The 144,179-nt window shown below is 46.5% G+C and overlaps 2 protein-coding genes and 1 pseudogene across 6 annotated transcripts in view; 1 reads left to right on the top strand and 2 right to left on the bottom strand.

Moving 5' to 3' along the window:
- cep112 (centrosomal protein 112) overlaps positions 1 to 25,848 on the bottom strand; it is a 516,124-nt gene extending 490,276 nt beyond the window's left edge. For all 5 annotated transcript variants that reach the window (XM_070857896.1, XM_070857897.1, XM_070857899.1 and 2 more), the window contains exon 1: positions 25,594 to 25,848. The gene's annotated coding sequence lies outside the window, so the exon portion shown is untranslated. The remainder of the gene's footprint in view (positions 1 to 25,593) is intronic.
- A 16,009-nt stretch (positions 25,849 to 41,857) lies between these two features.
- LOC139226231 (beta-2-glycoprotein 1-like) lies at positions 41,858 to 111,567 on the bottom strand. The gene is made up of 8 exons (XM_070856853.1): positions 111,207 to 111,567; positions 68,326 to 68,499; positions 63,266 to 63,362; positions 54,147 to 54,223; positions 51,320 to 51,511; positions 47,081 to 47,260; positions 43,904 to 44,101; positions 41,858 to 41,922 (listed from the first exon to the last, which is right to left on the bottom strand). The coding sequence occupies exons 1-8, from the start codon at positions 111,565 to 111,567 to the stop codon at positions 41,858 to 41,860; spliced, it is 1,344 nt and encodes a 447-aa protein (XP_070712954.1).
- On the top strand, positions 77,470 to 77,708 carry LOC139227299 (U2 spliceosomal RNA; annotated as a pseudogene).
- Positions 111,568 to 144,179: the final 32,612 nt, after the last annotated feature.

Below are 144,179 nucleotides of genomic sequence, written 5' to 3'. Positions count from 1 at the left end.
GAAGGCTGCTTTGTTGTACTGGAGGCAGTGTTGGACCTCGTCGGCGATGTCTGTCCTTGCTGATAGTGGGCTCCCAAGGTATGGAAAGTGGTCCACGTTATCCAAGGCTGCACCGTGGATTTTGATAGGTTCAGTCCGGCTCCCCAGTCGATGCCACTTTTAAATAGGCCCAATCCTCTCTTTCTCTCACCTTGAAATCTGGTTTGGCCCAAAGCTCTGTGTGAAGATGACAATTCTGAACTGGGAGCCTCAGTCAGAGTTGATCTGCACTTTGGACTTCTCCCATCAAAATTGGCCGGCACCAACCAACCTGAGCCAAACCAAGATCGCACAAAGGCCAACAAGCTCGGTGTTTGATTCACTTCTCACATGAAATGTAATCCTGAACTTAGCACTTAAATTTCTCAACCTCTCCCTGGCCTCAGACTCAATAAGGAATAGTTTTAATAGAATTATAGAAATTGCAGCACAGGAGGGGCCATTCGGCCTCCGGTGCCTGTGCCAGTACTGATGCTCTCTGCTCTAACCTCATTCCCCCAGATTTTTCTGTATTCCTCCTTTACAAATATTTATCCAATTCCCTTTTAACTTGTGTTGTGATCTCTACCTCAATAGCATCCCATAATCTTATAGCCCTCAGTTCAAGAACCTTCCTTCACCCATACTCCTTGGTGCTTCCAGTGAGAATCCTGTGTCTCCATCCCCTTATTCCCAATTCTCTCACCAGTGGAAACAATGTTCACTCTTTACCCACAGTAAACTCCCCAGGTTTCACTCACCCCTTTATTGGCTGCACCTCACTAGGTGCCGCTTCCACTCACCACCTTGCTGCTGCTGCTGCCCTCAGCTCTGTGGAAAATGCCAATTACCAAGCCCACTCCATTCCCCAGATTGCCTCTATCCCACTCGCTGAAGCCTTAATCTGCTATACCCCCTGCCTGATCCATCCAACCTACTGTCTCGGAGACTCCCAGATAATCCGAGAAGGTTAGTAACCCGATAGAACAATGAACTGAGATTGAAAGTCAGCTCTGCCTGTTATGAAAGTGCTTCTTAAAAGAGCTTTGAAAATTTCCAGCGTCAGCCATGGCTCAGTGGTATTACTCTTGCGTCTAAGTCAGAAGGTTGTGGGTTCAAGCCCCACTCGCTCTTGAGCACATAATCGAGGCTGACACTTCAGAACAGTACGTAGGGAGTGCTGGACTGTCAGAGGCGCCATTTTTCAGACGAGACATTAAACCAAGGTCCCTTCTGCCCTCTCAGGTGGATGTAAAAGATCCCATGACACAATTCAAATGAAGGCAGGGAAGTTTTCCCAGTGTCCTGGACAATATTTATCCCTCAAACCAACATCACAAACAGATTATCGGTCACTAATCTCGTTACGATTTGGCTGCCACGTTTCCTATGTTACAACTGTAATTATACTTCAAAAGTCAACCTTGACCCCCAGCATCCCTCACTCAGGAGAAACAAGTTGCTTTGACGTCATGACGAATGCAACTTTCATGACGTCACCACATTCCAGGGCTCGTCGACCACTGTTCACACGATCTCGCTCCCCATTGGTCGGAAACTCCAGAGCCCCGCCCCACTCGCTCCCTATTGCCTTGACCTCCCTTGCTGCTGCTCCCCAGTGCAGACCAGGATAGGTTGCACATTCCAGCTGCACACTGTGGGGACGTGATTGGGGCCCAGGAGAGGCGTGAGTTCGGGACCAGGGGCAGCATGGGCCAGCCCACACTGCGATATGTGTGCGCACTCGGTCTGTGTAGCAGAGTAGGTCTCCAGGCATCTTGGGTAATCCTTGCCACTGGACCAAGACCTAACTCTGTCAAGCCCGAGTGTGCAACGGCCACCACACATTAAAAAAATCCACGCACAGGCATCTTCCACCCTTCAGGATGCAGTTCAGGACCTGGAATATTAGGTCCTTCATTGGAACATCTGTGAACTTATTCTTTTTTGGCGTGGAAGCAAGTCATCCTCGTTTCGAGGGACTGCCTATGATGATGACTTCAAAAGTACTTCATTGGCTTAGGACATACTGAGAAAACAAAAGACATTATACAAATACGAGTTTGTTCTTTCTTCAGCCTAATTCCTGGGTGAGAGTGCTGCACAGAATTAATATTTTTGTTCTCGTGTGAGAAATATCACATTAATACATTACAAATTAGAGTTGAGACATATTGTGAATGCCGCATAGAAGGAGCTTTACACCATAGCTAAGGATTCAGAAGTACTTGCGGGCACTGGTGAGAAAAATGCTCCTTTCACCAGCACAGAAATCTGCCATTTTGATTAGCACAGGAGAAAAAAAGATTTAAAATATTTTTCTTCCATGTTTATCCAGATAATATACTTGTTAAAAACCAGTCCTTGTTCTCAAAGCACAACAGACAAATCAAAAAAGATAAAGCTCTTTGTGACTACTGATTAAAACACTGAACTGACACCCCCACCCCGCCCCACACGCCAGGATTGTCTTGAATATACTGCTTCCCCAAATTCCCCTGGACCACGAGGCCCAGCAAAGAAGGCAGACCAGTGACATGCTCCCAGACCTCCACCTATGCTTTCAACAGCTGAATTAATGAATCAGTGTAATATTAGAGTACTCCTACACAAATTAATGTCCAAATTCTAAGCTGACCACAGGTTGCTTGTGTTTTACTTTGACTGGCAACAGTACATGTTTAAAAATAAGGTGAGAGTCCTCCCCATCTTAAGTCTGCCATTTGGAGGATCACAGCAATATATGAGGTAGCAGCTTGCAATGGCAGAACAGGAATAAGTAAAGAACATTAGGCAGCATTTCATTTTTGTACAGTTTTGTGAACTCAAGAACAAGTGTTCCATCCAGTTGGCCTATTGCTGGTGCAATAGGTCTTCAATTGCAGCTATCTACTCAAATCCAATTTACCTGCCCCATTTCTGTTCCCTTTTATATTTTGCTTTTCAAATACTTATCATATTATATTATCTGTCAACCTTGTCACTATAAAGCAATCACTGTGGCAAAAAAGTCAAACTTTTGCTGTTTGCTTCAATTTTACGTTCTCTTTTCTATTATTTTTTGTCCTTATGTCTCATAATTAAAGCTCAGATACTTGAAACAAACTTGGAAGGCAGCTACTTGGCAACTCCACTGCATACAGCATACAAATCACAACATTACTTGCAGAGGAACTGCCCAACTATCTTTACTCAGGAGTTTTATTGGCAAATTCAAAACTGTGAGCATCAGCAAAGATACCATCACACTAATAAACAAAAGTACTTGGATTTGGGTAAAAGGTAGAAAATGTGCTTGTTGGCAAGCTGGCTCACAGTACTGAAATACTCAGCTCCCTGAGCATTTCGCAAAGATATACTGGGTATCGTAACACTATAGTACCAGGATTCTATCACAAGAGGGCATCAGCAAGTTATTGCATGCTCTTCCGAATGACAACAATTGGTACTGCACCATTTCAGTAAGCTCAGTTCTCCATTTCTTTGCAATATTGTACATAGGATAACATTTAAACTGGAAGGGGAGACAAGGTACCAATACTACAAGAACTTGTGTGTGTGTGTGTGTGTGTGTGTGTGTGTGTGTGTGTGTGTGTGTGTGTGTGTGTGTGTGTATATATATAATTAATCGCGGTTTTAAATGTAGAAAGACATCCCAAATACATTATGGACCCATAATCAAGAAAAAAGGAATGCCGAACCAAAGAAGAAGGAAATATTAGGAGAGGTGACCACAAGCTTAGTCAAAAAGGTGGGCTTTAAGAAGGGTCGTAAAGGAGATGAGGGAGGGAATTCCTTAGCGTGGGGCCTAGGTAGCTGAAAGCACAGCTGTCAATGGTGGGGCAAAGAGAGGATGATGCACAGGAGCCAGTCAGAGGAACAGAGTATTTTGGAATAGGTGGTTGTAGGGCTGGAGGACGTTAGACGACAGGGAAGGGCGAGGCACGAAAGGGTATCAACATAAGGATGTAAATTTTAAATTTAAGTCATTGGGAACCGGGAGCCAATGTCGGCCAGCGAGGACAGGAGTGATGGCTGAGCAGGAGTTGATGTGGGGTGAGATACGGGCAACAGTTCTGAATGAGCTGAAGTTTCCAGAGGGTGGAGGATGGGAGGCTGGCCAGGAGTGCATTGAAATAGTCAGGTCTAGAGGTGACAAATGTATGGATGAAGGCTTCAGCAGCAGAGGTAGGGGCAGAGGCAAATGATGTTACAGAGTTGGAAGTAGATCGACTTTGTGATGGAAAGGATAGAGGGTCAGAAGCCCAGCTCAAAATCAAATAGGACACCACGGTTTGATTCAGTCCAAGGCAGTAGCCAGGGAGGGGATGGAATCAGTGGCAAGGGTATGGAGTCTGTGTCGGTGCCGAAGGTAATGAGGAAATTTCAGCTCTACCAAGACTGGACGTTAGGTAAGCAATATGACAACACAAAGGCAGTGAAGAAGGGGTTGAGGGAGGTGGTGGTGTAGTAACATTAAGAGAGCTGCACACCAACCTAAAATGACAACATAACTCCCAACTCACATCATGATCGGACTCAAGAATGGAGGATGTCATTTGTTGTTTGCATTTGTCGTCATGGAGAACTCCACTGAGATGCCAAGCGAGACTTAACAAATGCTCTGGGGTTATTTTGAACCTCCTGGAGATTTTAGCAACTTATTTCATATTTTGAGTGCAGACAATGCCATCTGTGCTCTAAAAACATTCAAATTTACCAGCTGAGAGCAGAGCTCTGCACATGCATGGAGCAGCTTTCCCTGGCCAGTAAAGTGCAATTTGTAACACAAAGCACACAGCACAAATTGGCAATCACTTTTGCCTATAAAACAACCATGAATGCCCTTCAAAAGTAATTAGTTAGTTGTGAAGCACTTTGGGACTACTGAGGACGTGAAATGAACGACATAAATGCGAAATCTTCCTTTCTTCCTGACTGGCTGCCAATTGCCCTGTATGGATGCTGGTCTCAGACTGGTAGTTCACTAAAACTGGATCAGAAGATGTTCAGCTGCATCTTTTATCAGTTATCTGAGCCCTCAGCTATCTATGTTGGAAAAGCACTTGTTCTACAAAATATAGAGATAAGCCTCATGGGCCATTTTAATTCCATTTTCAGGCAATTTCTTCCCTCCACCAGCATTGCCAGTAAAAATCAACTCAAACAAAAGAAAAGCCAACAAAAAATTAGCGGTTCCCAACTATGGTCAACTTTTTCTCTGATTAATAAACAATGAGAATTTTGGCCACAATATGCACAGTGTAACAAAGTGGAAAAGTGTGAGTGCAACATTACAAGGCGAGTTAACGATTACAACCATGCCACCGAGAAAAAAAAATCAAACATTTCTCATTATGGAAAGAGTCACAGGACTCCTGTCATTGGTGGAGGACAAAGATGAAGTCACCAACATTTGCTCCCGAGGATAATGGAAATAAAACATACAGGTGACCCAGAAAGTGGAAGAAAATCTTAAAGCAAAAGTCATTGAAATGTACAATACATAGGCCCAAAAAATGCGGTATATTGCCTCCGATCACAAAAATTTCCATGAAAGTACCTGGTAGTCCCAGAGGTTCGGAGACTTGCGGTCCTGGCTCTTTACGCAAAGGCCTTCGTAGGGGCCAACGTATCCCAGGAGCATGTGGATTCCGTACAGATCTCTAGGATCACATGAGCCAGCCCAACCTATCAGAGTAGGGGAATCCCCAATCATACTTATGGTACTTCCTTATAAATGGAACCACCGTAAATATGAATACCCCCAAAAACACAGAAACACTGAAAATAACTTTTTTTTTTTAAATCACATTTCAAATAAATAAAACATGAATTTAATTAATTATTTAAAACAAAAATGTATTTTTTTGGAAAATAAATTCACATATTTTAATGGGTCTAAAAATAAACTTACCTTATTTAACAGGATTTTAAATATTTATATTATTTAAAAATTTTTATTTTTCTGCACTTTAAAAGTCTTACGTTGATAAAAAGCGGGCCTTATGCCTTCTTTTTTCAGTTGTGAGAATTTGAAGAATATTCGCTGGGCAGGAGTTGGACAAATAACCCAAGTCTCTGCCCGCAGAGGTCCTTTAGTTTTGGAGACGTGCGATCGGTCAAGAGAATTTTTGCGGGGATCCCTCGGGTGTGAGTGCACCTCGTACGCACCTGTGGGGAGCGCGATTTCAGGCCCAATATTTTGCTATAGATCAAGACAAATAAGTTCTGAAATTCATTTTGTTGATCATCTTCAGCACGCACAAGGAAAAAGTTATTTCCATGGGGTAATCCTGGAGGAAAGAAACAACATGCTATAAATACCAAAGGAGATCTGATCAAATTCCTACGCTGAATCAGGAAGAATGGCAGTTGTTCAAATATACCTCCCAAAATGTTATACAAATCTACGCAAAAAGAAGTTTAAAATGACCTCAGTACCCAGCAAAGAGCAATCAAATAACTTGATTCACCAGCTGAAATTATATCAGATATTCGCTTCATTTTAAACAACTTTGCTTTCATGAGTTTGAGAGAATCTATAATAAGCATTATTTACTGAGAATGCTCAGAGTAGGATGTGGTACTTTTCCACCAACTGTCAAGAATTTGAATCAAAATCAGTAAAAATAAGATTGTCAGGCCAGAATCATTACACTGCTGAAGCAGACCAGATCTTTATAGCTTTCAAAGTTGACACTGTGGATCTTCAGGAACTAGTGGTTAATGGAAAAACAAGGCTTCTTTACAGGCAGCAATAATCTTGAATTCCCCCACATGGAAAATACTTCCTTTCCAGCAACATTCCTCTTGACATCATTTTTCATCTTTCAGGTGAAACGTAAAAGTTCCCATGGCACTATTTCGAAGAAGAGCAAGGGAATTATCCCTGGTGTACTGGCCAATATTGATCCCTCAATCAACACAACAAAAAAATTATCTGGTCATTATCATATTGCTGTTTGTGGGAGCTTGCTGTGTGCAAATTTAATGCCTCATTTCCTACAGTACAGCAGTGACTAGACTCCAAATCATCATTATCATAGGCAGTCCCTCAGAATCGAGGAAGACTTGCTTCCACTCTTAAAATGAGTCCTCAGGTGGCTGATATTGTGTTCCAAACACAGATGAGGCGGTCCACAGGGAGGTTAAAGTAATAGTGACCTCAGTCTTTAATAAGACACTCCAGAGTGAGGAACAGGCCTGAGGGGCCGGCTTATATACAGACCTCCCAAGGGATGCTGGGATCCCTTGAAACTTCAGTGAATGAGCTCCCTGGTAGCAGAACATGGGAATGCATGCTTTACAAATACACAACATCATTCCCACTCCCAAAGTCAAAGTGAAAACTATTTACAAGGTGAGGCGGTCGGGAGCCTTTCTTTCCCTGGTGGACCGCCTCGGTACAAATGTCTGTTCTGGTGTGTTGGCTGTGCCCTCGCTGGGCTGGTGTGTTGTTGGCCTTGCAGGGCTGCTAGGTGAGCCTGGCCTTGCTGGGCTGTTGGGCGTGATGGGTTCGATTTCCTGGTCCGGCGTGGTGTCGTTGATCCTTTGGGTGTGTGTTGTGGGCTCGAAAAAGGTGGTGTCTGCTGTGGGTTGTTCAGGGCAGTCTGTGAACTGCAGCCTCGTTTGGTCCAGGTGCTTTCTGCAAATTTGTCCATTGTCTAGTTTGACTACAAACACCCTACTCCCCCTTATTGAGCTATCACCGTGCCCGCGATCCACTTGGGACCATGTCCATTGTTTAGCACATACACAGGGACATTTAGATCAATTTCCCATGACACAGTGGCACGATCATCTTTACATTTTGTTGCTGCCGCCTGCTCTCTACCTGATCATGCAGGTTGGGGTGAACCAGCAAGAGTCTGGTTTTAAGTGTCCTTTTCATGAGTAACTCAGCCAGGGGCACCCCTGTGAGCGAGTGGGGTCTCGTGCGGTAGCTGAGCAGTACTCTGGACAGGCAGGTTTGGAGTGAGCCTTCTGTGATTCGTTTAAGGCTCTGTTTGATGGTTTGTACTGCCCGCTCTGCCTGCCCATTGGAGGCTGGTTTAAACGGGGCCGAGGTGACATGTTTGATCCCATTGCGGGTCATGAATTCTTTAAATTCGGCACTGGTGAAACATGGCCCGTTGTCACTGACCAGTATGTCAGGCAGGCCGTGGGTGGCAAACATGGCCCTCAGGCTTTCAATGGTGGCGGTGGCGGTGCTTCCCGACATTATTTCACATTCATTCCATCTTGAAAAAGCATCCACCACCACCAGGAACATTTTACTGAGAAACGGCCCCGCATCGTCGACATGGATCCTCGACCATGGTCTGGAGGGCCAGGACCACAAACTTAGTGGTGCCCCTCTGGACGCGTTGCTCAACTGAGCAGAGAGAGTCCTGTGTACGGCAATGCAACCTAAGTCAGAGTTGATACCGGGCCACCACATGTGGGATCTGGCTATCGCTTTCATCATTACTATACCCGGGTGTGTGTTGTGGAGATCCGAGATGAACGTCTCCCTGCCCTTTTTTGGTAGCACTACGCGGTTACCCCACAACAGGCAGTCTGCCTGAATGGACAGCTCGTCCTTTCGATGCTGGAAAGGCTTGATTGGCTCTTGCATTTCAACGGGGATGCTGACCCAGCTCCCATGCAGTACACAATTTTTTTTACGAGGGACAGCAGAGGATCTTGGCTGGTCCAAGTCCTAATCTGGCGGGCCGTGACAGATGAGTTATCATTTTCAAACGCTTCCATGACCATCAACAAGTCTGCTGGCTGCGCCACCATTAACACGTTTGCAGGCTGCGCCATTTCCACCCCCGTGGTGGGCAATGGTAGCCGAATGAGAGCATCCGCACAGTTCTCGGTGCCTGGTCTTGGCGGATGGTATAGTTATACGCTGATAGCGCGAGTGCCCACCTTTGTATGCGGGCTGAGGCATTAGTATTTATCCTTGTTTTCAGCGAACAGGGATGTGAAGGGCTTGTGATAATGGGTGACTTTAATATGCACATAGATTGGGCTAGCCAAACTGGAAGCAATACGGTGGAGGAGGATTTCCTGGAGTGCACAAGGGATGGTTTTCTAGACCAATATGTCGAGGAACCAACTAGGGGGGAGGCCATCTTAGACTGGGTGTTGTGTAATGAGAGAGGATTAATTAACAATCTCATTGTGCGAGGCCCCTTGGGGAAGAGTGACCATAATATGGTGGAATTCTGCATTAGGATGGAGAATGAAACAGTTAATTCAGAGACCATGGTCCAGAACTTAAAGAAGGCTAACTTTGAAGGTATGAGGCATGAATTGGCTAAGATAGATTGGCGAATGATACTTAAGGGGTTGACTGTGGATGAGCAATGGCAGACATTTAGACACCACATGGATGAATTACAACAATTGTACATTCCTGTCTGGCGTAAAAATAAAAAAGGGAAGGTGGCTCAACCGTGGCTATCTAGGGAAATCAGGGATATTATTAAAGCCAAGGAAGTGTCATACAAATTGGCCAGAAATAGCAGCGAACCTGGGGACTGGGAGAAATTTAGAACTCAGCAGAGGAGCACAAAGGGTTTGATTAGGGCAGGGAAAATGGAGTACGAGAAGAAGCTTGCAGGGAACATTAAGGCGGATTGCAAATGTTTCTATAGGTATGTAAAGAGAAAAAGGTTAGTAAAGACAAACGTAGGTCCCCTGCAGTCAGAATCAAGGGAAGTCATAACGGGGAACAAAGAAATGGCAGACCAATTGAACAAGTACTTTGGTTCAGTATTCACTAAGGAGGACACAAACAACCTTCCGGATATAAAAGGGGTCAGAGGGTCTAGTAAGGAGGAGGAACTGAGGGAAAAGTTTATTAGTCGGGAAATTGTGTTGGGGAAATTGATGGGATTGAAGGCCGGTAAATCCCCAGGGCCTGATGGACTGCATCCCAGAGTACTTAAGGAGGTGGCCTTGGAAATAGCGGATGCATTGACAGTCATTTTCCAACATTCCATTGACTCTGGATCAGTTCCTATCGAGTGGAGGGTAGCCAATGTAACCCCACTTTTTAAAAAAGGAGGGAGAGAGAAAGCAGGGAATTATAGACCGGCCAGCCTGACCTCAGTAGTGGGTAAAATGATGGAATCAATTATTAAGGATGTCATAGCAGCGCATTTGGAAAATGGTGACATGATAGGTCCAAGTCAGCATGGATTTGTGAAAGGGAGATCATGCTTGACAAATCTTCTGGAATTTTTTGAGGATGTTTCCAGTAAAGTGGACAAAGGAGAACCAGTTGATGTGGTATATTTGGACTTTCAGAAGGCTTTCGACAAGGTCCCACACAGGAGATTAATGTGCAAAGTTAAAGCACATGGGATTGGGGGTAGTGTGCTGACGTGGATTGAGAACTGGATGTCAGATAGGAAGCAAAGAGTAGGAGTAAATGGGTACTTTTCAGAATGGCAGGCAGTGACTAGTGGGGTACCGCAGGGTTCTGTGCTGGGGCCCCAGCTGTTTACATTGTACATTAATGATTTAGACGAGGGGATTAAATGTAGTCTCTCCAAATTTGCGGATGACACTAAGTTGGGTGGCAGTGTGAGCTCCGAGGAGGATGCTATGAGGCTGCAGAGTGACTTGGATAGGTTAGGTGAGTGGGCAAATGCATGGCAGATGAAGTATAATGTGGATAAATGTGAGGTTATCCACTTTGGTGATAAAAGCAGAGAGACAGACTATTATCTGAATGGTGACAGATTAGGAAAAGGGAAGGTGCAACGAGAGCTGGGTGTCATGGTACATCAGTCATTGAAGGTTGGCATGCAGGTACAGCAGGCGGTTAAGAAAGCAAATGGCATGTTGGCCTTCATAGCGAGGGGATTTGAGTACAGGGGCAGGGAGGTGCTGCTACAGTTGTACAGGGCCTTGGTGAGGCCACACCTGGAGTATTGTGTACAGTTTTGGTCTCCTAACTTGAGGAAGGACATTCTTGCTATTGAGGGAGTACAGCGAAGATTCACCAGACTGATTCCCGGGATGGTGGGACTGACCCATCAAGAAAGACTGGATCAACTGGGCTTGTATTCACTGGAGTTCAGAAGAGTGAGAGGGGACCTCATAGAAACGTTTAAAATTCTGACGGGTTTGGACAGGTTGGATGCAGGAAGAATGTTCCCAATGTTGGGGAAGTCCAGAACCAGGGGTCACAGTCTAAGGATAAGGGGTAAGCCATTTAGGACCGAGATGAGGAGAAACTTCTTCACCCAGAGAGTGGTGAACCTGTGGAATTCTCTACCACAGAAAGTTGTTGAGGCCAATTCACTAAATATATTCAAAAGGGAGTTAGATGAAGTCCTTACTACTCGGGGGATCAAGGGGTATGGCGTGAAAGCAGGAAGGGGGTACTGAAGTTTCATGTTCAGCCATGAACTCATTGAACGGCGGTGCAGGCTAGAAGGGCTGAATGGCCTGCTCCTGCACCTATTTTCTATGTTTCTATGTTTCTATGATCGGTTTCCAGCTCAAATTTGAGGCCAAACAGGTACTGATGCATTTTCTTTACCCCGAAAACACACGCTAATGCTTCTTTCTCAATCATGCTGTGGGTCCTCTTGGCCTTAGACAAGCTCCTGGAAGCATAGGCGACAGGTTGCAACTTCCCCGCAACGTTAGCTTGTTGTAATACACACCCAACTCCATATGACAACGCGTCACATGCTAGCACAAGTCTTTTACACGGGTTATACAATACAAGCAGCTTGTTGGAACATAAAATTTTTCTGGCTTTCTCAAAAGCAATTACTTGTTTTTTTTCCCCATACCCAGTTCTCACCTTTGTGCAATAACACATGTAGGGGCTCTAAAAAGGTGCTTAACCCCGGTAGGAAGTTACCAAAATAGTTGAGGAGTCCCAGGAACGACTGCAGCTCCATGACGTTCTGTGCCCTGGGCACGTTCCTGATAGCCTCGATCTTGGCGTCTGTGGGCCGAATGCCGTCCGCCACGATCTTTCTCCCCAGAAACTCCACTTCTGTTGCCATGAAGACACATTTCAACCTCTTCAGCTGCAGCCCTACGCAATCCAGTCGCTGGAGGACCTCCTCCAGGTTTTGTAGGTGCTCGGCTTTGTCCTGACCCGTGACCAATAATGTCATCCTGAAAGACCACCGTGTGTGGTACCGACTTGAGTAGGCTCTCCATGTTTCTCTGGAAGATCGCTGCAACTGACCGAATTGCAAACGGGCATCTGTGTTGTAGATGAACAGTCCCGTGTGTGTGTTGATGCAGGTGAGGCCCTTCGAAGACTCCTCCAGCTCCTGCGTCAAGTAGGCCGAAGTCAGGTCGAGCTTGATGAACATCTTGCCTCCTGCCAGCGTCGCAAATAGGTTGTCTGCCTTAGGTAGTAGGTATTGGACCTGTAACGAGCAACGATTAATCGTTACTTTATAATCGCCGCAGATCCTGACCATGCCATCACTTTTGAGTACTGGAACAATCGGGCTGGCCCACTCACTGAATTACACTGGGGAGATGATGCCCCCGCATTGCAGCCTGTCCAACTCGATTTCCACTCTCTCCCTCATCATGTGAGGTACCGCTCGCGCCTTGTGGTGAAATGTTCAGAGGCACGACCCAAAGAACATAAGAATTTGGAACAGGAGTAGGCCATCTAGCCCCTCGAGCCTGCTCCGCCATTCAATAAGATCATGGCTGATCTGGCCATGGACTTAGCTCCACTTACCCGCCCTCTCCCCGTAACCCTTAATTCCCTTATTGGTTAAAAATCTATCTATCTGTGACTTGAATACATTCAATGAGCTAGCCTCAACTGCTTCCTTGGGCAGAGAATTCCACAGATTCACAACCCTCTGGGAGAACAAATTCCTTCTCAACTCGGTTTTAAATTGGCTCCCCCGTATTTTGAGGCTGTGCCCCCTAGTTCTAGTCTCCCCGACCAGTGGAAACAATCTCTCTGCCTCTATCTTTTCTATCCCTTTCATGATTTTAAATGTTTCTATAAGATCACCCCTCATCCTTCTGAACTCCAACAAGTAAAGACCCAGTCTACTCAATCTATCATCATAAGGTAACCACCTTATCTCCGGAATCAGCCTAGTGAATAGTCTCTGTACCCCCTCCAAAGCTAGTATATCCTTCCTTAAGTAAGGTGACCAAAACTGCACGCAGTACTCCAGGTGCAGCCTCACCAATACCCTGTACAGTTGCAGCAGGACCTTCCTGCTTTTGTACTCCATCCCTCTCGCAACGAAGGCCAACATTCCATTCGCCTTCCTGATTACCTGCTGCACCTGCAAACTAACTTTTTAGGATTCATGCACAAGGATAAAAACAAAAAAAGGGGGGAAAAAAAAAAAGGGCCTTGTAAATGTCTGGAGTGTCACCCAGGTCGGGTGGCACCGTTTAATGTTTTATGTTTTCGCAGGTAAACTCAAAAGAGTTTCATGCACAAGGATCCCCAGGTCCCTCTGCACCTCAGCATGTTGTAATTTCTCCCCATTCAAATAATATTCCCTGTTACTGTTTTTTTTCCCCCCCAAGGTGGATGACCTCACACTTTCCGACATTGTATTCCATCTGCAAAACCTCAGCCCATTCGCTTAACCTATTTGAATCTCTTTGCAGCCTCTGTGTCCTCTACACAACCCGCTTTCCCACTAATCTTTGTGTCATCTGCAAATTTTGTTACACTACACTCTGTCCCCTCTTCCAGGTTATCCAAGTATATTGTAAACAGTTGTGGTCCCAGCACCAATCCCTGTGGCACACCACTAACCACCAATTTCCAACCCGAAAAGGACCCATTTATCCCGACTCTCTGCTTTCTGTTAGCCAGCCAATTCTCTATCCTTGCTAATACATTTCCTCTGACTCCGCGTACCTCTATCTTCTGCAGTAACCTTTTGTGTGGCACCTTATCGAATGCCTTTTGGAAATATAAATACACCACATCCATCGGTACACCTCTATCCACCATGCTCGTTATATCCTCAAAGAATTCCAGTAAATTAGTTAAACATGATTTCCCCTTCATGAATCCATGCTGCGTCTGCTCGATTGCACTATTCCTATCTAGATGTCCCGCTATTTCTTCCTTAATGATCGCTTCAAGCATTTTCCCCACTACAGATGTTAAACTAACCGGCCTATAGTTACCTGCCTTTTGTCTGCCCCCTTTTTTTTTTTAAACAGAGGTGTTACATTAGCTGCTTTCCAATCCGCTGGTACCTCCCCAGAGTCCAGAGAATTTTGGTAGATTATAACGAATGCATCTGCTATAACTTCCGCCATCTCTTTTAATACCCTGGGATGCATTTCATCAGGACCAGGAGACTTGTCGACCTTGAGTCCCATTAGCCTGTCCAGCACTACCCCCCTAGTGATAGTGATTATCTCAAGGTCCTCCCTTCCCACATTCCTGTGACCAGCAATTTTTGGCATGGTTTTTGTCTCTTTCACTGTGAAGACCGAAGCAAAATAATTGTTTAAGGTCTCAGCCATTTCTACGTTTCCGATTATTAAATCCCCCTTCTCATCTTCTAAGGTGTGGATATCTGAACGGAATATATGGAATTAAGGACAGTAAAGTAAACGGGATATATGAAAATGTATAAGCCATGGAAGAATAGCTGGGAGAATGTCAGATTGCAAATAGTGCAACATCAGCATAGCTAACAGTCTGTCTCAAGGTTTCAAGTCACTAATCCTGCCAATAATATATAATTGTAACATGAAATACATCTGCAGAATTGCAAGGTCTCAGTAAATAGTCACACCATTAGATTGAAACATTTGGAGGCAATACTTGAGCTTTCAAGAAGAACATCTCATATAGATTGACTAATGAGTGACTGAGTTAGACTGTCAATCCATTTATATTTTGTTATCTGATTTCAAAACTGTATAACTGTTAACGCTTTACGATGTAACTTCACCTATCCGTAGGGAGTGTGTACGCTCTATCCAGAGAGTATATCTTCTGTCTGATAGGTCTTACTGGCCGGTAATAAAGACTGCTTTGTTCAAAGCACAAGAGGTATTCGACTCAGTAATTTTACTGAACCAGATTGAGGTAAAAGAATCCAGAAATTAACAAAGGGACCAACATTTACTTTAGTCACTCTTTTCCGTTTTATATATCTGTAAAAACTTTTACTATCTGGGACCAAGTGGATCTGCACCTTCGCCCCGGAAAAGTTTCCAATGCCTGGCTCAAAAAGGGAAGGAAATTTGTTAAGAACCTGGGTACTTGAGGCCTCATCGACATGTGATAGCGCTCGGATGTCATCCCAGTTCCAGCGGATTTTGCTCAGCCAGCTCCTTCCAAGCAGTGTGGGGCCATTGCCCAGGACAATCCAGAGTGGCAGTTCGTGCACCTTGCCCTCATAGGTGACCTTGACCATGGCGCTGCCGAGGACAGTGATAAGCTGTTTGGTGTACGTTCTCAGTTTCGTGTGGATGGGGCTCAGGGCTGGTCTGAATGCCTTGTTGCACCACAGTCTCTCAAACATCATTTTATTCATGATGGATTGGCTAGCGCCAGTGTCCAGTTCCATGGCTACGGGTAAGCCATTCAATTTTACGTTTAGCATTATAGGTGGACATTTCGTCAAAAATGTGTGCACCCCGTGTACTTCAGCATCTGCGTCCTCTCGGAGGCTCGAAATTGCTTTGATCCACCACAGACCGATCTTCCTCTGCCACGTGATGGTTAGCAGGTTTTGCAGAGCTTGCAGCTCGTTTGGAAGCGCGTTGGAGGTGCCCCATTGTTCCACAGCTCTTGCAAACATACCCTTTGAAGCGGCATGAATAGGCTGAATGGAAGCCTCCACAATGCCAACAAGGTGTGAATTGCCTTGCATTGATCCTTTGTTGGGGACTCAGTCATCTGGGTTACCTGAGGCCTGCTGGCAGTTGCAGACTCGTGGGCTCTACCCTGTACATTTCTGTTCGCAAACACAGTTCCAGTTAATTTATGAACATTGCCAGCACTTGTGTGCTGAGAGATTGGTTTGGTGTTATCACTGGTGGACATAAACGCCTGTGCTGTCGCAATGGCCTTACTGAGGGTCGGTGTCTCTACAGTCAAAAGTTTTCGTAGGATGGTCTCGTGGCCAATGCCCAGTCCAAAAAAGTCTCTGAGCATTTGCTCCAGGTAGCCATCAAACTCACATTGTCCTGCAAGTCGCCTTAGTTCGGCGACGTAGCTCGCCACTTCCTGACCTTCAGATCGCTGGCACATGTAGAACCGATACCTCGCCATCAGCACGCTCTCCCTCAGCACGCTCTCCCTCAGCTTAAGGTGCTCCCAAACCAGTGTACACAGCTCCTCATACAACTTAGCTGTGGGTTTCACCGGAGCCAGAAGATTCTTCATGAGGCTGTAGGTCGGTGCCCCGCAGACTGTGAGGAGGACCGCTCTCCTTTTTGCAGTGCTTCGTTCTCCGTCCAGCTCGTTGGCTACAAAGTACTGGTCTAGCCGTTCGACATAGGCTTCCCAGTCCTCACCCTCCGAGAACTTCTCCAGGATGCCCACAGTTTGCTGCATCTTTGCGTGGGTTCGTATTCTCGTCGCCAGTTATTGTGTTCCTAACACAGATGAGGCTGCCCACAGGGAGGTTAAAGTAACAGTGACCTCATTCTTTAATAAGACACTCCAGAGTGAGGAACAGGCCTTAGGGACCGGCTTATATAGTGCTCCCAAGGGATGCTGGTATCCTTTGGGACTTCAGGGGATGAGTTCCCTGGTGGCGAAACATGGGAGTGCATGCTTTACAGATACACAACAGCTGAACAGTCCAATACGAGAACCACAGTCCCTGTCACAGGTGAGAGATAGTCATTGAGGGAATGGATGGTTTGCCGCACGCTCTTTCCACTGCCTGTGCTTGATTTCTGCATGCTCTCGGCAATGAGACTCGAGGTGTTCAGCGCCTTCCCGGATGCACTTCGTCAACTTCGGGCAGTCTTTGGCCAGGGACTCCCAGGTGTCAGTGGGGATGTTGCACTTTATCAGGGAGGCTTTGAGGGTGTCCTTGTAATGTTCCACTCCAAAAGTACTTCATTGGCTGTAAAGCGCTTTGAGACATCTGGTGATCGTGAAAGGCGCTATATAAATCCAAGTCTTTCTTTTTTTTCTTTTACAGATTAATTCTGACTTTTCAGAACACTCTGTATTTACCAACCAAATAGACAAGCAAGCAACATAGTCATGAGTGCATTACTGCAAATCCACTTACTGGATAAATATACCCTGTGAGATATGTACATGTATTTTGCTTATATAATGGGTATAACAAACATTTAATATTGTTAGAAAACCATGTGTAACTAGTGATAAATACCGACAGACTTACCACTAGATTAATATAACATAGAATGTAGCGACAGTACAATTTTTCTGCAGAGCAATTTTCAGGGAGGTTTGTCAACACAATGTTTGTTCTGTATCACATGATTATCAGCAGCATGCAGATGTTCTAGGAACAGCTGTTAGAGTTTAAAACCAGCACTGCAATCTCTCTTGTCCACATACAAAGAAAACAAAGTTTGGTGACTATAGCATCTACTGACTATCATCTCACCAGCTGATCAATGAGGGCCGACATGCAAAGATTAATCTGATGTACAAAAACTGACTTAGAAAAACAGTGCGCTATTTACAATAAGATAGTTTAGGACTGCTGGCAAAAATATCAAGATACTTGTTGCTAGAAGATTCGAGTAAACATAAGTATCTGTAATGTAACTTCAAAAATACAATTAAAGCAAAAATCATCCTCATTGCCAGGGGCTGATATTTAAATTTCTAATCTTTACATCTTTAGACAATGAAAAAAAACATGAAAAGTAACAAAGTCATTATCCTCAGGTTGGTGCATTAACATAGCAATATACTGTCCAATGGAATGGAAATATTGTCCGCTTGACCTCCGCAAATAGTTGTAAATGCACAACAGCCAATAGGCAACTGACCTCCTCAAAGGGATTCTGAAGGAGGGAGGAGATGAAGAAAAGAAACTAGCAGACATTTGAGGAAGTTGGGGGAAAAAAACTAAACTACAAGACTAGCAAAACTAAGATCGCGTCTTGTGAGGCAGACATGCTGAGGATGATTTCCTTGGCTAACATCCATGTCAACTCAAGAGCTATGTGGACAGGTTCATGACAACACTGCAGGTCAACTTTCTCCTTAATTAAGCATTCCCTCTCTCCATCAGGAAGTGGCTGATCTGTGCGATGCACATCCTTTATATTGCACAGTTGAGTTTGCCACTCATCTTCATGAGAAAGCAGTGTATTCAAGTGAACTACATGGTCCAATTAAGGATCACTGTACATTTTGGCTCATAATTTGCTGTCAAAATAATGGTGAGGCTATTAGCACTCTCCGTTATTTGTGAGCAAATCTTACAGCAACTGAAGGCAAGGGCAGATGCACTGATAAACACAGAAATCCTACGGTTGCTGTCAGAGCTGCGCGATTCACAAAAACAGCATCTCACTTTCTGGCTCACCATTCAAATACACTGAAAAGCATGAAGCTGCTGTATTTGCACGGTAGATAGGACCTAAATTTGCCACAGAAAGTTAGAGCTGGTCTGAAGTAACACAAGAAACCTGTCTTGGAGCCATTTAAGGTTCGCGCATAGTTAATTCAGCCTGGATTAGCTATCAGAGATTCTTTTAGCGATTTGATGTTAATTACTTCTCGATCTTCCTCGCTGCAATGCTCCACCTCACAATCAACAAGCTCCCCGCTGGAGTGGAACTAAACTATAGAACTAATGGGAACCTGTTCAACCTTTGTCGACTCCAGGCCAGATCCAAGACCGTCCCATCCTGTCGTCGAACTGCAGTACACGGACGACGCTTGCGTCTGCGCATATTCAGAGGCTGAACTCCAAGCCATCATCAACATCTTCACCGAGGCGTACGAAAGCATGGGCCTTACACTAAACATCCGTAAGACAAAGGTCCTTCACCAACCTGACCCCACCACACAGCACTGCCCCCCAGTCATCAAGATCCACGGCATGGCTTTGGACAACGTGGACCACTTTCCATACCTCGGGAGCCTATTATCACCAGGGGCAGACACCGACGACGAGGTTCAATACTGCCTCCAGTGCGCCAGCGCAGGCCGCCTGAGGGAGAAAGTGTTCGAAGATCAGGCCCTCAAATCTGGCACCAAGCTTATGGTCCACAGGGCTGTAGTGATCCCCACCCTCCTGTATGGCACAGAAACGTGGACCATATACAGTAGACACCTCAAATCACTGGAGAAATACCACCAACAATGTCTCCGCAAGATCCTGCAAATCCCCTGGGAAGACAGGCGCACCAACGTCAGTGTTCTCGATCAGGCCAATATCCCAAGCATTGACCACACTCAACCAGCTCCGTTGGGCGGGCCACATATGCGTCGGGCATGCGAACAGACTTCCAAAGCAAGCACTCTACTCGGAACTCCTACACAGCAAGCGAGCCCCATGTGGGCAGAGGAAACATTTCAATGACACCCTCAAAGCCTCCTTGATAAAGTGCAACATCCCCACCAACACCTGGGAATCCCTGGCCAAAGACCGCCCTAAGTGGAGGAAGAGCATCCAGGAGGGCGCTGAGCACCTCGAGTCTCGTCACGAGAGCATGCAGTAAACAAGCGCAGGCAGCAGAAGGCGCGTGCGGCAAACCAGATTCCCCACTCACCCTTTCCTTCAACGACTGTCTATCCCATCTGTAACAGAAACTGTAATTCTCGTATTGGACTGTTCAGTCACCCGAGAACTCACTTTTAGAGTGGAAGCAAGTTTTCCTTCATCTCGAGGGACTGCCGATGATGATGATGAAGTGTTAATTATTGTCAATGAACCTCTCTGGCACTAATAATTAACTTTTACAAGTGTCGAGTCTCATTCCTCCAGGGTTTAATTGTTGTTGGATATTTTAAAAATGTAATGATTTTCCTTTTCTTTTTTCTCTCTTAATTAAATCTTTCTATCCCTCTCTTTATTTCTTTCTGTACCTGATTTAGCATTGAATTCACCAACTCTTGCACTTCCTTCTCAATCCTTGCACTATTAATTTCACAATCCTTCACACCGATTGGTTGTGGAGATACATCGTTGCTTGACCTGTGCACTCGGGTCTCAGATGCCTGGTCTCCCTCACTGCAACATTACCAGCAATTTGCACCGCAAAATTTAATATATTTAAGGTGGAGATAGACAGATTTTTGAACGATAAGAGTGAAGGATTATGGGGAGCAGGCAGGGAAGTGAGCTGAGTCCAAGATCAGATCAGCCACGATCTTATTAAATGGTGGAGCAGGCTCGAGGGGCCAAATGGCTTCCTGCTGCTCCTATTTCTTATGTTCTTATGTAAAATATCATTGCAATTAAACGGGCAAGGACAACTAACAGACGAACTGAAATAAGTACTTTTAAGAAGCATGATTAAATGTTTCAGTCAATACATAGAATAAACATATTACTAACGAAGTTTCATTATTTCAGTAAAGTCACTCCACTCATTTACATATTAAAAGGATATCTGCAACTGTCTACACTGTTAAGTGTACAAAGACGACCTATCAGGCCTCACTCCCCTCTGCCAAAACCATCCACTGCTCCAGGATCATTCTAGAGAGCAAGTTAACACCTGGCTTTTTTCTCCACTACTAACCATGCCCTTAAACTCGTCTCCCCGCCCCCTCCACCCTCCTCTACAACAACTGCAAGGAGCTCATGGACTTCTTTGTCATGAAGGTTGAAACCATCCTTCCCCTTTCCCAACAAGCCAAACCTCCCCCCAGGCTCCCACCTAACCCTAGTCCTGAACACACATCGCTCTCAGGTGTCTCTCCCATCTTGTTCAAGAGATTCACCTCATGCTCCCTTGACTCCATTCCAAGTAAACTGCTAACTGACCCCATTCAACTTCCCTTGCTGAACCCCATGCTATCTTGCCTCAGGTACTGTTCTCCTTTTCACAACAAATCCGATCACCCTGTTCTTACCCATTTGATTTTTGCCAGAGCATCTCCAGCAATGGGCTGCTCTTCCCACCCTCACACCAATACCTCAAGTCCCCCAAAGATCCATGCTTAGCCCATTTCTCTTCCTTACCTACATGCGACCCCTTGGCAATATCATCATGGGGTCAGCTTTCACATGTATGCTAACAACACCGAGCTCTACCACTTCTGTTTCTGTGTTGTCTGATATCCAGCAGTTGTTTCCTCCTCCTGAATGCTATGACCAAAGCCAGTGTCTTTGTCTTCCACCACAAACTCAGTCATAAAATCTACCAATAATTACCACAAAAAAAAATCACCGACAGTTTTATATTCCATGCAAACATTCAACAACTTCATCTATTCTTGAGAAAAAAATATGATTTTTACACAATGCTGTAAGCACAACATTCTGTTGTAACAATTGTGGCATCACAGATTTTTGGTGTGTGCTCATTCTTCACAGAAACTCCCATACTTTTGAGTTACTGATCTCCTCGCCTGGGGAAGCTGTGCTCCAAAATTGTTTGGTATTCACACCAACTTGATCATAAAAAAATAGCAGAGATCGGAATATCATCCTCAATATCTTTAATTGGGCCAATTTTTCTACTCAAACTTTCTCCCACAACTTTTTGGCCCATTTGGATATGTTTCACACTAACCCTCACTAATTAAGAAACCAGGTTCAAGTCCACTGTTAAATCTACCACTAGGAAATTCACAATAAGATTATAGAAACATAGAAAATAGATGCAGGAGTAGGCCATTCGGCCCTTCGAGCCTGCACCACCATTCAATAAGATCATGGCTGATCATGCAACTTCAGTACTCCATTCATGCTTTCTCTCCATACCCTTTAATCCCTTTAGCCATAAGGGCCACATCTAACTCCCTTTTGAATATATCTAACGAACTGGCCTCAACAACTTTCTATGGTAGAGAATTCCACAGGTTCACAATTCTCTGAGTGAAGAATTTTATATGTTTCAATGAGGTCCCCTCTCATTCTTCTAAATTCCAATGAATATAAGCCTAGTCGATCCAGTCTTTCTTCATATGTCAGTCCTGCCATCCCGGGAATCAGTCTGGTGAACCTTCGCTGCACTCCCTCAATAGCAAGAATGTCCTTCGTCAGATTAGGTGACCAAAACTGTACACAATATTCAAGGTGTGGCCTCACCAACGCCCTGTACAATTGCAGTAAGACCTCCCTGCTCCTACACTCAAATCCTCTCACTATGAAGGCCAACATGCCAACTTTCAATGACTGATGTACCATGACAATCAGGTCTCGTTGCATCTCCCCTTTTCCTAATCTGTCACCATTCAGACAATATTCTGCCTTCCTGTTTTTGCCACCAAAGTGGATAACCTCACATTTATCCACATTATACTGCATCTGCCATGCATTTGTCCACTCACCTAACCTGTCCAAGTCTCTTAGCATCCTCCTCACAGCTCACACCACCATCCAGTTTAGTGTCATCTGCAAACTTGGAGATATTACACTCAATTCCTTCATCCAAATCATTGATGTATATTGTAAATAGCTGGGGTTCCAGCACTGAGCCCTGCGGTACCCCACTAGTCACTGCCTGCCATTCTGAAAAGGATCCGTTTATTCCTACTCTTTGCTTCCTGTCTGCCAACCAGTTCTCTATCCACGTCAATACATTACCCCCAATACCATGTGCTTTAATTCTGCACATTAATCTCTTGTGTGGGGCCTTGTCAAAAGCCTTTTGAAAGTCCAAATACACCACATCCACTGATTCTCCCATGTCTACTCTACTAGTTATATCCTCAAAAAATTCTAGAAGATTTGTCAAGCATGAATCCATGCTGACTTGGACTGATCCTGTCACTGTTTTCCAAATGTGCTGCTATTACATCTTTAATAATTGATTCCAACATTTTCTCCACTACCGATGTCAGGCTAACCGGTCTATAATTCCGTTTTCTCTCTCCTCCTTTTTAAAAAAGTGGTGTTGCATTAGCTACCCTCCAATCCATAGGAACTGATCCAGAGTCTAGAGAATGTTGGAAAATGACCACCAATGCATCCACTATTTCGTCACTTCTTTAAGTACTCTGGGGTGCAGACTATCAGGCCCTGGGGATTTAGCGGCCTTCAATTCCATCAATTTTCCTAACACAATTTCCTGACTAATAAGGATTTCCCTCAGTTCCTCCTTCTCGCTCGACCCTCGGTCCCCTAGTATTTCCGGAAGGTTATTTGTGTCTTCCTTGGTGACAACAGAACCAAAGTATTTGTTCAATTGGTCTGTCATTTCTTTGTTCCCCATTATAAATTCACCTGATTCTGACTGCAAGGGATCTACATTTGTCTTCACTAATCTTTTTCTCTTCACATATCTATAGAAGCTTTTGCAGTCAGTTTTTATGTTCCCTGTAAGCTTACTCTCATACTCTATTTTCCCCCTCCTAATTAAACCCTTTGTCCTCCTCTGCTGAATTCTAACTTTCTCCCAGTCCTCAGGTTTGCTGCTTTTTCTGGCCAATTTATATGCCTCTTCCTTGAATTTAACACTATCCCTAATTTCCCTTGTTAGCCATGGTTGAGCGACATTCCTCATTTTATTTTTACGCCAGAGATGGATGAACTTCAACAATTGTACATCTCTGATCTTTAAATGTCTGCCATTGCCTATCCACCGTCAACCCTTTAAATATCATTCGCCAGTCCATCCTAGCCAATTCACGTCTCATACCATCAAAGTTACCTTTCTTTAAGTTCAGGATCCTAGTCTCTGAATTAACTGTGCCACTCTCCATCTTAAATGAAGAATTCTACCATATTGTGGTCACTCTTCTCCAAGAGGCCTCGCACAACAAGATTGCAAATCAATCCTCTCTCATTACACAACACCCAGTCTAGGATGGCCAGCTCTCTAGTTGGTTCCTCAACATATTGGTCTAGAAAACCATCCCTTATACACTCCAGGAATTCCTCCCCCACCGTATTGCTACCAGGTTGAATTACACTACAACTTTCCCTCCCATCGCACCATTCCTACAAGACACAAACTAACATTTTCAAGAATGAGATCGATAGATTTTTGATAGGTAAGGGCATCAAGGATTATAAAGCAAAGGCAAGTAAATTGAGCTGAAGTACAGATCAGCCATGATCTATTAGAATGGTGGTACAGGCTTGAAGGGCTGCATGGCCTACTCCTGTTCCTGTGCAGGGCTCCACACCTATCATCATCATCATTGGAGGTCCCTCAAAACGAGGATGACTTGCTTCCACGTCAAAAAAAGGACGAGTTCACAGATGTTTCAATGGACCCGAACCACATCATGAAGGGTGGAAGGTGCCTCTGTGAATTTTTTTTAACATGGGGTGGCCATTGCACACCAGCCACCACACAGGCTTGACAGAGCTAGGTCTTGGTCCAGTGGCAAGGATTACCCAAGATGACTGGAGACCAGCTCTGCTGCACTGACCTAGTGCGCACACATATCACAGTGTGGGCTAGCCTGTGCTGCCCCTGGGCCCCTGGCCCCAAACTCGTACCTCCCCTGGGCCCCCATCACATCCCTCTACAGTCTCTCACCGCTCCTGCTGTATCTGCCGATGCTCCAATCACCGAACTGGAACTTGAGGACGCCACTCTTCACAGCCGTCACCCTCCTGCACCAGCTCGCGCTGTACCTTGAAGTAGTATGCCTCCACGCTGCCCATGGCCGCCTCCACGCCGTTCCTTTTATGGCCCCGACCTGCCGCTGATATTCCGTCGCAGGTCAGGGCCTCCACGCTGCCCATGGCCAAAAGGCCTAATGGTCTACGTCACAGCAAAATCAACCAAGATCATTCTTGTAAATTCCTTAGTGATTGGGTTCAGTGGAGTTGGCAGAGACACTTCAAGCCAGCAGCACTACCCTCACTCGACCTCCCAAGCCTGCAACATTCCCCCATTCAAGTTGCCCCAACTCGACCAGTCTAGTTACTAACAAATAGTAGTTAGACTAACGATAGTTATGATCCACGAGACTGTTAATTTATGATCTACTCGAGTGGATTGTTTAAATCCACTAGGCTGGAGATAGTTTATGATTCACTAGGCTGTTAATTTATGATCTACTAGAGTGGATAGTTAAAATCCACTAGGCTGGAGATAGTTTAAATCCACTAGGCTGGAGATAGTTAAAATCCACTAGGCTGGAGATAGTTTATGATCTACTAGAGTGGATAGTTTAAATCCACTAGGCTGGAGATAGTTTATGATTCACTAGGCTGTTAATTTATGATCTACTAGAGTGGATAGTTTAAATCCACTAGGCTGGAGATAGTTTATGATCCACGAGGCTGGAGATAGTTTAAATCCACTAGGCTGGAGATAGTTTATGATCTACTAGAGTGGATAGTTTAAATCCACTAGGCTGGAGATAGTTTATGATCCACGAGGCTGGAGATAGTTTATGATCCACTAGGCTGGAGATAGTTTATGATCCACTCATCCACCATCAGAGGGACAACAGCAAAAGGAAAAAACCCTTGCCGTGACTGATAAGAACAGGGCACTGACCTGTGCTTGGTGAAGCGACTGTCTCGTCTCGCCTCGCCCCTGCCTGCCCCTTGACAATAGGCCAAAGTGGACCAAGAGGTGGGTCACGGACGGGCCGCCTTCGAGCCGTCAGGTGTGGTGAGCTAGAAGCGGGTCAGGACGCCTTCGAGCCGCGGGCAGCGCTGAGGAGACGGGGAAGGCGGAGGGTGAGGAGAAGGGGAGACGGTGTTTTGGCGGACAGCGAGCCGCCGCTCGCGCTCAGCGCCAACCTTCAAACTTCCAGCCGCCTCATGACGCACTTCCGCAAACGGCCGCTCGAGCGTCGCCATGGAGACCGGCGACTCACCTCGCTGCGGAGGGCCCGGACGCCCAATCTTGTCTCTGCCACCACACACAGCTCATGGCAGGCGATTGTGCTGCTCTTCCACCAGGCAAGCGTTTTGTTGGAACATTATTTAAAAAGGAAGGACATACATGCAACCAATATTCACTGGCTTGGGGAACGGGAGCACCGTGGTCATGTTACTGCTGGACGAGTGTCGCTAGGGATGGAGGGAGCCGTGTTGCCTCCAATGGCAGCTCTTGGGATGGGTAAAGATTTGGTGCCTGGAATTCTGCGCTTTGCAGCTGGTGAAACCATCACCAATTTACACTAGCACAGCGGTTATGTTACTGGAGGAGTAATCCAGAGGCCTGGACTAATGATCCAGAAACACGAGTTCAAATCCCCACCGTGGCACAGCTGAGGAATTTAAATTCCATTAAATAAATCTGGAATTAAAAAGCTAGTATCTGTAATGGTGACCATATAACTACCGGATTGTGGTAAGAACCCATCTGGTGCACGAAAAGAAAAAAAAGACTTGGACTACCGGACGTCTCAAAGCGCTTTACATCCCATGAAGTACTTTTGGAGTGTAGTCATGGTTGTAATGCGGCAGCCATTTTGTGCACACAAGCAAGCTCCCACAAACAGCAATGTGATAATGACTGGATAATCTGTTTTTTTTGTTATGTTGATTGAGGGACAAATATTGGCCAGGACACTAATGTCCTTTAGGGAAGGATATCCTTACCCAGATGTGTGACTCCAGACCCACAGCAATGTGGTTGACTCTTAACTGCCCTCTGAAATGGTGGCCTTCTCAACGGCAATTAGGGATGGGCAATTAATGCTGGCCCTGCCAGTGATGCCCACATCCCATGAATTAATTTTTTTTAATCCCTGGAATGAGAGGGTTGTCCTATGAGGAAAGGTGAGTAGCTTGGACCTATATTCTCTGGAGTTTATATGAGAGATGATCTCATTGAAATATATAAGATTCTGAGGGGGATTGACAGGGTAGATGCTGAGAGGTTGTTTCCCCTTGCTGGAGAGTCTAGAACCAGGCGACATAATCTCAGAACCAGGCGACATAATCTCAGGATAAGGGGTTGGCCATTTAAGACTGAGATAAGGAGGAATTTCTTCACTCAGAGGGTTCTGAATCTTTAAAATTCTCTGCCCCAGAGGGCTGTGGATGCTCAGTGGTTGAGTATATTCAAGGCTGAGATCGATAGATTTTTAGACTCTAGAGGAATCAAGGGATGCGGGAAAGTGGAGTTGAGCTCGAAGATCAGCCATGATATTATTAACTGGTAGAGCAGACTCGAAGGGCTGAATGGCCTGCTCCTGCTCCTAATTCTTGTGTTCTTATTCAGACACTGATCAAGGGCCTATAATAATCACACTTTAATTAGTTGACCAAGAATTGATTGCTTGTTAAGATACTTTTTTTTAAACTCCCCTTTCTTGAGTCTTAAATTATAAGAAGACAGAAGATTGCATCAAATCAGCCTTCCTCAGTACATTCCTAAGTGTTCTTTTTCTACGCAGAAGGATGATCATTCTGGTCGCCTGTATCCATCTCTCATCAGGTGGCTAATTGGAAACACGTACAAGTTGCAAGACTCTTGTTCATCGCACCTTGAGATCATTTGGTCATTCTCCTAGAATTCCACTATTAACCCTTTTGGTTTTTCCAGAGATCATTGATGTGTTTTAAAAGACTATGAAGGCCACTTTTCTAACAAGATCTGCAGTGATTTATCAGCTATTACCCCAAAAAATCCAATACTCTTCATTGTGTGTTACTTTTTGCAATCTATATAGTAAAGGTAGACCCATTATTTTGAAGTATTGGGCAGGAAGAAAAGAAGCACACTTCAGTTGGGTAATATAAACAGTTTGTAGAGTATGTTACAAGGCTGTAACACAATCAAGGGATTCAAACGATATCAGAAAGCAATATGTAACCTGAACCTGAGACATATAGACCAGAAAGGCCAGTGTTTAATTCCCAGTCTGTGCTAAGTTAGTTGATCACAGGCAGGGCAGCAATGGGGGAAGTTATAATTGGCCTCAGTCGGGGCGGGAAATCAACTAGATTTCAATCCTTGATTGCTGTTCAGTAATATTCCGTATCATCGCCCGACTCTACATAAAGAACATAAGAATTAGGAACAGGAGCAGGCCATCTAGCCCCTCGAGCCTGCTCCGCCACTCAATAAGATCATGGCTGATCTGGCCGTGGACTCAGCTCCACTTACCCGCCCGCTCCCCGTAACCCTTAATTCCCTTATTGGTTAAAAATCTATCTATCTGTGATTTGAATACATTCAATGAGCTAGCCTCAACTGCTTCCTTGGGCAGAGAATTACACAGATTCACAACCCTCTGGGAGAAGAAATTCCTTCTCAACTCGGTTTTAAATTGGCTCCCCCGTATTTTGAGGCTGTGCCCCCTAGTTCTAGTCTCCCCGACCAGTGGAAACAACCTCTCTGCCTCTATCTTGTCTATCCCTTTCATTATTTTAAATGTTTCTAATAGATCACCCCTCATCCTTCTGAACTCCGAGTAAAGACCCAATTGACTCAATCTATCATCATAAGGTAACCCTCTCATCTCTGGAATCAGCCAAGTGAATCGTCTCTGTACCCCCTCCAAAGCTAGTATATCCTTCCTTCAGTAAGGTGACCAAAACTGCACGCAGTACTCCAGGTGCAGCCTCACCAATACCTTATACAGTTGCAGCAGGACCTCCCTGCTTTTGTACTCCATCCCTCTCGCAATGAAGGTCAACATTCCATTCACCTTCCTGATCACCTGTTGCACCTGCAAACTAACCTTTTGGGAGATCCAAAAAGAGTTTCATGCACAAGGACCCAAAAAGAGTTTCATGCACAAGGACCCCCAGGTCCTTCTGCACCGCAGCATGTTGTAATTTCTCCCCATTCAAATAATATTCCCTTTTACTGTTTTTTTTTTCCAAGGTGGATGACCTCACATTTTCCGACATTGTATTCCATCTGCCAAACCTTAGCCCATTCGCTTAACCTATCTAAATCTCTTTGCAGCCTCTCTGTGTCCTCCACACAACCTGCTTTCCCACTAATCTTTGTGTCATCTGCAAATTTTGTTACACTACACTCTGTCCCCTCTTCCAGGTCATCTTTGTATATTGTAAACAGTTGTGGTTCCAGCACCGATCCCTGTGGCACACCACTAACCACTGACCCGAAAAGGACCCATTTATCCCGACTCTCTGCTTTCTGTTCGCCAGCCAATTCTCTATCCATGCTAATATATTTCCTCTGACTCCGCATACCTTTATCTTCTGCAGTAACCTTTTGTGTGGCACCTTATCGAATGCCTTTTGGAAATCTAAATACATCACATCCATCGGTACACCTCTATCCACCATGCTCGTTATATCCTCAAAGAATTCTAGTAAATTAGTTAAACATGATTTCCCCTTCATGAACTAACTCAGCTCTTCTGCTGCCGAAACCTTCATCCATGCCTATGTTACCTATAGAATTGACTATTCCAATGCTCCCTTGGCCAGCCACCCATCTCCCACCCTCCATAAAATTCAGCTCATCCAAAACTCTGCTGCCCTATCCTGAATCGCACCAAGTCCCATTCACCCATCACCCCCGTGCTCGCTAACCTACATTGGTTCCCGGTCCAACAACACTTCTATTTTAGAATTCTCATCCTTGTTTTCCAATACTCCATAACTTCGTCCCTCCCTATCTCTGTAACCTTCTCCAGACCTATAACATAAGATCATAAGAAATAGGAGCAGGAGTATGCCATTCGGCCCCTCGAGCCTGCTCTGCCATTCAATAAGATCATGGCTGATCTTCTACCTCAACTCCACTTTCCTGCACTAACCCCATTTTCTTTGATTCCCTTAATATCCAAAAATCTATCGACCTCTGTCTTAAATATACTAAACGACTGAGCCTCCACAGCCCTTTGGGGTAGAGAATTCCAAAAATTCATCACCCTCTGAGTGAAGAAATTCCTCCTCATCTCAGTCCTAAATGGCCAACCTCTTATCCTGAGACTGTGACCCCTGGTTCTAGACATCCAGCCAGGGGAAACATCCTCCCTGTATCTACCCTGTCAAGTCCTGTAAGAATTTTGTATGTTTCAATGAGATCAGCTCTGACTCTTCTTAACGCTAAAGAATAAGGACCTAGTCTACTCAGTCTCTGCTCATAGGAATCAGTCTGGTGAACCTTTGTTGCACTCCCTCTATGGCAAATATATCCTTCCTTAATTAAGGAGACCAAACTGTACACAATACACCAGGTGTGTTCTCATCAGCACCCTATTTAATTGCAGTGAGATATAATGGGTTGGATTGTCGGTTCTGCTCATTTCAGGGTGGTAATGGAGGCGGGGCGGTACAGTTTGCGCCTCAGTCAGCAAAATTCATCAGCTGGGCCCTGAGTGTGGGGCGGAGCGCTAAGGGAGGCGTTGCACACCTCTTTAAGAGCGCAATGCTGGCTGTTGCTAAAGAGCCGGCCTCGGCGTGCCCTCAGAGAGGATTCTGTGGCAAAAAAAAATGACACCTAAAAATACAACAAACATTCCCAATACCTTAAACACCGCACAATAGACTACCACGTAAAAATAAAACGAAACAAAATAATCAAACTTACCCCATTCACCAATTCCATCACCCACCGCCGCCGGGACAGCTCTGACCACTTGGTTTCCACGGCGTGCTATAGGGCACTATAGGTTCAGCGCACAACAAATTTTAAAGCACAGTCAAAACCGGCGGCATTGCACGCCGGCTCGACACTCCCAGGCGGTACTGCTCTGTGCTCTCTCAAAATTGCGAACTAATTTCCCAGTGGGGAGCTGGCCGACCAGCCGGAAACCATTGCCACCTCCATTACTGCCCCTCCAGGGCGCGAACAGAGGGAGCAACATAGCGAAAATCTAGCTCCTTTACTCTTGTACTTATCCTCTTGTAATAAAGGCCAACATACCATTTGCTTTCCTAGTTGCTTGCTGTACCTGTATGTTAACTTTAAGTGATTCGTGTACAAGGGCACCCAGGTCCCTCTGAACACCAACATTTCCCAATCTCTCACCATTTAAAAAAAAATACTCTGCTTTTCTATTTTACCTAACAATGTGAATAACTTCACATTTCTCCACATTATATTCAATTTGCCATGTTCTTGCCCACTCACTTCGTCTGTCTATATCCCCTTCAAACCTCTTTGCATCCTCCTCACAACTTACATTCCCACCTAGCTTTGTATCATCAGCAAACTTGCATATATTACATTTGGTCCCCTCATCCAAATCATTGATGTAGATTGTGACCAGCTGAGGTCTATGCTCTGATCCTTGTGGTACCCCACTAGTTACAGCCTGCCAACCCGAAAGTGAACTGTTTATTCCTACTCTCTCTCTTCTGTCTGTTAACCAATCCTCAACCCATGCTAGTATATTACCCTCAATCCCATGAGCCCTAATTTTGTTTAATACTCTCTTGTGTGGCACCTTATCGAATGCCTTCAGAAAATCCAAATGCACCACTTCCACTGGTCCTTACCTATTCTGCTAGTGACAACCTCAAAAAATTCTTAACAGATTCGTCAAACATGATTTCCCTTTCATAAATCCCTGTTGACTCTGCCCAATCCTATTATTATTTTCTAAGTGCTGTGTTACCACATCCTTAATCATAGATTCTAGCATTTTCCCTACGACTGATGTCAGGCTAACTGGTCGAAAGTTCCCCATTTTTTCTCCCTCTCTTAAATAGTGGGGTTACATTTGCAACCTTCCAATCTGCGGGAACCATTCGAGAATCTATGGAATTTTGGAAGATAACAACCAATGCATCCACTATCTCTATAGTCACCTCTTTCAAACCCCTAGGATGTAGGCCATCAGGTCCAGGGGATTTATCAGCTTTCAGTCCCATTAATTTCTCCAGTACTATTTTTTTACTAATATTTGATACACTCATAACAAAGGGTGAAACTGAGTACTGTGTACAATGAGCAAGTGTGACCTTAGCTCCTGTAATAAGATTCCAGAGTGCAGGTACCTCGTGGGTGGCCTGCTTCAATACTGTGCTCCCAAGGGATGCTGGGATCCTTTGGGACTCCAACAGGTGGGCCCTCTGGTGGTCAGATGTCATGCAGACTACAAGGGTTAAATACATAACATCACTCCCCCGTGAAGTCAACAGTACACATATTTACAAGGTGAGACGATCTGGGGCTTTATGCTCTCTTGTCGATCGTCTTGGTACAAATGTGGGTATGGGTGGGTTGGTCAGTTCTTCACTGGGCTGTTGAGCAGCTGACCTTGCCGGGCTGCTGGAGATGATGAGTTCGGTTTCATGGTCAACCATGATGTCAGTTGCCACTTGTGTGTGTGCTAGAGGGTCAAAGTTGGTGGTGTCCTCTTCGGGTTATTCGTAGCTGTTGGTGAACCGCAATTTGATTTGGTCCAAATGTTTTCTGTGCGTTTGTCCATTGGCCAATTTGACCTGGAAACACCCAACTCCCCTCTTTGGCTGTGACCGTGCCAGCGAGCCATTTGCGTCCATGTCCATAATTGAGCACAAACACAGGATCATTGATCTCAATATCGCGTGACAAATTTGCGCGGTTATGGTACACACTTTGTTGATGCCGCTTGCCCTCCATGTGATCATGGAGATCAGGGTGGACAAGAGAGAGCCTTGTTTTAAGCGCCCTTTTCATGAACAGCTTGGCTGGGGGAACACCGGTGAATGAGTGGGGTCTGCTGCGGTAGCTGAGCAGAACTCGGGACAGGCGGGACTGCAGGGAGCCTTCCGACATCCGTTTCAAGCTTTGCTTGATGTCTGAACTGCCCGTTCTGCCTGGCCGTTGGATGCGGGCTTGAACGGGGCAGATGTGATGTGTTTGATCCCGTTGCGGGTCATGAATTCCTTGAATTCAGCACTGGTAAAGCACGGTCCATTGTCGCTGACTAGGACATCAGGCAAGCCATGCGTGGCAAACGTGGCTCGTAGGCTTTCAATGGTGGCCGTGGTTGTGCTTACAGACATTATTGCACATTCAGTCCATTTTGAGTAAGCATCCACGACAGCCAAAAATATTTCGGCAAGAAATGGACCCGTATAGTCTCGACCACGGTTTTGAGGGCCACGACCACAACCTCAACGGTGCTTCTCTGGGTGCATTGCTCAGCTGAGAGCAAGTGTTGCACTGGCGCACACATGATTCTAAATCTGAGTCGATGCCGCGCCACCACACATGGGATCTGGCTAGCTTTCATCATTACGATGCCTGGGTGAGTGCTGTGCAGTTCACATATGAATGTGTCTCTGCCTTTCTTGGGCAAGACCACGCGATTGCCCCACAATAGACAGTCCGCCTGCAGGGACAACTCGTCTTTGCTTCTGTGGAACAGCTTAATCGCCTCCTGCATCTCCACTGGGACACTGGACCAGCTCCCATGGAGGACACAGTTTTTTACCAAGGACAGCAAAGGATCCTGGCTGATCCAGGTCCTGATCTGGCGGGCCGTAACATGAGACTTCTCATTCTCGAATGCCTCCATGACCATGAGCAAGCCTGCTGGCTGTGCCATTTCCACCTCGGTGGTGAGCAATGGCAGCCGACTGAGAGCATCTGCGCAGTTCTCTGTGCCCAGTCTGTGGCGGATTACATAGTTGTATGCCGACAGCGTGAGCGCCCATCTTTGGATGCGGGCAGAGGCATTGGTATTAATCCCTTTGCTCTCAGAGAACAGCGATATGAACAGCGATATGCAATATCCCCTATTCATTAGCCTGTTGTAACACACACCCGACCCCATATGACAACGCATCGCAAGCTAGCACTAATCGTTTACAAGGGTTGTACAGGACAAGCAGTTTGTTACAACACAATGGATTTCTGGCTTTCTTAAAGGCAGCCTCTTGTGAATTCACCCATACCCAGTTGTCTCCCTTGCGCATTAACGCATGTAGGAGTTCTAGCAGGTAGGAAATCACCGAAATAGTTAAGGAGTCCCAGGAACGACCGCAGCTCCGTCACGTTCTGTGGTCGTTGCATGTTCTTGATGGCCTCCGTCTTGGCGTCGGTGCGTCTGATGCTGTCTGCTGCGATTCTCCTTCCCAAGAACTCGACGTCCTGTGCCAGATAAACACATTTCACGCGTTTCAACCTGTGCCCCAACTAAGAACCTCCTCCAGATTCTTCAAGTGCTCCATGGTGTCCCAACCTGTAACCAATATGTCGTCCTGGAAGACCACTGTGCAAGGAACCGACTTTAACAGGCTCTCCATGTTTCGCTGGAAGATTGCCGCAGCCGACCAAATCCCAAATGGGCACCGGTTATAGATAAACAGACCTTAGTGCGTGTTGATGTAGGTGAGGCCTTTCGAAGACTCCTCCAGCTCCTGCTTCATGTAGGCCGAGGTCAGGTCCAGCTTGGTGAACGTCTTCCCGCCAGTCAGGGTCGCAAATAGGTCGTCTGCCTTGGGTAGTGGGTACTGGTCCTGCAGTGAAAAATGGTTAATCGTTACTTGATAGTCCCCACAGATTCTAACTGTGCCGTCCTCCTTAAGTACCGGGACAATCGGATTGGCCATGTCGTTGAATTACATCGGCGCCATGATGCCTTCACGTTGCAGCCTGGCCAGCTCAAATTCCACTTTTTCACGCATCATGTACGGTACAGCCTGAGCCTTGTGGTGGATGGGTCGTGTACCGGGAACCAAATGGATCTGCACTTTTGCCTCCGAGAAGCTTCCAATGCCTGGCTCGAACAGCGATGGGAACTTACTCAGAACCTGGGTACATGAGGCGTCACCGATGGATGAAAGCGCTCGGATGTCGTCCCAGTTCCAGCGGATTTTTCTCAGTCAGCTTCTGCCAAACAACGTGGGGCCATCCCCTGGTACAATCCCTCGTGTGAGTTTGTGCACTGCTACGTTGTAGGAGACTTTGACTTCTGCACTGCCAATTACAGGGATTAGTTCCTTGGTGTAAGTCCTTAGTTTGGTGTGAATGGGGCTGAGCATGGGCTTGTGTGCCTTTTTGCCCCACAGCCTGTTGAAGGCCTTTTTACTCATTATAGACTAACTTGCCCCCATGTCATAAAAACATAGAAAATAAGTGCAGGATTAGGCCATTCGGCCCTTCAGGCCTGCACCACCATTCAATAAGATCATGGCTGATCCTGTGAATGTTTGAAAATGTATAGAGACATTGAAGTTGAGAATGTGGGAATTATATATGGACAGTATAAGCTAACAAAGAATTCATGGAGGAATAGCCATGAAAATCTCAGACTCGAGACTGCAAAATGTTACAATACCAACACAGCTTGAAAAAAAAAACCCACAGCTTGCAAAAAACCTCAAGGTCTTATTAGATCATGTTATTAACCTGAAACATTAACAGAAGGTCTTTGTTTAAAATCAGACCATACTTAGGTCGGCTTATGAGTGGACAAAGGGAAAGAGGGATCAAAGAGAATAGGCTGAACTAGGATGTCACTCTAATTGTATCTTGTTATCTTTTACCGAAAATGTATAACCGTCGTTCCTTTACAATGTAACGTCACTTTGTCCGTAGGAAGTGAGTGTGATCTATCAGAGTTGCATTCCTTCTGTCTGATAAGGTCCCCGATCGGGATTTGCTTTTTAAATAAAAGCTTGCTTTGTTTAAAGCACAATCGGTATTCGACTCAGTGATTTCACTGAACCAGATTGAGGGAAAAGAATCCAGAAATCAACATTCCTTCACCTCAATACCCCTTTCCTGCTTTCTCTCCATACCCCTTGATCCCTTTTGCCATAAAGGCCATATCTAACTCCCTCTTGAATATAGCCAACGAACTGGCATCAACAACTCTCTGCGGTAGAGAATTCCACAGGTTAACAACTCTCTGAGTGAAGAAGTTTCTCCTCATCTCAATCCTAAATGGCTTACCCCTTATCCTTAGACTGTGTCCCCTGGTCCTGGCCTTCCCCAACATCGGGAACATTCTTCCTGCATCTAACCTGTCCAGTCCCGTCAGAATTTTATGTGTTTCTATGAGATCCCCTCTCATCCTTCTAAACGCCAGTGAATACAGGCCCAATCGATCCAATCTCTCCTCATATATCAGTCCTGCCATCCCAGGGATCAGTCTGGCGAACCCTCAATAGCAAGAACGTCCTTCTTCAGATTAGGAGACCAAAACGCAACACAATATTCCAGGTGAGACCTCACCAAGGCCCCGTACAACTGCAGTAAGACCTCCCTGCTCCTATACTCAAATACCCTAGCTATGAAGTCCAACATACCATTTGCCTTCTTCACCGCCAGCTGTACCTGCATGCCAACTTTTAATGACTGATGTACCATGGCACCCAGGTCTCATTGCACCTCCCCTTTTCCTAATCTGCCTCCATTCAGATAATATTCTGCCTTCGTGTTTTTGCCACCAAAGTGGATAACCTCACATTTATCCACATTATACTGCATCTGCCATGCATTTGCCCACTCACCTAACCTGTCCAAGTCACCCTGCAGCCTCTTAGCATCCTCCTCACAGCTCACACTGCCACCCAGCTTAGTGTCATCTGCAAACTTGGAGATATTACACTCAATTCCTTCATCTAAATCATTCATGTATATTGTAAATAGCTGGGGTCCCAGCACTAAGCCCTGCGGCACCCCACTAGTCACTGCCTGCCATTCTGAAAAGGACCCGTTTATCCCAACTCTCTGCTTCGTGTCTGCCAACCAGTTCTCTATCCACGTCAGTACATTACCCTCAATACCATGTGCTTTAATTTTGCACACCAATCTTTTGTGTGGGACCTTGCCAAAAGCCTTTTGAAAGTCCAAATACACCACATCCACTGGTTCTCCCTTGTCCACTCTACTAGTTACATCCTCAAAAAATTCTAGAAGATTTGTCAAGCATGATTTCCCTTTCATAAATCCATGCTGACTTGGACCGATCCTGTCACTGCTTTCCAAATGCGCTGCAATTTCATCTTTAATAATTGATTCCAACATTTTCCCCACTACTGATGTCAGGTTAACCGGTCTATAATTACTCATTTTCTCTCTCCTTTTTTAAAAAGTGGTGTTACATTAGCTACCCTCCAGTCCAAAGGAACTGATCCAGAGTCGATAGATTGTTGGAAAATGATCACCAATGCATCCACTATTTCTAGGGCCACTTCCTTAAGTACTCGAGGATGCAGACTATCAGGCCCTGGAGATTTATCGGCCTTCAATCCCATCAATTTCCCTAACACAATTTCCTGATTAATAAGGATTTCCTTCAGTTCATCCTTCTCACTTGTACTTCCGGAAGGTTATTTGTGTCTTCCTTCATAAAGACAGAACCAAAGTATTTGTTCAACTGGTCTGCCATTTCTTTGTTCTCCATTACAAATTTACCTGATTCTGACTGCAAGGGACCTATGTTTGTCTTCACTAATCTTTTTTTCTTCACATATCAATGGAAGCTTTTGCAGTCAGTTTTTATGTTCCCAGCAAGCTTCCTCTCGTACTCCATTTTCCCCCTCCTAATTAAACGCTTTGTCCTCCTCAGCTGAATTCTAAATTAATCCCAGTCCTCAGGTTTATTGTTTTTTCTGGCCAATTTATATGCCTCTTCCTTGGATTTAACACTATCCTTAATTTCCCTTGTTAGCCATGGTTGAGCCACCTTCCCCGTTTTATTTTTACTCCAGACAGGGATGTACAATTGTTGGAGTTTATTCATATGATCTTTAAATGTTTGCCATTGCCTATCCACTGTCAACCCTTTAAGTATCATTCGCCAGTCCAGTCTAGCCAATTCACATTTCATACCATCCTAGTCTCTGAATTAACTGTGTCACTCTCCATCTTAATAAAGAATTCTACCATATTATGGTCACTCTTCCCCAAGGGGCCTCACACAACAAGATTGCTAATTAGTCCTTTCTCATTACACATCACCCAGTCTAGGATGGCCAGCCCTCTAGTTGGTTCCTCGACATATTGGTCTATAAAACCATCCGTAATACACTCCAGGAAATCCTCCTCCACCGTATTGCTACCAGTTTGGTTTGCCCAATCTATATGTAGATTGAAGTCGCCCATGATAACTGCTGTACCTTTATTGCATGCTTCCCTAATTTCTTGTTTGATGCTGTCCCCAACCTCACTACTACTGTTTGGTGGTCTGTACACAACTCCCACGAGCGTTTTCTGCCCTTTGGTATTCCGCAGCTCCACCCATACAGATTCCACATCCTCCAAGCTAATGTCCTTCCTTACTATTACTATTGTCCAGCTCCATAGATACTGGAATACCGTTCAGTTCAACTTTCAACATTATTGGTGGACATTTCGTAGTGAATGTGTATACCCTGTACACTTCTGCCTCCTCAGTACGAGTCTCCAATTCAGTCTGATTCACAGTAGATCGATCTTCCTCTGCAACGTGGTGATTTGCAGCGTTTGCAGCTCGCCTGCACATTCGTTGGAGGTGTCCCATTGTTCTGCAACCATTGCACGCATAGTGCTTAAAGCAACATTGATGGGGCCAATGATCACCTCCGCAGCGCCAACAGGGTGTTAATTGCCTCGCATTAACAATTGATGACAGACTTTGGATTATCTGAGATCGGGCTGACGTGTACATTCTGCCATGTACATTTCTGCTCAAGAACGACGTTACTTTATGCACAATACTGGCCGAAACTTCTTTATTCTGCAAAATCTGCTTGGTGTTGTCACTGGTGGACATAAATGCCTGGGCTATCGTTATGGGTTTACTTAGATTCGGAGTTTCTACAGTCAACAGTTTGCGAAGGATTGTCTCATGTCCAATGCCGAGTATAAAAAAGTCTCTGAGCATTTGTTCTAGGAATCCCTCAAACTCACAATGCCCTATGAGGCGCCTCAGTTCGGCGACGTAGCTCATCACTTCCTGGCCCTCCGATCGTTGATACGTGTAGAACCGATATCTTGCCATCAAAACGCTTTCTTTCAGATTTAGTTGCTCCCGAACCAGCGTAGACAATTCATCTTAGGAGATTCTTCATGAGGCCATAGGTTGTTGCCCCACAGACAGTTAGGAGAATCGCCCTTCATTTGGTAGCGTTCTCGTCCCCTTCCAGCTCGTTGGCCACAAGGTATTGGTCGAGTCTCTCCACAAAGGCCTCCCAATCGTCACCTTCTGAGAACTTCTCCAGGATGCCGACTGTTCTTTGCATTTTTGCGCGATTGTTCGTTATCTCGTCACCTCGTCACCAATTGATACACTCGTACTAAAGGGTGAAACTGAGTACTGTGTACAATGAGCAAGTGTGATCTTAGCTCCTTTAATAAGATTCCAGAGTGCAGGTACCTCGTGGGTGGCCTTCTTATATATTGTGCTCCCAAGGGATGCTGGGATCCCTTGGGACTCCAACAGGTGGGCCCTCTGGTGGTCAGGTGTCATGCAGGTTACAAGGGTTAAATACATAACAATACTAATTTTTTTCAGTTCCTCATTCTCGCTAGACCCTTGGTTCTCCACTATTTCTGGGAGTTTTTTTGCATCTTCTTCCATGAAGACAGATACAAAGTATTTGTTTAATTTCTCTGCCATTTCCTTATTCCCCATTATAATTTCTCCTGTCTCCGCTTGTAGGGGACCCAATTTACTTTTGCTAATCTTTTCCTTTTTACATACCTCTAGAAGCTTTTACAGTCTTTTTATGTCTTGCTAGTTTACTTTCATATTCTATTTTCCCTTTCTTTATCAATTTCTTGGTCCTCATTTGCTGAATTCTAAAATCCTCCCAATCCTCAGGCTTACTACTCTTTTTGGCAACATTATAAGCCTCTTCCTTTTATCCAATATTATCTTTAATTTTTCTTGTTAGCCTTGGTTGGCTCATTTTTCCCGTGGTGTTTTTATGCCATAAGGGATTATATATTAGTTGCAAATTATTTCTTTAAATGTTTGCCATTGCTTTTCTACTGTCATATAAGTTAATCTAGTTTCCCAACCTATCTTAGCCAACTCACCTCTCATACCTACTTAGTTTGCCCTACAAGATCTCTGAGCTCCTCCAATTCTGGCCTCTTGTGCATCCCCTATTTTAATCACTCCACAATTGGCGGCCATGCCTCCCTAAACCTCTCTGCCTCGCTACCTCTCCTCCTTTAAGACGCTTATTAAAACCTAACTCTTTGACCAAGTTTTTGGTAATTTGCCTCAATATCTCGTTATGTGGCTCAGTGTCAAATTTTGTTTGATAATGCCCCGTGAAGCACCTCGGGACATTTTAGTACATTAAAAGCACTATATAAATGCAAGTTGTTGTTGTTGTTCAGTGACCCGTGTTGGAAAGTACAGGTGTGCAGAAAACAACAGGAGGCAAAAGAACCAGATGGGAGATGAAGAGAGTATTTTTACGCAGCAAGCTTTTAGTGGAGGCAGATTCTATGATAACTTTCAAAAGGATACTTAATAAATTCTCGAAGGGTAAAGATTTGCAGGGCTATGGGGAAAAGAGCATGGGAGTGGGACCAATTTTCCCCCTCAGCTGTGTGGGCATGCGGCCCCGCACCAATCTGGAGGTCCCGCGCAGGCAGCTCACCAGTTACTGATCCTGGAGAAGATACTGCGCATGTGCAGCTGCGCAGCAAATTTAAAGGGACCGCGCCTGAAAAAAAAATTAAGTGGGACTAATTAGATAGCTCTGTCAAAGAGCCGACACTGGTACGATGGGCCAAATGGCCTCCTTCTGTGCTATATCATTATATGATTCTGAGGCTGAAGTCACTATCCTGTTCATTCACCTGTATTCTGTTTAAAAACAACTCCTTGATTTTGCATTGACCCAGGCTCGACAAAGTGTTCATCAGTTCCGCCTGCTGGAAGATTGGAGAACTGCTTGTGATGACTTGCGTGGGGAACACGATATCCAGTTCACAAACAAGGAGGTCTTATTGTTACACCCCTTGGATTTCACTATTGTACATCTCCATATTATGTAGTGACCGCAAACTCCTGTCTGTGAGAGCCACGTTAGTTTGGGTTAGTTAGTTAATTTGTAACAGGGTCTGTCTTGGCTACCATCCCCACCACAACTGAATCACTTAAAATGCTCTGCCTAAGCTCACACATGAAGGCTGGTCACTTGTCAAAGTACCAGAGGGCTGTAAATAAATTGGAAGATGACAATCATTAGGTCCTGCGGATTTATTGCCTTTCAGTCCCATTAATTTCTCCAGTACTATTTTTTTACTCATACTAATTCTTTCAGTTCCTCATTCTTGCTAAACCCTTGGTTTTCCACTATTTCTGGGAGGTTTTTTGCATCTTCTTCCATGAAGACAGATACAAAGTATTTGTTTAATTTCCTTATTCCCCAGGATAAAACGAAAGCTAATTGCAACTTGCTCTACCCGCTTCCTCTACTGGATTGAAACAGGCTAAGCACAAACCAGTACCACCTATAAGGATGAAAAGCAAAGATAACTGAAAATAGTGCATTGATCCAAATATCTAACCAATGCAAATCCATCATGAAACTTAAATGAAACAAAGATATGTAGTTCAATTAACAAAGATTTTATTGGTTTTAGTGATTTTATGTGTCAACCAAAGTATAATATATGATGTGTTAGCATTATCTACGAATACAAGTGTAATTTGGATTTTGACAATAAACTAGATGCAGTTAAAAATGTACATAGCACCAACATGATTATTAGCAGCGTTGCAATATCTTTGATAGCTCAAGTGATGTCTGAAAAGAAAATCATCAGTCGCCTGGCAAAAAGCAGGTGCTGCAAATATGATCTTGTATTAAGTAACAAATTGTGTGTTGCTAATTGAGATTTGTGTACACTTTACAAAGCTTTGATCATTGTTGGGATCATATTTCATTATAAATGATACTTGGCTGATGGCAATGGTTCTATTGTTCCTGCTTTAACACTGTGCTATTTCCGACGGAAGTGATCTATAATAAAGATTGTAGGATATTTTTGAAGGTTCTGAAAAAGAAATACACAAGGTTATTGAGTTCATGCCAATGAAATTTCATCTCTATTTCTCCAGTGATATCCTTCCAAGGCACCCTCCCATCTGTCACTCTGCAGCTGTCCTGTCAAATGTGCCTTCCATCCATCCATAATATTATAAATTCTATGTCTGCACAGATTCCTTGGTCCATATTTATCATGGAAACTGCCTATGTAGACTTGTTGCGCTATAATTACACCCTCTCGCCAGTGACTTTAAAATGTCTGCATGCCCTGGTCCAGTTAGCTCCTTCGTCATGACTTAGTCATGACACCCTGTGCATGACCCCTCTTCATACCTGAGAGCAAGAGTGAGTCCTGCTAAGGGCTCAGAAAAGGCCCCATACCTTGCCGGAAGTAAAGTAATCAATTGTGGACAGGAACCATTATCTTAATTTAAACATTTTGTCTGTGTGCACTTCCTGTGCATGACCCCACAGGAGATCCACACACATAAGGGGCTTGAAATTCCGATGGGCCTGCTCGGCCAGCACAAGGCTAGGGGAACGAAACACACAGCAGGCCAAAGTGAAGGCTGTAGACCCTGTCTCAAATGGTGGAGATAGGGTCATATATTGAAAATTCTCATTTTAATTAGACTCTGGGTGGAACGCAGACAAATGGCCTCACAAGATACCTGAAGCTGACGCAGAACCCAATTCCGCCAGATTTCCTCCTGAGTTTTTCGTTCTGCCATTTTCCATGGGGAGGCCCACGTCATGTGGGCTTGTCAAAAGAGTTCCATCCCATGATGTTTGCCCTTCGCACTCTTAGTAGGCCTTGGTGGAACTCTTCATACCTGAGAGCAAGAGTGAGTCCTGCTAAGGGCTCAGAAAAGGCCCCATACCTTGCCGGAAGTAAAAAGTAAGCAATTGTGGGCAGGAACCATTATCTTAATTTAAACATTTTGTCTGTGTGCACTTCCTGTCAACTTATGTCATTTATAAAACAAACGCTCTGACTTCCACTGTTTTCCACCACTCCATAAAGCACATTCATGTGTTTTTCTGCACGAAGAAGTGGGATAGAAAAGCAAATTGTTGATTGTCAACCTGGGAGCATAAGACTTTTAGTTCTGGGCTGATGGGAAGAGGCGAGAACAACAACTTGCATTTATATAGCGCCTTTATCATAGTAAAACGACCCAAGGCGCTTCACAGGAGCGATTATCAGACAGTATTTGACACAGAGTCACATAAGGAGATATTAGGACAGCTGACCTAAAGTTTGGTCAACGAGGTAGGTTTTAAATGAGATGAGAAAGGCACAGAGGTTTCGGGAAGAAATTACAGAGCTTTGGGCCTAGTCAGCTGAAGGCGCAGCCACCAATGGTGGGGTAAAGGAAATCTGGGATACACAAGAGGCCAACGGAATTGGAGCAAGGCAGAGTTCTCAGATGGTTGCAGGGCTGGAGGAGGTCACAGAGAGAGGGAGGGGCGAGGCCATGGAGCGATTTGAACACAAGGATGAGAATTGTAAATTCGAGGTATTCCTGAACCGGGAGCCAATGTAGGTCAGCGAGCACAATGGTGACGGGTGAACGGGACTTGGTACAAGTTAGGATATAGGCAGCATAGGTTTGGACGAGCCAAAGTTTATGGAAGGTGGAAGATGGGTAACCAGCCAAGAGAGGATTGGAATAATCAAGCATTAAAAGTAGATCCATTCAAAACATTATTCTGAGCCCTTTGGGAGAAGGTTACTCTCGTGTCATTTGCCATGGAGAAACCAGAGGGGAGAAATGAGATGGTTAACCATCAGAGTGGGGTGTAGACTGTGCATATAATATAGTAATAGAGAGACGCAATACATCTGTGATGCTCCACAGTCATTGGCTTATATCAGCTCTGAGATTTTCTTGTAGACATTTCAAACAATTAAATATTATTGAAGTGTAATAATATAATTAACGTAAGAGATTTTCACACATCTTCATGCCTAGAATCATTCTCACCTTCAAAGCACGAAGGAAGTTGAACTTTACTGTCTATGCACTGAGCCAGAACTGGGTATCCACAGTTTCGTTCTTTGTTTTTGCAGTAAAAGGCCACTCTTTCTGCATGCAGTATTCTCTTCTTTGAGAGATCGTCTATCCAGAGCTTCTTTCCATTGTAGAATATACGTGCTCTTTTTACAGGTAGAATGCAGGGAGCTCGAAAAGAAAAAGCACATCTTACTGATAAATTTTGTTTTCAGATACAACACTGATAAGGTCACATTTCTTCGATATCCCATTTAATCAAGATATCACAACCTTATACAGCACCAGTGAGAAAATAAGCAATGGCACACAAGACTCAAGTCAATAAAATCTGTTGATGTCCTCGTCCCAGCAGAAAATCGGGCTCCTGTCCCAAACACCAACCCAAATCTCACCCTATTATCACTTTGTAAGTTGAGATGAGATGTACAAGCCAAGCTATGGGCCCAAGTTTCGGGCCGCGCCGTTCCTGGATGCCCGTTTTTCGCACCACAAAGTGCGCCTAAAAAAAACGTCCAGATTCTCCGGCTCCCTGCTGGTCCTCTTGGGCCGGGCGCAGCGCAGCATGAGCTGTAGGGGGCGGAGCTAGGTCCCTGCACTGAAAACAGTGCCGGGACCTCTGCACATGCACGCTACAGTGGGCGCGCATGTGCAGTAGCTCCAGGCGCCCAAAACTGTGTGGGAGGAGCCCGAAGCACGCAGCCCCGAGCCCTGGCCGAATGGCCTCACTGGGGCTGCGTGAATAAGGCTCCTCCCACCTCCTGACCCGACCCGACTCCCGCTTCCCCACCCCCAGACCGGACGCCCCGGACTGGACCCGACCCACGCTCCCCCCCCCCACGCCCGACCTGATCTCCCTCTCCCTCCCTCCCCCCGCCCCCGACACGAACCGACCCACTCTCCCTCCCTCCCCCACGACCCGACCCGTGCTCTCGACCGCCCCCCCCCCCCCCGCCCGGACCGGACCCGACCCGCACTCCCAACCCCGGACCCCGGACCCGACCCGACCCAACGCCACCTACCTGTAAATCTGGTGCTGGGGACCGGGCCCCGCCCGAAGTCTTGGGCCCGGCCCGTTCAGCCTCCCCCCTTCTCCTTTCCCCCCCGCTTCTCCTCTCCCCCTTCCATTTTTCCTCCTCCTCCCCCTCCCCTTCCCTGCCTCAACCTCGTCGCCCTCGCCCCCCCCTCCCCCTCCTCCCCTTCCCTCCTTCCCCCTCCTTCCCCTTCCCTCCCTCCCCCTGCCCCCCCTCTCTCCCTCAACCCCCCTCCTCTCTCCCTCTACCCCCCTCCTCCCCCTCCCCTCGCTGTCAGAAACACAGACACTGACAGCCAGAGAGTGAGAGACACACACAGACAGATAGAGAGATAGAGACACTGACAGAGACACACTGGGGGGGGGGGGCATCCCAGCACGCTGTTGGAGGGCTCCCGGTGCTGCAGTCGGTAAGTAGAAAATGTTTTATTTATTGATTTAAAAAAAATATTTCTTATTAATTTTTTTGATTGATTTATTGGTTGATTTATTGATGTTTGTATCATTTATTATTGATGATGGCTCTTTATTTGTAAAACTGAAGTGTTTAATGTTTGTAAACTTCCCTTTAAACCCCCCTGTACCCCCCCCCCCCCGCGATTCCCTACGCCTGATTTGTAACCTACGCCTGATTTTCTAAAGTGTAGACAAGGTTTTTTCAAGCGTACAAAAATCTTCACTTACTCCATTCTAAGTTAGTTTGGAGTAAGTTTTCACTGCCGAAACTTTGAAAACAGGCGTAAGTGGCCGGACACGCCCCCTTTTGGAAAAAAAAAATTCTGTTCCAAAGTGAAACTGTTCTAACTGACTCGAACTGGAGCAAAATAAATGCCGAGAATTTGATTTTCTAAGATACTCCGTTCTACACCAGTTGCTCCAAAAAATCAGGAGCAACTGAGGCCGAAACTTGGGCCCTATGTTTGTATCCACGTTACATATTGGAATATACAATAACAACAGCAACAGCTTGTATTAATATATAATATAAAATAAAAACAGAAAATGCTGCAAATTCTCAGCAGGTCAGGCAGCATCTGTGCAAAGAAAAACAGAGTTAACTTTTCACGTCAAATGACATTTCGTCAGAACTGCAAAAATGTTAGAGATACAGTATAACAGGTTTTAAGCAAGTGCAGAAGCAGGGAAAGAGGGGCAGGGAGGAAAGAACAAAAGGGAAGGTCCGTAATAGGGTGAAAGGCAGGAGAGATTAAATTGATAAAAGGTATGATTGTATAAAGCAAAAGGAGATGGTAGTAGGACAAGTAAAAAAACAAAAGATGGGACTAGAAGAGGTGTAAATGGGAATAGCAGAAGCGATTACAATCAGGGATACGTTAAAGACCAGAATTGGAGGAATGCTGATATCTCGAAGGCTTATAGGACTGGACAAGATTACAGGGACAGTCGAGGCCATGGAGGGATTTGAAAACAAGGATAGAGGTATAGAGTACAAAAGTGTGGAAATGATGACAAACCTATATAAAACATTGATTTGGCCCCAGCTGGAGTACTGTGTCCAATTCTGGGCAATGCATTTTAGGAAGGATGTGAAAGCCTTAGAGAAGATGCAGAAAAGAATGATTCCAGGAATGAGGGACTTCAATTACGTGGATAGACTGGAGAAGCTGGTGTTGTTCTCCTTAGAGCAGTGAAGATTGAGAGGAGATTTTATCGAGGTGTTCAAAATCATGAGGGGTCTAGACAGGGTAGATAGAGAGAAACTGTTCCCATTGGCAGAAGGGTTGAGAACCAGAAGACACAGATTTAAGGTGATGGGCAAAAGAACCAAAGGCGACGTAAGAAAAAACGTTTTTTTACACAGCGAGTGGTTAAGATCTGGAATGCACTGCCAGAAGGGTAGTGGAAGCAGACTCACTTTTATCTTTCAAAGGGGAGTTGAATAAGTATTTGAAGGAGAAAAAATTGCAGTGCTACGGGGAAAGTGCAGGTGAATGGGACTAGCTGAGAGTTGGAACGGGCTCGATGGGTCAAATGGCCTTCTTCCGTGCTGTAAACATTCTATGATTCTATAACCCTATGAGTTGTGATGAGCTGTGTGTTAGCGACAGGTAATTTGATACAAGCTACCCTCGTAATTCCAATTCAATTCATCTCACCTCGACACATGGGCTTTGGAGTCCAGTTTCCTGTCTTCTCGCATGTGATTGCCCTTGAACCATCCAAGATGTAATTTTCAATACAGCCGAACTCAACAGACTCCTTGAAGTTATAGCTTCTTTTGAGTGCAAACACCAAAAATCCATTGACTATTTTTGGTGGTGGTACACATTTCACTTCTATAACACAAAAACAACTTGTAAGATGGGCTTTGAATTCATTGTACTTTATCATATAACCAATGTTTGTCCCTATGCAAAAGCAGCTGGTACACTTCCTATTTTGCAATGATACAGTGAACGAGAGTATATGCGACAATTTTTGTGTTGGTCACACCCATGTGCGCCAATTCTTGAGGCATCACTGACTGCAAACAGGGGCAGAGATGCCTGGGGGAACATAACAGATGGGAACTTCATAATCATGTAATGGCGCAGAAGTGACATCATTATACCTTTCACATCATTGTGTCAGTGCAACACCACTTCCTAATCTCTCCTACAGAAACTGGATATTGACAGTTGCTAGGCTGTGTTTTTACATACAAAGTTTGTTCAGAGTGGTGGCCAGCAGAGTTTTGGATGAGCCACTGTCGTGTGTTTTTTGGACCATTCTTTTCTTCTTCTCGCTGATGTGGGTCAGCGGGTTGTAGCATGGCTTTGGGGTTAGTCTTCATTATCCCTATCATCCCCCCGCCCCCCCCCCACACACATTGGATGTCCCTTTTGTGAATTCCACTGTATTAATGTTACTTAGAGGAAGAAGACAAGAACATGGAGGAATGGGTGGATGCAGAGAAAGCCAACCTGCATTGCAGGAGAAAGGTTCCTACCTTTCGACTCTTTTCATCAGCAATGGAGAACTTATCTGGGCTTGTCTTGGGGGACAATCAGTCCTTTGGATCTCAATATTTGCAAGAAATCTCCACATGGAAAAGTCTGAACATTAAAGAAGTCTGCTTCTCCTGTTCCCCAAGACTCAGGATGGGCATTCTCAGGAGATCTTGTCTATTACTAACTAGGATACTTACTGTGCTCATTGTGTTTCAGTTTGAAATACTGCTAAATGTACATATGTCACCTTATACCCCCCATCTCCTGTCTGCGAGGTCTTTTCCTGGGGTCGAGAGAAAAGCATTCCCCCAATTTTGGAGAACATTTTCCACTGCATATGTGTAGATTAGACATTAGACATATGCCTTAAACCTGGGAAAATATTAATCAGTCTGGATCCTCTCCTCAGACACCTTTACAAAAGGTTCCTCACTCACAGACCCCACAAAACACCCATGTCGCAAGAGGGCCAAGTTACTGCAAATAAATCATACACCACCATTTATCCTCAACTGTACACAAAAAGTGACACCGGGGTTGGGATTGCCTATGTGTCCCTGTCTCACAGTGTTACCTTGGACCTAGAGCATGTTAAATTACTGTACAAAATTGCACAATTATATCGTCAATATACCCTTCTCTAAAAGCTGAGTTGAGAATGTACACCAGTATTAAATTTTTAATTTAAAAATATTGTTTCCACGTGAACCATTAATTGTTAAATGTTGCCAGTATTCCTGTTCCAATTTGTGGATAGGCAATGGCAAACATTTAAAGATCACATGGATGAACTTCAGCAATTGTACATCCCTGTCTGGAGTAAAAATAAAATGGGGAAGGTGGCTCAACTGTGGCTAACAAGGGAAATTAGGGATAGTGTTAAATCCAAGAAAGAGTCATATAAATTGGCCAGAAAAAGCAGCAATCCTGAGGACTGGGAGAAATTTAGAATTCAGCAGAGGAGGACAAAGGGATTAATTAAGAGGGGGAAAATAGAGTCCGAGAAGAAGCTTGCCGGGAACATAAAAACTGACAGCAAAAGCTTCTTTTGATATGTGAAGAGAAAAAGATTAGTGAAGACAAACGTAGGTCCCTTGCAGTCAGAATCAGGTGAATTTATAATGCAGACCAGTTGAACAAATACTTTGGTTCTGTCTTCACTAAGGAAGACACAAATAACCTTCCGGAAGTACTAGGGGACCGAGGGTCTAGTGAGAAGGAGGAACTGAAGGATATCCTTATTAAGCGGGAAATTGTGTGAGGGAAATTGATGGGATTGAAACATAGAAAATAGGTGCAGGAGTAGGCCATTCGGCCGTTCGAGCCTGCACCGCCATTCAATGAGATCATGGCTGATCATTCCTTCAGTACCCCTTTCCTGCTTTCTTTCCATACCCCTTGATCCCCTTAACCGTAAGGGCCATATCTAACTCCCTCTTGAATTTATCCAATGAACTGGCATCAATAACTCTCTGCGGCAGGGAATTCCACAGGTCAACAACTCTCTGAGTGAAGAAGTCTCTCCTCATCTCTGTCCTAAATGGCCTACCCCTTAAGGCCGATAAATCCCCGGGGCCTGATAGTCTGCATCCCAGAGTACTTAAGGAAGTGGCCCTCGAAATAGTGGATGCATTGGTGATCATTTTCCAACAGTCTATTGACTCTGGATCAGTTCCTATGGACTGGAGGGTAGCTAATGTAACACCACTTTTTAAAAAGGGAGGGAGAGAGAAAGCGGGTAATTATAGACCGGTTAGCCTGACATCAGTGGTGGGGAAAATGTTGGAATCAATTATTAAGGATGAAATAGTAGCGCATTTGGAAAGCAGTGACAGGATCGGTCCAAGTCAGCATGGATTTATGAAGGGGAAATCATGCTTGACAAATCTTCTGGATTTTTTTGAGGATGTAACTAATAGAGTGAACAAGAGCGAACCAGTGGATGTGGTGTATTTGGACTTTCAAAAGGCTTTTGACAAGGTCCCACACAAGAGATTGGTGTGCAAAATCAAAGCACATAGTATTGGGGGTAATATACTGATGTGGATAGAGAACTGGTTGGCAGACATGAAGCAGAGAGTCGAGATAAATGGGTCCTTTTCAGAATGGCAGGCAGTGACTACTGGAATGTCGCAGGGCTCAGTTCTGGGACCTCAGCTCTTTACAATATACATCAATGATTTGGATGAAGGAATTGAGTGTAATATGTCCAAGGTTGCAGATGACACTAAACTGGGTGGCGGTGTGAGCTGTGACGGGGAGGCTAAGAGGCTGCAGGGTGACTTAGACAGGTTAGGTGAGTGGGCAAATGCATGGCAGATGCAGTATAATGTGGATAAATGTGAGGTTATCCACTTTGGGGGCAAAAACGCAAAGACAGAATATTATCTGAATGGTGGCAGATTAGGAAAAGGGGAGGTGCAACGAGACCTGGGTGTCATGGTTCATCAGTCATTGAAAATTGGTATACAGGTACAGCAGGCGGTAAAGAAGGCAAATAGTATGTTGGCCTTCTTAGCTAGGGACTTTGAGTATAGGAGCAGGGAGGTCTTACTGCAGCTGTACAGGGCCTTGGTAAGGCCTCACCTGGAATATTGTGTTCAGTTTTGGTCTCTTAATCTGAGGAAGGATGTTCTTGCTATTGAGGGAGTGCAGCGAAGGTTCACCAGACTGATTCCCGGGATAGCTGGACTGACATATGAGGAGAGACTGGATCAACTGGGCCTTTATAGATTGGAGTTTAGAAGGATGAGAGGGAATCTCATAGAAACATACAAGATTCTGACGGGACGGGACAGGTTAGATGCGGGTAGATCCTAAGACTGTGTCCCCTGTTCTGGACTTCCCTGATGTTGGGGAAGTCCAGAACCAGGGGACACAGTCTTAGGATAAGTGGTAGGCCATTTTGGATAGAGATGAGGAGAAACATCTTCGCTCAGAGAGTTGTTAACCTGTGGAATTCCCTGCCGCAGAGAGTTGTTGATGCCAGTTCATTGGATATATACAAGAGTGAGTTAGATATGGCTCTTACGGCTAAGGGGATCAAGGGATATGGAGAGAAAGCAGGAAAGGGGTACTGAGGGAATGATCAGCCATGATCTTATCGAATGGTGGTACAGGCTCGAATGGCCTACTCCTGCACCTATTTTCTATGTTTCGATGTAATCTGTTTGTAACATTTGGTTTCTTGAAATAAAATGTGGAGGAGAAAAAAAACTATAAATCATTGTTAATGAGGTTTCGGAACACCAGAAATGTAACAATCCCATGAGATATACTTCCACTTAAGTGCACAGACCTGAATACAGCAGTCACTTACTCGATTTTTTAAATCATACAAGTTTTAGAGCAACTCACGCATGGTAGAGACTCCTGTCATTTTATTTAGCTATCAGGATTACTTGCCTTTACATTGGGGTGAATTTGTCCAATTTCCATTGGCTAGGCAGAAGCCCGTTTCATTTCCAATCAAAGCCAGACCTTCCATGCACTCATAGAAAATCATGTCCCCAAAGACCGAAACTTTATTGGGCCGGCCTGTAGGATGCAAACGGATTTTTCCATTTTTTGGTGGAGTGGGAGGTGAACATTGGATAGCTGCAGAAGATACAAAACAAAGGCAAACATCAACTGCATTGATAATACATACGGTATACACTGCCTGCCACTGCTGGGTCAAAGATAGCACAGACCAGAATCCAGATAGGTTAAGGTATGAATTAATGGTTTCATATCATATGCTATTTGCCCATTTTTTGTAAGATATATTCTCCCTCTCGGCTAGAAAACAATCCCCAGTTGAGTAGACATACATCATTCTACATTTCTGCCATTGCCACTCTGTAACCAATCTCTGGGAAATATGCAAGAGTGACCCCAAATGACTTGCAGTCCACTTATTCCCTTTCTTCTTCCCTTGAGCCAAGTGTCTCATTTCCTTTTGGCTCATCTGGATGGTACAGCAGAAACTCCCAATCAATGAAATGGGACAGTCTAAATATTCTTCATATTGCCCAAAATGGATCTTCTTTCCTTTATGGTCTGCTTCAGAAGATATTATTCCTGAGGTTGGGCATTTGAGCTGCTCCTACTATTCTGCAATGATATTCCTGAGTTGGATGCTAAGTTGTGCACAAGAGCAGTAATTTCCCCCCTCTCATTGTGAGGAAGTCTACGCTGACTTAACATGCATAGTGAAAGTTGTCTCTCCCCCTCTCCAATTTTCTGCACCCTTCTTCTGATTCTTGTTAAAATATGGTCCCATGGGTATTACATAGTATTTGCTGCACAGAAACAGGCCATTCGACCCAACAGGTCTATGCTGGTGTTTATACTCCACAGGAGCCACCTCCCACTCTTCTTCATCTCACCCCATCAACATTTCCTTCCAGGAGTTTTATGCTTTACAGTAACCTACCCAAGTGGATGTTCTTCATGTGAGCCGAGAAGTGAGTGTTGGCGGCTGTTTCATCCTGCCCTCACTTCATGTTCACAAACATGTACCATGCAGCAACAGACACTTGAGGGGGAACTCGTCATATTTTTGCCTTCTTTAACCCAGGGGTGCTGACACCAATTGTTACACCCCAATGAACTCAGCAGAAAGTCAGAACCTTCTGGTCGGTATACACTCTGTTGTGCATTTACCCACTAAGCTATCGGGGGAGATCACACACTTCTGTGTTCACTCAGCTCTCCGTTAGTCTTGTTGATTCTTCCCAGACTGTTCGCCCAATGATACCTTCAGCAGTCGCTATATTATCAGAATTTATTCAAAAGAAATAACCAAAAACATGTTAACGTTGCAAAAAATCCTTGTAATTGCTTGATATAGGGGACACCACCTTTGTGAAAAAATGTTCAACACATTGGGCTCAATTTTCCCCAAAGATTTTTTTTGACATACTTGAAGAGTTACGCCCATTTTTTGGGGGCCTAAGTTCGCCAAAAAAAAAGTTCTAAGTTTCCCCATTTGATTTCTCCATTTTGGCACAGCCTAACCTGTCCTTTAGTTTTGGGGCTGGAGCCTTGATCTGCGCCAAAAAGATCAGGTTGCCATGGTAACCAGGGACACAATGCAAGCTGAGGCTGCAGTGAAACATACAGCCAACTCCCAACACATTAAAACATAGTGCATCAATTTAAAAACACATTCAAATATATTGCAGCAACGTAAAAACACATTAAAATATATTACCTCCAATTATTAAAGCCGGTCCCGCTCCCTAGCCCTGGCCGAAGGACTTGCCAGTCTGCTTGGCAAGCCCAACCCGAGCCCCTTGCTGGTGCCAGTCCAGCTCCAGCTCTCCCACCCACCCACCCCAGTCCCGAGTGCCTTGCCGATCCCACTCCCCTCCCCCAGGACGAGTAGCCTCCCAGTCCGCTCCCCCGCCCTTAGCCCAGGCCGAATGGCTTCCCGGTCCGCTCCCCCGCCCTTAGCCCAGGCCAAGTGGCTTCCCAGTCCGCTCCCCTGCCCCTAGCCCAGGCCGAGTGGCCTCCCCGTCCCCCTCACCCCCTCTCCCTCCCCCTACCTTTCTCTCGCCCCCTCCCCCACCTCTCTCTCTCTCCCTCTCTCTTACTTTTACTGCTGCTGCTGTTCGGGCATCTGCTGTACTTACCTGTGCCGATTTCCTTACCTGCGCCGATTTCTTTAACTCTCCAGAAAGTTTTTCTGTAGAGGCCACATATGCTGGCCTAAGCAGAACTGAAGTAACTCTCAGCTGGCCAAACTTGCCTAAATGGCCAAAATTGGCGCGGGTGGCAGGTTCCGCCCCCTTTGGCTGAAAAAAAAACTTACCTAAAATATTCGTAACTAACTGAGTTACGCTGGCGCAAATTGATTGGGGAAACTATGGTTTTTCAACTTTGACCAAAAAAAGCAGCCTGCTCAAAAAAAAACAGCACAAACCACTGGGGAAAATTGAGCCCAAAGTTTGCAAACAATTACCAAATGAAAGGCTCCTGATCACGAGATCGATAAAGGTGATCGGTCCATCATAGTTCATCCACTGAGAAAGACCTGACAGTCCCAGTATCCAATTGTTCCTTCAATTATATGGAGTTAGGTCACAGATCAGCCATGATCTCAATGAATGGCGGAACAGGCTCGAGGGGTTAAATGGCCGACTCCTGTTCCTATGTATTTCCACTATCCTTCAGTAGCATAGCAGATGTAAATTTTCTCTCGGGGAATGGTTAAACTTGCTATTTAACGTGTATACAAAATGCTTACGTTCACAGGATCGTTGCTGATCACTCCACGTCCCATCAGATAGACAGGTGCTGCGGTTTAAGCCCTTAAGCTTGAATCTGAACAAGTAAAGTTAGGGTTACCAACAGTGTTAAACCAAACAGAAGGAACAAAAGGTATTCTGCAATTCACTGTAAAACTTCTACCACTGCGGTTTCAGTTTTGAATACCTGAACATTCTCGCTAATGGAAAACTTCAGAAGTGCAGCACAGTGGAGAAGGTGGAGGAGGAGGGGGGTTACATGGAGTTGCCCCCACATTCTGCTGAGTTCCCAATCTCATGTCATTGTGTGGCAATGTACAGTGGAGGCCAGCCACTCCAAAAAGGGGAGGAAGGGGAGGTGGAAAATTGAGTCATCACTGGACCGCCCTTGCATGCTGCCCGGGGAAAATAAGATGTAGAAGATCATTCAAAAAGAAAAGAGGCTGTCATCCTTAGGGGCAAAAAGAACTTTAAAGCAGGGTTAATGCACACTGTCGGTCCTGTGCAGGTGTATTTTTCTTGTTGATATTCACATTTACAGAGCTCCCCAAACATCCTCTTTTAGTTCGGTGGAAATACGACAATGATGTGTACTTGCTTTACAGCAGCAAAACACTGATTATGGGGTTGTACACATCATTCATTGGATTGACCTTGGACTAAAGTTCCACTTTCAATGTAAAATTTTAAATTGAAGTTCAGGCTTAACAAAATTATTTTGCCAATAAATTTAACACCTACGGCAAGCCTTTGATCGACTGGGATAAATATAACCAGTTTCTACATCTTTGTGGCAGAGCCATTTACTTAGCAATTGAATCTAGCAAAAGCAACAGAAAACAATGTTTAAATAAATGAGAAGTAATGATGTTCCCTGTATCAGACAGTGAAATAAACCCTGATATTACTGCCACTTACATCACAAGGTGCTACTGATCAGTGCAACACAACCACAAAAACATTAATTGAATAAAATTAAGTAATGACCGAATGCAAGTTGGAAAGTGCTCTTGTGATTTATCTTCTCATCATTATGAACATCTTCAGAGGTTTTTTGCCTTGAAAGCATTGCTATGTTTTCTAATATATATATTTCACAAAACTGATCTGACTTCTAAAATGCGTGGGCTGTAAGAGACTTTTAATGAAATGCAAGGATCATGCCAATTATGTTTTCAGTGCCTGGACATTGAAAACAGATAATTGGGGAATATCTGTGCTTATATATAAAAGAAAGCAATGGCCAAAGATGTAGGAATCCATTTTCCTGTTATTAGCACCCAGGAACGCTTATTCCCCGAGCGATAATTACAGGAAATGGGGCAAAGAAAAGTGATGCCAGTAGGTGCAGGCCAAGCAATCCCATGAAAACGAGGCAGGTTGGGATTTGCCGGCTCCTCTGCCTCACTTTTGTTTTCCTGAGACCAAAGTGAGCCTAGTTGCTGGGGCATCTGAAGAAGGTGGAGGTGGGCTTGTACCTGGGCCCTTCACAGATAGCAGGGGCAGAGGGGTCCAGCTAGCGAAGCTAACACAGCCCAAAAAGATGAGTGGCCTTGATGTCCCCGCCGTCCCCACCCTCCCATGGATCCTTCAGATCTTTGAGCCAGCGACCCTGGTGACTGCTGTTCCCCAACAGCACGCATAAGGCTCCAAAGCCAGCCGTCAGTCCTTTCATGTATGTAACCTTCATGTAACAACACTGCATACTGTATACACCTAAGAAATGCACACCTTGACCACAGGGGGTAAACTTGTGGGAGACACTCCTCACCTGGTCATCCAGGTATATAAAGGGAGGTCCCACGCAGGGTCATCACTTCTTGGTCCTGTGAATAAAGGTTAGGGTCGTAGAGTGACCTTGTCTGCAGAATGTGCCTCATGTGAATTTATAGTAGCGTGTAAGGACTCAACATTTGGCGACGAGAAACGGGAATCAATGACTCATGAGAATGGCCACCGGTAGCACAGAGGAACGGTACTATGTTGGTGAGAACTGGGATGATTTCGTTGAGAACCTCCAGCAGAGCTTTGTCATGAGGACTGGCTAGGAGATGTAGCGGCTGACAAGCGAAGGGCACATCTATTGACCAGCTGTGGACCTAAGACGTACGCGCTGATGAAAGACCTGCTCGCACCCGAGAAGCCGGCGGACAAAACCTTTGAAGAACTCAGCAAACTGATCGGTGAGCACCTCAAACCGGTGAGCAGTCTACACATGGTCCAACACCGATTCGATACACACCGACGTCGGGAAGGACAGAGCATACCGGACTTCGTTGCGGACCTTGGCCGCTTGGCCAGCCTCTGTAAGTTCACAGACTCCTGCAAGGGGGAGATGTTAAGGGATTTCTTCATTGAGGGCATTGGTCATGCCGGGATTTTCAGAAAGCTAATTGAGACCAAGGACTTGACCTTGGAAACGGCTGCGTTGATGACTCAGACCTTCATGGCGGGGGAGGAGGAAACCAAGATAATATACGCACGCAACTCTGCTTCTAACGTGGCGATGGATCAGGGAGTTAACATTGTAAACGCGACTCAGAACCCCACAGGCAGTAAAGGGCAATTCAACACCACCCAGGCAACAACAGACTCTCGAGTGGGTCCTCAACAGAGACAATGGCAGGTTGAACGGACATTTATACCATCACAGTGGACAATACATCCCGGGATGGGGCCATTGACACCCAATAACAGAGTGCTCAAGAGTAATCAAAGACACAATCAGAGAGGAATGCCCAGTAACAGCTCTTTTGTTCACAACAATCTCAGCACATGCTGGAGGTGCGGGGGCAGACATGCTGCAAAAACCTGTAGGTTTCAACAATTTATCTGTAGAAATTGTAACTTCAGTGGACATTTAGCCAGAATGTGCAGGAAGCCCACAGCATGGCTAATTTACGAGGCAGATGAACCACAAGAGGGGTCTGCGAGGCAGGTTGATGCTTGGGACAAAGCAATGGATGCTGAAGTCCAGCGGGTTCATGTGGCAAACATCCACAGCTCATATACAAAAACGGCACCTATAATGATGAAAGTCCTATTAAACGGCATCCCGGTACGCATGGAACCAGCCAGTCACTTCTGAGTGTCCAACAATTCGAGAAACTATGGCCACTTAGAGCTAGCAGACCCAAACTAGAACGCATTGACACGCAATTAGGGACATACACCAAAGAGATCATCCCAGTGCTAGGCAGTGCAATGTTGGTGGTCACACATAATGGATCAGAGAACCAGCTGCCACTCTGGATTGTCCCGGGAAATGGTCCTGCGCTTTTGGGGAGGAGCTGGCTAGCCGAGATGAACTGGAAATGGGGGGATGTGCACGCCATTTCATGTGTGAAGCGAAGTTCATGCTCACAGGTCCTACAGCAATTTGAGTCACTATTTCAACCTGGTGTCGGGACTTTCAAAGGTACCAAAGTAGTGATACGCAACACCCCAGACGCCAGACCAGTGCACCACAAAGCCAGAGCTGTGCCATATGTGATGCGGGAGAAAATTGAGAGTGAGTTGAACAGATTGCTAAGAGAGGGCATAATTTCGCCCGTTGAATTCAGCGACTGGGCAAGCCCCATCGTCTCTGCCCTAAAAATGGACAGGATCTGTGGCGACTACAAGGCCACTATCAACCGAGTGTCACTACAAGACCAATACCCGCTTCTGAGAGCGGAGGATCTTTTTGTCATGCTGGAAGGCGGCAAGCTGTTCACCAAGTTGGACCTCGCTTCAACCTACATGCCCCAAGAACTGGCTGAAGAATCCAAGCTACTGACCATCATCACCACGCACAAGGGGCTGTTTGTCTATAACAGGTGTCCGTTTGGCATTTGTTCAGCAGCCGCTATCTTTCAAAGGAACATGGAAAGCCTGCTCAAATCCATCCCTGGAACAATCGTATTTCAGGACGACATCCTTATCACGGGTCGAGACACCGAGGAACACCTCCACAACCTGGAGGAGGTGCTACGCCGACTGGACCGGGTAGGCCTATGACTAAAGAAGTCCAAGTGTGTGTTTTTGGCCCCAGAGGTTGAGTTTTTGGGCAGGAGGGTTGCTGCAGACGGAATCCGGCCTACCGAATCCAAAACGGAGGCGATTCGTCGTGCGCCCAGGCCCGGCAACACATCGGAGTTGCGTTCATTTCTGGGACTCTTGAACTATTTCGGGAACTTTCTGCCGAATTTAAGCACATTGTTGGAGCCGCTACACGTACTCCTGCGTAAGGGTTGCGATTGGTTTTGGGAGGACTGCCAGGAACGGGCTTTCAATCGGGCGCGGAACCTGCTTTGTTCTAATAAGCTGTTGACCCTGTACAACCCCTGTAAGAAATTGGTTTTGACATGTGATGCATCATCCTATGGGGTTGGGTGCATGTTGCAGCAGAGTAATGATGAGGGCCAACTCCAACCTGTGGCTTATGCCTCCAGGTCGCTCTCCCAAACAGAAAGGAGATTATGGGATGGTTGAAAAGGAAGCACTCGCATGTGTCTACGGGGTGAAAAAGATGCACCAGTACCTTTTTGGCAGAAGGTTCGAGTTAGAAACGGACCACTAGCCATTAACATCCCTGTTGTCAGACAGCAAAGCTGTCAATGCCAATGCGTCAGCTCGCATACAGCGATGGGCTCTCACGCTGGTTGCATATGACTACACCATACGGCACCAGCCAGGCACCGAAAATTGCGCTGACGCGCTCAGCAGGCTTCCACTGGTCACCACTGAGGGGGCAGCGGAGCAAAGCGCCGAGATGGTCATGGCTGTCGATGCCTTTGACAGCGCAGGCTCCCCCATCACAGCCCACCAGATCAAAACCTGGGCCAACAGAGATCCTTTCCTATCCTTGATTAAGAAATATGTCCTGACTGGGGATTGGGCGCCCGCACGCGGAGCATGTCCTGAGGAGGTCAGACCGTTTCACAGATGGATGGATGAGCTCTCCATCCAAGCCGACTGCCTACTATGGATAGTCATGCCCCAGAAGGGAAGGGAAGCATTCGTCCGGAAACTCCACAGCGAGCACCCAGGCATCGTGCTAATGAAGGCCATTGCCCGGTCACATGTATGGTGGCCGGGAATTGACTGAGACTTGGAACATTGCGTTCGCAGGTGCACGACGTGTGCCCAGCTGCGCAATGCCCCCAGGGAGGCTCCACTCAGCCCGTGGCCCTGGCCCACCAGGCCATGGTCACGTATTCACGTAGACTACGCGGGCCCATTCATGGAAAAAATGTTCCTCATTGTTGTTGATGTGTACTTGAAATGGATCGAGTGCATCATTTTGAATTCGTACACGATATCCACCACTGTGGAGAGTCTGCGTGCAGTCTTTGCGACCCACGGCTTGCCAGACATCCTGGTTAGCGACAACGGCCCATGCTTCACTAGTTATGAATTCCGGGAGTTCATGTCGGGTAATGGCATCAAATATGTCGGGTAATGGCATCAAATATGTCAGGACAGCACCGTTCAAGCCGGCTTCCAATGGCCAGGCGGAACGTGCGGTCCAAATCATAAAACAAGGTATGCTCCAGATTCAAGGATCCTCCATTCAATGCCGCCTATCGCGCATCCTGCTAGCCTATAGGTCCCGACCGCATTCGCTCACGGGAGTCCCGCCCGCGGAACTACTCATGAAACGTACACTTAAAACTCGGCTGTTCCTCATTCATCCAGTCCTGTCAGACATTGTTGAGGGCAAGCACCAGTCCCAAAATGAGTGCCATGCCTGTAACTCAAAGAGGAGATGTATAGAAATCGATGACCTTATATTTGTTCTTAACCGCGCTTTGGGGCCCAAGTGGCTTGAGGGTACTGTAATTGGCAAAGAGGGGAATAGGGTCAAAGTGGTCAGACTTAACAATGGACAGATATGCCGCAAGCATCTGGACCAAGTTTCAAAAAAAGGTTCAGCATGGACACTGAGGAACCTGAGGAATTTCATGCTGCCCACACCACTGCCAGTGAACGAGCAACAAGAACTTTCAGCAGCATGCACAGTCCCTGTGGCCAGCCCGGACAAGCCGGAATCACCACAGGTGACAGGGACATAGGCCAAGGCTCAACAACCAGAGCCCCAACTGCGGCGCTCCATGAGAGAGCATCGACTGCCCGAAAGACTTAATCTTTGACCCCAAAAGACATGGTGGAGGGGTGGGGGGGGGGGGTGGTGGAGGTGATGTCATGTATATAACCTTCATGCAACAACACTGCACACTGTATACACCTAAGAAATGCACACCTTGACCACGGGGGGTGAACTTGTGGGAGACACTCCTCACCTGGTCATCCAGATATATAAAGGGAGGTCCCACGCAGGGTCATCACTTCTTGGTCCTGTGAATAAAAGTTAGGGTCGCAGAGTGACCTTGTCTGCAGAATGTGCCTTGTGTGAATTTATAATAGTGTGTAAGGACAAAACAAGTCCCACAGCTCTTTCTGTTTTCACCCCTATTTCCTGGTGCAAGGATTTTTCAATAGGGGGGACTTATACCATGATGGGGCCATGCCAATGAGCTAAGTTTGCTCACCACATTCGTGCACCCTGTACACTTTGGGTGCACTATGCTTGACTAGTGCTAGGACAAATGGGGGTTGGAGGTGGGGAAAGAGAAACAGGAAAATTGGTCCTGTAATTTTGTAAACAAGATGGGCTGAATTTTCGGTTCTGGTCATTTCAGGCAGTAATGGTGGCGGGACGGCAAAGTTTGCGCCAGGAAATGGTTTGAGTAATCAGCTGGGCCCTGAGAGTGGAGCGGAGTGCTAAAGGAGGCATTGCACACCTCTTTTAGGGCACTAGGCCGGCTGAGCAATGGAAAATCCCGAGCTAAAGAGCCGGCCTCGGACCGCCCTAAGAGAGGTTCGGTTGTAGAATAAGAAATCGCCACAAAACACACAAAAAATATTCCCAGTACCTTGACCACCCCACATTAGGATAAATCGCAAAAATAAAAATAAACAGAACAATCACACTTACCTCATTCATTACTTACTTCACTCGCTGCCGCCGGGACAGCTCTGACCGCCTGGTTTTCCAGGCAGTCCTACTAGGGCGCTATGGGGTGCTCAAGGCTCAGCGTCGATTCAAAATCAAAGCCCAGTTGAAAGCGGTTGCGTTTCACACAGGCTCACGCTCCTGGGCGGTGCTGCAAAATTGGCATCTAATTTCCCGGTGGCGGGGGGACGTTGCGAGCTGGCCACCCGCCGGGAAACCATTCCTGCCACCATTGCTGCCCCTCCGGGGCGCCAATAGGGGTGGCAGAAGACCGAAAATCCAGTCCCAGATCTTTAGACTGAACGGTGTCTCCCATTTCCTTTCCTTTGTTACCATGTTTAATCGTATAAGAACCAGCAGATGTGTACAAATGCCCCAGTATGACAGCATGAAGCTCTGGTTCCAATGATATTATGATGGGATTGGTGAGTTGTTGGAACCAAGGCCACATTTACGCTACAACTATAGCATCACTGCAAAGTAGTTTTGCTTCACACTGACGCTAATTCTAAATACGACCGAGGAGGGAGTCTCACTTCACTTTGCTGCAGTCAGAGGAGCATCTGATTCCAGAATGTATGCTACAGTTTATTAGCATCAGTGCAAAGCAGTGTCGCTTCGCATGATGCCACAGCTGCAGTGTAAATGCAGCCAAAGTGCCTCCAGCTTACACTTTTAAAACAAAAGCCGATAATAAAGCGGACCTAAGAGATGCTGAGACATGTACAAACATCTCTCAAAAGTTTCACAAGAATGGCCAAGCATTAAATGCATTTAATATCCATGTTGGATAGTACCAATGCCACTCTGTCAATATCTATTGGGAATGGAACTGCAAGAACAGCCCAGAAAGACTCTTCCCCCTGGATTCCACTCTTCCCTGAACTCCCATAAATTCAACGCATCATTAGGAAAGGTACAGTCTCCTGCAATAGAAATGTAGGGGAGCATGGTGTTGTGGGATTCATGTTTTTTAATGCTCAAGCAGAGAGCCTTGGGCCAAATGGCCTCCTTCTATGCTGTAAACTTCTATGGTTATCTTGGCTGAAATGTGCCATTAGGCAGCTGTTGAGAGGTGTGCGATACACACAAATAACTGTACAGGTATCTCTCAGTAGCATTTTCAGGTTATATGACAAGTCAGCAGACTGCTGAAGATATACAAATCTAAATTCTACCATAGAGAATTTTAAAATCATGGTTTATACACCTTCAATTTATTCCCAAATGCATGCTGTTTGCTTCCTTCTCCGTGAACAGTTCCAGTGAAAATGTCATGGTTGAACATTTAAACATCAAGAAAGAGTTTTGTCTGGGGTCTCCTCCTGATGTCTGGCTGAAGGGACCATTGACAGCAGCCTGCTTGGTCAATCGGAGACTCCAAGCTGGGAATCCAATGGTTTTATAATGTAGCATCACTTTCTATCACTTTGATAATATTGAAGGTACTGTATATAAATCAAGACTTTAGCATCTTGAACTTTACCTTTCCGATCTTTTATTTCGATTGTCTTACTAAATTGGCACATAATCCGAAATGGATATCTGTACAATTATTCGTGTGTCTCAGTTACATCTTGATGGATATCTCAATGGTTCAATATTTTCCTGCCTTGTAATTCACTTACCTAATAACTCATGGCATCATCTGATGGAACAGCTAGTATTAAAAATAGGGAAGCAAAATAATTTCACCAATACATTTCAGGCCTAGAATCGGGAATTGGATCTTTTGATCAGCTTTAATAAGAGACAAATGAATAAATGGTGACAATGTAATAAATACACAATTAAAGAAGAGGTTTATTTTAAGCATAATTCTTTTGGCGTTTTAATACAACTTTCTAGACAAGCTGAGAAACTATAATATACGTAAAATAGATTCCCAGCTTGGAGATGTAAGTCGAAGGCCCAATTTTGGGTCACTTCCTGCCAACAGATTGGACCATGCAATCCTTTTGTCCAAGGTGGGTGGCATGGGTCTATGAGGTGACTTGGAAAGAGGAAATGGTGCAGAAGAAATGAAAACCGTCCCAAAGTTACCATTCTTACAACAAAGTGCATTATTATTATTATTATTATTATTTGGTTGCTGTTGCACAGTCTCTGCACAGTACCTACCCTTCATTGCATTTATAGTAAACCTCTCTCCCAAACTTGAAATCCGTTGCCTGCATTTCTCCATTTTCCAGCATGTAAGGCACATGGCAAGATTTTGCTTTTCGGGAAAAAATACATAAATCATAATTATTTTACAATCTTGATTTTGCATAATTTCGATCTATGTAATTGATCAGCACGGGTGAGTCTGTAATTTAATCGAGTTGCCCTGGCAATAACTTATCATGATGCTAAAGATTTGTGAGAGCTATTAGTGCTAATAACCATTGTGTATATTGGCTCCAAATGTAATCTCTCCCTCAAAGACCACAAGGATAGCTTTTCTAAAGCTTGGGCTAAGCTGTATCGTTGGAGTGAAGGAGAGGAAAAGAAAGAAAGAAAGACTTGGATTTATATAGCATCTTTCACGACCACTGGACGTCTCAAAGCGCTATATAGCCTATGCAGTACTTTTGAAGTGTGGCCGCTGTTGTAATGTAGGAAACATGGCAGCCAATTTGTGCACAAGCAAGCTCCCACAAACAGCAATGTGATAATGACCAGATAATCTGTTTTTTTGTTATGTTGATTGAGGGATAAATATTGGCCAGGACACCGGTGATAACTCCCTTGCTCTTCTTTGAAATAGTGCCATGGGATCTTTTACATCCACTTGAGAGGGCAGACGGGGCCTTGGTTTACCGTCTCATCCGAAAGATGGCACCTCCGACAGTGCAGTGCTCTCCCAGCACTGCACTGGAGTGTCAGCCTAGATTTTTTTTTGTGCTCGAGTCCCTGGAGCGGACGCTAAGATTCCGCATCTGGCGAGGTGGGTGGGGTGGATTGACCCATCCACCTCCACGGAGGTGTGTGGGGGGCCTGACCCATCCACCTCCATGGCACGAACCTGGTATTGCAGTACTTCCAGGAACGGTGCAGTGGCTCTCGGCCTTTTGGCTAAGAGCATTGGCGCAGAGTGATCCTTGATGTGTGCAAGGTGACCTCTGGCGTTTGTGATTTGACAAAGAATTGGAAAGATTGGCAACGAAAAATTAAAAAAAAAAAATCTGGCTCATGTTATATCTGAACGCGAGAGTGCTCAGAACTGGCAACATCAGGAAGATTTCAGTAATGATGTTTCAGACTGACAGGAAAAGGGACACAGACAAAACAACTGTTCAACCATAGGGGGCTGTGTTTCATTTTAAGATGAACATGCAAAGTCAGTTCTGTTTTTAAACCATAATGAGTGAGAATTGCCAAGTCAGTTCGATCCTGGTGCTGGGCACCTAAAGTGGATCAAGTCCCCAGCGCCAACACCTTTCCCTGATGAGCACAAAAAAAAATCATCCTACCACCCCCACAAAAATATTCTGTCGTTGAAGCAGTGTGGATCCTGATAGACCATTCAAAATGAACAACCTGAATTGTTGTGTCTTCATGTAGTGGTTAAGAAACAACACGATTAGCAGGTAATTGCAATAAACCTGAGGAACTCGTAAAGAAAAATGCTTCTAATGATAGAAATTGGGACTCGTGCACTGTACAGTACAATGCTTTATACATTTGCAGCTTTTAATTAAAGAGAATGACAGGTGTTTGGGAGTGAGTTACAGGATGGAATCTAATTGAAGGGTTTGGATAAAGACATAAATAAATCCTTTCCCTCTCCTGTTTAAATATTTCCTGTAGCTGATCTATAATTCTAATGCCAATTTTTCCTTCCATTTGATCTGGGCAAGGTCCCTTTTTTATTTCTCTGCAATTAGCTTCCCCCCCCCCAATTCAAGCACCCTTGTCTTCAGCTTTTCTTTCTCTATTCTTTCACTGAACCTAATTATATTGTGGCCACTGTTTCCCAAATATTCACATACTTATTGGAAGTCTCTAAGCCCCACTTCATTATCCGGAACGATGTCAAACAATGCTCCCTAACTTGTTGGAGCAGCAACATATTGACTGAGAAAACAGCCCTGAATGCACTGCAATAAACCTCTCCTTTCTCAATTGAAAATCCTCAATTTCCTTTCTGCCATTCAGCAGTCTGTAATATACTCCCAGTAATGTGACCGATCACTTGTTATTACTTAGCTTAATCCAAAGTTATTCTGCTTAGATCACATCTCTATTATATACTTGCACTCTAGTGCTCTGCTAATCGCTGCTTTTATGTCATGATTTTTTACTTTCATCAGTGAATCTAGTTCTCTAATTTGTTTTTTTCTGGTATGCATTAATATACATTTTATATTGGATTTGCAATTTGTTTCCTTTTTCTTTTGTCTTTCCACATCCTGATATTTTTTTATCATCGTTTTCAATCTCCCTTCCTCGTACCCATGTATCTGAAAACTTTTCTTCAAAGCTGCATAACTTTACTGTTTTAATTTTCCCTCCCACCTCCTCTGCTATATTGGCTTAAACCCTCCCCACAGCTCCCTTCAAAACTCTGGGTCCCAGCTCTGCTCATCCTGTCGGTACAACTCTCTTTGCTCCAAGTGCCCACAGAAACATAGAAATTTACAGCGCAGAAGGAGGCCATTTCAGCCCATCGTGTCCGCGCTGGCCGATAAAGAGCCGCACGGTCCTCGGTCAGCAGCCCTGAAGGTTACATAGAAACCAATGAACAATGGTGGAAAGGCAAAGAGCACCCAGCCCAACCAGTCCGCCTCACACATCTGCGACACCCCATATACTGAAACATTCTACACTCCACCCCAACAGGAGCCATGTGATCTTCTGGGAGAGGCAAAAACCAGAAAAAAACCCAGGCCAATTTAGGGAGAAAAAAATCTGGGAAAATTCCTCTCCAACCCATTCAGGCGATCGAAACTAGACCAGGAGATCATCCTGGCCGTATTCGATTCCCTGCAGTACTTACCAGTATATCTGTGCCAGCCAACAAAAGGTTATCCAGTCTAATTCCAATTACCAGCTCTAGGTCCGTAACCCTGCAGGTTACAGCACTTTAAGTGCCCATCCAACTGTCTCTTAAAAGTGGTGAGGGTTTCTGCATCCACCACTCTTCCAGGCAGTGAGTTCCAGATCCCCCACAACCCTCTGTGTAAAGAAGCCCCCCCTCAAATCCCCTCTAAACCTTCCACCAACCACCTTAAAACTATGACCCCTCCACCAATGAAAATAGGCCCTTACTCTCCACTATGTCCAGGCCTCTCAATATTTTGTACACCTCAATGGAATCTGAACCTTGCATCAGCCTCAAGCCACATTTCACTTCCCTAATCTGGCTACTCTTGGACTGGCAACCACCCTGAAGTTACCACCACTGAGGTCCTGATTTTTAATCTATCTCTTAACTCCTGGAACCCCTTCCGCAGGACCTGAATCCTGTTCCTCCAGATGTTATTGGGTTTTTTACACCAACCACATCAGCCAACTGATCCCTTCCCATCCCAGGAGCTGCAGCACCTTCTCTGTTATGTCCTTTACCCTGGCACCTGGGAGGCAGCTTACCCTTCAGGTTTAATGTTTGTGGTTATAGAAGTGATTATTTACTTCCCTCATGGTCCCATGGCATTGCTCTTAGGTGCCTGCCCCCCCTTCCCCGCCCCCGCCCCCCACCAAGTCTTCACTGATGGAAGAAAATATTCAGTATTAAAAATGTATTGGTCAGGACAGTTTCCCTCAGGAGACCCCTCACTTCCTCCATACTCCTCCTCTCACCTTGATGGATGGTCACCTGCTTCCAGTCCTTGCCCAATATCACTCTGCAGCTGACGGGCCACCAGTTGGAACATATGTTCGATAAACCCCTCCACCTTTCCACATGTGCTGGAGTGTCTCCTGCTGTTCCTCAAGCTCAGTAACATTGATCATGAGTGAACACAGCTGGAGATATGCTTGTCCTGGATACTCACACTCCAGGAACTCCCTCACCCAGCAAGATTCACACAACATGGATCACAACTATTTTCCATTGTAACTCTACTAAAGCAAAAGATTGTGGATGCTGGAAATCTGAAATAAAAACAGAAAATGCTGGAAATACTCAGCGGGTCAGGCAGCATCTGTGGAGAGAGATAAACAGAGTTAATGTTTCAGGTCAATGACCTTTCGTCAGAACTGGCATGGGTTAGAGATGTAACAAGTTTTCAGCAAGTCATCATCATCATAAGCGAGGATGACTTGCTTTCACGCCAAAAAGGGATGAGTTCACAGGTGTTTCAATGAAGGACCTAATATTCCCGATCCCAAAGTACACCTTGGAGGGTGGAAGATGCCTGTGTGTGGATTTTTTTAACGTGTGGTGGCCGTTGCACACCAGCCACCACACGGGCTTGACAGAGCTAGGTCTTGGTCCAGTGGCAAGGATTATCCAAGATGACTGGAGACCAGCTCTGCTATACGGACCGAACGCGCGCACATATCGCAGTGTGGGCTGGCTCGTGCTGCCCCTGGGCCGTCGCATCTTCTGGGCCCCAGACTCGCGCCTCTCCTGGGCCCGGGTCACTTCCTTCTACAAACTCTTGCCGTTCCTTCGCCCCTCCTGCTGTGCCTGCCCGCACTGCAATCAGCGACCTGACTTTGCAGCCATCGCCCTCCTGCAGCAGCACGCGCTGCTCCCTGCAATGGTATGCCGCTGCACGCTGCTCCCCCTAAATGGCCCCGGCCTGCTGATGGTCTTGCAGGCCAGGACCGCGACGATTTCCAGGCCGAGCAGCCGCACGCTGCTCCCTTATGCAAGTACAGAGGCAGGGAAAGGGGGGAAGGGAGGAAAGAACAAAAGGGAAGGTCTATGATAGGATGCAATGCAAGAGTGATTAAATGTCAAAAGGAATGATGGTGGAAGGCAAAAGGAGGTGGTAATGGGACAAGTAAAGAAACAAAAGATGGGTTGAGAGAAGCTGTAAATGTCAACAGCAGCATCATTACCAGCTCCTGCTGTCCGAGGGAATGGGAGCAGTGGGAATGATTGAAATTGTTGAACTCACTGTTGAGTCCAGAAGGCTGCAAAGTGCCTAATGGAAAGTTGAGGTGCTGTCGTCTCAGAATGAACTTTAGTTAAAGTTAAAACTGGTTACAATTTGGCCAAGTTTCAAAGAGCTTGTTAATTCACTTACGTGCACACTTGATTTTGGGCTGGCCCCAAACCCCAGACTTCGGGCAGATAAGCCTGTTCAGACCAAACCCCGCGTAGCCAGACATGCAGGAATACATCACCTCTTCACCCGGTTCGTACACCTTTTTCCCATTCACAACGTTTGCATTGTTCACGTTTGGTGGTTTGCCGCATGCTGCAGACAGGGAAAAAGTCATCGTGATTTTCTGTGCGATACATTTTACTTTCCTTTCACTGTATTTTTTCTCTTCTTTTCAAGTTGCCCTTCCCAACATCACATTCCTTTCCCAACTAAGAGAAGACAAAAGAATGGTATTCGAAAAGGCCATTCTGCCCATCTAGCCCATTCATCCAACAGCCATGTTTAATAACATAGTCTCCACTCAACTAATTCAATCTGCAGTGGTAGGTAATAACTACTAAAATTTTTAATATTGAGGAGAAGGTAAAACAAAAAAATGGCACTTGAATGTCCAACAGATCAACCAGGCCATCACTCATCCAAAACTTTCCTCAACAGTCAGCCTTCCACATCCAATGGCCTGCATCCAAATGTCACAGTTCCCAAAGATACTGTATCCACCTTTGGCATTCTCCACGCCAGAGGGCTGTGAACACTCAACCATTGAGTATGTTCAAGAATGAGATTAATAGACTTTTAGACGCAAAGGGAACCGTTGGATATGGAGAGAGGGTGAGAAAGTGGAGTTGAGGTCGATGATCAGCCATGATCTTATTGAATGGCGGAGCAGGCTCGAGGGGCTGAATGGCCGACTCCTGCTCCTATTTTCTATGTTTCTATGATCTTATTGAATGGCGGAGCAGGCTCGAGGGGCTGAATGGCCGACTCCTGCTCCTATTTTCTATGTTTCTATGATCTTACTGAATGGCGGAGCAGGCTCAAGGGGCTGAATGGCCTACTCCTGCACCTAATTCTTATGTTCTTATATGTTCCTGAAATCCAGACGAATGGTAAAAGCTTACTAGCTGCTCAATTCAGATTTGCCATCTGTGTATTCTATTATCTTCTTACTATGTATCTTCAATCTCTCTTCCCGGTCATTTATTTCTCTTCTCTTTCTCTTTTCTCTCTCTGACTCTCATTATTTATACTTTCTTCTTATTTCTGTTTCTCTTCATTTTCCTTCTCTTTTTCTCCATCCCCATTTCTCTGTCTTTCTCTCCTTATGCCCTTCATGTCTTCTTTATTGGTCTAATTTTTTTCTCCCTGAAAATCTAATCTCTTTCCATTGTTTACAATCTCAATTCTTGACATTCCACTGAAGATCCAACAGCCAAGTAAATTAATGAAAAGTCAATAGGCCAGCATGCTGGGACAGCAAAACTGTTTTCTGTTCTATTGGGACCTATGTTAAGCTCCATCTGTACAATTCAAATCCTTTCATTGCAGAAATAAACTTGCAAACAGCAGAAAATGTGCTTCAATTTGACCTTTTACATTTTTTAACATTTACCAATAAATGTCACCATTGCACAGTGACCTTTCAATGAGTTCTACTTGTGCATTTCGGCTAACGTTTGTGATCAGTAAAGCAAAACATGAAGACAGTTAGACGGTGCAGTGTTTTGGTGCAGCAGTTGCAATTCCGACAACTGGCAAAGTCGCCATTTAAACTTGTTAAGACAGAGGAAATTTTCACAAGCCCCTTATTTACAATACCAGAATAGCCGGCAACCATATAGGAAGCATCCGATTCCTATTAGACAGTGCACAGGTCTATCTGGGTTAAGAAAAAGAATGCAGTGCACTCATAATCAATTTGTAAGATCACCTCTCCCAGGTGCGCAAGTACAGTCACAACAAAAGGAATCATTCCTTAAATAGTTTTAAGGTTAATTTCTCCCCTTAGTGAGTTCTCAATATCAGCTCAGCCCATCAGGAAGAGGCCACAACTTGAACTCCAAAATGTCTCGGACTGTCACAGCACATCTCCTAATGTCAGGTTAACAGAATGTCACTGCCAAATACACATAAGAACATAAGAAATAGGAGCAGGAGTTGGCCATAAGGCCCCTCGAGCCTGCTCCGCCATTTAATACGATCATGGCTGATCAGATCATGGACTCAGCTCCACTTCCCTGTCCGCTCTCCATAACCCCTTATTGTTTAAGAAACTGTCTATTTCTGTCTTAAATTTATTCAATGTCCCAGCTTCCACAGCTCTCTGAGGCAGCAAATTCCACAGATCCACAACCCTCTAAGAGAAGAAATTTCTCCTCATCTCTGTTTTAAATGAGCGTCCCTTTATTCTAAGATTTTCCCCTCTAGTTCCTAGTCTCCCCTATCAGTGGAAACATCCTCTCTGCATCCACCCTGTCAAACCCCCTCATAATCTTATACATTTCGATAAGATGACCTCTCATTCTTCTAAATTCCAATGAATAGAGGTCCAACCTACCTGAATTCCAATGAGTAGAGGCCCAACCTACTCAACCTTTCCTCATAAGTCAAACCCCTCATCTCCGGAATCAATCTTGTGAACCTTCTCTGAACTGCCTCCAAAGCAAATATATCCTTTCGTAAATATGGAAACCAAAATTGCACACAGTATTCCAGGTGTGGCCTCACCAATACCCTGCACAACTGTAGCTAGACTTCCCTGCTTTTATACATAATCCTCTTTGCAATAAAGGCCAAGATTCCATTGGTCTTCCTGATCACTTGCTGTACCTGCATACTAATCGTTTGTGTTTCATGCATAAGTACCCCCAGGTCCTGCTGTACTGCAGCACTTTGCAATCTTTTTCCATTTAAATAATAACTTACTCTTTGAGTTTTTTCTACCAAAGTTATACTCCATCTCCAACATTATACTCCATCTACCAAATTTTTGCCCACTCACTTAGCCTGTCTATGTCCTTTTGCAGATTTTTTGTGTCCTCCTCACACATTGCTTTTCCTCCTATCTTTGTATCATCAGCAAACTTGGCCACATTACACTCAGTCCCTTCCTCCAAGTCGTTAATATAAATTGTAAATAGTTGGGGTCCCAACACTGATCCCTGCAGCACTCCACTGATTATTGATTGCCAAGCCGAGAATGAACCATTTATCCCTACTCTCTGTTTTCTGTTCGTTAGCCAATCCTCTATCCATGCTAATATATTACCCCCAACCCCGTGAACTTTTATCTTGTGCAATAACCTTTTATGTGGCACCTTGTCAAATGCCTTCTAGAAGTCCAAATACACCACATCCACTGGTTCCCCTTTATCCACCCTGTTCCTGCTAGTCTCTTCCTACCAGGTTAGCAAATTGGCGGAGCGACAGGAGATCGAGAGTGGGGATAATGGGCAGATAATCTTACTGCCAGGTTGTGACTTGTGGTGTCCCACATGGATCTGTATTGGGGCCTCAACTATTCACTGCATCTATTAACGATGTAGATGAAAGGATAGAAAGCCACATATCCAAGTTTGCTGATAACACAAAGATAGAAAAGAAAGACTTGCATTTCTATAGCAACGTTCATGACCACCGGACGTCTCAAAGCGCTTTTTAGCCAATGAAGTACTCTTGGAGTGTAGTCACTGTTGTAATGTGGGAAACGCAGCAGCCAATTTGGGGACAGCAAGCTCCAACAAACAGCAATGTGATAATGACCAGATAATCTGTTTTTGTTATGTTGATTGAGGGATAAATATTGGCCAGCACCCCAGGGATAACTCCCCTGCTCTTCTTTGAAATAGTGCCATGGGATCTTTTACGTCCACCTGAGAGAGCAGAAGGGGCCTTGGTTTAATGTCTCATCCAAAAGACGGCACCTCCGACAGTGCAGCACTCCCTCAGCCTGGCGTGTCAGCCTAGATTTATTTGCTTAAGTCCCTGAAGTGGGACTTGAACCCACAACTTGCGACCCACTGAGCCACGGCTGACACGGCTTAGGCAGCATTGTAAGCAGTGTAGATGGAAGCATAAAATTACAAAAAGATATTAATAGATTAAGAGACTGGGAAAAACTGTGGCAAATGGATTTCAATGTAGACTAGTGTGAGGTCATCCACTTGGGACCAAAAACCAATACATCAGAGTACTTTCTAAATGGTGAAAAGCTAGAAACAGTGGAGGTCCAAAGAGACTTAGTCGTCCATGTACATAGATCATTAAAATGACATGGACAGGTATGGAAAATAATCAAAAAGGCTAATAAGTATATAAGATAGTACATAAGAAATAGTAACAAGAATAGGCCAATCGACCCCTCAAGCTTGCTCCACCATTTAATAAGATCATGGCTGATCTGATCTTGGGCACAGCTTCACTTCGCTGCCCATTCCCCATCACCCTTTACTCCCTTATTGCTCAAAAATCTGTCTATCTCCACCTTAAATATATTCAATGACCCAGCCTCCACAGCTCTCTGGGGCAGAGAATTCCACAGATTTGCAACCCTCTGAAAGAAAAAATCCCTCCTCATCTCAGTTCTAAATGGGTGACCCCTTGTTCTGAAACTATGCCCCCTAGTTCTAGACCCCCCACGAGGGGAAACATCCTCTCTACATTGAGTCTCCTCAGTATCTTATATGTTTCAATAAGATCACCTCTTATTCTTCTAAACTCCAATGGGTATCGGCCCAATCTGCTCAACATTTCCTCATGTCAACCCCTTCATCTCAGGAATCAACCTAGTGATCCTTCTCTGAACTGCCTTGAATACATGTATATCCCTACTTAAATAAGGAAACCAAAACTGTATGCAGTAGGTGTAGCTACTTCTCTGCTTTTATACTCTATCCATCTTGTAATAAAGGCCAACATTCCATTTGCCTTCCTGATTTCTTGCTGTACCTGCACACTAATATTTTGTGTTTCATGCACAAGGACCCTCAAGTCCCTCTGTACCTCAGCATTTTGTAATCGCTCTCCATTTAAATAATAATTTGCTTTTTTATTTTTCCTGCCGAAGTGGATAATCTCACACTTTTCCACATTATACTCCATCTGCCAAATGTTTGCCCATTCACTTAGCCTGATTCTTTGTGTCCTCCTCACAACTTGCTTTCCTACCCATCTTTGTATCATCAGCAAACTTGGCTACATTACACTCAGTCCCTTCATCCAAGTCATTAATATAGATTGTAAATAGTCGAGGCCCCAGCACTGATCTCTGTGGCACCCCACTAGTTACCATTTGCCAAACGGAAAGCAACCTGTTTATCCCAACTCTCTGTTTCTTGTTAATTAGCCAATTCTCTATCTATGCTAATACATTACCCCCACCCCTGTGAGCTCATGTGCAGTAACCTTTTATGTGGCACCTTATCGAATGCCTTCTGGAAATCCAAATACACCACATCCACTGGTTCCCCCTTATCCACCCTGTTCATTACATCCTCAAATAAGTCCAGCAAATTTGTCAAACATGGTTTCCCTTTCATAAAACCATGCTGACTCTGCTTGACTGTATTATTCTTTTCTAAATGTCCTGCTACTGCTTCCTTAATAATGGACTCCTGCATTTTCCCAACAATAGATGTTCGGCTAACTGGTCTATAGTTTCCTGCATTCTGTCTGCCTCCTTTTTTAAATAGGGGTGTTACATTTGTGGTTTTCCAATCCCCTGGGACCTCTCCAGAATCCAGGGCATTTTAGTAGATTGAAACCAATGCATCCACTATCTCTGTAGCCACTTCCTTTAGGACCCTAGGATGCAGGCCATCAGGTCTCGGGGACTTGTCCACCTTTCGTCCCATTAGTTTACCAAGCACTTTTTCTTTAGTGATAGTGATTGTTTTAAGTTCCCCCCTCCCTATAGCCCCTTGATTATCTATTATTGGGATGTTTTTAGTGTCTTCTATCGTGAAGATCAATACAAAATATTTGTTCAAAGTCTCTGCCATTTCCCTGTTCCCCATTATTAATTCCCCAGTCTCATCCTCGAAGGGATCAACGTTTACTTTAGGTACTCAGATGAAGGGACCGATGAAGGGACCGAGTGTAATGTAGCTAAGTCTGCTGATGATACAAAGATGGGAGGAAAAGCATTGTGCGAGGAGGACACAAAAAACCTGCAAAAGGACATAGACAGGCTAAGTGAATGGGCAAAAATTTGGCAGATGGAGTATAATGTTGGAAAGTGTGAGGTTACGCACTTTGGCAGAAAAAAAATCGAAGAGCAAGTTATTATTTAAATGGAGAAAGGTTGTAAAGTGTCGCAGTACAGCGGGACCTGGGGGTACTTGTGCATGAAACAAAAAAGGTTAGTATGCAGGTACAGCAAGTGATCAAAAAGGCCAATGGTATCTTGGCCTTTATTGCAAAGAGGATGTAGTATAAAAGCAGGGAAGTCTAGCTACAGTTGTACAGGGTATTGGTGAGGCCACACCTGGAGTACTGCGTGCACTTTTGGTTTCCATATTTACAAACGGATATACTTGCTTTGGAGGCAGTTCAGAGAAGGTTCACTAGGTTGATTCCGGGGATGAGGGGGTTGACTTATGAGGAAAGGTTGAGTGGGTTGGGCCTCTACTCATTGGAATTCAGAAGAATGAGAGGTCATCTTATCAAAACGTATAAGATTATGAGGGGGCTTTACAAAGTGGATGCAGAGGGGATGTTTCCACTGATAAGGGAGACTAGAACTAGGGGGCATAATCTTAGAATAAGGGGCCGCCCATTTAAAACTGAGATGAGGAGGAATTTCTTCTCTCAGAGGGTTGTAAATCTGTGGAATTTGCTGCTTCAGAGAGCTATGGAATAAATTAAAGACATAGTTAGACAGTTTCTTAACTGATAAGATTATGGGCAGGGAAGTGGACCTGGGGACATGATCAGATCAGCCATGATCGTATTAAATGGTGGAGCAGGCTCGAGGAGCCGTATGTCCTATTTATTATGTTCTTATGTATTCTGTTCCTTTTTATATACCTGTAGAAGCTCTTACTATCTGTTTTTATATTTCTTGCTAGGTTACTCTCATAATCCATCTTCTCGATTTATTTTTTTTTAGTCGTCCTTTGCTGGTTTTTAAAAATTTCCCAATCATCTGGCCTCCCACTAATCTTGGCAACATTGCATGCCTTTGTTTTCAATTTGATACCATCCTTAGTTAGCCACAAATGGTTCTCCCTTCTCTTTAAGTCTTTCGTTCTCACTGGCATATATTTTTGTTGAGAGTTTTGAAATATCTCCTTAAATGTGTGCCACTGCTTATCAACAACCGTCTTACACTTTAATCTATTTTCCCAGTCCACTTTAGCCAACTTTGCCTTCATACCTTTGTAATTGACTTTATTTAAGATAGGACACTGGTTTGAGACACAACTTTCTCACCCTCCAACTGAATTTGAAATTCAACCATGCTATGATCACTCTTTCCTAGAGTATCCATTACTATGAGATCATTTATTAATCCTGTCTCATTACACAGTATCAGATCTAAGATAGCCTGCTCCCTGGCTGGTTCCACAATGTACTATTCAAGGAAACCATCCCGGATACACTCTATGAACTCTTCCTCAAGGCTATCTTGGCCAATTTGATTTGTCCAATCACTATGAAGATTAAAATCACCCATGATTATTGCCATACCTTTCTTACAAGCCTCCATTATTTCTTGATTTACACTCTCTCCAACAGTGTAGCTACTGTTAGGGGACCTATAGACTACACCCACCAGTGACTTTTTCCTCTTATTATTTCTTATCTACACCCAAACTGATTCTACTTCTTGATTTTCTGAGCCAATAACATTTCTCACTAGTGCATTGATCTCATCCTTTATTAACAGAGCTATCCCACCTCCATTTCCTTTCTGTCTATCCTTCCGAATTGTCAAATACCCCTAAATATTCAGTTCCCAGCCTTGGTCACCTTGTAACCACGTCTCTGTAATGGCTATCAGATCATACCCATTTATATCTATTTGTGCCGTCAACTCATCTATCTTGTTATGAATACTGCATGCATTCAGATAAAGAGCTTTTACTTTTGTCTTTTTACCATTTTTCCCTGCTTTGACCCCAATTTCTGATACACTCTTATTTTTATACATTCTGTCCCTTCCTGTCACACTCTGGTTATAATTTTCCCCATCGCTGCCTTGCTCTATTGCCTCCTCCTTTCTCTTTTAAATTTCTGCTCACCTGAGCCCTTCCCCCACTATTTAGTTTAAAGCCCTCTCTGGAATGCTGGGCTTTATATGTTAGAGGACTAGAATACAAGGGGCAGAAGTTATGCTAGTTATAAAAAGGCCTGGTTAGACCACACTTGGAGGACTGTGTTCAGTTCTGGGCCCCATACCTTAGGAAGGATATATTGGCCTTGAAGGGAGTGCAGTATAGATTTACCAGAATGATACCTGGATTTCAAAGGTTAAATTACGAGGACAAATTACATAAATTAGGGTTGTATTCCCTGGAATTTAGAAGATTAAGTCGTGATTTGATCAAAGTTTTCAAGATATTGAGGGGAACAGATGGGGTAGCTGGAGAGAAACTATTCCCGCTGGTTGGGAAGCCTCGGACTAGGGGGCAGAGTCTAAAAATTAGAGCCAGGCCTTTCAGTTTAGAAACCTTCCTACACACAAAGGATGGTAGAAGTTTAGACTCTCTTCTGCAAACAGCAGTTGATACTAGGTCAATTGTTAATTTTAAATCTGAGACTGATAGATTTTTGTTAACCAAAGGTATTAAGGGATATGGACCAAAGGTGAATATATGGAGTTATGTCACAGATCAGCCATGATCTCATTGAATGGCGGAGTAGGCTCGAGGGGCTGAATGGCCTCCTCCTGTTTCTATGTTCCAAGGGAATATTACGTGGTGGTGTTAAAGTCTGTAAGAATAAAAGTGTTTAGTCATGATAAGATTGATTCTGTAATATAAATATTAAAAGTGTAGATTATACGAAAAGACAAGTTTGAAGAGGCAAAATGGATACCTTCCCCAAGTTCATGTCTCCTGGCTGGGCAGAGCCCAAGAAACAAAGGAAGCCTGGCTTTGAAACTCACCAAACTAGAAAAGATATTAATTGGAAAGCCATTAACCTAATCCAGGAATGGCACCAGCCTTCCAGACAGACACATGTATGAGGAAAAGCCAATCAGGAACGACCCTGGGACCAAGACCCACTCCTGAGGCTTTCTGAGAAACTATGGCCTTAAGAGATGTAAAAACTCAAGTCAAAGATTCTCGGCCTTTTGGCTAAGATCATGCGTAACTGACCTGACAGGGGAGTAGCCACCATGACCTCCGGGTGGTTCTCCCTGGATCAGGAAGGTATATGCTTGCTTTTTTGGAAACAGGAGGTGGGTGGGGTGGCTTGACCCATCCACCTCCACGGAGGTGTGTGGGGGACCTGACCCATCCACCTCCATGGCACGAACCTGGTATTGCAGTACTTCCAGGAACGGTGCAGTGGCTCTAGGCCTTTTGGCTAAGAGCATTGGCGCAGAGTGATCCTTGGCGTGTGCAAGGTGACCTCTGGCGTTTGTGATTTGACAAAGAATTGGAATGATTGGCTACGAATTTCAAAAAAAAACTCAAGCCAAAGATTGCTGGGTCTTTTCTCTCTCTTCTCCTTAGCACACGGCAAAAGCAGGGCCTTCCTCTACACACAGAGAAGCAGGCCGTGTGCTTCGCCAGAGAAGTGAAGTATACCATTTTTATTGTAACATCATTGTATCTGTTGTAACTAAGTAGATCTGTAGGATAGCTGGGCACTGCTGTTTCTCTGATAGATGTGCATGTGTGTATGTTTAATAAACTATTCCAAATTGTTTTAAAAGAATCGGTCCTGCTGTCAATTTAATGCCGGAGATTTAGAAATCTTACAAGGTACAAAAGAAAAAGTAACATATATTCGTTATTAGGCAAGACTTTCTCAAAAAAAGTAATTCAAATTTGTGGAAACAGCTCCCCCAAATGGCTTATCTGGTTGAGGTGGTCAGCGTATGAGCTGTGCAAACCAAGAAGGTCCCAGGTTTGATCCTGAGTTTGTGCTGGATCAGTGGCTTTTAGATAGAGCGACAATAGCGGGGGATTACAGTTAGCCGCAGTACCCCTGGATTGCAGGAATCCCAGTCTTGATCACATTCCAGTCAGCATCTTGGAAATGTGCATGTGTGGAGACTGGCCGAGGACAGGATTCAGCACGGCTATGATACCCTACGATGCAGATGATTAGCCTGACCGATACTCACTATCTAGGCTCCTTTCATGCAAAGGCACTCCCTGTTGGCTCTCGGCCTTTTGGCTAAGATCAAGTGTGGTCTTGGTTGATTGGGCATTCATATGCAAATTGACTGATTGCAGAAACTCGTTTTTCCAGTTTTGCTGGCTCTGGCCTTTTGGCTTGGCCCAAGCGGCAATTGGAGAGAAGAGGAAAATCTGCATGTCGACCGACCAGTGAGCAGGCCCGGAGGCCCGCCAAGGTGCCAGACTGGCACCACAACAGATTGAAGGCTTCGGCCAAAATACACATCGAAAGGAGGAATCTGCAACCCGGATGGCGGCCAACCGAGCGGCGAACCAGGGCGTCCGAAACACCATCCGAGTGACGGTAAAGAAAGTGGATGGACAGACAACGATCAACCGGGACCTTTTCGTGAAGAAAATCCTGCTGGGAACATGTGGCATGAAAGTCGCCGACATCTTGGCCTTGCAGGACCTCCCGAAGAGAGGTTACTTCGATGTGACCTTCAGAACCGTCGCCCTCTGCCTGAAGTTCCTGAAGGGACTGAAGGAGGCGAGTGAACCGCTACGCTCAGTGCTGACTTGGGAGCCACTGTTCACCCTTCCGTTGCAGAGAAGACGCACTATCACAGTGCAGCTGTACAACCCCCACATCCCGGTCATTGATGTGCTGACTTTCCTCGATGGGGCAGGAAACAGCAGCGACTTGAAAGACTTGCACGGGATTTGGACCAGCAAGCGCCAGATCCAGGTCACCATGAAAGTGGACGCCAGCGGAACCATCTTGCACCCCCCCTCCAGCTTCGCCATCGGAGGAAGTCGGGGCTACATGGTGTACGCTGGCCAGCCCAATGTGTGCCAGGCCTGCGGGTAGGCAGGCCATGTGGCGGCAAGCTGCAAAACTGTCATCTGCCGAAACTGCAAGAACGAAGGCCACCAGACAAAGGACTGTAAGGAGACCAAGTGCTGCAACCTCTGTGGTCTGGCTGGACACCTTTACAAAAACTGCCCCAAACGCAACTTCAGCTCTGCGCAGGCGGCAAAGAACATTGCACCAGAGGAGGAGGAAGCTGAGGAACACAACGCTCCAGAGGAGACCCACACCTTCCCCCCGACCAACGCCCTGGGCAAAGAAGCAACCGCCCCTGTGGACTCGGAACAAGTCGGTGAGGAAGAGAAGCCTGCCATGGCGAGCTGCGAGACACCAGCAGCCAGCAGCAAAGCTCTGCCCCATCGCACCGAGTCCCGGAACGAGGAGACAGCAGACGATGAAACGGGATGGGAGACCGTCAAGAAAAAGGCCCGCAAGCGTAAGGAGAACAGGCGAGCAAGGGCCCCTGTGGAAAGGACAGGGAAGAGGCGGCTAACGTCCACGACAGACAGCAGCGACGGCAGCTCGTCTGATGAGGAAAGGCGAGAAAAAGCCCCTCACTACCGCCACCAGAACAAGAGGCAATACGCCAACCCACAGCCACAGGCGACCGGGAGCAGTGAAGTGACCGGCACAGCCTCGCTCCGGGAACCCGGGAGCAGCGAAGCACCCAGCGCACACGAGCTCCGGAATACCGGGAGCGACGCAGCGATCGAAGCACACCAGCCCGAGACCGCCGCGACTGAGGAAAAGAGGGAACCACCAACGCCAGGCGAGGACAGTGCAGAGGACATATTGGACCTTGTAACAGCACTGCAGCAGTCCCCTGGTCGAAACACTCCCACAGCAGAGGATGACAACCACGCCAGCCCAGGTGCAGTAGACTTGTATAGTTTAAACCTATGCATGACGGAACTGGCCACTGGGCAGACCTCGGACTTAAAGGACGATTTATTTGAAGTGTAATACTTGCAACTGTAAACAGTAACTTTAAAATGGATTTAAAAATAGCTACTATCAATGTGCGTAGCCGCACTTCAGCAGTTACCGGCAGTGGTCGCGATGGTAGGCCCATGGACCATCCATTTGGTCAGGAGGCAACGACTGCCGGTCTTCCGGCCTGGGCATTCTGCTGCGGGGAGACCACTTCACCATCACCGAAGTTAAGGAGGTGGTGGGCGGCCGCCTCCTCGTAGCAGATGTAATGTACAAAAATTCCCCTCTAAGGCTAATTAACGTGTATGCCTCGCCTCTCAGAAGCAAGCGGCTGGCCCTCTTCCAGCAGCTCCCACTGCTGCTGGCAACGTCCAGACCGGTCATTCTGGGCGGTGACTTCAACTGCATCATCGATGCGGCTGGACGATCCAGCAGAGCCGACAGCAAGCTGGGCACCACGTCCAAACTCCTGATGGACACAGTAAAAGATGCCAAGCTGTGCGACGTCTTCAGCAACCCTGCAGACGGAGCACCGCTCAGATACACCTGGTCGAGACCAGACGGGTCCGTCCGTTCTAGAATAGACTTCCTGTTTGTGTCCCACACGCTCAAGGTCAGATCCACCGACGTCACGCCGGTGTTCTTCTCTGACCACTGCCGCCTCCTGGCCGACTGTCGCCCACAGGTAAACCAGAAAGTTGGCAGAGGGATATGGAAGCTGAACGTGAAACTGTTGACTCCGGAAAACGTTGAGGAACTCAAGAGGGATTACAAAGGTTGGAGAACCGTAAAACCCCTCTGCGATTCCCCGATGCACTGGTGGGAAACAATCAAGACGAACATCAAGAGGTTCTTCATCCTCAAAGGTGTTCAGGAGGCGAGAGGGAGACAGAGGGAATTGTCCCAACTCCAGAAGAGCATGCAAAACCTGCTCCTGCTGCAGTCGATGGGGGTCGATGTCGCGGAGGAACTCGAAGAGGTGAAGGGCCAGCAAGCCTCGCTCTTTGCCTCAGATTCCTCCAAAATCATTTTCCGCTCCAGAATCCACTCCGTCGAGCAGGATGAGATGTGTTCGCGTTTCTTCTTCCAAAAGGTACACAGGGGAACTCTGTGATCACCATCCTAAAGGAAGAAGACGGTTCTGAAGCAAAGAGTAGGAGTAAATGGGTACTTTTCAGAATGGTAGGCAATGACTAGTGGGGTACCGCAGGGTTCTGTGCTGGGGCCCCAGCTGTTTACATTGTACATTAATGATTTGGACGAGGGGATTAAATGTAGTATCTGCAAATTTGCGGATGACACTAAGTTGGGTGGCAGTGTGAGCTGCGAGGAGGATGCTATTAGGCTGCAGAGTGACTTGGATAGGTTAGGTGAGTGGGCAAATGCATGGCAGATAAAGTATAATGTGGATAAATGTGAGGTTATCCACTTTGGTGGTAAAAACAGAGAGACAGACTATTATCTGAATGGTGACAGATTAGGAAAAGGGGAGGTGCAAAGAGACCTGGGTGTCATGGTACATCAGTCATTGAAGGTTGGCATGCAGGTACAGCAGTGGTTAAGAAAATAAATGGCATGTTGGCCTTCATAGCGAGGGGATTTGAGTACAGGGGCAGGGAGGTGTTGCTACAGTTGTACAGGGCCTTGGTGAGGCCACACCTGGAGTATTGTGTACAGTTTTGGTCTCCTAACTTGAGGAAGGACATTCTTGCTATTGAGGGAGTGCAGCGAAGGTTCACCAGACTGATTCCCGGGATGGCGGGACTGACCTATCAAGAAAGACTGGATCAACTGGGCTTGTATTCACTGGAGTTCAGAAGAATGAGAGGGGATCTCATAGAAACATTTAAAATTCTGATGGGTTTAGACAGGTTAGATGCAGGAAGAATGTTCCCAATGTTGGGGAAGTCCAGAACCAGGGGTCACAGTCTAAGGATAAGGGGTAAGCCATTTAGGACCGAGATGAAGAGAAACTTCTTCACCCAGAGAGTGGTGAACCTGTGGAATTCTCTACCACAGAAAGTTGTTGAGGCCAATTCACTAAATATATTCAAAAAGTAGTTAGATGTAGTCCTTACTACTAGGGGAATCAAGGGGTATGGCGAGAAAGCAGGAATGGGATACTGAGGTTGCATGTTCAGCCATGAACTCATTGAATGGCGGTGCAGGCTAGAAGGGCCGAATGGCCTACTCCTGCACCGATTGCCTATGTTTCTATGTCTATCTCGGAGGTCATAGACGACAGCGAGCGGGAGAGTCTGGACCATCCGCTAACTCTGGACGAGTTGACAAAGGCCGTCCGGTCCTTCGAGATGAATAAAACCCCCGGAAGCGACGGCTTACCGATCGAGTTGTATTCGCTCTGTGGGACTGGATGGGCCCAGACCGGCTGGAAGTGTACGGGGGTATGCTTCTGGCTGGCAGCATGTCAGAATCGATGAGGAAAGGCATCATCACCCTCATCTACAAGCAGAAGAGGGAGAGGGAGGAAATCAAAAACTGGCGGCCCATTTCGCTGCTCAATGTGGACTACAAGATCCTGTCAAAGGTCATCGCCAACAGGGTCAAGTCTGCTCTGGAGCTGGTGATTCACCCGGACCAGACCTGCGCTGTCCCAGGCAGGAAGATCTCTGATAGCCTCGCGCTACTCAGGGATACGATCACTTACGTGCGGGACAGGAGGGTGGACACCTGCTTAATCAGCTTAGACCAGGAGAAAGCCTTTGACAGGATATTGCACACGTACCTGATGGATGTGCTCTCCAAAATGGGGTTTGGGGAGGGTATCCGCAATTGGATCCAACTGCTCTACACAGACATCAGTAGCACAGTTCTAATCAACGGGTGGGAAACTGAAAGCTTTCCAATCAGATCTGGAGTCAGGCAAGGCTGTCCTCTCTCCTCTGTCTTATTTGTGTGTTGTATCGAGCCCTTTGCCGAGTCCATCAGGAGGGATGCGGGCATTAGAGGGGTGACGATCCCAGGCAGCGGAGGCGCTCAGGTCAAGACCTCCCTGTACGTGGACGACGTCGCCGTCTTTTGCTCGGATCCGCAGATTGCTCACAATCTGTGACCAGTTTGAACTGGCCTCGGGAGCAAAGGTCAATCGCAGCAAGAGCGAGGCCATGCTCTTTGGCAACTGGGCCGACTGATCCTTTATTCCCTTCACCGTTAAACCAGATTACCTGAAGGTGTTGGGAATATGGTTCGGAGCGGACAAAAACTGGGAAGAGCGTATCGCCAAAGTGAAGCAAAAACTGGGATGGTGGAAGCTGCGCTTCCCTCTCCATGGCAGGAAAGAACCTGGTCATCAGGAGTGAGGTGCTCTCGGGGTTGCTACACATGGCACAGGTCTGGCCCATCCCTCGCTCCTGTGCCGCGGCAGTTACCTGGGCCATCTTCCACTTTGTCTGGAGGTCCAAAATGGACCGTGTCCGCAGAGACACAATGTACAAATCTCTGGACAGTGTTGGAAAGGATGTTCCGAACGTGGCCCTAATCCTGATGGCCACCTTTGTGTGCGGCTGCATCAAGCTGTGCACACCCCCGGTACGCAAACACCAAGTGTCACTACGTGCTGAGGTTCTACCTGTCCCCGGTGTTGTGAAGGATGGGTCTGGCCATGCTGCCGCGAAACGGCCCCACCAGCTGGACCATGTCTGTCCACCTGTCCTTCGTGGAAAAGTTTTTCACAAAAAAACCCTTTGACCACAAGGCCATAAAACAGTGGTCAGCACGTAAGGTCCTGGACGCCCTACGAAAGAAGGAGAGGGTGGACCCTGTCGGGTGGTTCCCTGAGCGGACTGTCGAACTCGCTTGGCAGAACGTCTCATCGCCAGAGCTGTCACACAAGCACCAAGACGTAGCTTGGTTGGCGGTGAGGAGGGCCTTACCCGTCAGAGCGTTCATGCACAGCCGACGTCTCATCAACACGGCACGGTGCCCCCGAGTCGGCTGCGGGGCGGACGAGACTGTCACCCATCTCCTTCAGGATTGCGCCTTCGCAAGGCAGGTTTGGAAAGAGATGCAGTGGTTGCTGTCGAGGTTCATCCCGAGCAGCTCCGTAACACAGGACCCTGTGCTCTACGGGCTGTTCCCAGGGACACACACCGAGACAGACATCACCTGCTGCTGGAGGGCCATCAACTCGGTCAAAGACGCTCTTTGGTCTTGCCGAAACTTGCTGGTTTTCCAGAGCAAGGAGATGACCACGTCTGTGTGTTGCAGACTGGCGCAATCCAAGATCCAGGAGTATGTGCTGAGGGACGCACTAAAAATTGGTGCAGTCGCCGCAAAGGCACGGTGGGGAAGAGCCACAGTTTAAAGCCCTTCTGCCACGGTAAACCCAGGGGCTGGAATCAGCACAAAACTCCCCCCGGGCCGTACTTGTAACTTCTTTTTTGTGTACATGGAGCACCATGATCAGTAAACACCTATGTAGTGCCATGTACAATGCAAGGTCTGTTTCGTAATGCATGTTGGAAAGGAAAAGTGTAAATGTACCGTCACCCATTCCGTGTACTGTATAGTGACACATGTAATGTCATTTGTTGAATGTACTACAATGTATCCCGTATTGGACCGAATTGTACTTGAACTGAAAAGCAAGGGAATGTATCGAACGGAACTGCCGTCAGCACCCAAATGTAGTGTATGGGATTGCTGACCGCAGCTAAATGTACTGAACTGCTTTTGAATGTACTGTACAAATTTTTATATGAATAAAGTATATTTTGAAATAAAAAAAACTTTCTAGGCTCCTACATGTCTGGTTGTCAATTTGGTGAGGTGCCTGGCCCCAGGGAAGGGCCACCCCTCAGCAGGAGTGACTCAACACCTTCAGGAGAGGATTGGGGCGGGAAAAGGGAGTGGAGAAAAAACATTAAAACTTTGAATATTCGACTCACTTACCTGCCGAGGCGTATTCACATAAACACAGTTGGTAAAGTAAAGCAAAGAGGAAATATGTGGTAACCATTCTGCAGGTTTTTCGGAAGATGAAATGCGGAGGACACAAAATGTTTAGATGCTGCAGTCAGATCCCTGTGCTGTGAAAGCCTGAGGTAATCTGAGAGGGTATATATTGCAAATACGTCATCAAATCAATAGACAAATAAGTTACTGACTCTGACAATGTGAAAACACAAATCTTCCTCTCCCCTAGATGACATTGAGAAATATGTTGACCAGAAATGTTTCACAATTAGCACATTCTCAGAATAAACAAGCGCTTGATGTGTGCATTTCGAGTGGACTGATGATGCAGACAGATTGTCCTGACTCTCGGAGCATTGAGATGGGCAGTCAGAGATAGAGAACTGCAAATGGTGGCAATCTGAAATAAAAACAAAATGCCGAGAATGCACAGTGGGCTGACCAGTGCCTGAGACAAGAGAGACCAGTTAACGTTTCTGGGGAGAATGCCCTTTCTCAGGACATCAGCACATGATCTTTTTCTCCAGCTGAGGGTTGATCAGCAGTGCATTTCCAACATGCTCTGCTGTGATTTGAGAAGGCCGTTTAGATGTGGCTAATTTTATATTTGATAATGTCTGACTGTTAACAAGGCCGACACCTGTTCTCAGCATTCTGGATTGCAGCATAAACAGTGACGGGCAGAGAGTATTGTCAGTGATAACACTGCTTAACGTGTTTGCATGCTTGTGCACACTCAGCATTGGTGCATTGTTGTGGCCAATAGTAATTCCTGCCTTCAAGAGTGAGTTTTAAAAAAATCTCATAATACTCCTGTGAAGCGCCTCGGGACATTTCACTACGTTAAAGGCGTTATATAAATACAAGTTGTTGTAGTTTGAAGAGAGTAAAGAGCAGGAGAGTGGAGCTAACTGGATCGCTCTTTCAAAGAGTTGGCACAGGCACGATGGGCTGAATGGCCGCCTTCTGTGTGGTAAGTGTCTATGATTGTAAGATCAGTCGAACCCCAATGATAAATTACAGTTCTAAACTGTTGGCCAGCTGCCTGTGTCCAACATCCCTTCCCTGCAATAGTCTCTCGAGGCTCTGTCTTGTTCAATCTATATTCCTCTCTGACTTGCATTAGTACCAAACAGAGGAAAAGGAGATGAGACAGGATTCTTCCTGTTTGAGAGAATGATGTATGAAGGGTTGTTTTGCTTCCCTCGTTTCTTGCGCTCCTGTGCTGAAGGTGTTGGCTGCCTGTTGTGGTGCAGTTCCACAGGCCTTGGGAGCTGCTGTACATGCAAGCCTTGATTGTCAATGTTGGTTGGATTTTGACCCATGGAGGGCACCACAGTGAAGCCCGATCTTGTCTTCAGCCAACATTCACACACCCACCTCCAGCAGAGGTCACAGTATAGCCTCCAGGTAAAGGAATGCAGGCCATTTATTTTGCCCTCTTTAACCCAGGCCCTTTCAGCACAGGCACTGGCTCAGAGGGAGCAACTGTTAATAATCTATATCAAATTAATTCATAATTGTGTATCGTCACATGAAATTTTCTTGTGGTTAACTAGTTTGTTAAAGTGGTCGTCAAGTGTCCTAAAGCTCTGAAGTATTATTGCATTGCATTTCTGTTTAGTAAAATCTTTAAAATAATCTATTTTTCTTCTTAAATTGGACAACATCAGGACCGATCTATCGATTCCATAGTTCCCGCTGGAGTCTAAAGGTTATGGATTCTGCCAGATAATGGGGCTGCAGGAGTGTTTCGATCAGGTATGAGGTGTGACACTCCCTACTCGAGGGATGCAGCTCGAGGTAAAGGGTACCTGAAAATCCACGGAGCTTCCTTCAGGTCTCTGCCGTTTCCGGAATTTTCCGGCACGCTTCCACCTCGCTCGGGTTACCAACTTTCCAGGATTGCCCGGGAGTTGCCAGGAATTGTAGATTCATCTCCAGGCCACTGCCGCAAGTAATCCTGGAGCAACCAGATAGGGGCATTTAAAAAAATTGTGTTTTTGTTTTTTCATTTTCTTTGAATACTTCTGTTTATTAATTATAAAAATATTGAAGATGGGGAAAAAAAGACTGTTTGACTGACAGTCAAGAATCCGCACTGTAGCAACTCACCAAGGCTTCTTCGGCAGCACCTCCCAAATTCGCGACCTCTACCACCGAGAAGGACAAGGGCAGCAGGTGCATGGGAACACCATCACGCCCAAGTTCCCCTCCAAGTCACACACCATCCTGACTTGGAAATATATCGGCCATTCCTTGATCGTCGCTGGATCAAAATCCTGGAACTCCCTCCCTAACAGCACCTTCACCACACGGACTGCAGCGGTTCAAGAAGGCGGCTCACCACCATCTTCTCAAGGGCAATTAGGGATGGGCAATAAATGCCGGCCTTGCCAGCGAAACCCACATCCCCGGAACGAATTTTTAAAAAAATCATCCTAATCAAGTAACAAAGAGCCTGTTTGCTCCCAGCACAGGCTCGACGGGCCAAATGGTCTTCTTCTCTGCTGTAACCATTTAACGTGGGTAGGTGGTTGCCATGAGGATTGGCCTGTCCTGCGACCAATGACGAGAACATGCAGGCGGGGCAGTTGAAGCCGAGAGGTTGTGTGATGAAATCTCCAGGAATACATCCAACCAGATCTGGCAACCCACAAGGCAAATGTCACCGGGGCGGAGCCAGGGTTGGTGACTTCCCACGCTGTTCTAACTGCCGAAGAAGTGGTGTCAAGAGCTCTGAGGAACTGAATATTATTAATCACAGCATTCCAGTATTCGTCTAATTCAATATATTTTTATAACTCCATTAGAGTTAGGGTTAAATAAAAGTGATTAATTATTTAGCCCAAGGGAATTCTGGTGGGTGTACAATATTTCTAATTATTTGAGCAGACTGAAGACATAATGGGAAGCCTACGGAAATTCTAGTGCAGAACCATTACAGTTGTCACCATTGTTTATGGTGAGCCCACTCACCAGAGGCAGAAGGTAATCAGATACTGATCCCAATTGTAACTGTTGTCAGGCTGTTACACAAGACAGGGCAGAAGGACCAAAACATTAACAAAAAAACTGAAATCTATTCATTTAAAAAAGAAATAGAGTTGAAGTTCAAACACTTTTATTTTTTATTTTATCTTCATGCAACTTCCCTTCCAAAACAACAATAACAATGTGCATTTATATAGCACCTTTACTGTAGTAATACATCCCAAGGCACTTCACAGGAGCGATTATCAAACAAAATTTGACACCAAGACACATGAGGAGATATTAGGGCAGAGAGGTAGGTTTTAAAGAGCGTCGTAAAAGAGGTGGAGTGGCGGAGAGGTTTAGGGAGGGAATTCCAGAGCTTAAAGTCCAAGGCAGCTTAAAGCACGGCCATCAATGATGGAGTGATTAAAATCAGGGATGCGCAAGAGGTCAGAATTGGAGGAGCGCAGAGATCTCAGGAGCTGGAGGAGGTTACAGAGATAGGGAGGGGCGAGGACATGGAGGAGGTTACAGAGATAGAGGGGGGGGGCCATGGTGGAGGTTACAGAGATAGAGGGAGGGGGCGAGGACATGGGGGAGGTTACAGAGATAGAGGGGGGCAAGGACATGGAGGAGGTTACAGAGATAGAGGGGGGGGCGAGGATATGGGGGAGGTTACAGAGATAGAGGGGGGGGGGCGAGGCCATGGTGGAGGTTACAGAGATAGAGGGGGAGGGCAAGGACATGGGGGAGGTTACAGAGATAGAGGGGGGGGGGGCGAGGCCATGGTGGAGGTTACAGAGATAGAGGGGGGGGAGGGCGAGGACATGGTGGAGGTTACAGAGATAGAGGGGGGGGCGAGGACATGGGGGAGGTTACAGAGATAGAGGGGGGGGACGAGGACATGGAGGAGGTTACAGAGATAGAGGGGGGGGGCGAGGACATGGAGGAGGTTACAGAGATAGAGAGGGGGGCAAGGACATGGAGGAGGTTACAGAGATAGAGGGGGGGGGCGAGGACATGGAGGAGGTTACAGAGATAGAGAGGGGGGCGAGGACATGGAGGAGGTTACAGAGATAGAGAGGGGGGCAAGGACATGGGGGAGGTTACAGAGATAGAGAGGGGGGCAAGGACATGGAGGAGGTTACAGAGATAGAGGGGGGGGCGAGGACATGGTGGAGGTTACAGAGATAGAGGGGGGGGGCGAGGTCATGGGGGAGGTTACAGAGATAGAGAGGGGGGCAAGGACATGGTGGAGGTTACAGAGATAGAGGGGGGGGGCGAGGATATGGTGGGATTTGAACACACACACTGCTGGGGAAACCGCAGTCGCCCCGATCTAAGTCAGCACCAGAGTTAAAATGGCGGGTTTCCAGCGGGAATGGGATGCAAAGCGGATTTTTGCGATTTTAACTGGTCACCTGCACTCCCTCCCTCTCACCCCCACCCAATTCGGCCAAGATGGGTTAAAATCGGGGCTAGTGAAGTAAGTAGATGCCCCAGTCTCTCATTGACCCGGATTTTGCTGTCATAGAATCATCGAATGTTTACAGCACAGAAAGAGGCCATTCCGTCCATCGGGTCCGTGCCGGTTCTTTGCAAGAACACCTCAACTAGTCCCACTTCCCCGCCCTTTCCCTGTAGCCCTGCAATTTTTTTCTGTCAGTGATGTATCCAATTCCTTGTTGAAAGCCATGATTGAATCTGCCTCCACCATCTTCTCAGTCAGTGCATTCCAGATCCTAACCACTTGCTGTGGAAAAAGGTTTTTCCTCATGTCGCCTTTGCTACTTCCACCAATCACCTTAAATCTGTGCCCTCTGGTTCTCGACCCTTCCGCCAATGGGAACAGTCTCTCTCTATCTACTGTGCAGACCCCTCATGATTTTGAACACCTCTCTCAAATCTCCTCTCAACCTTCTCTGCTCCAAGGAGAACAACCCCAGCTTCTCCAGACTATCCACGTAACTGAAGTCCCTCATCTCTGGGACCATTCTCGTAAATCTTTTCTGCACCCTCTCTAAGGTCTTCACGTCCTTCCTAAAGTGCGGTGCCCAGAATTGTACACAATACTCCAGTTGTGGCCGAACCAGTGTTTTATACAGGTTCATCATAACTTCAACACAAAAAGTTGACCTTTATAAGATGGCTGGTGCCAGGATTGTGTCAGTGAGGAAGGAACGGCGCTCATCCTTCTCCTCGCTGGAAACTGCCCACAGAGTGTTTGCGGGTTCCCTCTGATCCGGAGTCTGGTCCAGCACCGTGCCCTCTACAGGGGTTCTGTGGCACCTCTGAGCAGGAAAGAAACAGTGAGGCTCACCAATCAGATTGAAGAGTACTTCAGTGACATCAGCTGATCTGTGAGATACGACAATTTAAGGCTGACATTTAGATGATGTCAGGATTGTGTCAGACTTTGGGTCTGCTGTGTCAGCTGTGGCTCAGTGGGCAGCACATTCGCTTCTGAATCAGAAGATTGTGGGTTCAAGTCCCACTCCAGGAACTCGGGCACATAAATCTAGGCTGACACTCCAGTGCAGTGCTGAAGAAGTGCTGCACTGTCTGATGAGATGTTAAACCGAGGTCCCATCTGCCCTCTCAGCTGGATACACTATTTCAAAGAAGAGCAGGGGAGTTATCCCCAGTGTCCTGGCCAATATTTGTCCCTCAATCAACATCACAAAATCAGATTATCTGGTCATTATCACATTGCTGTTTGTGGGAGTTTGCTGTGCGCAAGTTGGCTGCCGTGTTTCCCACATTACAGCAATGACTACACTTCAAAAGTACTTCGTTGGCTGCAATCCGCTTTCAGCGTTCCGGTGGTTGTGAAAGGTGCTATATAAATGCAAGTCTTTCTTTCTGACTGCACACTACAGTCAGCTTTGCAGAGGGCTGAACCCACAGTCTTCCTGTTTGAATGTATGGAGAATTGCTGAGCAAACCTTCCCTTTGAATGGATGTTCCCTGTGGGTGATGTTCATTAATTGGCAACCACTGCATAAGCAGTATAACAAACAAGGGCAATAAAGTTCTAAGTTATGTGATGACTAACCGGTAGGATTCGTACCTTGGGAGATGATGGGTTTAATGTAGTGATCAGTGGTACTTATCCAGCTTTTCCTTATATTGTTAAAAGGCTGCGGAATGGTTGGTGGGGGAGGGAGAAATTAATCATTCCTGGTAACTGACTGATTTTCAACAGCATTACAAAATGTTAAAAATGTTACAATTTAACTCAAAACCAATATTGCATTGCAGAGACAAGATCCCTTATATCAACTTCAGTCAGTCAACACAAGAGGCAATCAGCTAAAAATAAAGAATGGTTATTTCTGGTGCAGTTTTTAACTTTAGCTGCTGGTCCTGAGAATATTTGTTTCTGTCTCTGCCACATGTTTTCTCACAAACTGCTTGTGTATTGTACTAGTGACACCAGCTTCAGACACTTGGATCTCCTGCAGCCGGCTGCAACCATAGCAGATTCACCAGGGTTGGGAGCTGGAGTTACCAGTTTAACCTTTTATTGTTAAAAAAAAACCTGATTCAAACTCAGGCTCCAGAGGTGAAAGGCTAATGTTTAACACATTGCACCCAGTTTTTAAACCAGTCAGATTTATTTGAACTAAATGCAATAAGGTAGGAATAAGAAAAGGGCATTTCATTCATGCTGATCACAAGATAGATATAGAGAAGGAAGAGTAATTGGTCGATCTTAACTCACCGAATTTACAGAGCTAGGAGCTAAATTAAAAAGTAGGACCTCAAAAGTAGTAATCTCAGGATTGCTACCAGTGCCACGTGTTAGTCAGAGTAGGAATCGCAGGATAGCTCAGATGAATATGTGGCTTGAGGAGTGGTGCAGAAGGGAGGGATTCAAATTCCTGGGACATTGGAACCGGCTCTGGGGGAGGTGGGACCAGTACAAACCAAATGTTCTGCACCTGGGCAGGACCGGAACAAATGTCCGAGGGAGAGTGTTTGCTAGTGCTGTTGGGGAGGGGTTAAACTAATATGGCAGGGGGATGGGACCCTATGCAGGGAGACAGAGGGAAGTAGAATGGGGGCAGAAGCAAAAGATAGAAAGAAAAAAAGTAAAAGTGGAGGGCAGAGAAACCCAAGGCAAAAAGCAAAAAGGGCCACATTACAGCAAAATTCTAAAGGGGCAAAGTGTGTTAAAAAGACAAGCCTGAAGACTCTGTGCCTCAATGCGAGGAGTATTTGGAATAAGATGGACGAATTAACTGCGCAGATAGCAATTAACGGATATGATGTAATTGGCATCACGGAGACATGGCTCCAGGGTGACCAAGGCTGGGAACTCAACATCCAGGGGTAGTCAACATTTAGGAAGGATAGACAGAAAGGAAAAGGAGGTGGGGTGGCGTTGCTAGTTAAAGAGGAAATTAATGCAATAGTAAGGAAGGACATTAGCTTGGATGATGTGGAATCGATATGGGTGGAGCTACGGAATACCAAAGGGCAGAAAACGCTAGTGGGAGTTGTGTACAGACCACCAAACAGTAGTAGTGAGGTTGGGGACAGCATCAAACAAGAAATTAGGGATGCGTGCAATAAAGTTACAGCAGTTATCAGGGGCGACTTTAATCTACATATTGATTGGGCTAACCAAACTGGTAGCAATGCGGTGGAGGAGGATTTCCTGGAGTGTATTACGGATGGTTTTCTAGACCAATATGTCGAGGAACCAACGAGAGGGCTGGCCATTCTAGACTGGGTGATGTGGAATGAGAAAGGACTAATTAGCAATCTTGTTGTGTGAGGCCCCTTGGGGAAGAGTGACCATAATATAATAGAATTCTTCATTAAGATGGAAAGTGACACAGTTAATTCAGAGACTAGGGTCCTGAACTTAAGAAAAGGTAACTTCGATGGGATAAGACGTGAATTGGCTAGAATAGACTGGCGAATTATACTTCAAGGGTTGACGGTGGATAGGCAATGGCAAACATTAAAGATCACATGGACGAACTTCAACAATTGTACATCCCTGTCTGGAGTAAAAATAAAACGGGGAAGGTGGCTCAACCGTGGCTAACAAGGGAAGTTAAGGATAGTGTTAAATCCAAGGAAGAGGCATATAAATTGGTCAGAAAAAGCAGCAAACCTGAGGACTGGGAGAATTTTGTAATACAGCAGAGGAGGGCAAAGGGTTTAATTAGGAGGGGGGAAATAGAGTATGAGAGAAAGCTTGCTGAGAACATAAAAACTGGCTGCAAAAGCTTCTATAGATATGTGAAGAGAAAAAGATTAGTGAAAACAAACGTAGGTCCCTTGCAGTCAGATTCAGGTGAATTTATAATGGGGAACAAAGAAATGGCGGACCAGTTAAACAAATACTTTGGTTCTGTCTTCACGAAGGAAGACACAAATAACCTTCTGGATATACTAGGGGACCGAGGATCTAGTGAGAAGGAGGAACTGAAGGATATCCTTATTAGGCAGGAAATTGTGTTAGGGAAATTGACGGGATTGAAGGCCGATAAATCCCCAGGGCCTGATAGTCTGCATCCCAGAGTACTTAAGGAAGTAGCCCTAGAAATAGTGGATGCATTGGTGATAATTTTCCAATAGTCTATCTACTCTGGATCGGTTCCTATGGACTGGAGGGTAGCTAATGTAACACCACTTTTTAAGAAAGGAGGGAGAGAGAAAATGGGTAATCATAGATCAGTTAGCCTGACATCAGTAGTGGGGAAAATGTTGGAATCAATTATTAAAGATGAAATAGCAGCACATTTGGAAAGCAGTGACGGGATCGGTCCAAGTCAGCATGGATTTATGAACGGGAAATCCTGCTTGACAAATCTTCGAGAATCTTTTGAGGATGTAACTGGTAGAGTGGACAAAGGAAAACCAGTAGATGTGGTGTATTTGGACTTTCAAAAGGCATTTGACAAGGTCCCACACAAGAGATTGTTGTGCAAAATTATTGGGGTAATGTACTGACGTGGATAGAGAACTGGTTGGCAGACAGGAAGCAGAGAGTTGGGATAAACGGATCCTTTTCAGAATGGCAAGCAGTGACTAGTGAGGTGCCGCAGGGCTCAGTGCTGGGACCCCAGCTATTTACAATATACATTAATGATTTGGATGAGGGAATTGAGAGTAATATCTCCAAGTTTGCAGATGTCACGAAGCTGGGTGGCGGTGTGAGCTGTGAGGAGGATGCTAAGAGGCTGCAGGGTGACTTGGACAGATTAGGTGAGTTGGCAAACGCGTGGCAGATGCAGTATAATGTGGATAAATGTGAGGTTATCCACTTTGGTGGCAAAAACACGAAGGCAGAATATTATCTGAATGGCGGCAGATTAGGAAAAGGGGAGGTGCAACGAGACCTGGGTGTCATGGTACATCAGTCATTGAAAGTTGGCATGCAGGTACAGCAGGCAGTGAAGAAGGCAAATGGTATGTTGGCCTTCATAGCTAGGGGATTTGAGTATAGGAGCAGGAGGTTTTACTGCAGTTGTACAGGGAATTAGTAAGGCCTCATCTGGAATATTGTGTTCAGTTTTGGTCTCCTAATCTGAGGAAGGACGTTCTTGCTATTGAGGGAGTGCAGCGAAGGTTCACCAGACTGATTCCCAGGATGGCAGGACTGACATATGAGGAGAGACTGGATCGACTGGGCCTGTATTCACTGGAGTTTAGAAGGATGAGAGGGGATCTCATAGAAACATATAAAATTCTGATGGGACTGGACAGGTTAGATGCAGGAAGAATGTTCCCGATGTTGGGGAAGTCCAGAATCAGGGGACATAGTCTAAGGATAAGGGGTAAGCCATTTAGGACTGAGATGAGGAGAAACTTCTTCCACAGGTGAGAGTTGTTAACCTGTGGAATTCCCTACCGCAGAGAGTTGTTGATGCCAGTTCATTGGATATATTCAAGAGGGAATTAGATATGGTCCTTACGGCTAAAGGGATCAAGGGGTATGGAGAGAAAGTAGGAAAGGGGTACTGAGGTGAATGATCTTATTGAATAGTGGTGCAGGCTCGAAGGGCTGAATGGCTACGCCTGCACCTATTATCCATAGAATCATAGAAATTTACGGCACAGAAGGAAGTCGTTCAGCCTGTCGTGTCCGTGCCGGCCAAAAAAGAGCTATCCAGCCTAACCCCACTTTCCAGCTCTTAGTCCGTAGCCCTGTAGGTTACTGCACTTCAGGTGCATATCCAAGTACTTTTTAAATGTGATGAGGGTGTCTGCCTCAACTACCATTTCAGGCAGTGAGTTCCAGACCCCCACCAGCCTCTGGGTGAAAATGGTTCTCAACTCCCCTCTAATCCTTCTACCAATTATTTTAAATCTATGCCCCCTGTTTATTGACCTCTCAGCTGAAGGAAGTAGATCCTTCCTATCCACTGTATCCAGGCCCCTCATAATTTTATACACCTTAATCAAGTCTTCCCTCAGCCTCCTCTGTTCCAAAGAAAACAACCCCAGCCTATCCAATCTTTCCTCATAGCTAAAATTCTCCAGTCCTGGAAGCATCCTCCTAAATCTCCCCTCTACCCTCTCTAGTGCAACCATGTCTTTCCTGTATTGTGGTGACGAGAACTGTGTCCAGAACCATCCATGCCCCCAACCACAGCAACAAACATTTTAAAAATGAAGGTTCTTAAATCCTCCACTAACCTACCCAGAAGTCCATTCCAAGTGTCAATTGTTCTTTATCTAAAGAACTTTCTGACATAAGTCTGAAATTTGCAATTTTCACACAGTTTAACTTGAACTCATTTTGTTCCAGATTTATCTTCTCTCTGCCCTTGTACTATCTCATAAATCTCACTGAGGTTTCCTCAAACTTGCCTTCTTTCAAAGCTGAAGAGCCTGAATATCTCCAGTCACGACTCAATCTTCACGTGGTAGGTCTCAGCTTTGTGGTCCTCCTTTCCAGGGCTTGAATGTCTCCTTTGCAAGTTGCCGATTAAAACCAGACTTATTCCTCAAAGTGCAGTCTTTACCAGAGCACTGTACAACTTGAGCATGACTCCAACTAACTTGAACCCTCCTGATTCACCAAGGTGGGTCAGCATTCTATTTGTTTTGCCGGTTGCTGCTTCCTACCCTTCAGCCAATTTCTTGGTCCATTTTTGGCGTTGCTGCTGCCTTAAGCTTATGCTGCAACATTCCTTGTGGAACTCTGTCAAACGCTTTCTGAAAGTTTAGTCACACTCGATTACAAGGTTTTTCACAGTCCAACTGGAAGGTCACTTCCTTCAAAAGGTCAAGGAGGTTGGCCAAGCAGCATCTTCTCCTCAGAGTTGGCTGCTGTTCATTGTCAGTCAGAAAATTCTCACCTTTGCTCCTTTTGATCAATTCCATTATTTTGATGTCAGACGAGTGGACCTCTGGTTATTTGGATCTGTTTAATTACTCTTGGATAATGGATATCATATTAGCTTGTTAACTAGATTCCAATCTAACTGGATCTCCCCAGTGTTTGATGACTCCCTTGTAATGACTGTCAGCACTTCACAAATTTCAGCCTACGGCTCTCTTAGCAACCCAGCAGAAGAAAAAAACATTTATTCCTGGAATTTATTTTACTTGAACCCTTTTACCCAATCTAGGATTTTGAACTCATTATTGAGCCGACTTGGGGTACCTCTGATTATGGAAGGTATGTTGCTAATGTCTTGTCTGGTGAATGATTGGTGGAAGTAATCACAGAAAGAAAGAATTTATATCGCGCCTTTCATGACCACCAGACATCTAAAAGCGCTTTACAGCCAATGAGGTATTTTTGGAGTGTAGTCACTGTTGTAATGTGAAAATAATTGAATATATTCATCATTTTACTACCATTTGTCCTTAATTGAGGCATTATTGACACATTCCCTTCAAGCTGATCTTTTGACAGTTCTATATGTGTTTCTCCTGTTCAGTCCATATTTGGTCTCCATCGGGCCTTTGCATCTACCCTGTAACATGGCTCCAAGCCCATATCCTGATCAACCAGGAATCTATCCTTTTTGGAATGTTTACAATGAGTACACTGTGATAAGTGGCAGTTTTATCTGCCGCCTTGTTGACAAAGCCACTTCAACACCCCTTTCAACACGTACATGGGCAGGTTGGATAATATAATTAACCTGCATATTGTATCACATGTTGCTGGGTATTTTGAATCATGAGATTCTCAGGAGCATTAATATAAGGTAATGAGATAAATGGTGATCAGGAAATCAGAAATAATGCAGGGGACTAATCCAGAGGTTGAACAGCCACATACTGCAGCTTGCTCCTAATCAGCAACTTGTATTTATATAGCGCCTTTAACATAGTAAAACATCACAAGGCGTTTCACACGAACATATTGAAAATTTACAAAGAAGGAGACATTAGGATAGGTGACCAAACATTTGGTCAAAGAAGTAAATTTTAAGGAGCATCTTAAAGGAGGCGAGAGAGGGGAAGAGGTTTAAGGAGGGAATTCCAGAGCTTAGGCTGGATGGCTAAAGGCACGTCCGCCAATGGTGGGTGAAGGAAGTGGGGGTTGCACAAGAGTCCGGAGTAGGAGGAATGCAGAGTTCTTGGAGGGTTGTAGGGTTGGAAACGGTTACACAGATGGAGAGGGATGAGGCCATGGCAGGATGAGAAATTTAAAATTGAGGTGTTGCCGGACCGTGAAGCAAGGTAGGGCAGCAAGCACAGGGGTGATGGGTGAACGGGACTCGGTGAGGGTTTTGGACACAGACAGCACGGAAAGGGGGTGATGGATGAACGGGACCCGGTGGGCGTTCATGACACGGGCAGCAGAGGTTTGGATGAGCTCAAGCTTATGGAGGGTGGAAGATGGGAGGCTGGCCAGGAGAGCATTGGAGACAGTAGCAGAATAGTTGGTACCGTACAATGGTCCATTGATTCTCCAGCTTATTCTAACTGTGTATGGAATGAACTGCAATGCCTGTGATCTTATCTCTTATTTCATCAGTCGGAGACTTCATCAGTTTAGCCAGCAGAGTGGATGATTGGCATTTGTCATCCATCGAGCTTTCCATTGGTACCATCCCTGTCTGTCCCGACTTTCTGACAATATAAATGTTTCACAACGGATACGGAAAAAGATATTTCCAACCACATGCAATGTTGATGTTTTCAGTATTAGAAAATTGTGAAACTAGACAACTGGAATTGAACTGGTCACTGTCGAAAAGTGGTGTCAGAGGGAACATGTTAAAACAGTCATGGCATTGTGTGGTTATAGATAGTTATTTAAACTGTGATTCTCGGCGATGTCATTTGATGATGCGTCATCAGCCAGTTTCCTTAAAGGGACCAAGTACAAATTTATTTTGACATTTGTGCTGTCAGTGTCCTGCAACATTGAGGTGCTGCAAACACTGAGAATAACTGCACCCAGGCTCAGGGCTGCACCCAGGCGCAGGGCTGCACCCAGGCTCTCCCATGACACCCTCCATATGCTTATGGAGAGTGTCACAGCACGCAGGGAGGTCATCTTCCCTTCCCATGGGCGGAAGAGACCTCCCCAGGAGACCAACACAGCCTGGTTGCACATTGCACAGGAGATCACGAGCAGGGATGTGGTCAGGAAGACCTGGGTGCAGTGCTGCAAACATTTCAATGCTCTCAGTAGATCACGAAACGTTAGTACAAAGTCACACTTGGCCTCATCCTGCTGTGCCTCTCAGCGCATCCCCATCACTCCTGCCTCAGCTTCACAGACGTGGTCTAACAACAGTGTGAAACCCGTGGGCGAACTGTCAAATTCAAAAGGTCAGTTTAAAACCATTGTTAAGTGACTGGAAACAAGCCACTAATCATTTAAATTGCAGAGCCCCCCGGTATCTGATCTTCTTTTGATTCATTCACGGGATGTGGGCGTCGCCGGCAAGGCTGGCATTTATTGCGCATCCCTAATTACCCTCCAGAAAGTGGTGGTGAGCCGCCTTCTTGAACCGCTGCAGTCTGTGTTCGGTAGGGAATTCCAGGATTTTGACCCAGCGACGATGAAGAAATGGCAATATATTTCCAAGTCAGGATGGTGTGTGACTGGGAGGGGAACATGGAGGTGATGGTGTTCCCATGCACCTGCTGCCCTTGTCCTTCTCGGTGGTAGAGGTCGCGGGTGTGGGAGGTGCTGCCGAAGAAATATATGTCAAAGAAACTGTCATGTATTCAACTGTCATTGTAATCCATGTATAAACTGACCTAAGTTGTACACCGTGAGAATACTGACCACTAGGTGGTGAACTTGTGGGAGACACTCCTAATCTGGACTCTCAAGTATAAAAGGGGAAGCTCCACCCACCTTCATCACTTCAGTGCTGACAAATAAAGGTTAGTGGTCACAGAGTGACCTTCTCTCTAATATGGGCCTCGTGTACATTTGTACTATATAGTAAAGACATATTAAAAACTATCTCTGGTGTACTCTCTCTGTATCTCTGGTGTACTATCTCTGTATCTATGCTGTATTCTCTATCTGTGCTGTACTTTCTCTGTATCTGTGCTGTATTCTCTGTGTCTGTGCTGTATTCTCTGTATCTGTGCTGTACTTTCTCTGTATCTGTGGTGTACTCTCTCTGTATCTGTGCTGTATTCTCTGTATCTGTGGTGTACTCTCTCTGTATCTCTGGTGTACTATCTCTGTATCTATGCTGTATTCTCTATCTGTGCTGTACTTTCTCTGTATCTGTGCTGTATTCTCTGTGTCTGTGCTGTATTCTCTGTATCTGTGCTGTACTTTCTCTGTATCTGTGGTGTACTCTCTCTGTATCTGTGCTGTACTCTCTGTATCTGTGGTGTACTCTCTGTATCTCTGGTGTACTATCTCTGTATCTATGCTGTATTCTCTATCTGTGCTGTACTTTCTCTGTATCTGTGCTGTATTCTCTGTGTCTGTGCTGTATTCTCTGTATCTGTGCTGTACTTTCTCTGTATCTGTGGTGTACTCTCTCTGTATCTGTGCTGTATTCTCTGTATCTGTGCTGTACTTTCTCTGTATCTGTGGTGTACTCTCTCTGTATCTGTGCTGTACTCTCTCTGTATCTGTGCTGTATTCTCTGTATCTGTGCTGTATTCTCTCTGTATCTGTGCTGTACTCTCTGTATCTGTGGTGTACTCTCTCTGTATCTGTGCTGTATTCTCTCTGTATCTATGCTGTACTCTCTGTATCTGTGGTGTACTCTCTCTGTATCTGTGCTGTATTCTCTGTATCTGTGCTGTATTCTCTCTGTATCTGTGCTGTGCTCTCTGTATCTGTGCTGTACTCTCTCTGTATCTGTGGTGTATTCTCTCTGTATCTGTGGTGTACTCTCACTATCTGTGGTGTACTCTCTCTGTATCTGTGCTGTACTCTCTCTGTATCTGTGCTGTACTCTCTCTGTATCTGTGCTGTATTCTCTGTATCTGTGGTGTACTCTCTGTATCTGTGCTGTACTCTCTCTGTATCTGTGCCATGCTGTATCTGTATCTGTGCTGTATTCTCTATATCTGTGCTGTACTCTCTCTGTATCTGTGCTGTATTCTCTGTATCTGTGCTGTATTCTCTGTATCTGTGCTATACTCTCTGTATCTGTGGTGTACTCTCTCTGTATCTGTGCTATACTCTCTGTATCTGTGCTGTATTATCTGTATCTGTGCTATACTCTCTGTATCTGTGGTGTACTCTCTCTGTATCTGTGCTATATGCTCTCTGTATCTGTGCTGTACTCTCTGTATCTGTGCTGTATCTGTATATGTGCTCTGTTCTTTGATTGCTTTGCTATGTTGCTCCTGTTTTGTGCCTGTTGTGTTTCCTGTCCTGCGTGCAACCATTAACCTTGGGCAGGAAGCCATAGTAACCAAGATGAACTGGGAACCTGTATGGATATTACATTTAATAAGTAACTTGTGACTCCAGCATGACAGGATCATAAAAATATTGATCAATTGTGTAACTAATAACTAACGGGAGGAATAGTACTCTTGAACCTCTGTGACGCTGAATGGCAGTAGAGATATTGGACTCGAGAACCTCCGAGGCACAGAAATGACTGGCCATACCCACGGTTCTTGCGAGTTTCAGTTCAAGGTCGCAGAGGCACCACAGATGATGTCGGGTTTGTGACTGGAGCCTGTACCATCAAACGGGGACGGGGGGGCGGGGGGGATTGCTTCTTTGACAATGTTCTGAGGGTAATGAGTTGACCTGGAGTTTTCCTGGGTCATATCTTGGTTAAGAGGTGTGTGACAGCAGCCAACAAGAGGTTTCCCTCCCATCCTGCCTCACCACAACTGTGACACCCCTTATACTAAAACATTCGACACTCCACCCCAACCGGAGCCAGGTGATCTCCTGGGAGAGGCAAAAACCAGATAAAAACCCAGGCCAATTTAGGGAGAAAAAATCTGGGAAAATTCCTCTCCGACCCATCCAGGCGATCGAAACTAGTCCAGGAGATCACCCTGGCCGTATTCTATTCCCTGCAGTACTTACCATTATATCTGCCCCGTCCAACGAAAGGTCATCCAGTCTAATCCCAATTACCAGCTCTAGGTCCGTAACCCTGCAGGTTACTGTACTTCAAGTGCCCATCCAACCATCTCTTAAAAGTGGTGAGGGTTTCTGCATCCACCACTCTTCCAGGCAGCGAGTTCCAGATCCCCACAACCCTCTGCGTAAAGAAGCCCCCCCCCCCGCAAATCCCCTCTAAACCTTCCACCAACCACCTTAAAACTATGCCCCCTCATAATAGCCCCCTCCACCAATGGAAATAGACCCTTACTATCTACTATGTCCAGGCCCTTCAATATTTTGTACACCTCGATGAGGTCTCCTCTCAACCTCCTCTGTTCCAATGAGAACAAGCCCAGACTATCCAATCTGTCCTCATAACTAAGATTCTCCATTCCAGGCAGCATCCTAGTAAATCTCCTCTGCACCCTCTCTAGGGCAATCATGTCCTTCCTATAATATGGCGACCAGAACTGCACGCAATACTCCAGCTGTGGCCTAACCAAAGTATTATACAATTTAAGCATAACCTCACTGCTCTTATATTCTATGCCTTGGCCAATAAAGACAAGCGTTCCATATGCCTTCTTTACCACCTGATCTACCTGGCCTGCTACTTTCAGGGCTCTGTGGACCAATGGTGGAGCTTTGGAGGCGTGGCCTATTCACTTGGAGCTGTGCTGCAGTGAGAGAAGGAGCTCCCTGCTGTTGCTCCTGCCTGGAAGGCCTTTGTGAGCCCTGTGAAACAGCCCAGGAAGAGGAGGAAGGGGCTTTCTACAATTCCAATTCATCCAGAGGGAGAGGAGGAGAGCAGAAAATTCAACAACCTTTAATACTGCTGCAGAGAGTTGGAGAGAGGGGGAAAAAGAACAACAACTATCCAGTGTGGAAGGAGGGAAAGACTTCATCAACCAAAGGTGGGTGTATTTTGGTGCATTCCCTAAAGACTTTGTTGTATCGGTGGGGGGAGGAAAGAAGACCATTTCAAGGGCCGGAACATCGCGGGGGGTGTGTGTGTGTGGAAGTGTGTGTGGGGGTCTTGCTTTCAGCTAGGCCCCACACACCACTGAAGCACCCCTCCCCCATTGCCTAGCCTGGGATAGCTGGAGCTACCTGGCTGAAGAACTATTAATCACCTATTTAACATCGTTGGGAGTGTGTGCCTGGGTGGCTCCAGCTACCCCAGGTGAAGACATCTTCTCTCCCCACCCGAAGACCATCCTAAAGACTGTGTCTTGTTTTTCCATCATCTGGGGAGTGCACCCCAGAAAAATACCCACCCACCGCTGTGAGACCTGCCCTCACAGCTTCCCTCTTTCCCACCCCCCACTCTTTCTCCGTCACTCTCTCTGTCTCTCCCCTCTCTCTCTGAGAGCCCTTTCCTCCTAATTGAAAAAAACAATTAAGACAACTGAGCAGAGGGAACAAGGCCCCTCCCCAATTGTCAACTAGGGGAGAGGTGTGCCTCATTGTGAGCTCCCTCTGCTCATACACTTAAACGAGGCCAATTTAAGAACATTAAGGCCTGTGACTTTGGGGTGGGTGTAGCCCTTAAAGGGACCCCGTGATGCCGATCCCATCCACGCCGGTGGCAGGGCCAGCTAAGACATACGCGCAGGCGGCGTCCACATCCACGGCGCCTCCTGCGCCTCCTGCTGCCCTGTCACCGTTCAGACTTATAACAAAAAAACACGGGGTCAAGAGCTACACTCACCCCACAATGAGCATCGAGGAGTGCGTGCGGGCGATGGCTGGGGTAGTCGGCCCCTCGGCCATTGTCGCAGCCTCCAAGATGTCTGGGAAGGCTGTATTCTTCCTGGGGTCGGAGCGGGCGGTGTTGCTGGCCCTCGAAAAGGGGCTCACGGTGGGCGGGACGTTCCTGCCGGTGGACCCTCTCGAGGCCACCGCGCAGAGGGTCATCGTGTCAAACGTCCCGCCCTTTGTTCCCGCTGGGCTCCTCCTCCCTCACCTACACCAACTGGGGGAGGTAAGGTCGGGGATCAACCCCATACCGCTCGGCCTCAGGGAGAACAGCCTGCGCCACGTGTTCTCCTTCCGCCGCCAGCTCTTTGTCCGGCTGGCGCGGGAGGAGACGACAGAGGGTAGTTTTAATGTGGTGCACGAGGGGACTGCCTACCGCGTCTTCTGGACGTCGGACGGCGTGCGGTGCCATGCCTGTAGGGAGGTGGGGCATGTTCATAAGAACTGCCCCGCCTCCAAGGCCGCCAAACCACCGAGGACGGCCAAGGCTGTCGCCGCCGCCACCCCTCCCCCTATTTGTGTCCGCGTGCCAGGAGCTGTGGGTGCGCGGGCATCGTCGGGGGCCTTTGTTTTCACGGCCTCCGGCGGGGGGGAGGGAGAGCGTCCGAGCGGAAAGAAGGCGCGGAGGAAGGCGAAACATCTCGAGGCGGGTCCCCTCAGTGCGCCAGACAGTTTGATCACCGCGCTCAGCCCAACCCCGTCACCAATATCACAGAGGGGCTCGGGCGCGGGCAAGATAAGAAAAAGGGGGGAGAGGAGCGGGAGGCCTCGGCAGACATGGAGGTCTCCCTGCCTCCGCGCCCCCCCAGGAACAAAAGGAGGCGCCGCTCCAATGAGGCGGAGGGGGAACAACATCCCTGCGCGGAGGAGTCGGTGCCCGCCGCGTGTCCCGCGTCCTCCACCAGCGCCCCCAAACTGCGCCGTAGGCAGGAGGAATCTGTCCCGGGGGAGGGTGAGGCAGTCGAGGCAGCCCAGCCTCTGCCTTCCGGGGATGGCGTGGAAGATCTGCCTGTCGTGGGGGGCGCGGGGCCAGCGGAGGAATGCGTTGCCGCCGGGTCGAGCGTCCCGGGGACTGAGGCGGGCGGGGCCGAAAAGGCCGAACCTGAGCCCGCCCAGCTATTAACCAACTTCCCCCGGGAGTCGCTCGGCCCGGAAAAAACAGAAAATATGAACAATTTTAACGATTCTGTATACGCTGGGCCGGTGGGTGGCGGCGGGGAGGGGGAAGGACAACAACCCTCGCCCCTACTTTGGAGCTGGAGTACTTGGAGGACCTGGAGAATTTCTTTGACCAGGTCTTTCCGTGTTCCCCGGCTCCTGGGGCGGAGGAGGAACCCCTTCCGCTGTCGCTTCCCGACCCAGCACCACTTTTAAAAGAGCCCAGTGGGGACTCCTCTGCCGACGATCCTGGGGGTGGGATCGGGGCAGAGCCAGGGTCGGATGGAGCGGCCGGGCCGTTTGCCGTACCTCGTGCGGTCGACGGGCCGGCTGCTGGCGGCGACCTCCTGGAGGGGGACGGGGACTCGGTGGGGAACGAGGGAGAAGATCTCGAGTCCATCGCCAGTGAGGCGGTGGATCTCCTCGTGCCCGCCGCTGAGTCTCCCCTCATTCCTGGTCCAGAGCCAGGGTCGCCGCAACCAAGCCCATCTGGCCCTGGAAAGATGGTCCGAGCCGGGTCTGCTCATCGCGTCCGTCCGCGCCGCCGCTAAAACCATGGCCGCGGGCGGGCCCTTATCAAAGGCGCAAGGCCTTGAGCTGCGCCGGCTCAAAAGGTTCCTCGCTGGGCTGCTGAAGGAGTGGAGGTCAACAAATGACTCCACTCCCCCCCCACAATAGGTTAGGTAGAGGTTGCACTATGCTCTTATCATGAAGATAACCATAGCCAGCCTCAACATCAACGGCAGCAGAGAGGCACACCGTAGATTTAACAATTTTTCGCTCCTGCGGGAGGGGAAATATGTGGTGTGCTTCCTGCAAGAAACCCACACCGTTCCGGGAGACGAAGCCACGTGGCTCCTGGAATGGCAAGGAGAGGTCCACATGAGCCACCTCACCGCCACTTCTAATGGGGTGGCCATCTTGCTGGGCCCGCATTTTCAGCCGGAGATCTTGGGGGTCGAGGAGCCCGTGCCAGGCCGCTTGCTGCACGTCATGGTTCGCCTGGGGGACGTGCCGCTCCATCTCGTGAACGTGTACGCCCCTCAGCCCGGCCTGCAGCAAACGCGTTTCTTCGAAGAATTGTCCACTCTTCTTGGCTCCGTCGACGTCGGCGACTGTATTGTCCTCGGGGGGGATTTTAACTGCACCCTCGAGGCGAGGGACCGCTCCGGTGCCCCGCAGAGCATGACAGCGATGGAGAAGTTGAGGGACCTGGTCGGGTCCTTCGACTTGGTGGACGTCTGGTGAAATCTCCATCCCGACTCCAGCGCCTTTACTTGGGTGAGGCCTGGGGTAGGATGGTCCAGAATCGACCGCCTTTATGTGTCTCGGGCGTACGTTTCCTGCGTCCCGGCGGCCTCCATGCGGCCGGTGCCGTGTTCGGACCACCACCTGGTGTGGGCGGAGCTCGCTTCGCTCCGCGCGAGGACGGGGTCCGCGTACTGGCACTTTAACAACCGGCTGCTGGAGGACGTGCGGTTCCAGGACTCGTTCCGTCATTTCTGGGCCGACTGGAGAAGGAAGCAGGGGGGCTTCCCCTCCTTGAGGCTATGGTGGGACGTGGGCAAGGCTCACGTCCGCGTCTTCTGTCAAGAGTACGCGAGGGGGTCGACCAAGAGGCGGGCGGCCAGGGTCGGGCGCCTAGAAAAAGAGGTGCTCGACCTAGAGTCCCGTCTCGGTCAAGTCGTCGAGGACCCGGCCGTGCGGACGGTGTACGAAGCGAAGAAGGCCGCGCTGAAGGACCTGCAGCTCGTCGGGTCCTGAGGCGCGTTCGTGAGGTTGCGGATCCGGTTCCTGCGGGATCTGGACCGCGGCTCCCCCTTCTTCTACTCGCTGGAAAAAAGACAGAGTGTCCGTAAGTAGCTCTTGACGCTGCTGGCCGACGACGGCTCTCTCGTCTCGGATCCGGAGGGCGTCAACAACAGGGCCCGTGAATATTACGGGGCTCTGATCTCTCCGGAGCCGTCCAGCGAGGAAGCGCGTAGAGTTTTGTGGGAGGACCTGCCGAAGGTCAGCCCGGAGGACGCCGAAAATCTGGAAGCTCCGCTAAGCCTGGCGGAGCTGACCGGTGCCCTCGACCGGCTCTCGAGGGGAAAATCCCCGGGGCTGGACGGGCTGACCGTGGAGTTCCACAGGGCGTTCTGGGACGTCCTGGGGGGTGACTACGCGCAGGTCCTGGGGGAAAGTCTGGCGACCGGGGAGATGCCCCTCTCTTGGCGCAGGGCAGTCATCGTCCTGCTGCCTAAGAAGGGCGATCTCCGCCTTCTTAAGAACTGGCGCCCGGTCTCCCTCCTCAGCACGGACTACAAAATCTTCGCCAGGGCGATGTCTGCTCGCCTTGGTGCCGTGCTGGACCACATGATCCACCCCGACCAGTCCTACACGGTCCCGGGCCGGACAATCCACGATAACATCCATCTGGTCCGGGACCTCATCCATCATACCCAGGAGGCTGGTCTGTCGGTCGCCTTCCTATCTCTCGACCAGGAGAAGGCGTTCGACAGGGTGGATCACGACTATCTGTTCGGGACTCTGCGCACTTTCGGGTTCGGGACGCATTTCGTCGCCCGGATCCGACTTTTGTACGCCGCCGCGGAGTGTCTGATTAAGGTTAACGGGTCCTTGACAGCGCCCCTTCGCTTTGGGAGAGGGGTGAGCCAGGGATGCCCCATGTCTGGCCAGTTATATGCCATCTGCGTGGAGCCTTTCCTGCACCTCCTGCGGACGAGGTTGACGGGACTGGCTCTGCAAGGGCCGGGCGTGGAGGTCGACCTCTCGGCTTACGCCGATGACGTGCTCCTTGCGGGAGAGGATCCCGCTGACCTGAGGAGGATACGTGAGTGCCAGGAGATTTACTCGGCCGCATCCTCCGCCAGGATCAACTGGGAGAAATGTTCCGGACTCCTGGTGGGTCAGTGGCGGGTGGACTCCCTGCCGGAGGAGCTCAGGCCTTTTGCCTGGAGCACGACCCATCTCCTCTATCTGGGAGTCTACCTTAGCCCCGACGAGGAAGCCTGGCTGGCGAACTGGCAAGAGCTGGAGGCCAAGGTCGCCGCTCGCCTAGGGCGCTGGACAGGACTGCTCCGAGTGCTGTCCTACAGGGGTCGAGCGCTCGTCATAAACCAGCTGGTGGCCGCCATGCTGTGGTACCGGCTGGTCACTTTGACCCCTCCCCCTGCGTTTGTCACCAAGGTACAGAAGAAGCTGGTGGACTTCTTCTGGAACAACAGGAAGCACTGGGTCTCTGCCGTAGTCTTGAGTCTCCAGCTTGGGGAGGGCGGTCAGTCATTGGTGTGTGTCAGCACCCAGCTCGCGACTTTCCGTCTTCAGACCCTGCAGAGATACCTTTACGTCGAGCCCCCTCCTAGGTGGCGTGCTCTGGTGACGTATTTCTTCCGCCAGCAGCACGGCCTCAACTACGACACGCAGCTCCTGTTTGTGAGCTCGGGGGGCGTCAGGACCGCCTTCCAGGAGCTGCCTGTCTTTTACAAGGAACTCATCAGGGTCTGGAACAAAGTCTCCACCAAGCGCAGCTCTCCACCGGCTGGAGTGGCGGCTGTCCTGCAGGAGCCGCTGCTCGGGAATCCGTTCCTCCACGACCGAGGTTTTAGGCGGCGGTCGGACGAGAGGGCTGTGGCTGGTGAGGTGATCAGGGTCAGGGACCTGCTCGATGGCGGAGGAGCGGGCTGGATGGCGCCAGACACGCTGACACGGCGCCTAAATTCAGCCGATGTCCGCCGCGCGGCCGATGCCATCGAGTCGCTAAAAACAGCTCTGGGTCCCGACTCCGTTAGGTGTGTCGAGGAGGCTCAAGCACGTGGGGCGATCCCGTCCGAACTGACCCCCGTCCGGATGGAATTCCTCATCGGCGCCAAACCCCGGAACCTCCCTCGGGAGCCGGCGCCTCACAACTTGAGCCGCCTCGGGGAAATCCCCTCCGTGCTTTTCAGTTCCGCGCAGAGGGGTTTCCTGTACGGGCTGCTCCTGCACACTCTCAACTTTGCCATCCTCGCCGGCCGTCCGGACACGCCATGGCGTACCATCTTGCCGTCCGGAGGAGGCGGGGGTCCCTGATGGAGGGCACTCTACGCGGGAGTCCTCCCACTATTTATCGGGGACTTGGCCTGGAGGGTGGTGCATGGAACAGTGCCGTGCAATAAATTTTTAAGCCGGTTCACGGGCTCCCAGGCCGCCTGCAATTTCTGCGGTCTGGAAGAGTCCGTGTTCCATGTTTTTATTGAATGCACGAGGTTGCAGCCCCTGTTTTATTATTTAAAGGGGCTGCTCCTGAAATTCTGGCTGCACTTCAGTCCCACACTCCTGATCTTTGGGCACCCTGTGTGGAGGGGAGCGGGTAGATCCGAGGGCCTCCTCGTAGGACTGCTCCTGGGCACGGCCAAGGGTGCCATCACCCGGTCCAGGCAGCGGGCGGTCGAGGGGGTCGTTCAACCTGACTGCCTGCCTCTCTTCCGCGCATACATCTGCGCCAGGGTGTCCTTGGAGATGGAGCACGCGGTGTCCACCGGTACGCTCGCGGCCTTCCGCGAGAGGTGGGCACCGGAGGGACTGGAGTGCATCATCACGCCCGGCAACCAAATTTTAGTTTGATTTTATGTTTTAAAGTTTAATTTGTTTTAATTGCCGGTGTTTTTAGTGTCCCCCCTCCCCTTTTATAGGGGGCACTTGGAGGAAAAAAAAATATGATTTTAGTGCCCAAAAAAAACACAAAAAAAAAAATCACCCAAAAAAGGGCCTTGGAAATGTTTGGTGTGCCCCCCAGACCAGGGGGACACGATTTAATGATTTAATGTTTTAGTTTCCTCCCAAAAAGAGCACTCCAAGGTCCCTTTGTTCATCGACACTATTAAGTGATCTACCGCTTAATGTGTATACCCTTTCCTTATTAGCCCTCCCAAAGTGCATCACCTCATACTTCTCTGAATTAAATTCCATTTGCCACTGCTCTGCCCACCTGACCAGTAGATTGATATCCTCCTGCAGCCCATGACTTTCCTCTTCATTATCAACCACACAGCCAATTTTAATGCCGTCTGCAAACTTCTTAATCATACTCCCTATATTCAAATCTAAATCGTTGATGTATACCACAGAAAGCAAGGGTCCTAGTACTGAGCCCTGCGGAACCCCACTGGAAACATCCTTCCAGTCACAAAAACATCCATCAATTATTACCCTTTGCTTCCTACCTCCAAGCCAATTTTGGATCCAACTTGCCACTTTGCCCTGTATCCCATGGGCTTTAACCTTCATGACCAGTCTACCATGCGGGACCTTATCAAAAGCCTTGCTAAAGTCCATATAGACTACATCGTACGCACTACCCTCATCGTTCCTCTTGGTTACCTCCTCAAAAAATTCAATCAGGTTAGTCAAACACGATCTTCCCTTTACAAATCCGTGTTGACTGTCCCTAATTAATCCTTGCCTATCCAAATGCAGATTTATCCTGTCTTTCAGGATTTTTTCCAATAATTTTCCCACCACTGAGGTTAGGCTGACTGGCCTGTAATTACTTGGCCTATCCCTTTTTCCCTTCTTAAACCCAGAGGCTGTAGATATTCTGGGGGGAGAGGGAGAACAGCCAGAGGTCATGGTCCATATCGGTACCAATGACATAGGTAGAAAGAGGGATGAGGTCCTCCAGGCAGAGTTTAGGGAGCTAGGAGAGAGATTAAAAAGCAGGACCTCAAAGGTAGTAATCTCTTGGTTACTGCCGGTGCCACCTGCTAGTGAGTATAGAAATAGGAGGATCGAGCAGATGAATACGTGGCTGGAGAGATGGTGCAGACGGGAGGGCTTTAGATTCCTGAGGCATTGGGTCTGTTTCTGAGGGAGGTGGGACCTGTACAAGCCGTACGGGTTGCAGCTCAATAGAGCCGGGACCAGTATTCTCGTGGAAGGTTTTGCTGGTGCTGTTAGGGAGGGTTTAAACTAGCATGGCAGGGGGATGGGAACCTGTAATGATTCAAGAGTCTGGTCCCAAAAGGACACCTGTTGTAGATGAACAGTCCTTTATGGGTGTTGATGCAGGTGAGTTTCTTCGAAGTGTCAACAAGCTCCTGGGTCATATAGGCCAACATCGGATCCAGTTTCGTGAACGACTTTCCACCAGCTAGCATGGCAAACACGTCATCAGCCCTCGGTAACGGATACTGATCCTGTTTCAAAAATCGGTTAATCGTAACCCTGCAGTCTCCACAAATCTTGACAGTGCCATCACTCTTCAACACAGGAACAATGGGAATAGCCCACTCGTTAAACTCGACCGGTGATATGATCCCTTCACTCTGGAGTCTGTTGAGCTCAATTTCAACCTTCTCTCTCATGATGTGCGGAACAGACCGAACTTTGTGATAGACATGCCTTGCATTGGAGTCCAGGTGAAGTTTCCTTCTTTGTTTGAACCGGGCATTGGTAATTTTGGCTCCCGTAAAATTACCAATGCCCGGTTCAAACAAAGAAGGAAACTTTTTCAATACTTGAGCACACGAAGTGTCATCCACCGAGGACAACATCTTGATATCATTCCAGTTCAGCTTGATTTTCTTGAGCCAATTCCCTCCGAACAGAGTTGGACCATTACCTGGGATGATCCATAATGGTAGCTCGTGAACCACACTGTGATATGACACCTCGATTGCTGCACTGCTGAGCACCAGTATGAGTTCCTTAGTGAAAGTACCCAACCTGACATTGACTGGACTCAGCTTCGGTTTCGCAGCCTTAGTGTCCCACAGCTTGTCGAATGTCGACTGGCTCGCACCCGTGACCCACTCCATTGATACAGGCACACTATTCAGCTTCACAACTATTGGCTGGCTCTTGCTCAGGAACGAATACAGTCCATTCACTTCCTCATCGGGTTGCGTATCCGGGCCGTCACTCAACTGGTCCTCATCAACCACGTGGTGAGCCGCACCACGCTTGCTCCATTGTGGACACATCCTATGTAGATGCCCCACATTTGAACATCCATTGTATGAGTATTGTCGAAACCGACACTGATGAGGCCGATGATTGGCCCCACAACGCCAACAGGGTGAAATCGGGTTCAAACCAGTTGGCGGGCTCTGAGCAGCGGCAGGTTTCGCGTAAGCAGCTCTGCCCAAAAACGACGCCATCTTGTTTACAGTAGTTGCCGTGGAACTCCAACTCATCAATGATATCTGCCTCAAATTATCATCCGTTGTCATGCATGCCTGGGCAGTCGCGGTGGCCTTTTTCAAATCCAGCGTCTCTGCAGCCAACAGCTTCTTGAGGATCGCATCATGGCTGATGCCTGTCAGGAAGACATCACGCAGCATGTCTTCCAGCATGTTCCGGAACTTACACGGCTCAGCAAGACGTCGCAGGTCGGCAACAAATCCCGACACGACCTGGCCCTCAGCACGAACATGAATGTAGAAACGGAAGCGTGATGTGATGATCCCCTCTTGTGGCTTCAGATGGTTACCCACTAACGTACACAATTCCTCGTACCCTTTTTCCGCCGGCATACAGGCGAGAGAAGATTCTTCATCAGGCTGTAAATTTTCAGACCACAAATGGTGAGGAGAACTGCCTTGTGCTTAACTGCGTAGGCCTCTTGGCCCCATGCCGTTGGCCACAAAATACTGATCCAGGCAGTCGACAAAAATCAGCCCAATCCTCGCTCTCCACGAATCTCTCCAGGATTCCAACCGTGCCCATTGTTCATGCGAAGGTTCTTAAATTACCTCGTCACCAATTGTAATGACTCAAGAGTCTGGTTACTGCAAACTCACCCAGGTGCAACCTGATCCATCTTTATTCCAGCCCGAGAGTGCCAGCGTGACAAAGACACCCAGCTTATATGCAGGTGACCAAGCACACATGCCACATGTGTACAGCCCGATGACATCCCACCCTGGTGTCTGGTGACCCCCAAGCAGTAATACATAACAGAACCAGAGAACAGATTCAGTGTGGAGAGAAGCAAAGCTGGGATTGGGCAGCAGAGAAGTAGAAGTAGAAAGTGAATTTGGAAGACAAAGGAAACAAGGTCTGGAAAATAGACAACAAGGGAGTTCGGCAAAACTAAATGTATATACTTCAATGCAAGGAATATAGGAAATAAGGCAGATGAGCTGAGAGCACAGATAGACACTTGGATATTATAGCTATTACTGAGACATGGCTGAAAGAAACATAGAAACATAGAAAATAGGTGCAGGAGTAGGCCATTCGACCCTTCGAGCCTGCACCGCCATTCAATGAGTTCATGGCTGAACATGCAACTTCAGTACCCCATTCTTGCTTTCTCGCCATACCCCTTGATCCCCCTAGTAGAAAGGACTACATCTAACTCCTTTTTGAATATATTTAGTGAATTGGCCTCAACAACTTCCTGTGGTAGATAATTCCACAGGTTCACCACTCTCTGGGTGAAGAAGTTTCTCCTCATCTCGGTCCTAAATGGCTTACCCCTTATCCTTAGACTGTGACCCCTGGTTCTGGACTTCCCCAACATTGGGAACATTCTTCCTGCATCTAACCTGTCTAAACCCGTCAGAATTTTAAACTTTTCTATGAGATCCCCTCTCATTCTTCTGAACTCCAGTGAATACAAGCCCAGTTGATCCAGTCTTTCTTGATAGGTCAGTCCCGCCATCCCGGGAATCAGTCTGGTGAACCTTCGCTGCACTCCCTCAATAGCAAGAATGTCCTTCCTCAAGTTAGGAGACGAAAACTGTACACAATATTCCAGATGTGGCCTCACCAAGGCCCTGTACAACTATAGTAACACCTCCCTGCCCCTGTACTCAAATCCCCTCGCTATGAAGGCCAACATGCCATTTGCTTTCTTAACCGCCTACTGAACGTGCATGCCAACCTTCAATGACTGATGTACCATGACACCCAGGTCTCGTTGCACCTCCCCTTTTCCTAATCTGTCAGCATTCAGATAATAGTCTGTCTCTCTGTTTTTATAACTAAAGTGGATAACCTCACATTTATCCACATTATACTTCATCTGCCATGCATTTGCTCACTTACCTAACCTATCCAAGTCACTCTGCAGCCTCATAGCATCCTCCTCGCAGCTCACACTGCCACCCAACTTAGTGTCATCCGCAAACTTGGAGATACTACATTTAATCCCCTTTTCTAAATCATTACTGTACAATGAAAACAGCTGGGGCCCCAGCACAGAACCTTGCGGTACCCCACTAGTCACTGCCTGCCATTCTGAAAAGTACCCATTTACTCCTACTCTTTGCTTCCTGTCTGCCAACCAGTTCTCAATCTACGTCAACACACTACCCCCAATCACATTTGCTTTAACTTTGCACATTAATCTCTTGTGTGTGACCTTGTCGAAAGCAAACTGAAAGTCCAAATACACCACATCAACTGGTTCTCCCTTGTCCATTCTACTGGAAACATCCTCAAAAAATTCCAGAAGATTTGTCAAGCATGATTTCCCTTTCACAAATCCATGCTGACTTGGACCTATCATGTCACCTCTTTTCAAATGCACTGCTATGACATCCTTAATAATTGATTCCATCATTTTACCCACTACCGATGTCAGGCTGACCGGTCTATAATTCCCTGTTTTTTCTCTCCCTCCTTTTTTAAAAAGTGGGGTTACATTGGCTACCTTCCACTCCATAGGAACTGATCCAGAGTCTATGGAATGTTGGAAAATGACTGTCAATGCATCCACTATTTCCAAGGCCACCTCCTTAAGTACTCTGGGATGCAGTCCATCAGGTGCTGGGGATTTATCAGCCTTCAATCCCATCAACTTCTCCAACACAATTTCCCGACTAATAAGGATTTCCCTCAGTTCCTCCTTCTTACTAGACCCTCTGATCCCTTTTATATCGGAAGGTTGTTTGTGTCCTCCTCAGTGAATACCGAACCAAAGTACTTGTTCAATTGGTCTGCCATTTCTTTGTTCCCTGTTATGACATCCCCTGATTCTGACTGCAGGGGACCTATGTTTGTCTTTACTAACCTTTTTCTCTTTACATATCTATGGAAGCTTTTGCAGTCCGTCTTAATGTTCCCTGCAAGCTTCCTCTCGTACTTTATTTTCCCTGCCCTAATCAAACCCTTTGTCCTCCTCTGCTGAGTTCTAAATTTCTCCCAGTCCCCAGGTTCGCTGCTATTTCTGGCCAATGTGTATGCCACTTCCTTGGCTTTAATACTATCCCTGATTTCCCCCGATAGCCACGGTTGAGCCACCTTCCCTTTTTTATTTTTACGCCAGACAGGGATGTACAATTGTTGTAGTTCATCCATGCGGTCTCTAAATGTCTGCCATTGCCCAGCCACTGTCAACCCCTTAAGTATCATTCGCCAATCTATCCTAGTTAAATCACGCATCATACCTTCAAAGTTACCCTTCTTTAAGTTCTGGACAATGATCTCTGAATTAACTGTTTCATTCTAATGTAGAATTCCACCATATTATGGTCACTATTCCCCAAGGGGCCTCGCACAACGAGATTGCTAATTAATCTTCTCTCATTACACAACACCCAGTCTAAGATGGCCTCCCCCCTAGTTGGTTCCTCGACATATTGGTCTCGAAAACCATCCCTTATGCACTCCAGGAAATCCTCCTCCACCGTATTGCTTCCAGTTTGGTTAGCCCAAGCTATATGCATATTAAAGATTAAAGTCACCCATGATAACTGCTGCACCTTTATTGCATGCACCCCTAATTTCCTGTTTGATGCCCTCCCCAACATCACTACTACTGTTTGGAGGTCTGTACACAACTCCCACTAACGTTTTTTGCCCTTTGGTGTTCTGCAGCTCTACCCATATAGATTCCACATCATCCAAGCTAATGTCCTTCTTAACTATTGCATTAATCTCCTCTTTAACCAGCAATGCTACCCCACCTCCTTTTCCTTTTATTCTATCCTTCCTGAATGTTGAATACCCTTGGATGTTGAGTTCCCAGGCCTGATCATCCTGGAGCCACGTCTCTGTAATCCCAATCACATCATATCTGTTAACATCTATTTGCACAGTTAATTCATCCACTTTATTGCGGATACTTCTTGCATTAAGACACAAAGCCTTCAGGCTTGTTTTTTTAACACCTTTTGTCCTTTTAGAATTATGATGTAATGTGGCCCTTTTTGTTTCTTGCCTTTGTTTACTCGGCCTTCCACTATTGCTTTTTCCTTTCTACCATCTGTTTCTGACTCCATATTACTTCGCCCTGTCTCACTGCATAGGTTCCCATCCCCCTGCCATATTAGTTTAAACACTCCCGAACTACATTAGCAAATGTTACCCCTAGGACATCAGTTCCAGTCCTGCCAAAGTGCAAACCGTCCCTTTTGTACAGGTCCCACTTCTCCCAGAACTGGTTCCAATGTCCCAGGAATTTGAATCCCTCCCTCTTGCACCACTGCTCAAGCCACGTATTTATTCTAACTACCCTGCTCCCTCTACTCTGATTAGCATGTGGCACTGGTAGCAATCCAGAGATTACTACCTTTGAGGTCCAACTTTTTAATTTAACTCCTAGCTTCCTAAATTCAGCTTGTAGGACCTCTTCCCGCTTCTCACCTATATCGTTGGTACCTACATGTACCACGACAACTGGCTGTTCACCCTCCCTCTCCAGAATGCTCTGCAGCCTCTCTGAGACATCCTTGACCCTTGCACCAGGGAGGCAACATACCATCCTGGTGTCTCAGTTGTGGCCGCAGAAACCCCTGTCTATTCCCCTTACAATGGAGTCCCCTATCACTATAGCTCTCCCACTCTTTTTCCCGCCTTTCTGTGTAGCAGAGCCACCCATGGTGCCATGAACCTGGCTGTTGGTGCCTTCCCCTGGTAAGTCATCTCCCCCAACAGTATCCAAAACGGTATATCTGTTTTGGAGGGAGATGACCGCAGGGGACTCCTGCACTACCTTCCTGCTCTTGCCTTGTCTCTTGGTCACCCATTCACTATCTGTCCTAACCCTTACCTGCGGTGTAAGCAACTCACTAAATGTGCTATCCACAACATTCTCAGCATCGCGCATGCTCCAGAGTGAGTCCATTCACAGCTCCAATGGCGTCATGCGGTCTATCAGGAGCTGCACCTGGACACACTTCCTGCACACATAGTAGTCAGGGACACTGGAAGTGTCCCTGACTTCCCACATAGCACAGGAGGAGTATGACACAGGTCTGAGCTCTCTTGCCATGACTTAACCCTTAAATTAATTTACTTATTAAAATTTACTTAAACACCAAACAGCTACTTAGTAGTTCGCTGCCAATTAAACCAATCTAAAAGTCAGTCTAAAAGAGAGTTATACTTACCAGTCGAACAGCCAACCACTTACCAGCTTGGCTGTGACGTCACCTCTCGATTTTGCACCCCTCTATCTTTGTCTGCAGCTGGTTTGGCTGGTCACTGGGCCTCCGTCTCCTACTCTTGCACTCCTTATCAGCTGCTCTAGTGTCAGCAGTGGTAGGAAAAACAAGACAAAACAGCACCTGCCACCCCCACTTGCCCTTAAAACTCACCCACTAACCAAACTCACAAATGCCACTCTATGCTGCTGCACTCCGTGCTCTGCACGAGCTACCTCTTTTTAAATTATATCTAGGTCAGATGACTCACTACTGGTCAGTTGTTTACAGAACTGGTTTTAACTACCTGTTAATTGCCTCCTACTGGAGAGTTACCTTGTTTTTCTCTGCCTAAACCTGAAAGATTCCGAACTATTTAACTTTTCCCTTTTCAATTAAACTGCTACTTACTTAGAAGCTACTGGCAATTGCCACTAACAATTTACTCCAGTCTCCAAATGGTTTTAAGAGAATAACTCTTAAAACTCACCCACTTACCAAACTCACGAATGCCACTCTCTGCTGCTGCACTCCGTGCACTGCACGAGCTGTCTCTTTTTAAACTGTATCTAGGTCAGATGACTCACTACTGGTCAGTCGTTTACAGAACTGGTTTTAACTAGCTGCTAATTGCCTCCTACTAGAGAGTTACCTTGTTTTTCTCTGCCTAAACCTGAAAGATTCCGAACTATTTAACTTTTCCCCTTTAAATTAAACTGCTACTTACTTTGAAGCTACTAGCAATTGCCACTAACAATTTACTCCAGCCTCCAAATGGTTTAAAGTGAGTAACCCTTAAAACTCACCCACTGACCAAACTCACGAATGCCAACCTATGCTGCTGCACTCCGTGCTCTGGACAGGTATGGCAGCTCAACATTCCTGGTTACAGGGTTTTCAGATGGGATAGAGAGGGGGGTAAAAAAGGAGGGGTGGGGGGTTGCATTATTGATTAAAGAAACAATTACAGCTGTGAGAAGGGATGACATGTTAGAGGGGGGTCATCAAACGAGGCCATATGGGTTGAATTAAAGAACAAAAAAGGGGTGATCACACTATTGGGAGTGTACTATAGACCCCCAAACAGTCAGAGGGAGATAGAAGAACAAATAAGTGGGAAAATTGCTGTGGAGTGCAAAATCTATAAAGCTGTAATAGTGGGGGATTTCAACTACCCTAATATTAACTGTGAATGGTACACAGGATGCAGAATTCCTAAAATACATTCAGGAGAACTTCTTTAGTCAGTTGACCCTCTGCCAAGGGAAACAGGTCCTTCCTATCCACTCTATCCAGGCCCTTCATAATTGTATACACCTCAATCAGGTCTCCCCTCAGCCTCCTCTGTTCCAAAGAAAACAACTCCAGCCTGTCCAATCTTTCCTCATCGCTAAAATTCTCCAGTCTTGAAGAATGGTGCTGCCTCATTCTCTGATATGTGTAGTTTATCCAAAGCTGCGGAAATCTTTGGGACTGTACAGCTTAGCCTGAGAAATGTTGATGGCGTCCCCTGATTTGTAATGGTGTTTGCTCTGATGAATAATATTCTCCTAGCTAAAGGAGCTGATTGTTGCAAAGGGCAGTGGGTCGAGGCAGTAATCGCAGTGCTGGGACGGAGCCAGTATCCGAGTAAGGCAGGAACAGCACTGGGCAACATGGTGCTATTGGAAGGAAAAGATGGTCGCTGAATCAACATCTCCTCTCATCTCTGTCACAGGCCTCATACAACAACAATCGAGGCATAGAGGTCAGATTGATTAGTCTTTTCAGACAACAGCAACAACTTGTATTTATATAGCACCTTTAACGTCGTAAAACGTTATTATAAGACCAAAAAAATTGACACTGAGCCACATAAGTAGAAATTAAGGCAGGTGACCAAAAGCTTGGTCAAAGAGGTAGGTTTTAAGGAGCATCTTACAGGAAGAAAGAGAGTTCGAGAGGCAGAAAGGTTTAGGGAGGGAGTTCCAGAGCTTGGAGCCGAGGCAACAGAAGGCACTGCCACCAATGGTTGAGTGATTATAATCAGGGATGCTCAAGAGGACAGAATTAGAGGAGCACAGACATCTCAGGGGTTGTGGGGCTGGAGGAGATTACAGAGGTCGGGAGGGGCGAGGCCATAGAGGGATTTGAAAACAAGGATGAGAATTTTAAAAATCAAGGCAATGCTTAACTGGGAGCCAATATAGATCAGCGAGCACAGGGGTTCTGGGTGAGCAGGACTTGGTGCAAGTTAGGATATGGGCTGCTGAGGTCTGGATGAGCTCAAGTTTACATGGGGTAGGATGTGGGAGGCCAGCCAGGAGTGTGTTGGAATAGTCAAGTCTAGATGGAACAAAGGCATGGATGTGGGCTTCAGCAACAGATGAGCTGAGGCAGGGACAGAGACGCGAAATGTTACGGAGATGGAAATAGGCAGCCTTAGTTATGTGGTCGGGAGCTCATTTCAGGGTCAAATATGACACCAAACTTGCTTAAGCTTCAGACAGATTTTAGGGAGAGGGATAGAGTCAGTGGATAGGGAACAGAGTTTGTGGCGGACACAGAGCTGAAGAATTTGGCTTCTTTTAACTTAAAGTAATAAAACCTTGAGGCTCTTTGAAAGACTCATTGGAGCATCAGAGATATTCACTCAGACAAATGAGTTTGACGTTGTTTGACAATCATTCACCCAAGAGCTTTGGCTGTCATCAGTTTAAATGTCTGCAAATTCCATTCCAGATCTCCCGTTCAACAATCCATCAACTGAGATAAATCAGAATAAAATCCGAGAATGCTGCAAGGCACAGCAGGTTCTTCACATCGGAGAGTGCGATTGCAGATTAACGGGTACTTGCAGCATTTTCTGTTTTTATTCAGCAAACGCATCACCCGGCTTCTGATTTAGAGGAGATGGGAGTCATGTTCAAACTGCCCTTCTCCCTGAAGACTGAGTGCAATTCCTCCAGGACCGGAACCAATGTCCTAGGGGAAGTGTTTGCTAGTGCTGTTGGGGAGGATTTAAACTAATATGGCAGGGGGATGGGAACCAATGCAGGGAGACAGAGGGAAACAAAAAGGAGGCAAAAGCAAAAGACAGAAAGGAGATGAGGAAAAGTGGAGGGCAGAGAAACCCAAGGCAAAGAACAAAAAGGGCCACTGTACAGCAAAATTCTAAAAGGACAAAGGGTGTTAAAAAAACAAGCCTGAAGGCTTTGTGTCTTAATGCAAGGAGTATCCGCAATAAGGTGGATGAATTAACTGTGCAAATAGATGTTAACAAATATGATGTGATTGGGATTACGGAGACGTGGCTCCAGGATGATCAGGGCTGGGAACTCAACATCCAGGGGTATTCAACATTCAGGAAAGATAGAATAAAAGGAAAAGGAGGTGGGGTAACATTGCTGGTTAAGGAGCAAACTAAGGCAATAGTTCGGAAGGACATTAGCTTGGATGATGTGGAATCTATCTGGGTAGAGCTGCAGAATACCAAAGGGCAAAAAACGTTAGTGGGAGTTGTGTACAGACCTCCAAACAGTAGTAGTGATGTTGGGGAGGGCATCAAACATGAAATTAGGGGTGCGTGCAATAAAGGTGCAGCAGTTATAATGGGTGACTTTAATATGCACATAGATTGGGTTAACCAAACTGGAAGCAATACGGTGGAGGAGGATTTCCTGGAGTGCATAAGGGATGGTTTTTTAGACCAATATGTCGAGGAACCAACTAGGGGGGAGGCCATCTTAGACTGGGTGTTGTGTAATGAGAGAGGATTAATTAGCAATCTCATTGTGCGAGGCCCCTTGGGGAAGAGTGACCATAATATGGTGGAATTCTGCATTAGGATGGAGAATGAAACAGTTAATTCAGAGACCATGGCCCAGAACTTAAAGAAGGGTAACTTTGAAGGTATGAGGCATGAATTAGCTAGGATAGATTGGCGAATGATACTGAAGGGGTTGACTATGGATGGGCAATGGCAGACATTTAGAGACCGCATGGATGAACTACAACAATTGTACATTCCTGTCTGGCGTAAAAATAAAAAAGGGAAGGTGGCTCAACCGTGGCTATCAAGAGAAATCAGGGATAGCATTAAAGCCAAGGAAGTGGCATACAAATTGGCCAGAAATAGCAGCGAACCCGGGGACTGGGAGAAATTTAGAACTTAGCAGAGGAGGACAAAGGGTTTGATTAGGGCAGGGAAAATGGAGTACGAGAAGAAGCTTGCAGGGAACATTAAGACGGATTGCAAAAGTTTCTATAGATATGTAAAGAGAAAAAGGTTCGTAAAGACAAACGTAGGTCCCCTGCAGTCAGAATCAGGGGAAGTCATAACGGGGAACAAAGAAATGGCGGACCAATTGAACAAGTACTTTGGTTCGGTATTCACTGAGGAGGACACAAACAACCTTCCGGATATAAAAGGGGTCGGAGGGTCTAGTAAGGAGGAGGAACTGAGGGAAATCCTTATTAGTCGGGAAATTGTGTTGGGGAAATTGATGGGATTGAAGGCCAATAAATCCCCAGGGCCTGATGGACTGCATCCCAGAGTACTTAAGGAGGTGGCCTTGGAAATAGTGGATGCATTGACAGTCATTTTCCAACATTCCATTGACTCTGGATCAGTTCCTATGGAGTGGAGGGTAGCCAATGTAACCCCACTTTTTAAAAAAGGAGGGAGAGAGAAAACAGGGAATTATAGACCGGTCAGCCTGACATCGGTAGTGGGTAAAATGATGGAATCAATTATTAAGGATATCATAGCAGTGCATTTGGAAAGAGATAATATGATAGGTCCAAGTCAGCATGGATTTGTGAAAGGGAAATCATGCTTGACAAATCTTCTGGAATTTTTTGAGGATGTTCCCAGTAGAGTGGACAAGGGAGAACCAGTTGATGTGGTATATTTGGACTTTCAGAAGGCTTTTGACAAGGTCCCACACAAGAGATTAATGTGCAAAGTTAAAGCACATGGGATTGGGGGTAGTGTGCTGACATCGATTGAGAACTGGTTGTCAGACAGGAAGCAAAGAGTAGGAGTAAATGGGGACTTTTCAGAATGGCAGGCAGTGACTAGTGGGGTACCGCAAGGTTCTGTGCTGGGGCCCCAGCTGTTTACACTGTACATTAATGATTTAGACGAGGGGATTAAATGTAGTATCTCCAAATTTGCGGATGACACTAAGTTGGGTGGCAGTGTGAGCTGCGAGGAGGATGCTATGAGGCTGCAGAGCGACTTGGATAGGTTAGGTGAGTGGGCAAATGCATGGCAGATGAAGTATAATGTGGATAAATGTGAGGTTATCCACTTTGGTGGTAAAAACAGAGAGACAGACTATTATCTGAATGGTGACAGATTAGGAAAAGGGGAGGTGCAAAGAGACCTGGGTGTCATGGTACATCAGTCATTGAAGGTTGGCATGCAGGTACAGCAGGCGGTTAGGAAAGCAAATGGCATGTTGGCCTTCATAGCGAGGGGATTTGAGTACAGGGGCAGGGAGGTGTTGCTACAATTGTACAGGGCCTTGGTGAGGCCACACCTGGAGTATTGTGTACAGTTTTGGTCTCCTAACCTGAGGAAGAACATTCTTGCTATTGAGGGAGTGCAGCGAAGGTTCACCAGACTGATTCCCGGGATGGCGGGACTGACCTATCAAGAAAGACTGGATCAACTGGGCTTGTATTCACTGGAGTTCAGAAGAATGAGAGGGGACCTCATAGAAACGTTTAAAATTCTGACGGGGTTAGACAGGTTAGATGCAGGAAGAATGTTCCCAATGTTGGGGAAGTCCAGAACCAGGGGACACAGTCTAAGGATAAGGGGGAAGCCATTTAGGACCGAGATGAGGAGGAATTTCTTCACCCAGAGAGTGGTGAACCTGTGGAATTCTCTACCACAGAAAGTTGTTGAGGCCAATTCACTAAATTTATTCAAAAAGGAGTTAGATGAAGTCCTTACTACTAGGGGAATCAAGGGGTATGGTGAGAAAGCAGGAATGGGGTACTGAAGTTGCATGTTCAGCCATGAACTCATTGAATGGCGGTGCAGGCTAGAAGGGCCGAATGGCCTACTCCTGCACCTATTTTCTATGTTTCTATGTAACCCCTTATCACTGGGGTTGCTGTATTAACCCACAGACTTCACCTTGTTTTTGTAAAATTAGAACAAACACACTTGTGCATTGCATCTGGTCAGGCAGCATCTGTGGAGAGAGAAACAGAGTTAACGTTACAGCTCGCTGGCCTTTCATCAAAAACTGATGATAAATCACCGGCCTGAAACGTTAACTCTGTTTCTCGCTCCACAGATGCTGCCTGACCTGCTGAGAATTTCCAGCATTTTCTGTTTCTATTTCAGATTTCCAGCATTATTTGGGTTTTGTATAATGTAAATCGCATCTGTTGGGTATCAGAACTCATTGGTTGCAACCATTATGGACAGAACTCAGGCCGCGCATTGGGTGGCCCCTTGTACTTCAGCCCTTCACCCACTGTGCCAGAGAGTCAGTGTCAACTGACTGTGGGTATAAAGCAAGGAGGGGTATTAGCCTGACTGTGGGTATAAAGCAGGGAGGGGTATTAGCCTGACTGTGGGTATAAAGCAGGGAGGGGTATTAGCCTGACTGTGGGTATAAAGCAGGGAGGGGTATTAGCCTGACTGTGGGTATAAAGCAAGGAGGGATATTAGCCTGACTGTGGGTATAAAGCAGGGAGGGGTATAAAGCAGGGAGGGGTATTAGCCTGACTGTGGGTATAAAGCAAGGAGTGGTATTAGCCTGACTGTGGGTATAAAGCAGGGAGGGGTATTAGCCTGACTGTGGGTATAAAGCAGGGAGTGGTATTAGCCTGACTGTGGGTATAAAGCAAGGAGGGGTATTAGCCTGACTGTGGGTATAAAGCAAGGAGGGGTATTAGCCTGACTGTGGGTATAAAGCAAGGAGGGGTATTAGCCTGACTGTGGGTATAAAGCAGGGAGTGGTATTAGCCTGACTGTGGGTATAAAGCAGGGAGTGGTATTAGCCTGACTGTGGGTATAAAGCAAGGAGGGGTATTAGCCTGACTGTGGGTATAAAGCAGGGAGGGGTATTAGCCTGACTGTGGGTATAAAGCAGGGAGGGGTATTAGCCTGACTGTGGGTATAAAGCAGGGAGGGGTATTAGCCGTGACTGGGTTTTAAGCAAGGAGGGGTATTAGCCATGACAACAATAATAACTTGTATTTATATAGCATCTTTAACACAGTAAAACATCCCAAGGCGATTCACGGGAGCGTTATTAGACAAAATGTGATGACTGTGGGTATAAAGCAGGGAGTGGGTATTCATCAGAATCCCCCTGTACCCAGCAGCACAAACACAGGAGGGGTATTGGCAAAAAAGTGAATTGTTTACCTCCTTTTACCTGATCATGTTGGAATGTATTAATCAATGTGAATAAATAAATGTACCTACTGTACTGTGGCCGGTCTCAATACAGCCGGAAACAGTTGGGAAAAGCGGACAGTGAGACAACAAGCGTCACGTCTCTGAATTCTGGAAAGTTAGCAGATGCACGGGTGATGTGTAAGTTGTGACGATCTGCACAATCGCAAGTCACCAACCCTTGAAGAGTTGCAGAACAGAACTGTGACCTGTGAAGAGGTACATTTGTGCACAGCCTGTTCCTCCCAGCACCCAGGGGAGGGCAGTGACAGAATGAAAATCAATATTGACGCTCCGTTGCACTGGGAAATCAGATACAATGATCAGCCGCCCTCGGAAAAGCAGCAGTCAGCTGCTTTAGAATCAGCGAAGGATACAGCACGGAAGGAGGCCATTTGGCCCACGTGCTCTTTGGTCGAGCTGTCCAATTAGTTCCACCCCCTGCTCTTTCCCCACAGCCCTGTGAACATTTTCTATTCCTGATTTACACAATTAAGTGGCCCGCCCAAGGTCCAAAATATTCTCTGCAAACAGCTGAAAGATACCAGGCACTCAGGAAGTGCAAGCAGATCGCTCTGATATGTCCTTACTATACAGTATAAATGCACACAAGGCCCATACTTGAGAGAAGGTCACTCCGTGACCAGTTACCTTTATTACCAAGCCCTCAAGTGATGAAGGTGGGTGGAGCTTCCCCATTTATCCCTGAAGGTCCAGGTTAGGAGTGTCTCCCACAGGTTCACCCACTTGTGGTCAATGTTCTCAAGGTGTACAACTTAGGTCAGCTTATACATGGGTTACAATGATAGTTGAATACATGACAAGCTCCCTGACAGCTTGCCATGTGGCTATGCTCAATGGACAATCCATTTCCAAATCAGCTCTCAAGCCCCGACAAAGGACTTACAAAGAATTACACAGATCATACAGCACAGAAACTGGCCATTCGGCTCCACGAGTCTGTGCTGGAGGTTATACTCCACACCAGTCTCCTCCCATTCCATCTCCCTACTCTCAGCCATTCACCCGATCTTTTTCTTCCCTTTTCCCTCGTGTACTCGCCGAGTTTCCTTTGGAATGTAGCTAAGCTGTTTGCCTCAACCACTTCCTGTGGTAGTGAGTTCCACATTCTACCCACTCTCTAAGTAAAGTCATTTCTCTGTACTTCCCAATCGAATTTATTAGTAACTACCTTGTGTTTATGGCCCCGAGTTTTTGGATACTCCCACATCCGCCCTGTCCAACCCATTCATCATTTTAAAGGTCAACTGTAAGTCTTCTCTTTTCGAAAGAAAAAAGCCCCACCCTGTGCAATCCTTCCCGATAGCTGTACTCTCGCAGTCCTGGTACCATCCTTGTCAATCTGTTTTGCACTTTCTCCAGTGAGATTTCATCAGCGGTTTGCAACAGATATCTCTGATAAGTGATGGGTTGTTTGACAGTCCAAGTAGTCATAATCAGTCCTGACCCAGCCACACACAGGGCGCTATCTTCCTGATTCCGTAAAATGTCTCTGGGCCTCTTGATCCCAGATATCAGCCTGATTGGAAAAAAAGAAAGACTTGCATTTATATAGCGCCTTTCACGATCTCAGGACATCCCAAAGCGCTTTGCAGCCAATGAAGTACTTTGTGAAGTGTAGTCACTGTTGTAATGTAGAGAATCGTGGCAGCCAATTTGTGCACAGCAAGCTTCCATAAACAGCAATGCAATAATGACCAGATAACCTGTTTTAGTGTCGTTGATTTTAGGGATAGAAATTGGCTAGGACATTGGGAATAACTCCCCTGGGACTAGATTTTCCATTATTTTGGCATGCATAACGCCCACTTAACATCCATTTTACCACTGAAATGAGGTGTAACGCCCAGATATCGCCCAGTTAGCCACAAAATGGAAACGGACGCCCATTTTTCGGACACTTAGCGTCGAGCGTTACTTTCCCCATGTACGTAACACCAGGAAAAAAATAATACCACCCGCCCACTTTTTTTGGGCAGAATCATCAGAAACCAACGCCCAGTATATCGCCCAGCATCACTTTCACCACCTCGCATACATCTCGCCCACAATATCGCTCGCCCAAATCACCGCTCAGAAAAAGTGGAACTGTTCTGAACTAATCACAGCAGTGTGGGCGCCATTTTTCAAATCGCAGGCCGCTTCATTGAAAAGGCTGCTTCAACTTCGGGGGAGTTTAGATTGACTCTGGAGTTCTTCGGTGAAGTGACCTTCTCAACAGACATCTGTTCAGACTGTGGACAATTGGGTTTTACTGTAGGTGACTTTTAGTGTGGAAATTATTGCTTCTGATCAATCGGTATTATACTTTCATTGGAATGGGGCCAGCCATTTCTCAACCTGCATCGATTAACACGCAGATGTTGCAGAGTGCAATTGGCCCAATCTAAGATGTGCCAGAATGAGGAGGAGGTCCAGACCATACACATCCCGCACTTACAGGGAGAAGAGGTCTTACCTCGACGTGTCCAACCACATCTGCCTTCGGAGACTGCGCTTCCACAAGGTGGTGATCACTGAAATATGCCAGCTCATCAGGGCAGATCTGCAGTCTGCCATCAGGACATCACTCTCCGTCGAGGTCAACGTCACCGCAGCACTGTCGTTCTATGCATCCGGTTCCTTTCGGGCCTCCATGGTCGACATTTCCCCACTGTCTCACCATGCCACACATCGCTGCATTAGACAGGTCACGGAGGCGCTGAACACGTGTAGGATGGACTTTATCGGCTTCCCCATGACCACGGAGGTTCAGACTGACAGGGCTGGAGCATTCTGCCGCAGGGTGCAGGGAGCAATACAGTGTACTCACATCGCCATGTGGGCACCTTCTCAGGACCCAGAGGTTTATCGTAACAGAAAAGGATTTCACTCCCTGAAGGTCCAATTAGTTGTCGACCACAACCAGATCATAATGACAGTGAATGCCAAATGTCCAGGCAGCTTCGATGAGGTTCACATTCTGCGTGAGAGCGCTGTCTTTGACATGTTTACATAGAAACATAGAAAATAGGTGCAGGAGTAGGCCATTTGGCCCTTCGAGCCTGCACCACCATTCAATAAGATCATGGCTGATCATTCACCTCAGTACCCCTTTCCTGCTTTCTCTCCATACCCCTTGATCCCTTTAGCCATAAGGGCCATATCTAACTCCCTCTTGAATATATCCAATGAACTAGCATCAACAACTCTCTGCGGTCACTCCCTCCTCATCTCAGTCCTAAATGGCTTACCCCTTATCCTTAGACTATGTCCCCTGGTTCTGGACTTCCCCAACATCGGGAACATTCTTCCTGTAAGAGTCAGCCACAAGGACAATGCTGGATGCTTGGTGACAACCGATATGACCTCGCCACTTGGTTGATGACCCCCCCTGCGTGACACTCACACTGAAGCCGAGAAGCGATACAAAGAGCCACAGAGACACACGCAATGTGGTCCAGAACACAATAACTGTGCTTAAGCACCACTTCAGATGCCTGGAGCACTCAGAAGGGGAGCTACAATACAACTCTGAGTAAGTAGCTAAATTTGTGGTCGTGTGCTCCATGCTGCACAACCCGGCTATCAGGAGGGGACAAGAATTGCCAGAAGGGACTGATGTCCACCCCAGGAGAGAGAGGAAGAGGAGGACGAGGAGCTGGACTCTGACCTAGAGCCAGACAATCCGGCTGACAATGCAACCATGCCCACGACCCCCTTCCAGACCGCAGGAAAGGGCCCGTGGTGGCTACAGAGTTACAAGATTCTTATGTCAGGAGCTCATAAATGAGCAATTTGCCTGAAAGAACGTTGCTGTAATTTACAAAGCTGACACACTGCTGTGTGTGTGCAGCTCAGACATCACCTTGGTGCCAGTTAAAGTTTAAGTTGATTCAAGTTAAGTTTTATTTAACCCTTTCATGTTAAGGAATCACCAGTGTGTAAACGGTCCAGCTATCTGAGACAATGCGCAACATGGTCTGAAATCATAAGTATCACGGGCAAAAACACCCCACCCCCCACCCCACTTTTCAACCATTGACATCAATCAAATGTTCAACATGTCCAGCAACACAGAAAACAAATGTAAAGCAGTAGGGTGGCCTCCTCCCACCATACATTACAACAAATTGCATACACCCAGATGGAGATATAACACAGCCATCACCTGCGGACATGCACCTCACTTTCCTTCTCCCCTCCCCTTCTTCTCCCCACCTCTACCCCTTCCCCTCCTCACTCCACACTGCCTGGCCGAAGAGCTCCTCAGCCGGTGCCTCATTGAGGGGAGATGAAGGCAGAGGCGGTGGTTGCACGGGTACGGGAGCAGGGGGTGCCGAGGTGGGAACATTCTCGGATCCAGAAGCAGGATCTTGGTCCTGTCTCTCATCTGTCGTTCGCAGTGGTGGTGTGGAACCTAGGGGAGGAGTGCCACACTCCGGGACCACTGGGAGGCCTGTGCCAGCAGTGTTCCTGGCTATCGCCTCCAGGGATTCCGCCATCCGCGGAACGTACTCCGTCATGGTGCCGGAGATGGTGGCCAGCTGTCGGGATATGCCCCCCAATGCTTCAATGAGCTGGTCACCAATGTCTACAGTTCTCTTGGACAACTTAACCATCTCTGCGCTCTCATCTGGCGCTCGTGGACCAGACCTGCCGCGTCCATGAAACCTCCGTGGGGTCGGCGCCGTCCTGGGGACAAATGGGGTGCCCTGTGGTGAGGTGCTTGGGCCCAGTACCTCCAGAGTGGAGGCGGGAATATCGAGAGGAGCACGAGATGGCCTTCTGGAGCCTGGTGATGCAGGTTCCTCGCAGTCGGCGCTCTTATCAGTAGAGAACAGACCCAGCGGATTGACGGGCGAGAATCGGAGCTCCTGAGCAGATGTCGGATCATCCAGCAAGTCGGGCCCAACACCCCCACCTTCTGGCCTCTGTGGTCTTACCTGGGGCCGCGCTGCTGGCTGAGCTGCAAAATACAAATGAGGTTATTAGAGGAGAAGGGGGTGCTAGGGTGACAAGGTGACTCCAGCGCTACACACAGCATCGGCACGACAAGAGCCTCACTGCTCTCAAAATCATCACAGACATCACATTTCATGACCATCAACACATGGTGCATTGCAATGATTTTCATTAGGCCAGCATTATTTATAGAACAATTTTAGAAACCATCTATCATATTATTGTTCAGATATGAGTAGGTGTGGCATTAATTGATTTTAGATGGTGTATACTTTACTCACGTGGCATCACTTCAGCGTCTGCAGCTGCTTACGTGGCCGTCCGGGGGTGTCTCCCCACGAGTATGAGCACCCCTGCTCCTCAATGTCAGTGATGTCGCTGATGACTGGTGGCCCCCCCCACCCGTTCATCTCTGCACAGACCTAATCGGCGATAGCTTCTTCTGTAAAAGGCGACAGGACGACATGGCATGAGATCGTTGCGTGATATCATTGCTCGGTACTGTCACAGAGACTGATGCAACACATAACAAACAGATGTAATCATGATTATTATGATAATTATCATTATTTATCTCTAAAAGTGCATGTAAATAAATGTAATACTTACTCTTGCGGATCCAACAAGGTCGTTCCATCGCTTGCGGCATTGGTTGCCTTCACGCACCTTGTTAGTCACAGACGAGACCACCTCTGCTATCTCATTAGCCTCAGTTCCCTTTGGGGGAGGGAGCGGAACAATCAAGCTTAGTTCACACTCCTCCTCCAGCCCTACAACCCCTGAGAATTCTGTGTTCCTCCACCGCTGGCCTCTCGTACAGCGCCCACTTTCTTCACCCACCATTGGCCGCTGTACCTGCAGCCTCCTGGGCCCTAAGCTCTGGAATTCCCTCCCTGAACCTCTCCGCCTCTCTCTCCTCCTTTAAGACCCGCCTTAAAACCTACCTCTTTGACCAAACTTTTGGTCACCTGTCCCTAATGTCTGCTTAATAAAAACAGAAAATGCAGCATCTGTGGAAAGATAAACAGAGTTAACGTCTCAGGTCGGTGACCTTTTGTACAGAGGAAGGGAAAGCTGGGGGAGGGGAGCAAAGAACAAAAGGGAAGGTCTGTGATAGGGTGGAAGGCAGGAGTGATGAAATGACAGAAGGGATGATGGTACAAGGCAAAAGGAGATGGTAATGGGGCAAGTAAAGTAAGAAAGTATGGGTCTGTAGGAGCTGTAAATGGGAATAGCAGAGCCATTCTGAGAAAATGGCAAGAGTGATTCTCTGAAATTGTTGATTATCTGGAAGGTTGTAAAGCTCTTTTACCAATTCTTTGGCTCAGAGTCACTTGTTTGATAATCGCTCCTGTGAAACGTCTTGGGACGATTCACTACAACAACAACAACTTGTATTTATATAGCACCTTTAACGTAGTAAAACGTCCCAAGGCGCGTCACAGGAGCGATTATCAAACAAAGCCGAGCCACAAAGGAGATATTATGGCAGAAAGAGGAAGGTTTTCAGGAGCAGCTTAAAGGACGATAGAGAGGTGGAGAGGTTTAATGTTGTTTCACTACATTAAATGCGCTATATAAATGTACACTGTTGTTACTGTCAACTATCTTGTGACCTGTGACCTGTGACCTGTGTGTGCGGATGTCGAGCTTGGACAGGGTCCGAGTTGGCCGGGGGGCCTTCCTGTGGTCAGATCACTGTCGAGGTTCAACAATGACAGATGGCTACTTGGGCGAAGTACTGGAGTGAGTCTCCCTTGGAAACTTTAGGAGAGGAAATAATGAATTAAATAAAAAGGAAATGAACCTCCGAGAATTACAAAGTTTTGTTTTTTAAAGTTCAATGCTTCTCTCAGTGACAGTACAACAACAACAACAACATATTTATATAGCGCCTTTAACGTAGGGAAACGTCCCAAGGCGCTTCATAGGAGTATTATGAGATTAAAAAATTGACATTAAAATAACACTTCCCACTTCAAGGGAGTTGGGAATACAGCATCTAACTGGGATGGAACCACATGGCCAACAGTGACTCTCGGCGAGGACTAAGCAGAGAAAGATGATATTCTCAGATACCAATTAACAGGCAGTCGTGGCTCAGAGGGTAGCGGTTGCACCTCTGAGTCAGAAGCTTGTGGATTGAATCCCCATCCCAGAGACCTGAGCACATAATCCAGGCCGACACTCAAGTGCTGCACTCTCAGAAGTGCCGCATTTCGGATGAGATGTTGAACCGAGGCCCTGTCTGCCCTCTCAGGTTGGCGTAAAAGATAGCATGGCATGATTTTGTCGAAGAGCAGAGGAGTTATCCCCGGTGTCCTGGCCAATATTTATCCCTCAACCAAAGTCGCTACAAACAAATTATCTGGTCATCATTTCAGTTCTGATTGTGGGATATTGCTGTGTACAATGTGGCTGCCGCGTTTCCCACATTACATGACTATACTTCAAAAGTAAAGCGCTTTATGAGGTCATGAGGTCGTGAAAGACGTGATAGAAATGCAAGTCTTTCTTTTCTTTACGGTAAGAGAGGCTTTGGATAAAAGATCGCTGGCAGGAAGGGGGGCTCTGTGCCCTGGGTTGTTCCACCTGTGTGGCAAAACCAGACAACATGCTTTTTACTGAATATTTCTTTAAATAAGGACAACAGAATGTGATCACGGGTAAACCCCAACAGCTCTCTTCCCTGCTCACACACATCAAAGAAAATAACCATGACCTCGCCTGTTATGGCCCTTCTCAATCATTGCAGATTGGTTGGCATAGAAACATAGAAACATAGAAAATAGGTGCAGGAGTCGGCCATTCGGCCCTTCGAAACTGCACCACTATTCAATATGATCATGGCTGATCATGCAACTTCAGTACCCCATTCTTGCTTTCTCTCCACACCCTTTGATATATTTAGCTGTAAGGGCCATATCCAACTCCCTCTTGAATATATCCAATGAACTGGAATCTACAACTTTTTGTGGTAGAGAATTCCACAGGTTCACCACTCTCTGGGTGAAGAAGTTTCTCCTCATCTTGGTCCTAAATGGCTTACCCCTTATCCTTAGACTGTGACCCCTGGTTCTGGACTTCCCCAACATCGGGAACATTCTTCCTGCATCTAACCTGTCCAGTCCCATCAGAATTTTATATGCTTCTATGAGATCCCCTCTTATTCTTCTCAATTCCAGTCAATATAAGCCTAGTCGTCCAGTCTTTCTTCATATGTCAGTCCTGCCATCCCGGGAATCTATCTGGTGAACCTTTGCTGCACTCCCTCAATAGCAAGAATGTCCTTCCTCAGATTCGGAGACCAAAACTGCACACAATACTCAAGGTGTGGCCTCACCAAGGCCCTGTACAACTGCAGCAAGACCTCTCTGCTCCTATACTCAAATCCTTTCGCTATGAAGGCCAACATGCCATATGTTTTCTTTACTGCCTGCTGTACCTGCATGCCTACTATCAATGACTGATGTACCATGACACCCAGGTCTTGTTGCACCTCCCCTTTTACTAATCTGTCACCATTCAGATAATAATCAGCCTTCCTGCTTTTGCCACCAAAGTGGATAACCTCACATTTATCCACATTATACTGCATCTGCCATGCATTTGCCCACTCACTTAACCTGTCCAAGTCACTCTTCAGCCTCTTAGCATCCTCCTCACAGCTCACACTTCCACCCAACTTAGTGTCATCTGCAAACTTGGAGATATTACACTCAATTCCTTCGTCCAAATCATTAATATATATTGTAAATAGCTGGGGTCCAAGCACTAAACCTTGCGGTACCCCACTCGTCACTGCCTGCCATTCTGAAAAGGACCCGTTTATTCCCACTCTCTGCTTCCTGTCTGCCAACCAGTTCTCTATCCACGTCAATACATTACCCCCAATACCATGTGCTTTAATTTTGCACACTAATCTCTTGTGTGGGACCTTGTCAAAAGCCTTTTGAAAGTCCAAATACACCACATCCACTGGTTCTCCCTTGTCCACTCTACTAGTTACATCCTCAAAAATCAAAGGCCACTGACATTTTTTTTAATTCAGAAGAATGACCCCCAGATTAATGATGCAATGATGTCATTCTGACGACGTCGTGATGATTGTCACTGGGTTCATAAGAAAGCAGGGAACGAGGAAAGGCCATTCGGCCCATCGAGCCCACTCCTTCCGAAGGTCATGTACCATCTATACCATCGTGGATTCTGCTCCACTTACTAAATCTCCGGAAACACTCCCTCAATTCCAAAGCGGGTAATGACCTGTTTAACAACAGGGCCTCTTTAATAAAATTTTTCCCTCGTTCCTCTCCCAGCTCAATGTTCACAGTACCCCGTGGAGACAACTTGCGAATTCATAAACAGCATTGTGCAGTCGTGCAGTTTTGGTGGTTAACAGTGCCCTGAGACTGAACCACAACCCTCAAGCATTGAACAGCAATTACCATGTTATTTATGTTCGTCCTGCATCACCTGGTTATACCTTCATTTTTAACCCGTGTTTTATCAATGACAGGAGGTCTTGTCGTTACAAACACTGTTATTACTAGAACCAGTTATTAGAAATGATTTCCCTGGTCCCGAGGGGAGCTCCATTAAAGTCAGCAGATCAGCCCAAAGCTGAATAAGATCAGCCCCTGATAGGCAGTCAGACCAATGGCCCTGACATGGTGATAATCAGGTTTGCTTCCACGCTGTATGACTAATCTCTCTTTTTTTTTTGCTTTTAGTGTGGTCTGTGCTTCAATATGTTATTGTTCTTTGAAAAGCAATTAAAATCTAAGTGATTTTGGGTCATCTGCTTCTGTGTTTCAGATTTTGTCGGATTCCGTTTCATGGGAGCAATGTTCCCTGTAATTGTTTCTGGGGGGTGCACGGCTCATTCCAAACCTCCAGTCATAAACTGGCGAGCAGCCAGTCCAAGATACCTGCCCTTTGGTAATTGGCTCACAGGTGCATTGGCCAAGGCTTGGCCTTGATCGAGTGATCCAGATAGCCTTTTGGATGGATGAGCTAGAGGATCAGGGAATCAGGAGTGCGAATGGGAGGTCGAGGCCTATAAAAAGGACAGCAGCAGTCGGAGGAGCCACAGGAGCCAGCTGGTGCAGGGACAAAAAGTTTTCCAAAAAAATCAAAATCAAAGTGTGACGTCACAGCCAAACGGGTAAATGATTGGCTGGTGGGCTGGTGAGTATGTTTCTTTTCTTTTTCTTTTTCTTTTTCTTATCAGTCGGAAACCGTTGGCATTGTTGTGAGTAGGATCTGCCAGTAAATATATGTGATCTTTTATTATCTAAGGAGAGTCAGTTAATTAAATCGACTGTTTGCTGAGCAGTGGCTGGGTGTGTTGTGCTCAGGTTTAGAGTTTAGTTCTACTTGATAGCTCCGAGTGTAACTTGAGGGATGGCAGGGCAGCTCAGTCCCGTGGATTGCACATCCCGTGGCATGTGGGAAATCCTGGATGCTTCGTGCAGCCGGGACGACCCTGTGTGCAGGAATTGTCTCCGGCTGCATCAACTCCAGCTCCGTGTTTTGGAACTTGAGCGGCGGCTGGAGTCACTGCGGTGCATCAGTGAGACTGAGAGCGATGAGGATAACACGTTTCTAGAGGTTTTCTAGAGCGTGCAGGCAGATAGGGATTGGGTGACCCCTGGACAGAAGAGGACGACTAGGCAGGTAGTGCAGGAGTCCCCCGAGTCCATCTCACTCTCCAACCGGTACTGTGTTCTGAGTGCCGGTAGGGGCAATGGTGGCTCTGGGGAATGCAGCCAGAGCCAAGTCCACGGCACCATGGGTGGCTCAGCTGCACAGGGTGGGAGGAAGAAGAATGGAAGAGCTATAGTGGTCGGGGCTTCAATAGTCAGGGGAGCAGACAGGCGTTTCTGCGGCCTCAGACGTGACTCCAGGATGGTATGTTGCCTCCCTGGTGCCAGGTCAAGGATGTCACCGAGTGGCTGCAGGGCATTCTGGGGGAAAAGGGTGACCAGCCAGAGGTCGTGGTCCCCATTAGTACCAATGACATGGGTAGGAAGAGGGATGAGGTCCTGCAGGCAGCGTTTAGGGAGCTAGGAGAGAGATTAAAAAGCAGGCCCTCAAAGGTAATAATCTCCAGATTACTCCCAGTGCCACGAGCTAGTGAGTACAGAAATAGGAAGATAGAGCAGATGACTGCGTGGCTGGAGAGATGGTGCAGGCGGGAGGGTTTTAGTTTCCTGAGGCATTGGGACCGCTTCTGGGGGAGGTGGGACTGGTACAAGCCGGACAGGTTGCACCTCAACAGAGCCGGGACCAGTATCCTCCCGGGGGTTTTTGCTGGTGCTGTTGGGGAGAGTTTAAACTAGCTTGGCAGGGGGATGGGAACCTGAGAGTAGATTCAGTTGGGAGGGGAGTAAAGCTGGAATTAGCAAGCAAAAATAAAAAAAGTGAGTTTGAAGGAGAGAGGAAACAAGCAGGAAAAAAAGATAAAAAAATACTTAAAGGCACTTTGTCTAAATGCACGTAGCATTTGTAACAAAAGAGATGAGTTGACGGCACAAATTGAGATAAATGGGTATGATCTGATAGGGATTACAGAGACGTGGTTACAAGGTGACCAGGATTGAGAATTAAATATTCAGGGGTACTTGACAATCCGGAAGGACAGACAGAAAGGAAAAGGAGGTGGGGGAGCTCTATTGATAAAGGATGGAATCACTGCAATAGTAAGAAACGATATTGGCTCAAATGATAAGCGTGTTGAAACAGTTTGGGTGGAGATAAGGAACAATAAGGGGAAAAAGTCACTGGTGGGCGTAGTCTATTGGCCCCCTAACAGTGGCAACTCTGTTAGTCGGAACATAAACCAGGAAATAGTGGGGGCTTGTAAAAAGGGAACAGCAATAATCATGGGTGATTTTAACCTCCATATTGATTGGACAAATCAAATTGGTCAATGGAGCCTTGAGGAGGAGTTCATAGAGTGAATAAGGGACGGGTTCCTTGAGCAGTATGTAACGGAACCAACCAGGGGGCAGGCTATCTTAGATCTGGTCCTGTGTAATGAGACAGGATTAATAAACAATCTCCGAGTAAAGGATCCCCTCGGAATGAGTGATCATAGCATGATTGAATTTCAAATTCAGATGGAGGGTGAGAAAGTTGGATCTCTAACCAGCGGACTAAGCTTAAATAAAGGAGACGATGAAGGTATGAGGGCAGAGTTGGGTAAAGTGGACTGGGAAAATAGATTAAAGTGTAGGACGGTTGATGAACAGTGCTGTACATTTAAGGAGATATTTCACAACTCTCAAGAAAAATATATTCGAGTGAGGAGGAAAGGGTGTAAGAGAAAAGATAGCCATCCGTGGCTAACTAAAGAAATAAAGGACGGTATCCAATTAAAAACAAGGGCATACAAAGTGGCCAAAACTAGTGGAGGACAGAAGACTGAGAAGCCTTTAAAAGCCAGCAAAGAACGATTAAAAAAATGATTAAGAAAGGGAAGATAGACTATGAAAGTAAACTAGCACAAAATATAAAAACAGATAACAAGAGTTTCTATAGGTATATAAAAAGGAAAATAGTGGCTAAAGTAAATGTTGGTCCCTTAGAGGACGAGACCGGGGAACTAGTGATGGGGAACATGGAGATGGCAGAAACTCAACAAATATTTTGTATCAGTCTTAACGGTGGAGGACACGAACAATATTCCAACAGTGGATAGCCAAGGGGCTATGGGGGGGAGGAACTTAACACAATCACAATCACTAAGGAGGTGGTACTCAGTAAAATACTGGGACTAAAGGTAGGTAAATCCCCTGGACCTGATGGCTTGCATCTTAGGGTCTTGAGAAGTAGCGGCAAGGATAGTGGATGCAATGGTTGATAATTTACCAAAATTCCCTGGATTCTGGGGAGGTCCCAGCGGATTGGAAAACTGCAAATGTAACGCCCCTATTTAAAAAAGGAGACAGACAAAAAGCAGGAAACTATAGACCAGTTAGCCTAACATCTGTGGTTGGGAAAATGTTGGAGTCCATTATTAAAGAAGCAGTAGCAGGACATTTGGAAAAGCAAAATTCAGTCAGGCAGAGTCAGCATGGATTTATGAAGGGGAAGTCATGTTTGACAAATTTGCTGGAGTTCTTTGAGGATGTAACGAACAGGGTGGATAAGGGGGAACCAGTGGATGTGGTATATTTGGACTTCCAGAAGGCATTTGACAAGGTGCCACATAAAAGGTTACTGCACAAGATAAAAGTTCACGGGGTTGGGGGTAATATATTAGCATGGATAGAGGATTGGCTAACTAACAGAAAACAGAAAGTCGGGATAAATGGTTCATTCTTTGGTTGGCAACCAGTAACTAGTGGGATGCCGCAGGGATCAGTGCTGGGATCCCAACTATTTACAATCTATATTAATGACTTGGAAGAAGGGACTGAGTGTAATGTAGCCAAGTTTGCTGACGATACAAAGATTGGAGGAAAAGCAATGTGTGAGGAGGACACAAAAAATCTGCAAAAGGATATAGACAAGCTAAGTGAGTGGGCAAAAATTTGGCGGATGGAGTATAATGTTGGAAAGTGTGAGGTCATGCACTTTGGCAGAAAAAAATCAAAGAGCAAGTTATTATTTAAATGGAGAAAGATTACAAAGTGCCGCAGTACAGCAGAACCTGGGGGTACTTGTGCATGAAACACAAAAGGATAGTATGCAGGTACAGCAAGTGATCAGGAAGGCCAATGGTATCTTGGCCTTTATTGCAAAGGGGATGGAGTATAAAAGCAGGGAAGTCTTGCTACAGCTATACAAGGTATTGGTGAGGCCACACCTGGAATACTGCGTGCAGTTTTGGTTTCCATATTTACGAAAGGATATACTTGATTTGGAGGCAGTTCAGAGAAGGTTCACTCGGTTGATTCCGGGGATGAGCGGGTTGACTTATGAGGAAAGGTTGAGTAGGTTGGGCCTCTACTCATTGGAATTCAGAGGAATGAGAGATGATCTTATCGCAACGTATAAGATTATGAGGGGGCTTGACAAGGTGGATGCAGAGAGGATGTTTCCACTGATGGGGGAGACTAGAACTCGAGGGCATGATCTTCGAATAAGGGGCCACCCATTTAAAACAGAGACGAGGAGGAAATTCTCCTCTCAGAGGGTTGTAAATCTGTGGAATTCGCTGCCTCAGAGAGCTGTGGAAGCTGGGACATTGAACATATTTAAGACAGAGATAGACAGTTTCTTGAGCGATAAGAGGATGAGGGTTATGGGAAGCGGGCTGGGAAGTGGCGCTGAGTCCATGATCAGATCAGCCATGATCTTATTGAATGGCGGAGCAGGCTCGAGGGGCCGTATGGCCTACTCCTGTTCCTATTTCTTATGTTCTTATCTTATGTAGAAGGGAAAGAGGTTATCTTTTATTTTAATAGCCAGTGTTCAAGTGCAGGGTAACAAAATACTTAGACTTTCACAGGCACTGGGAGTTCAAGCCTTTATTCCACATGTCAGAGGTTCCCAAGTTCAGTGTTTCAGTGGGGCTTCCCAAATCAGACTGTTGGACACACTCCCCCAGGGAGGGAGAAAAAATGACGGGGGGTGGGGGGTCACTCTATCCCAATATAACGCATCTCCTCCCCCCCCATCAGTGACAGGACTATAGCCCACCTCACACTGCTCCCCCCTGCCCCCCCATCAGTGACAGTGGGAGTCACTCCATCCCAGTATAGCCCACCTCACACCGCTCCCTCCATCGCCCCCATCAATGACAGGGGGGTCACTCTGTCCCAGTATAATGCCGCTCCTCCCTGCCACCCCATCAGTGACAGGGGGAGTCACTCCATCCCAGTATAGCCCACCTCACACCGCTCCCTCCATCGCCCCCATCAATGACAGGGGGGTCACTCTGTCCCAGTATAATGCCGCTCCTCCCTGCCACCCCATCAGTGACAGGGGGAGTCACTCCATCCCAGTATAGCCCACCTCACACCGCTCCCTCCCTCGCCCCCATCAGTGACAGTGGGAATGACTCTGTCACAGTATAGCCCACCTCACATCACTCTCCAAGCCGCCACTCCTTTGCAGCAGTTAATATGGAGAGTGAACTAAGAGCAGGAATAGTCGGTTGACTTGTTGGTTACAGCGAGGCACAAAGAAGTGACCGGTGCAGGAAGACAGGAGAATTAAAGATCGTAGAATCATCGAATAGTACAACACAGGAGGAGGCCATTCGGCCCATCGAATGTTTGCCAATGAAAAATATTTGGACGATAAATTGATTCACATTTCTCATAGATTTAATTGGTCATTTTACTGACAGCTTCGGGTCTTTAATGATACCATAAACCAAAATTAGTGAGGCCAACTCAACACTAATTACCTGATATATAGCACTGGAGTAAATGCCACCTGACATCGACTTTCCGTCAGAGCCTGTTAGTGACATGACTGGATGGAGCCGGTGAGTGAGGAGTCCAGGGATGGGTGTAATTTCCAAGTCAGGGCTTCTCGCTCCACGTTCATCAGGGCGATGGCAGTAATTGCAACCCATTCCCAATTTTATAGTGTCCAGCCATGACTCAGTGGGCAGCTCTCTCGCTTCTGAGCCAGAAAGTCTTGGGTTCAAGTCCCAGTCCACAGACTTGAGCACATAATCCAGGCTGACTTTCCCAGTGCCGTGCTAAGGGAGTGCTGCACTGTCGGAGGAGCCGTCTTTCGGATGAGACGTTAAACCGAGGCCCCGTCTGCTCTCTTAACGTGGATGTAAAAGATTCTATGGCACTATTTCGAAGAAGCGCAAGGGAGTTATCTCTGGTGTTCTGGCCAATATTTATCCCTCAACCAACTTCATTAAAATCAGATGATCTGATCATTTTTCATATTGCTGTTTGTGGGAGCTTGCTGTGCGCAAATTGGCTGCCGCGTTTCCCACATTACAACAGTGACTACATTCAAAAAAGTACTTCATTGGCTGTAAAGCGCTTTGGAATGCCCTGAGGTTGTGAAAGACGTTATATAAATGCAAGTCTTTCTTTCTTACAGAGTTTGTGCTGGGGAGGGTTCAGAGGCATTCAGTCCTGACCAGTTAGTGTACAAATCCCAGAAACTATGTTGTGCCACATAATCTTATGAATGCTTAATGCGTTACCAGGTTAACAGCTCCATTAAAACAGTAAGCAGAGGAATTTGATACAAACATTCCATAGTTACATAGTACAGGTACAATGATTCCATCGTTACATAGTACAGGTACAACGATTCCATAGTTACATAGTACAGGTACAACGATTCCATCGTTACATAGTACAGGTACAACGATTCCATCGTTACATAGTACAGGTACAACGATTCCATCGTTACATAGTACAGGTACAACGATTCCATAGTTACATAGTACAGGTACAACGATTCCATCGTTACATAGTACAGGTACAACGATTCCATAGTTACATAGTACAGGTACAACGATTCCATCGTTACATAGTACAGGTACAACGATTCCATCGTTACATAGTACAGGTACAACAATTCCATAGTTACATAGTACAGGTACAACGATTCCATCGTTACATAGTACAGGTACAACGATTCCATAGTTACATAGTACAGGTACAACGATTCCATCGTTACATAGTACAGGTACAACGATTCCATAGTTACATAGTACAGGTACAACGATTCCATCGTTACATAGTACAGGTACAACGATTCCATTGTTACATAGTACAGATACAACGATTCCATAGTTACATAGTACAGGTACAACGATTCCATCGTTACATAGTACAGGTACAATGATTCCATCGTTACATAGTACAGGTACAACGATTCCATTGTTACATAGTACAGATACAACGATTCCATAGTTACATAGTACAGGTACAACGATTCCATAGTTACATAGTACAGGTACAATGATTCCATCGTTACATAGTACAGGTACAATGATTCCATCGTTACATAGTACAGGTACAACGATTCCATCGTTACATAGTACAGGTACAATGATTCCATCGTTACATAGTACAGGTACAATGATTCCATCGTTACATAGTACAGGTACAACGATTCCATCGTTACATAGTACAGGTACAATGATTCCATCGTTACATAGTACAGGTACAACGATTCCATTGTTATATAGTACAGATACAACGATTCCATAGTTACATAGTACAGGTACAACGATTCCATAGTTACATAGTACAGGTACAACGATTCCATCGTTACATAGTACAGGTACAACGATTCCATCGTTACATAGTACAGGTACAACGATTCCATCGTTACATAGTACAGGTACAATGATTCCATCGTTACATAGTACAGGTACAATGATTCCATCGTTACATAGTACAGGTACAACGATTCCATCGTTACATAGTACAGGTACAATGATTCCATCGTTACATAGTACAGGTACAATGATTCCATCGTTACATAGTACAGGTACAACAATTCCATAGTTACATAGTACAGGTACAACGATTCCATCGTTACATAGTACAGGTACAACGATTCCATAGTTACATAGTACAGGTACAACGATTCCATCGTTACATAGTACAGGTACAACGATTCCATCGTTACATAGTACAGGTACAACGATTCCATCGTTACATAGTACAGGTACAACGATTCCATAGTTACATAGTACAGGTACAACGATTCCATCGTTACATAGTACAGGTACAACGATTCCATAGTTACATAGTACAGGTACAACGATTCCATCGTTACATAGTACAGGTACAACGATTCCATTGTTACATAGTACAGATACAACGATTCCATAGTTACATAGTACAGGTACAACGATTCCATAGTTACATAGTACAGGTACAATGATTCCATCGTTACATAGTACAGGTACAGTGATTCCATCGTTACATAGTACAGGTACAATGATTCCATCGTTACATAGTACAGATACAACATCCCGAATCCGGAATTCCAAAAACCGCAATTGTCCAAAAAACGGACATTTTTGAGGCGGCCAAGATGGTGACATCGGGCAGCGAGGGGCGAGGAAACCGGTAAAAAAATGCAGCGCCAGGAGGCCACAGGCGGCGAGAATTGGTGAACAATGAGGAGAGTGGGAATCGGTGAGCGGCGGGCGCCGAAATCTGCAAAACTCAAAAACCGGCATGGAGGACCCGAGGATTCCGGATTTCAGACGTTGTACCTGTACATAGTATTTGCAGCACAGAAACAGGCCATTGTGTCAACAGATCAGTGCTGGTGATTACACTCCACATGAGCCTTCTCCCAACTTACTTCATCTCACCACATCGCCATATCCTTCTATTCCTTTCTCCTCATATGTTTATCCAGCTTCCCCCTTAAATGCATCGATACTATTCGCCTCAACCCCTCCCTGTGGCAGCGAGTTCCACATTCTCACCACTCTCTGGGTAAAGAGGTTTCTCCTGAATTTCCTGTTGGATTTATTAGTGACTATCTTATATTTACAACCCCCGAGTTCTGGTCTCCCCCACAAGTGGAAACATCTTCCCTACGTCTACCCTATCGAACCCTTTCATAATCTTAAAAGAGAAAGCTGAGAGGTGATCAGGTCACCCCTCAACTTTCTCTTTTCTAGACTAGAAGCCTCAGCCTGTTCAGTCTTTCCTGAGAGGAACACCTCTCACTTCTGGTATAATTCTGGTAAATTATTTTTGCACCCTCTCCAATATCCTTTTTACAATATGGTGACCTGAACGGTTAAATATTTGAGCAATGATATCCTACAGTGCAATTTTCAGGCCTGTGGATCAGCGTTCGTAGGGCAGGACTGTAGTTGTATTTCCCTCTGTAGTCATAGATAAGAAATAAATTCCGTCATTCACTTTATCTTGCTGGCAGAATCCTCAGAAAAGCTTGGACACTTTCTTGGCTCTTCTGCCAACATCATTCATTTATATTGTGGAGGCAGTATTGTTAGCGCTGCTCTGGGTGACAGTGCTGTAATATAAATGACTCATTGGGGGCTCCGGTTATATTATAGCACTTCATCTGTTGTCTCTCGGTTGGTGCCTGCTGTCAGGGAGGAAATGTGTATGTGAGTGCCGCAACAGTACAAACAAACAGCCGATATAAAGCATATAAATGTGGGGGAGAAAAGCTCTACACTTAACCTACAGCGAGTAACCACTTTGTCCCCAAGAAGGCATTTTAGGGGTAATTTGGTCCCTGTGAGGGTCAAGTCAGGGTCAGTTATTCGGAGCTGGTGTCAAAACCCCATCACCAACTCGCGCTCACGCCCAGCAAGAGTTCCCGCTTCCCCACCGCCGCCCCTCCCCCTCATGCCACTGTGCTCGCAGCAGAACCTGGTAACATTATCCCTGCAGTCCATCCATTTGGAAATAACCAGTCCAACCGGTGGGTCCATTGAGGCCTCGCTGCAGAAACTGGACACTTATCACCTCCCGACACTAATGGCCAGCCTCGGTCTTCTCAAGAACTGCGTCACCAGGGAGGAAAACACAGCACTCATCATAGCTCATCGGGGAAAGAGCGGGGATGTGGGACTAATTGGATCGCTCTCCCAAAGAGCCGGCACGGGCACGATGGGCTGAATGGCCTCCTTCTGTGCTCAAACCCTCATCCATGCCTTTTGTACCTCTAGACTTGACTATTCCAACACACTCCTGACCACATTCTACCCTAAGTAAACTTGAAGTAATCTAGTTTGGCTGCCCATGTCCAAACTTGCACCAAGTCCCACTCACCCATCACTCCTGTGCTCGCTGACCTTTATTGGCTTTCGGTTAAGCAACATCTTTATTTCAAAACTCTCAAATTTGTTTTCAAATCCCTCCATGGCCTCGCCCCTCCCTATCTCTGTAATCTCCTCCAACCCCACAAC

Source organism: Pristiophorus japonicus, chromosome 16 (genome assembly GCF_044704955.1).
Source record: "Pristiophorus japonicus isolate sPriJap1 chromosome 16, sPriJap1.hap1, whole genome shotgun sequence".
Taxonomy (NCBI): domain Eukaryota; kingdom Metazoa; phylum Chordata; class Chondrichthyes; family Pristiophoridae; genus Pristiophorus; species Pristiophorus japonicus.
The sequence above is the reverse complement of the archived record's forward strand: the minus strand, read 5'-3'. Positions and strand labels throughout refer to the sequence as shown.

Coding starts and splice junctions, on each gene's coding strand:
- LOC139226231 (XM_070856853.1), bottom strand. CDS start 111,567: ATGTGTCCACAATGGAGCAAGCGTGGTGCGGCTCACCACGTGGTTGAT. Junction 54,224..63,265: donor TACTATAAATGCAATGAAGG/GTAGGTACTGTG, acceptor TTACTTGTTCAG/ATTCAAGCTTAAGGGCTTAA. Junction 51,512..54,146: donor TCAGCAACGATCCTGTGAAC/GTAAGCATTTTG, acceptor TATCTTCTGCAG/CTATCCAATGTTCACCTCCC.